The following is a 144,179-nucleotide window of genomic DNA, read 5'->3' as shown; positions in this document are numbered from 1 at the left end:
ACCAATCTCAGGCATAGATTATTTGATTAAATTAACATCTAAAATATTTTAATTATTAAATCCTTAGAATAGAAGCAGGTCTTTTGTGAGTCCCCATCAGAAATTTAATAGCTGATCAGCACAATCTTAAATAGATGATCTATATATATATAAGAAAATCAACCAGCCCCACCTAATCGTTACTTGTTATTATTGATGATGATCAGTCAATTACCAACACAAATCCCACTATTAAATCAACTCACTCCTCATAAACTATGTATCATGATTATGATTCCGAATACAAAAACTAAATTATTAATTTATCTTGCAATCATGACGTTTGGCGACCTCCCTATGTTGTGAATTCTTTGAAAATATATATTCTCTAATTAATTAACATCGTTGTTTCTTCTCTCTCTTTTATGATATGCATGCGTTAATTATTTGCCTCTCTGCATACTATTTTTTTCTACCAAAGAATTTGGCTTGAGCTCCTGCAGATATCTCTTGGATGTTACACTTGTTTATACTTTCACATCATTGAAATGTTTATGCTTAGACAGCTAGCGACCAACCAACGAAAAACCAAACATGATCATCTCACAATCTCCATTGGCCTGCAAGAAACCAAGAAGGAATAAAAAAAGAAAAGCTTGAGAGTAGAAGTCAAAGGCATTACAAATAAGATTTATCATGTATTGCATGCATGGATTTCTGTCAATTTCTTAATGTTGCCCTATACTATTTATAAACTCTTGAGTTGTTTCAACCAAAATGATCTCGTGATCTCAAAAAGTTCCTGTCACCAAGTCACGGAGCCGACTTACTGACCTTATCTTCCCATTTTTCTTCAATGTCCCCCATGTTCTCCATTCCAAATATATTAGAAAATAACTTCTATCATGCTTTAACGTAAATTCACGTACCTCCAATAAAAATTGGACACATTAGTTAAGAGTTTGGCACGTTAGTGGGTTTCGAGCTGACGTGTCAGACTCCTATTAGAGGCGGTGAATGATTAGGTTTAGGCCGAAGCCGGATAAAAATTATTCTTAATAAATTATATTTCGTAGTAAGAAGCTATAAGAAGACGCCTAGGGAAAGTTGAATTATCATGTTTGATTATATATGTACATCAAACTCTTATTGGAGGCTGTAAATAAATTAATGGGGTTATGCTAGAGCCAGCTGATAGAAGTTATTCTCAATAAATTATGCCTAGGGAAAGTTTAATTATCCTGTTTGAGTATATATAAAGACTCCCAAGCAAGCCTTTTATATATGGGGTAGGTTTTTAGTGGGAGTAGATTTGCTATGGATGAGTTCCATGCTTTCTCTAATCATGGGGAGGCTTCAATGAAACCACATACACATACAACATAATAAATATTGGACAGAGTTTTTCTCTAAATTGGGTTGGAAAAACTTCCTCCAACTCAGTTTATAAAAATGACATGTGTTATTTGAACATATGAGATGCACATTTTTTTTAATAGAAGCGACAAAATTAAAATAAATAATATTAAAAACTCATATGCATCTCACATGTTATTAAAAAAATGAACACGTGTCATTTTTATAGACTGAGTTGAAGAAAGTTTCTTCAACCCAGAAGAAAACTTTGTCTATAAATATTATATTTGTATGAAGAGTGATTTTGGGTAGGAAATAATGCCTCTTTTTAGCTTTGTTTAGGGTGGTCCAGCTAGCCAGAGAAGGCAATTTTTGTGTCTGTATATTGCTTGTGGTGTGGGTGTCTTGAGAGCAGAGAAAAGAACATATTACTACTGCTTTTAGCCAACAGAGTAAGGAAGAAGAGAAATGAGAGAGAGAGAGAGAGAGATTTAAAAAATGGAAAACTTTTGAGTAGAAAACTCAAGAAGAGAGTGAGAGGGAAACAAATGTGGTTTAAGTTGGGTCACTTTACACTTCATAGGAGGGAGGAGAGGGAGTTGTTGTTAGCCTTCACATGGGAGGGAGAAGATAAACTAAGCCTTCTGTCTGTGACACTCTGACATGTCCAAATCAAGGTTTCCCTAAACAATTCATGGCAGACCTAAGCATGTCCCCCCTTTCCTCCCAACATTAACACTCAAAACATTTCCATTTTCCCTACACAACCAAGGCAGACATCTTAGGTTTTTCTAACCTTCTTTCAATACAAGCGTAAACTTTCATGCTCACAACCAGTGGCAGATATAAAAGAGGGCGGGCTCTCCAAAAATTTTTGAAAATTTTTTTTGAAGGGTAATTTTTTTAGTTTTCTTAACCTTATATCCTACTTTTCCTTTTTCCGCTCTTATTCTTTTTCTTTTGTACCTTCTAATACGAGTTCTTAGATCTGCCACTACTCACAACATAACTCATTACGCTTCTACCACCCGTTCGACAGAACAACTTTTTTACCGATTTGTACTCCTTATGAGATCTCTCACGGTAACTATTTGACTCTCGTTTGTTTTTTCAATTTTTTTTATTCATAAAAAAATTGAAAAAACAAAAACAAAAATATAATATAAAAATAAATAAATAAATAAAAAAAGAGCAAAAACAAAAGCACCAACTTCTCGAGATTCACAGGGTTGTCTTTAAGGTTTAGTATTGTCTCTTCAAGTCAATTTGTTTCATGGAAAAGTATAGGTTGGAAAGGGTATACAAACATTATCGACTGTGTCTAGGACTGCCCATTTGCAGGGTCCGGATAAAGCCCGACGTCGTACTGTCGAGAGCTGCAAAGAGAGAAAAAAAAGATAAGAGGGAAAAAATTGAAAGCAACTTTGGAAGGAAAACAACATGTTATCTAAATATATAATGAAGGGTTGTTTATGTGTTTGAAGCATGTTATATTCAAAAACCTATGGAAACAAATAAAACGGATAGAAAGTTACCTGGTTAGATCATGTCCCACCCATTTATGGCTCTGTTCCCAATAATATGATTTGACACATAGTACCACGTAGACATGTACCCTTCTTTTTTTTTGACTCCATAATTGATTACCCTACTTAGCTTTTAAAAGTATTTGGATAATTTGTTAATTTTTTTTTTTTTGGTTTTTTGTCTGTTGTCTTATTTTTGAAAAATAAAAATATTAATAAACCATTCAAACACAACATTTTTAATTTTAATGTGATATTAGAATTCTTTTTTTTAAAAAAAAAAAAAAAAACCTCCTAAAATACAATAACAACCAAAGATTATTTTCATCTTTGAAATACATAAAACAATTAGCACAAACTAATTAGATAATTTGACAGCCAAAGAGAGGGTTTTTCCCAAGTGTTATGGCAGATTTAACGAAGCAATCTAAATACATCCCGGGGCAAAGGAATGATTATTGGTTGCGATCGTGTCAATGAGGATAAAGATTTACGGTAATTATTTGTCTGAATTGTTTGTAATTTAAATAAATAATGTGACAAATGTCATATTTAAATTATGATTTATTTATTTTTTGTAGGTGAACGAACAACCCAAAATTTATTTGGACAAGTAAGTTTTATATATATATATATATATATATATATATATACATTATTTACCAAAATTGCTAACAATTCAAGCTGATAATTATTATGAATTTTGATCAATTCAACTAGTAGGATGGAAAATGGTTATTTTCCTCCAAAAATATCTCATATTTGCCAAGATTATGTTGGCTTATATATATATATATATATATATATATATATATATTGACATGTCCACAAAGGAGAAAGAAAAGGGAGAAGAGAATTGGATCTATTAACCTCCGCTTCATGAGGAGGCGTGGTCTTAAGCCATTTAACTACCTCTTGAAAACATCTCCCCTGCGATCTTGATCACGTAGAAGAAAAAAAAAAAAATTATTTAAAGAGGTTAGGACTCCATTTAGCAACTCCTTCCCCTTCCCTCGACATTGTTCACGCTTCTTTTTCTCAAAAAAATTAACATAAAAAATTTGCACTGTTTTTTTTAATTTTTAATTTTTACTTTTTATTACTATTCAATAAAAAAAAAATCACTACGAAATAAATTTTTTTTTTTTTTTAACTTTTCAATATAAAAATTCAAAATCTTATATGATACCAAATCAATCCACCGTCGACTACAATAACAAAGACAAAAGAGTTTGCCAAACACCTCGAAAATTCCCAAAACCCATCATTCTCTGACTACAAGTGCCTGCTGAAGATGAATTGTTGTGGGGAAGAAATAAATGACATCACCTCAATAATAATAAGAGTGACAGAAAAATCTTATTGATCTAATTACAACGTGTTTTTCAAATTAAATTATTGCATTTTTAATACATATTGATTTAATAAACGAAATTTTTGGAACACAATTTAAAAAATAATAATAATATTATTATAAATGAAAAGGACTCCGACCAGCAAGCCCTTTTGGTTGTCTTGCTTTTCAATGTTATTTCATCAATCATGAAGTCGATATTATTGTTCTTTTTAAAAAAGCAACTTGTTTAGGAAAAAGATTATTTATTGCAATTAATTAGAGAAGACTTTGAATAGAAAAAATAAAAATAAATAAATAAATTAGAGAAGACTTTTGTTTTGTATTGTAATTCATCCGGATTTTGCTAGGATCGTGTCCTTTTTATGGGAGGGCACTACCTTTATATACGAGCTTAATGCACCTACGATTATCAAACAATCAATCCTACTAACTTGCTTGATTGCTATTTTATAGTTTGGTGGATTTACATTAAACAATATTTAGTGAGATTGATACAATGAATAATAACTCTAGATCCAAACGGTTGACAATCTGGCAGTCCGCAATTTCGAGCTTGTTTGGGATTGCGTTTAAGAAATAGAGCTTTTAAGTTAAAAAACGCTCTTTGACAAAAGCTTCATTTTTAAGCTTTTGCCAAAAGTGCGTTTTGCCAATTTTTAAGTTTTTTGGACATTTAAAAGGGTTTTTAATTTTTCTACCAAACAAGGTTTTTTTTTTTTTTTTTTTTTTTTTTTTTTTTTTTTTTTCAAACGGACTTTTTGAGTGTTAAAAGCACTTTTAAACCACTCAAATGCTATCCCAAACAGGTTCATATTAAAAAACAACTATTAAAAAAAATCTCCTGTAGTTTCCAAATCCATTTTATAAGAAAAATATATATATATATATATTAGATTGATAGTTAATTTCAAGAGATTTAAAATCCCCTCCCAAGAAACATAGAGAATTCTAGGCCCAAATCATTTCGGGAAGATACAACTTTTATTGAACATTGTAATTAACCATAAGTTGACAATAATCGTAATTAGTATAAATAGTTTATAATTTTTTTTCTTTCTTCTCAAATGTTGTTAAAGTATAGAATAAGTTTTTTTAACTGTCATTTTTTGTGTTCAAAATAAATTATATGTGTTTCCACAAAGGCTAAACTCTATTTATATGTAGTTTAAACAATGGGAAACTATATTATTCTCTAACTATCACTTTATTTGCAATTTTTGTTTTTTTTTTTTGGGGGGTGATATTCTCCCTAATTTATCATTGGATTGCAATATTTTCCTTCCACATCAAAAATGAAAAAAAAAAATGATGAAAAAAAGGGGACAAAAATTAGGAAATGGTAGATTGGAGGTTTTTTTTTTTTTTTTTTTTTTAATTTTATTTTATCATTTTGAATAGAGAAATTAAAACATTGTAATTTCAATAATGCATTAAAGAACATTGCAAATAGAGTGATAGTCAAAGAGAATTAAAAAAAAAAATCATTATGATTACCTTAAAAAAAAGGGGTCCATTATTATCAAAAGAAAATATGTTTTCCATGAACCTAAATCTTGATCCAAAATATTAATATTTGTTACTGTTTATTGATGATGACTTGGTATTCTAATAAAGCTCTTTTTTTTTTTTTTTTTTTTTTCAATGGTATAAGATTTGAAAAGACACATTGGTTATTTTTGGTTGAAGTTTCCCCTTTTTTATTTTTTAAATTCAATGTGGGGGAGGGGAAGTTGAAATGTTCCTAATTTTTAGAAACAAATTATATTATATAAATTTAAAAAGAAAAAAGAAAAGAAAAAACGATTTTGCTTTTTACAAAACAAAAATGCTAGATCTACAATTGATTTACAACTATTTTTTAGTTATTGAAGGGTGTTAAAATTATTTTTTTAAGTAATTGACATGGCTCTTAAATGGTGGCACGTGTTAAAAAATTGTATAAAGAGTTAAAAGCCAATTATAAGTCTAGCATTAGTCTAAGAAATATGCTTGAAGTAATAATTGGCGTGTCAACAGCAAGAGACTTATAATAAAAATTGTAATACCCTTAAGAGCACTCATTTGTTAAGTATAATTTCAAAAGAGTAAAACTCGTCTATTTTCAATCGAAAATAAGATTTTTTCTCAATTTCAAATGAAACGGAAAGTATCTATTTCATGATTTTGATTTAAAATTAGTTTTCTAGCCTTATATATGATATCAAAATTTGCATATCTTTTAAATAATTTAAATAATGTTACATTTTATATATACAGTTAGATATAAAAGCTTTAAAATTATTTTCATTTGAAAGCTTGATTAAATTTGGACCCACACGTCCCCATCTAATGACCTAAGCACATGAGCAGCACCTGATTATAACCATAAAGAAAGACTTAAAAGCGTCAACATCTGGACAAATTTACCCTGTTCTTTTTCCATGTATGACTAACTTATCCTCGTAAGTATTCAAAATGACAAATACACCCTTGCTTTATCAGCAAAAAGCCCAAATCAGAGGTTAGTAGCTGGATCTAAAATCACGTTTATTTTTAATTTGTCAAAGACATAAAACTCTCAATCTCAGCCACACGTTTTAATCTCAAACAAAATATCTCATCCGTCAAATCTGTCTCGATATTTTCAAAACCCCAAAAAGCCTCTCATTATCTCGTGTCGTCAGATTCAGTTTCGAAAACCTAGCCAGCAGAGGTTGTTGTAGGTCAATTACTGTTATACCCCTGAATTTACTTACCCTTGAGTAAGATTTACACTTGGAAAGACAGAAAGCACCTAGGGCAGTATGGGAATATGAGTTAATTATGAAAACCCACTGACCCAATTCACCTTTCCTCTGTCTCGTTGGTCCCTGTGAAAAGAAAATAAGAAAAAGAAATAACACTGAGAAGCAGTAATCCACGCGCCCATGAGAAAGTGTACAATTTCTACTCCAAGATATGCTGAGCATTTTATAAAATCATTTATTTAAAATCTAAGAATTTTTTTTTTCCCCCTTAAAAAATATGGGTCTGTTGATTTGATTCGTGAAAATGACCTAAAATTATTATTATTTTTTATTTTTGGATAACTGTTTGAGGTGTAATATTGTCACAAATGCTCTTATTTGTATGTGTTACACTTTCACGCGCTATGTGTGAGAGTAGGGGTGGAGAGAGTGATAGAGACCCTACTAGGGGAGATAACTACGTCTACAGACAAAAGCCACATAAATAAAAAAAAAAAATTTATAAATGAGAAAACATTAAAAAAATATATAGAGAGAGAAAGGGTGAGAGAGAGAAAGAGAGAGAGAGAGAGAGAGCACTTTACCACTTTTATATGTTGCACGCATCCATAGCAGAAGACACAAGGAAGACAGAGTGCTCCAAAGAGAGAAGAAAGAAAACCCCACCAAAGTGTTTATTTTTTTCCTAAACCAAAGCACAAGAAGGAGGAGGAGGAGATGATGCCAAAAATGGGTTTGAGCTATATTACAAAAATATAGAGCCCTTGGTGCAGAAGAGAGAAGAGAGAAGAAGAGAGGAAAGGGAGGGGAGAGAGGAGGAAGCAAGTGGCAGTTTGAGGTGTGTGGTGAAATGGGTTTCTTGAGCTCTGCATGCATCATGTAACACAGGTGTCTTTAATTTGTGTCAGAGTTTGAAACCTCCAAAATCTGATTTTGTTTTTTCAGGTCTTCAAGTCATAAATTTGAGACCAAACAAACCCATTTTTCCGTTTTGTGCTTTTTTTATTTTTAATATAAGTATTTGGTGGGGGGGTTCTTGTCTTCTAAAAGCTGGAGGTTTTTGGGTGTTTGAGTTTGTGGGTGTTGTTGTTGTTGTTGATTTTCTTAGATGAAGGCCATGCCCCTGCCCTTTGAGGAGTTTCAAGGGAAGGGGGTGTTAGATTTCTCTACTGCTTCTTCAGATTCACTGCCCCAGCACCACCAGCACCGTCAGCATCATCATCATCATCATCATCATCATCAACATCAGCATCAACAAAAGTGGCACATCAACAAAGAAAATTGCTATGTGGGCACTGAGCCCACCTCAGTTCTTGACACTAGAAGAAGCCCAAGCCCTCCCACTTCAACATCCACCCTGTCTTCCTCTCTCGGCCACGGCGGCGGCGGCGGCGGCTCCACTGACACCACCACCACCAACAACAACAACAACAACACAACCGGCGTGGCGGCGGCGGCGGCAGCGTCAGCAACAGCAGCCTCAGCCTCAGCCTCCGTCGAGAACCCGCCCCACCACGCCGGCGTCGACATAGGTGAAAAATGTGGGCTGAGAATGGAGGATTGGGAGGGCGTGTTGTCTGAGTCCCCACCTGGCCACGAGCAGTCCATTCTCCGGCTGATTATGGGGGATATTGAGGACCCATCTATGGGATTCAACAACATTGAATTCAACGCTGGTTTCGGCATCGTAGACCAAGCTACTAGCTTCGGTCTCGAACCCATTTCCGCAGCAAATTCCGTTCCCAACATTGATCCTTCTTTACCTCTGCCCTCTCCCGATTTTCCCTTCGGCAATGCAAGGTTTGGTTCGGTTTCCACTCCCAACCCGCACACCAACCATTTGTTCTCCGTTCCAGCAAGCAATCTTTTACCGGGCGTATTCCATCAACAACAGCTGCAAGCAATGGAAGCCGTGGATGAGAAGCCACAGATTTTCAATCCCCAGATGATAATCAATCAGAATCAAGCTCAGTATGCTCAAAACCCGGCTATGTTTATGCCTTTGACGTATGCCCAGTTGCAAGAGCACCAACTTCTTTCACCGCCGCCGGCGAAAAGGCTCAATCCCGGCGGTATTGGTTCAAACTATCCGGTCCCACCATCTGGGCCAGACATAATTTTTCGGCGACAACCGAGTCAGATGCTTCCTCAGCAACAGAGGCCAATGATGGCGGCGGCGAAGCAGAAGATGGCGAGCGATGAATTGGCGAGCCAGCAACAGCAGCAGCAGCAGCACCTTCTTCAGCAGGCCATAGTTGACCAGATACTAAAGGCAGCAGAGCTGATCGAAACAGGGAATTCGATACTCGCGCAAGGGATATTGGCGCGGCTCAATCACCAGCTCTCTCCAATCGGTAAGCCTTTCCAAAGGGCTGCTTTCTATTTCAAGGAGGCCTTGCAATTTCTCCTCCATATGAACACCACTGGTAATCCTTTGCCTTTGTCACCACAACCACCACCGCCTATTAGTCTCATATTGAAGATTGGTGCTTACAAGTCTTTTTCCGAGGTCTCCCCTGTTCTTCAGTTTGCCAATTTTACTTGTAACCAAGCCCTTCTTGAGGCCTTTGAAGGCTGTGATAGAGTTCACATTATAGACTTTGATATTGGTTTTGGTGGGCAATGGGCCTCTTTTATGCAGGAGCTCGCCTTGAGAAATGGCGGTGCTCCTGCTCTTAAAATCACTGCATTTGCATCCCCATCCACACACGATGAACTCGAGCTCGGTTTCACTCTAGAAAATCTGAAACATTTTGCTTCTGATATTAACATTGCATTTGAGTTCGAAATTGTGAACATTGAACACTTGAACTCCGGTCCTTGGCCACTACCACTTCGTTTCTCGGAGACTGAAGCGATTGCTGTGAATTTGTCAATTGTTTCCTTATGGAATTACCCTGTATCCCTTCCTTTGGTCCTCCGTTTTATAAAGCAGCTCTCCCCCAAAATTGTTCTCTCTTTGGATAGAGTCTGTGATCGAACCGATGCCCCATTTCCCCACCACATTATTCATGCCATTCAATCTTATTCGGGCCTGCTCGAATCGCTGGATGCTGTTAATGTGAACCCTGATGCCCTGCAAAAGATAGAGAAGTTTTTGCTGCAGCCGGGCATTGAGAAAATTGTTCTGGGCCGCTACCGTCTGCTCGATCGAACGCCTCCGTGGAAGAATGTATTTTTGTCATCTGGGTTCTCCCCCTTGACATTCAGTAACTTTACCGAGTCGCAAGCTGAGTGTCTGGTGCAGAGGACTCCGGTTCGAGGGTTCCACATCGAGAAGAAACAGTCTTCGCTTGTTCTCTGCTGGCAGCGGAAGGAGCTCGTCTCGGCTTCAGCTTGGAGGTGCTGAGAGGAAGGACGAGTAGCATTTTGGAAATGATTCCCACCAATTAATTTTCATTGCTAAGGTGCTTCATAACTTACTGTTTTAGTTGATCTTTTTTCAAATTACCAAGTCTGTGGTTCTCCTTTGCTAATTGTCTATGAGCTTTAGGCCTATTGTTCCCAATCAAGAAACCAAATATTTTAGTAACTGGATGGCTTTGTACAGTTGCTTATGTTTAGTCTCTTACTTTGAATATTGGTATTACTGTAATGTTGTTTTTTCATGTCTAAGGTGGTGGTGGTGGTTATTGTTTGTTGTACACTTGACAACAATGCAACCAAGTTATCAAGTAAAAAGAATTTAACCCTTCTGATATTAAGCCCTTTCTGCTTCATATATTTATTGAGCTTTTCAAAATTAGCATCATCGCATGCTTAATTTGATCCTTTTGCCTTCTTTTATGGGGATTAAGTAACAAATTCTTAGGAAGTTGTGAGTGATATCCCAAAATTGTCGCTGAATTTGGTTGTTCTGCTGGTTTCCGCATCATTTGCAGAGAGGAAAATAGTTCCTTGATTTTGAATATGCAATTCTCAAGCGTGGGAGAAGAGAAGGGATCCAACAAAAAGCATTTCTTCTTTGCATATTTCCTCTTGCTATTATTATTGTTTATTATTTTGTTGTATTTCTAGCTTACCTACGCAGGGAAAAGGTAATCATTTTTTGCCACCATTCCAGATTCGTAGTTGAATGATATAATCACCCCTTTGAGGATTAGTTGCGACATCATTATCATGGAGGCCTTCCTTAAATTTGAATGTGCAATCATACTATTTTCTTTTTCATGGTGTGTTTTGTCTGGGCAAATTGTGGCCGCCTCCAAATCCTTGCAGCCGTGCAGATTAGGTTAGGGGTCGTAATTTGTGTTTGCGTGTTGAGTTCATTTATGTCGAGACATAACTATATAATACTATATAAGTTAATTCTAATTCGACCCGTTTAATTAAACATGTAACACTTGTAAGCAATAGCTTGCTAATTTTGTGTTAGATTCGTTGGCTGTGTTAAAAATTGCCAGATCTTATGTCGCATTTTTGGTTGAGGTCGTGTCAAGGTATCAGTGACGGAGTTGGGTATAAATATTATATAAGTCAATTTTATTCCGATTTATTTAATCTGCTAATTTTGTATTGGGTACGTATTGAGTTTACGGTTGTGTAAAAAAAAAAAATTGCTAGGAAAGATATCAATTTTTAATAAAATATGAATTTGCATGCAAATAATTAAATTGTTTGTGGTCATTGAAAACCCCAACATATCCCACCCATTGGATGCAATTTGTTGGAAAAATGTCATAAAAATGGAACCATATGAATCATATGATGTTCCATGTTCATAGAATTTGGCATTGAAGGTCTCAAGGATTGGGATGTTGGCCTAAATTCCCTCTAATACACGCATCCTATAACTTCCAATTATGCTTGTAAATATTTTCTGCCGAATGTCAATTGTGGGGTGTACGGTATGTGATTAAATTAATCATGTGTTTTTTTTTTTTAATTATTATGTTGTGGACATTATGAATGCTATATTATGCATGGGTCATGTATAATATAGCATGATGTATATATAATATTATTATTGTACATTGAATTTGATGTTTGTTTGGTTGGCGTTTTTTTAATGGCTCCAGTAATGAAATCACATGGGTCATGTACTATTGGACGGCCAAACCATTAGTTTAAAACTCTCTTTTAACAACTTGGAAGCTCTTCATTTAAATATGGTTTTTTGTTAAACGCAGCCATGATAATATTATTATAAGTATTGAGGCCATGTTGCATGAGAGAGAGTGATAGAGATTTGGAGCTCTTTAATTGTTATCTGTCACTTAATAATAAAAAAAATGTAAAGATGTCGGTTCCGTGGACGGTGTAGGTCTGATTGTCAATTTTTGACACAATTTACGAATTTGATATAAATTTAATACGAAATTTATAAATTAAGGTTAAAGGGTCTAGCCCGTTTAATAATATGAGTTGGGTTGTAGTTAATCTATATAGTTTTATATCCATGCTTTAATAATATGAGTTGGGTCACAACATAAATCTAACTAATGACCAACTTCTCTCCTACGTGTCATTTAAAAAAGAAAAAATTGATAGAGAGAATTTTGAGATTCTGAAAATTTGGAAAAAAAGACAATTTATTTGGTTTAAAATTCAATTTTTTTTTACATGTAGAAGAGAAGTTGGACATGAGTTGGGTTTGTGTTGTGTCCGTATCAAACCTCTTTTAATAGTGATTTTAAAAGTCACATCAACTTTAAAAAGATAAAAAGAGAATGAAAAGATGATTCATACCATTACTCGAAAATGACACTTTCTACTTTCCATAAATAGCGTTCGTCAATTGTGTTTATTCAAAAAGGATATGATTGGTTTTTAATTTTTTTAATATAAAAGTAAAGGGTAATATTAAAATGTAAAGATAATAAGATAAATGAAAGCTTTTTTCGTTTAATTTGTTTCCTAAATTTATGTGTATATATATATATATAAATCAATTATTTAAGCTTAGATAGTTTTTATTTGTTGAAGAGCACCCACTAAGGCTGCAGAAAGCGACACGTCTATTTGGTAATAGAATTTATTAAAAGAGCATGCAAGTGGTCCATCCAGGGCAGCACAACCTGTTTTAAAATATTTATCATTAGCACGCTTTATTTTTTTTTTTCTTCTGAGTTTTTGTTATTTACTTTTCTTTATTTTTTTTTTTCTCTTTCTTAGGCACTACGTCATCTCAGAGTAGATCATATAAGATGAAATCCTATCCATTTTAAGTGAAATATCGTCGCATCACACTGAGAAAAAAATAATAATACTATAAATCACATTTTTGTTTTATAATTATCTTATAATATTGCCATAGCGATTTCAACCGATCCTTACATTTATTTTTTAACAATGATTGGACGGACGAAAAGTGTTAGATAGTTGTGAGATAAAGATATAGTTTATAGCATTACTAAGAGAAAAATGTTGCTGGATGGATGAATCATGACTATTTTATGGTGCAAATTAAACTTGACAACGTTTAATAGTGTATATGTTGCTGCATGGTGAATATATTGTCATGTCATTTAAAAATTTAAATGATGTGGTATTATGTACACAGTTAGATGCAATAAAATAAAATATTGATTTTTTAAGCAAAACAAAACATCATTCATATATTTTTGATGCGCATATTTTGCCTTCCTACTTCTATTCCTTATTGTAGGATGAATTGTTCATCAATGTAACCTTGTTTTGGTCTCTTCAAAAGCACTTGAACACACCATTTGATACTCAACGTAAAGCTTGTTTGCTAGTGTTGCAAGTTGGATTGTATTAGTGTGGTGAATCTCGTGAACCTTCTAGTTCATAGCCATCCAGATGGTTTCCATAGTTATTGTTGCAAAAAGTATAAAGAATCATTGTCCAATTGTAACGCCTTCAGACTTAATTGATAAGGATAATTAACTTTGAGAGTTACTGGCGGACTTTCCAAATAATTGAACTTGTAATTAATAGGGAAAAACTACTCTAGACACCTATTAGAGTGAAATTACTATTGGAATGCGGAAAAATATGATATGAACTATAATTAATACTTAAAAAAATCTCTTGAGCAAATTAGAATTAAAAATTCCTTAAAAATAACAACTAACACAAGGGTATGGTATATAAAGAAAAAAAATGAAAAATGAAAATGTCGTCTTATTCAAAACCCCAATTATAAAACCCCTTCTCTCCCACTTCACGCCTCGGAACGTACCGTTCTTATTCTTATAGAGAGAGAGGCGCTTTCACATCTTCTTAACCCGAAATGGCTGGGGAGAGGAAATGTTCTTTTTTTAGGATACTCCCGGGAACAGATCCAGTGAAGACGGGGTGGGGCCAATTCACTGAAATTCATAAATACTAAAATACAATAAAGCTGCATATAGTTCTCGCTCCACATCTTAAGCCTCACGAAAGATTCTAAGCTCTAACTCAATCTAGTATCTATTAAACCGCAAGACAAATAAATGTCACACAGGTGGAAAGGGTAGCAATTGTGTAACTCCACAACTTAGTAAGTAAACATCACATAGAAATAAACCATGAAATAAGCCCTTATAGAAGTCTCAAAATGACTTCTCATGATACATTGATACCATACCCTTTAGAAGGTTTTCATAAAATGTTTTATTTATTTATTTATTTTTTTGACATGTCCATATAAGAGGGGGAGTGGGGATTCGAATTAGTGACCTCCGTTTCATAAGGCGTGGTTTTCAGCCGATTGAACTATCCCTTGGGAACATCATAAAATGTTTTAGAAAGGCTTTATTATGAATGCCAAGTGGCAATTTTGTAAAATAAGATTCGACAAGCCAAAACCAAGAGAACACTTTTACTGCCAATCAAAAGGAAAAAGTTTGCAACCTAAATAGCCAAAACTCAAGGGAACAAGAAAAACACATTTCTTAAAAAGTGGGATTAAACAGAGATCTCAAACGTAATTCGAACAAGAAAACAGGGGCCAACCATTGTTCAATAGATTAACCGACTATACAAGACATATGAGACACAACTCAAGGTATGAAATCATCTCATAATCCAACTCAAGAAAAAGCCAACATACCAAAATCAAAAATCAAATCCAAGCTCAATCAATGACATAAGAGACACAACTCAAACCTAAACCGTATGAAATTCTCTTCTTTAACTCTTTAAGAATTGCAAGGCGAAAACCATCAAGCAATGATCCATGACAACAAGGTATAGACATGTAGTGATCCAAAATACTTAATTAGGCTTAGGATAGCTTAACTAGGAGGTTAACTGGACTTTGGGTCACTAGGTACACTTGGAAGGGCGTTTTTGATATTTTTAGATTTCGGAGCTACAGTAGACGAATGCTCATGTGGGGGAACACAAACGAGCGCTCGCCTGGCAGTTGTACACAAGCGCTTGTTGACTTTTTTTGGACTGTTGGTTTTTATCTATGCGAGCCACCTGCAACTCTGACCTCTCTGAGCTATAGTACATGAGCGCTTGACCCTATAGTACCACGAGCGCTCGTTTTTTTCTTCTTCAGATATTTACCATTTTGCCCTCAGCCTTTTCTCCTATAAATACCACCAAGCCCCATTTGATTTTTCAGCTGCAGAAACCTTGGGGAAACTCTGTTAGATTGTTTTGTGAGTGTTGTGAGGTTGTGTGAGCCTTTGGTGAGGAGGAAGGCGTTACTTGTGTGTGAAGGCAACCTCTACTCTTTCATTGAGTTATTAGTTGATTCTTGCTTGGTAGATTATTGTAGGCTTTGATTTGCTTAGTCGTTATTTCCATTATACGTAATCATGTTATTATAAGGCTTAATGTTGGTGAGGAATTGCTAGAAACCTTTTTTGACATTAGGACTAGTCAGAGGAAGGCTTGGGAAGCAAGTGGGTCAAAATGAGGTTCTACCTAAACCTCACTGGAAACGCTCGTCCCTTGGTTGAGCGCTTGCTCAGCGACATTCAGCGGATGGCCTTTTCGGCCAAGCACCCAACGATCCCTGTTTTCGAGTCTAAGGTTTGTTTTAGTGAACTTAGGACTAATGAGAGGATTTTTCATAGATTTTGAGAACCCGAACTTGTTGGAGAATTACTTAGAAGATTTAATCGACCCAATTGAGTTTTAACTCACATAATACTCGCCATTTATTTTTCTAATTTTCACATTTATTTTGTGTACCAAAACATGCATATTTGCAATTTTCACGAAAACATATTTTTTTTTGCTGCTCTTGAACTCTAGCATTTGTGATAAACGTTGTACTTAACATGATAACAAAAGTGAGACTTGTAAAAGCATGCATATAAAATATAGACAAGATTAATTGCATCGTATGACATGGTACACCGGTATGTGCAGGATAACGGCCATGGGCTTACTATACATGTTAACTTTATGATCAAATGTGTGTGTTGTTATATGGGCCTTGGATCCAATGAACATGGTACACCGGTACGTGCGGGATAACGGCCACGGGCTTACTATACATGTTAACTTTATGGTCAAATGTATGTGTTGATATGGGCCTTAGATTTAATGGTTGTTTCGTGACCGATGCAACCCTAACAGGCGGTCATTAGTGTGGGCCACCCGAGGTCAGACTCGATCATGCCATTAGTGTTATAGACGGTAGCGTACAATATCCAACGCACCGGTGTTGTATTACAAGTCCCTCGAGACAGCGCCAACCCCGCTGAGAATGAGTAATATCTCAGGTAGACCATACTGTTGAACTATCACTATTACTCATGATTATAAACATATACTATATTTATATCGCACCTATGGAGAACTGTCATGACTAAACTGTTGCATCCTTTATCAAATGGAGTTTACCATTAAAATGACATGGGTATTGTGTGCATTAATTTTCACTAAGTCTTTAGACTTACCCTCCTTATTTTTATGTTTTTCCCCTCCATTATGAATAATTGCACGATTTAGCTAGCCTAGAAGATGATGCCTATGGACTCAACGTGGGTGATTACTTAGGACTTGATCCGAGTCATTTTTGAAGACATGGACCTTGTTTAGCTAACATCCATGTGGAATGATGGAGGAACCACACGGAAGGCAATGATGATCGAGATTGTCATCTCTTTGGCATTGCTTAAACTTAGGATTTGATCTTTACCTTATTTTAAGACAATGATTTGGGTTTTATCCTATTTTGTGATGATCTGTCTTTGACCAGTACATTTAATGACCTATTTATATCATAATGCTTTATCGTTACTCTGGTAATTGCATGTGTGGAATGTGTTATTACTTTTTGTTCCTACAGTTTAAAAGTCTTCAACTGTATTCTCTCGCTTACGAGAGGTTAAGATCCCTAAGTCTTGTTCCGCAAGGAATAGGGTTGGGAGACGAACCGTGGAGTTAATTACCAGTTAATTGATTTTCCATCGGGGTCGTTACAAGACATAATGAGTATCACATTGATCAAGAATTTTAAACATGTATGATGACGAGAAATGCTTGTCAGAAAAGAGGATATCAAGAATAAGACATGTCATGAAGGTATGTGTGTGAACATCTTTAATAAAATGACTTACTAAACATGAGCATAAGGAAAGAAATTCTTTCATGAAGGACAAACAGTTCATGAGGCTCAAAAGTCAAACCTTATAGTTACCAGGGCCAGAATGCATTTACACACCCATTCCTAGTCAATTCAAGCAATTGATTATTATAAAACTCATGTTCCCTGGGCATTTCATCCTTTTCCACAATGAAAGAGCACCGACTATTTCTTTAAGAACAAAAGAGTTATTGCATCTCAAAAGAGATGTAGTGTGCAGAGATAGATGACATTACTTATGCTATCTATAATCACAATAATCCTCGAAGATAGTTTCCATTAAAATAACATGTCAAATTCAATCAGCATGAGATACAAACTATGACAACTGTGATATCATTTCTCATGCAAGAAGATATGCAAAACCACAACTCAGGGAAATAAAAACAACCTTAGCAAGAAAAACAAGAACAACAAGATTAAACAGACGACAAAGACAAAGTACAATTTATTTAGAAACCAAACATGGCAAGGAGTTAGGAAATATGAATGAAATGCAATCCTAGCTAGTCTACCCTACTTAATAGGAAGGTCCACTCAGTCCTTCAAGCTTATCAAGCTTAAAGACAATTTCCTTCATTATGCAAAAAACATTTTGCATGTCACTCCTAGGAACAATGATAGAACTCTTATGGTAAGAGTCCTCAGTCAAAAGCATTCTAGGAACGATGGACCGATAGAAAGGTCTAATGTGACAAATATTTCCATGCACATGACAAATATGAGATCGCATAGGAAAAGGAACATTCCTAGGAGAATTGAAATTTCTCACAACACGACCTTTCAAAATTAGGTCTAATTTGATGTAAATCCCAAGACTCTGTAAGACAGCAACCCATTCGAAATGCCTCTAAGTTCGACAATCTTCACTTAGCCGATTTCCTCACCGACTTTCTCGACAAGCTTTTCAATGACACAACGATGATATACCCACAATACGAAACAAGAAACCTCAAGGAAGGCAAGCTCGCAGCTTACTACATCTTCACTTGAAAATACCAAAACAAACAAGAAATCAACAAAACAAGAAAGCCAAGAAGCAAGATCACTTATAGAATCCAATCTAGGAAAATACCATGAAGTAAGAAAATATCTAGAGTCCAATCTAGGCAGAATACCACACTCATGCTTAACCATAGAAAGTATCCCCAAAACAATATATATACCTTCCCTTGAACAGTGTAATAAACTCTGCAGAATTGTTCATTTGCAGGGAATTTCGTCAGAATGAAATGATGACGAAAATGTAGATCTGGAATTTCATCATGACGATCTAAGATTTCGTTAGGATTTCATCTTAATTTTGTCAGGACGAAACCACTAAAAAGCAATGAAACCTTAGTAGTTTGCCATGACATCTCCGCTGCTGTCATGATGAACTACTAGGGTTTCATCACTTTCTAGCGGTTTCGTCCTGATGAAAAGATAAAGTCAATTCATTGACAATTTCGTCATGACGAAATGCTTATGTTTCCATGACGAAAAGATACATTAGCTTCAAGGTTCATTTCGTTATGGTGAAATGCTGACATTGTCATAACGAAAGCTCACAGTAGCCAAACATGTCAAGACAATTTCCTGACGAAAATACAAGGAAGGCTAAAACAAAGACCAATCACTATAAGACTTCAGTGAGCACATAGAGAAAACAACCTTTAAGTTTTGACACACCAAAACAAGCCAAAATCTAAAACCTTAGAGAAGGTTTGACTTGACTCAACTGAAACATTATATTGAATTTAGAATTCAAAATTGGTAAATCTTGGATAGGGGTAGGTTGCCCTTAATTTGTAGCAATTTATTGGATTAACGATCAAAGTTTATATGAAAAAAATATACAAATCTTCGCTCCAACAATGATTAGGATCTTCTCCATTTTATTTATTATATTTCACATATCTAATGAATATATTTTACTATGGAGGGGTGTACAAGCGGTTACAGTTAATGGTTATTACCTTTAACCGCACTATCTTAGGCAGTTAGTAGTTATTGAAACCTAAAACCGCATCATATAATTGCTTTTTAGGTATGGGTCTTTCGGATCTATTTTGGTGTTTTGGGCCAAACTTAGGCCTCTTTTTAAGGCATATTTTAAATGGTTTTGGGACTATTTGGGCATTTTTTTTGCCTTTCTTTTTCCTCCAGAAGCTTTCCCAAATCCTCCTCACGCCCTCCCTCAACTCTCATTTCACAACCTCTTGCAACTTCTCATTAAACTCAACCTTGTCATCATCTTGTTAAATTATCACTTATCCCAAAAGTTTAAACTAATAGAAAGAGATAAATTTAATCACTTAATCATTACTTTAACACTCCCCTCATGTGTGGGCTTAAACTCCCTTTTAATAGGTGAGGTCCAACACGTGAAATATTTAATTTAAATGGGGGGAGAGGGTCATTTGACTGAGTCATGGTTCGAACTCAAGACCTTTGGCTTTGATACCATGTTAAAGTACCTGGAGTACACCTATACTCGTTTGTTTCAAGGTGGGAGGAGACCAAGTAGGGTCTCTCTCTCTCTCTCTCTCTCTTTCAAGTTCCTATTTTAGTTTAGAAAACATGACAAGAACCAGAGAAAAGTGAAAGATCTAAGAAATCGAAGAAACCCTAACCTGCTATTGATATGGTCGCCGATGCAAAGAGAATCTGAGTGTGCGATTTTGAATAAACCTTGAGAGTTGAGAGTGTGCGACACAAGGCATGAGAACTAAGAGAGTTGGAGGAGATTGAGGAGAGAATCAAAGTTGCCATTTTGACTGGGAACCTATATCAAACGACATCGTTTTAGTATTAGACACCCAAACAATGTCGTTTGGTATATTATTATTATTATTATTATTATTATATTTATTATTATATATTTAATATATAATATATGTAAAGGTAGGCGGTTATCGGTTATCAACCACATCCTTGTATTCCTAAAATTGCTAACTGCACCGTCCTAAATGGTTAGTATTTTATTTTATTTTATTTTATTTTTATTTTTATTTTTATTTTATTTTTTTCAATTGTCTACAAAATTGGTTATACGGTTAGAGGTTATCAGTCATTAAGCAATTGATAATCGCCCGCTTGTACACTTCTATTGTTACGTAGTGAATATGGTGTCACATTTTTAACAAAAAAAAAAGGTCCTTAGAGCACTCATATGGATTCCATAATCCAAATGTGATTCCCTTAATTTGAATAAAAACCCTAATTCCTAAAAAACTCATTGCAGTAGCTTCCCTACATTTTTTCTAAAATACCATTAGCTTTAATATAGGGCCACACTTTAGCTCAATATAAATATTGTTTAATGCAAAAAATTATTTCTCTCTGCCTCTCTCTTTCTTTTTCACGCGACGTCTCCTCTTTCAACCCCACGTTTCCTTCTTCTCCATCCCTCATGGCGTCTCCACATAGATCTTTTGCTTGACGTTTTCCCCACCGATTTCGATTTGATTTGCTCACACCTAATGTTCGAACTCTGGAGTGATTAGTGAGTTCCAAAATAAGGTGTTCCAAGTCAATATTGGTGTAGGGTTTCTAATTCCGCCGTGTAGGGTAATGGAGGGTGAGTTCTAGTCCATCCAAGTCGTTGAGCCGGGCAAGTTCAAGTGCCACGAGGTTCGGGGGTTTAGTCGGTACATTTGTTGTTAATTGGGTCTTTGTTTTGGTTTCCATTTGTGGATTTGGAAATTAATTATTGGGGAATTTGGATGAGTTTGGGTGAAAGGAAATCTGGTCATGTTTAGTTTCTTCTGTTGATGGATTAAAGTTGATAGTTTGAGTATGGCTGATTCACTTAATTGGAATTAGTGTGAGTGTGAGTGTCCTTACAAGCCTCAACAAAAAGTATATTAATGTACGATGTGAAGGAAGATAAGAAAGATTGGAGAATTGATTTAATGATTTCTTGAGCTTATGATTTTTCTCCATTCAATGATGTGGTTGACTCTTTCATTGACATCGCGTTGACCACGTAACAGTGATTTGTTTTGATAATTATTTGGTGTCTATCAAATGGAAAGATTACATGTGTCCGAAGATTAATCATACTATCAAAAAACAAAAAAAAAAAAAAACCCACCAATCCAACGATTGTGACCTATTGTCTTACGTGTTGCATTTGTTGAGGACAGTAAGACGGAAAGTGACATATGATTTATCCACCTTGAGCAACTTGGGTGGGACCCAGACGAAGGTATGGTCATAATCTTACGTCATGACACGTGTACGGCTTGACAACGCAGGTACACATGATAAAATCCAAAAATCTACGGTCCGAAACGGAACTGTTATGGAGGGTCCCTCCTCTGCTATAACGTGCATGGGGCAGAACGTGTCCCTCTGATTCAGCTACACCCTACATGTCGTAATGTCTTAATCATCTTGATCAAGTGATCCTAACCGTCCGATCGATACCGTTTTTGAAAAAACCCCATCTGAACGCGCGGAAGTAGGCTATACCAAAAAAATATATGATTGTTGAATGATTGAATATTTTTCCATGTTTAGATTTTTGTTTTTGTTGAGATGATATTTCCATTTTCGACTGCCCTACCAGGATACTGAGAAAACAAAAATCTAAATTTTGATTTTAATTCCGTAATTCTTTTCTAATTAATAATTAGGCAAAATTAATGAAAAAAAAAAAATTATGAGAAATGCTATATACTATACCTTTATCTCAACTTCATCACACTGAGTTATTGTGGTAATGCAGATCAATTCTAATTAAACAAAAAAAAAAAAAAAAATTTAGTGTTGATGGACATTGTCACATCAGCCGAGTGAGATGAAAGTAGAATTATAGAGTAATATATAACATTACTTATTTAAAGAATTAAGAGATTCACTAAGAGTAATGTTTCATACTATATTATCATTTTATTCTTATTCTAGTGAGCTAATTTGACAATGCTTATTTACCTTGGAATAAGCTATTGTTAAAAAAGATTAAAAAAAAAAAAAAATTAGTGATTGATGAATATTATTACCACATCAGCCTAAGATGAAAGTGAAATGAGGTGTAGCATTCACTAACTATGATATGGTGACTTCAATAGAAAGATCCATTTTATTTATATAGGGTAAACCTTCTTATACCTTCAATTTAGGTTTAGGTCTCAATCTTTCTCTACACAATATAGGGCTATTGACAAATCTTTTAAATCCTTCCCTACACATTTGGGGGATATCAACAATGTAATCTTGCTAGGTAGTGTTTAGTCTGATCTATTTATTTTTATCCCTAGAGAAAAAAAGGCTTACTTTGTTGGAAAATAGGTTAACATTGAGAAAATAAATAGATTGGATGAATGAATTCTTTCTCTCTCTCTCTCTCTCTCTCTCTCTCTTAATGGTGTCTCTTTACAATTTTATTTATGAGAAATGCTACAAACGCTCACACTTTCGTACTCCCAAATGCATCCTCCATGCCAGAGTACTAAAAATCATCATTAGATTTTAATGAATTACGATCAACTTTTGAATATAATAGTGATTTTTTAGTGACACATTAGAGAATGTGCATTTGAGAGTATGTAGCATTTCTATTTATTTATTATTTATCACCCTAGAAGCTAGGAAGGTGAGAAGAACCGAGTATATATGCTAATTAAGAAGGATGAGATCCTCTATAATTTCTAGTAATACTTTGACTAATCCTTGTGGATATATAGAATGCTTAATTAATCTCATAGGACCAAAAGAAATAATATTGATGCAAGCTCTTTTGAAGTTAGGGGTGTTGGCAAGCATAGAATCGAGACAGCCTAGAATGTAAGGTTTTTCAAATCAATAATTGGTAAAGTTTTCAAATCGTAATGATACTGATTTTAAATTTGATCTATTTTCAAAATTGATTATAAGGTTTTTGGCTAGAAAAAAAAATCCTATATTAATTCATTTGTTGGTTTTAACAATTGTGAAGTACATATAAAAGCTGAGGGCGACCACGACAAAAATTATTCTACTGATCAAATATTGTCAGCTAAATAAAGGTATATATATATATATATATATGCTCGAAAGCAACTTCTAAAAAGCATGGGTTTCTACTGATGGTAATAACTTCTAGTTAAAAGTTGCTGGGAAAGAAGAAAAATAATTTGTCTTATATGTTACCTTGGGTGATTTAGACTGCGATGAATCTTCAGATGGGGGATAAAAACAAGCGTTGTACATAGTGCTGCTATACAACCCACAGGAGCAATTGTTATTTTGGCTAATAGGAATGTTAAAATAGGGACAAAAAGAGTTGCATTTGGCTTAGCAATTTGAAAAAAATATTTGGTGAGTTGTTACCATGCTCGCCAAATTCGGTGATCAACACTATATTTCACCAAATTTAAAAAGAAAACCATTTTTTTTAATCTCTAACATTCTCTCTTGTCTCATTACATAATAAAGAGAGACTTAAAAAACCCGTAAGAAAGAATATTTAAATAGAATAATGAAAGTTGATGGCTAAAATAGAGAGTGGGATATATCATTCATATCCGGTTCAACAAATATTTAGCTAAACTTTAATTAAAAGACAACATTTTTCTATTTTAGCTATCCATTTTTTCAAAACACTTACATCCGACTCAGCATTTTAGCTATCAACTTTCACTTTTTTATTTAAAATATTATTTATTTATCTATTTTTCCCATTTCCCAAAAAGAGAGAGAACAAGATTTAATTAATTAATTATTTATTATTAAGTATGGATTGTTGGGCTATAGTGCTCAACAAATCGATCTGTTGAGCACTGTATCAACTCAACAAACTCTTAGCCACTTTAGCTAGCCGGATGTGGGGTATTTTTGGCTACACGACTCAACAAAATAGCTTTTTGTTGAGTCATATGTGAGTGCTTTAAATACTTTGAAAAAATTGATAATTAAAATTAAAAAAATGTGATTTTTTTAGCTAAAATGAAGAGAAAAATTGCTAAGTAGGATGTGAAAACTCCAAGACAAATCATATTGTTTTTTTTTTTTTAATTAAAAAGGATAGGCCAGAGAGACCAATCGGGGAGACAAATCATAGTTGAAGAATACCAATTATATACATAATTAAGTTATCGATTGGCATTTATCAGCTAAACATCTTTTAAGTAGTCACAATATTCATGCAATTTGAGATCTAGTTTATGATAAAACCGATTTCAAATTTGCAATGCCACAATAATGAGTAATATATGACATATATTCAGCTAGTGGAATTGGCATGTTTCATATGTAAATGCCTCAAAATATTGTCAGAATGTTGTTGGTCTACGTTCAGAGTAATATATATATACTGGAGATCTTTTAGCTAAAATTGCAAGGCTTACACACATGCATGCTTCAAAAACAAAAGATTGCGAATCTGACCATTAGATTTTCTTTTTCTTTTTCTTTTTCTCTTCTTCTTCACGACAACTATAGTCACTTTGTTTCTTTCCTTGTATGAAACACTATCACATGCCCAATCTAAATGGGTGGGGTTCATTTTTATGTTTCTTTTAGCAATGCTCATAGATTATGTTCAACGAGGTTGTTTTTTTTTCTTGTGATCTCTCTATTGGAGATTCCAAATTCTAAACTTGAGAAAGTTATAAAGGAATGGGGTTTCCCGACACTCTGCGATATCTAAGCAATTGATTTTCCTTTGGAATTTCTCCAACAATGATATCATGCATGTTTGGTACAATTTGTGTGCTTCAACTAAAACAAAAAGAATCCCATGATTGAGCAGTAGCATATGCCCACCATCTTCAACGAGCTAGTCATATCATTGTTTTTATTTTGGTCTGAAAATTACAAATATGACATATAGGGTTTATATATTATGATCCCTGCATGCTTAGAAGACCATTCCTGCAAAAAGTTCATCTTATCTCTTAATTTGTTTGTTGAATAAAAATCATGTGTCCAAAGATGTTTCAGTCATGGTTAGATTGATTTCTTTCTTTGCTCATGCAAGAATCATTTTTCTTAAGAGTAATTCTAAATTCTTATCTTTCATTCTACTCCTATACTATTAGGTTGATGTGGCAGTGCCCACAAACTCTTGATTTTTTTTTTTAATAAAGACTAATCCAATGCTTGATGGGTATTGCCACATGCATCAGTCCAGTGATATGAGAGTGAGTTAATTAGGAGATGAGTATGTAGCATTACTCTTTCCTTAAAATAGACTATCAACTTAACCCATAACATTGAAAAATAGTTAAAGCATGATTAGATACGTATTTAAACAATAAATGCATGCACTAAAAGAAAGGATTTGAGATCTGGGTTAAGCTTATTACTCAAGGTAGAAACACTCTAAGCTTTGAGGATCAATATCCTGTAGGAAGAACTCTCTCTCTCCTATTTCCTCTTTTTTTCTCACTCTAGGGTTTGGGTGTCTAAAATGGGCGAAAATAGGATACAAGTTTTATCCTAAGTCTTTTTATAGACCCTCTCTTATTAAATAGCAGTAAGTAAGTAATATGAGACTTAGTATGCATGGGCATTTCTTATAAATTACTCACTGTATAGTGGTCGTTCCTCCTTGTCTTTCCAATATGGGACATAGATGTTACAAAGAGGCTGGCAACACCGATCCCACATGATTGGGTGAGCATAAGGAAACAATTGTTGTACAAGACATAATCCGATACAAACTTTCCATAACTAAAGGAGAGAAATCTGTGGTGATTTTTCATAAATATATAGCAGTTAATATATTAAATAACCAATTATCTAAAAAATGTAAGTTGATAGGAATGAATAAATTTAATCATTTAATTAATATTTTAAAACTCCCCCTCAAGTGTGGGCTCAAACTCCTCAACAAGTGAGACTCAATATACATAAAATATTTAACTAAAATAGGAGGTGAATTATAGAGTCAGAGTTCGAAATCATGACTTTAGGCTCTAATAACATGTTAAATTATCACTTATCTAAACAATTTAAGCTGATAACAAAATGTAAATTTAATCATTTAACTAATATTTTAATATTATAAATACTAAGTTTGAGCCAACTAATTAGCCCATAAACACAGGATAAATCCTAGGACCTTGAGGACAAGGTCCATTCGAAAGGGGGAAGAGTACTGTTACCATCCCTTCATTCTTAATATACTATTCTTGCAAGAAGTTTATCTTATCTGTTTGTTTCTTTGCGGGCTTCTCGAGTAGTTTAGTTTTAGTAGAAGTTGCTAGTTTTTGTTGAATAAAAACTATATGTATAAAATCCAATGTTTCAGATGGTTAGGAGGATTAGATTGTAAGTTGTTTTATTATAAGTCTTATTGTTGGATGTATGTGTATTTAAGGGTGGTGGTTCAATGGTGGTGGCTCAATGGCTCAAGGAAGTTTCCAAGTGGTCAGGGCATGTATTAGGGCGTGGGTTCGAATCTCCGCAATGAAGAATCCCCACATATGCTTGATTAGTATTAGTCACCTTGAATTCCCATTGATGCCCTGGTGGGGTTGGGTCAGGCTATAGTTCAATCGGACTTGAGAGAGCGCCCGCGGCTCTCAGCGGGTAAGTGCTACTATGGTTACGCTCAAGTAGGATAGCCACAATTTATCTCTCCGACCTACCCTTTTTGCTAAAAAAAAAAAAGTGTATTTAAATGGTAAATTTGAAGAAAGATAAGATTGTGAATTATTACTAAGCAAAGTGTACTTTGGAGGTGAGGTCCTCTAAAACCTCTTTATCATACTTTTCATCTATTAATTATACTACCATCATAGGAAAGCCACACCCTTTTATCCTCCTTGTTGTGCAAGGATTACACTTTTGGGCCATAAGAACTATATATAATCAACGGTCATAAGTGATTGTCCATGAAGATTTACATCTACCTATAGATTTATTGAGTGAATTTTACTTGTCTATGAAGGGAGAAGATAGGAGGAAAACCAAAATGAGATTTCATGCATTTGACTTGAGGATTCTAATATAGGGATTTTAGCTATATTCTTGTCACTGATTATTGAACTGTAAGTTTTAAAGATAAATGAAAAATGATGGAAAGCGAAATTTATGTCTGATTAGTATTAGCTGCCTTTGATTTTTATTGATGCTTTAGTGGGACTGGATCAGGCTATGGCTCAGTTGGACTTGAGAGAGCGCATGCGGTTCCTACCGTCTATGCCTCTCTTGTGCAGCTCCCAGTGGGTAAGTGTTACTATGGTCACGCTTAGGTAGGATAGCCATAATTGGTCTCTCCGGCCTACCCTTTTAATTAAAAAAAAAAATCTTTGGAAAAAAGATTATAATAATACTTTTTACTAAATTAATATGATTGCACATAATAAAGTAGATATTCTACCTCACCTAGTAAAACTTGTTAAATCCAAATCCTTTCCTCCAAATTCTTATAACCAATAATAATAATAATAATAAAAATAATAACTTCAAATTTTTGTAGTAAAAATATAGAACTATTTGCATAAACTTTGAAATTTTTGGCACTTTCGTGTAAAAACGTTGGTAAAATTAACATTTATCATTGGCTTTTTTGTAGCCGCTGCTCACTAAAACTCAATTTGTTTGTTTGTTTTTTTGAGTGGTATGCTTTTAATTTTTCCTCTTAATTTGAGAGGCAATTAATGGCAAATGGTAGGAAATGCTCCAAAGACTATGATAGTATGATTGAAGACGCATGGAATATGGTGTAGGAACAAAGGGAACTTTTCTCCATCGACAAATAGGCTTTGAAAAGGCAATGTAGAGTCATTTTCAGTTAAGGCATGTTTGGAGTACTTTGAAGAGGTGGAACCTTGCCTTCCACAAACTTGGTGCACCCCCACATCAAAGTTTAGCCTTTGTAGCTTTCAATCAGCACACAACACTTCCTTCCAAATGGAACATAAGATGGAGTTAACGAAACAAGCAATGCTATTTAGTAGACTGCTATATACACGACTGTTATACAACCGTAATCATCTGACAGTAAAAATTAACTGTTGATTTTGTTTATTTTTAAGGACTGGATTAATTTACTATCACATCATCAAGTTATATGACAATTGCAAATACGAAAGCCTGCTCAAAATTAGTATGGTATGTAGGTTTTTTGTTTTGGTCTATGTGGTCCATTTGGGTGAAGAAAGGGAAAGAACATAAGCAAATGAAAAGAAAAGAGACTTTTCTTTATCATTCTCTCGAAGCCAAATTCAATCCCTCCAGTATGGACCTGCAATTGTTGCCTTTAGTCACCTCAGTACTTGAAAGCAGATTCCTTGAGAGAGAGAGAGAGAGAGAGCACTATCCAAGCATCTTATAGATATGGAAGCCCATAAAAGTAGAACACTTTTTTTCAAGCTCCATAAAAATCAACCTTCCTTGGAAAGTATAATGATAAACAACTTTCCATTAAGGCATTGAGGTAAGCACTTTTGTCTTGCAGAAGCCTCTCCTAGGAGTGAGGGATTCAGTTATAATGAAGAACAAACATATGCTAAAGAGTACTCTCAGCCATTTGGCAGCTTTTTGCCCCTCTTCAAAGCTCACATATGTTTGGTGGGTCACTAAATAAAAGCCTAGTTGATAAACAACCACTTTCAGTCCTCCATTAAAAAGCCTCAATTGCCTATCACCATCTTCTAATATTTCCTAAAGCCTACACAAAGCATAGAAGACTAATGGGACCCCATTGCATGCTTAAATCAATAATATTAATGCAAGTATTTAGGAATTTACAAATCTTTTTCCTTTTGATAATCGTATATATCATTACAATCTTCTACTTTTCTCATTGGGATTTCATCCGTAACAATTACAAACACGATACTATAGCGAATCTCCAAGTTAATTTGATCTATCTTTCCTTTGTCTTGGAGTTTATTATATGCTTTTTCAAAGATCCTAAAGGCTTTTTTTCTTCTTCTTTTTTTTTTTCCCTTCAATTTCACATGGCAAGCATAGACTATCATTTTTGTGAATTAACTCTTGAAGAAGATAGACATAAAATAGGTTACAAAATAAGAAATAAAAGATTTTTTTTTTTTTTTTTTTTTGGGATGAATATAAGAAATAAAAGATAATATATGTAAAAGAGATTTTTAAAAAAAAAAAAAGAAAAGAAAAAAGAAAAAAGAAAAGAAAAACCAGACTGGACTAAAGCCAAAAACCCAGTGAGCATCCAAGGCAAATGGGAAAAGAAAGCAATAAAAAGAAAAGCCAAAAAAGGTAGTGTGAGGTGGAAAATGGTGTGGGGGGGGCTGAGGTAGATGGGTGTGCGTGTGCAAGAAAAGCTAGGGTTTTATGATCAGACAATCTTTTACTTCTCTCTCTCCTTCTTTCTTAACTTTTGTAGATGCTTGCCCACCATATCTCCCCAACTCTTCCTTTAAGTTTCCTTCAATTTTTTTTTTCTTTTCTTTTCTTTTCTTTTAATTTTAATTTCTCTCTTTATGTCTTTCTCTTTCTCATTTTAGTCAGCTTGGAAACAACGCATTCCTTGCATCCCACACATTTTCTTTTGTCCCAAACACCAAAAAGTAAGCACTCATATGATTGATAAAAACATCTTATATGGTAGGCCCCTCTAATTACATACAAAACCACACCCATTGGTTTTCCTCTCCCTCTTCATGCTCACGACTCTCTCTCTCTCTCTCTCTCTCTCTCTCTCTCATATTTGATGGACTTTCGGCTCCACATGCAAGACTTAGCATGAATGAGTTGGCTATCCTCCAATCAAGGGTCCTATTTCCTTTTTATCACATCTTCTATTATCTCTATCTTTTTCATTATACGTACATCGATAATCTCAAGGTCAACCCAACATTCACTTCTCATGTCTCATTCACACTTTCTTCTTCTCCTTTTTCCAAAATTTCTTTCTTTCTTTCTTTGTTTTACTTTCAATTCATAGATACATAGCTCAATTGGGTTAATTTGGTCTTGTTCTAAATGTTTCTTCTCCCCTCATGATCAATCGACCTTACAATAAATTTAACTCAATTTGTGTGTTTGCTTCCATAATTGATGGAATCATTTAGTATCTATTATGCACATATATAATATATTTCATTCATTTCTCAAGTAATTTGAAATGGGTATCATCCGAAACTTCTAGCAAACATTAATGGCATCTTCTCCAAATAAATAACAAAAGAAAAAGTCACAAGCAAGCCAAAAAGGTAAAAACAATTCATGATTGTTGTTTATACAATATATATATGTGTGTGTGTGTCATAATTGGATTATAGAAACAAATAGACACATAAGTAAGGTCAAGAATAGAAGTTTAAACAAACAAACCCAGAAATCTAAAAAGGTTGTGCAGCTTTGGTCCATGTCTTTTTGAGTGGTTGTTGCCTAGAGAAATAATTGGGGACAGCTTTCTTCAATTATTTTAGCTCTTTCGGTTATAAGATAAGAGATTGACTTTCTTCTTTTATTTTAGTTCACACGGCACAAGAAAAAGTTGACTAGTAATCTTGATTTGTGTTTAGCCATGAAAACTTATTATTAGTTAAACGTGATGCATGCGGTTGGTGGGATTTTGAGGGCCTTGTCTCAGTGGACCTGTCTTTGTCTCTCTGGACTATATAAGGTTGACATTTTTGAAGCAAAATAAATATCACTTTGAATATATATATATATATATATATATATATATATATATATATATATATGCTGGTGCAACCAAATTAAGGTGACGTTTCTGAATTTATATTTTTCAAAGGTAGACCCAACCATGGCCCATCAGGTGCAATCCCGTCATGTTGAGGCCCAACCCAAGCCTTAGAAAATTCCCACACTACGGGCTCTCATCCAGAATAAAAATCCAGAAATTAAATTCAGATTTTATTTTTCTGGTTGAGACAAAAACCAATTCAAGTAATGACCAAGGCACTCTTAATAATTAATGTGATCCAAAGCTCCTTCTTAAAAAGGATTTAAGAAGTTTGACATGTTTAATTAAATGAGTTGGGTTAATGTTAACTTTAACAGTCTTATACCTGTAACTCAACACAATCTGAATCTGAGTCGAACACGAATTCTTACCTATAGGACAAGTTATTAAGAGGACCCAATCCAATGTCTTTTTTAATGAAAAGACTTGGGTTCTAGGCCAGGAAGGGAAAATACTTGACTGGCAAATCTCTCTTTCAAGTCAGAAACTAGTAATGCCTCTTGGGTATGGAAAGAAATTCTTAAGACTAGAGACCTTTGGAAGTAGAAAATTGTTATATTATATGTGATGGCAAAACTCAACTTCTAGAAGCCCCAACCTTGAATCTAAAACTCACCCATATATTAACTTATTTAATCATTGCATGGGCAATTGAGGTTTGCTAAGATCAGACACTTTTTTGACCTACAAATAGCATATTGGATTTTTGATACATATTTATCATCATCAATACAATAATTTTATTTCTCCTTTTCTATAGCATGATTTGAGAATGTACTGCTTAACATTGTTAATTTCTTTAGGGCTTTTACTTGTTGGAGGTTATAAGCAACGGGTTTAGGTTTCTCCTTTTCTATAGCATGATTTGAGAATGTACTGCTTAACATTGTTAATTTCTTTAGGGCTTTTACTTGTTGGAGGTTATAAGCAACGGGTTTAGGTTTCTCCTTTTCTATAGCATGATTTGAGAATGTACTGCTTAACATTGTTAATTTCTTTAGGGCTTTTACTTGTTGGAGGTTATAAGCAACGGGTTTAGGTTTCTCCTTTTCTATAGCATGATTTGAGAATGTACTGCTTAACATTGTTAATTTCTTTAGGGCTTTTACTTGTTGGAGGTTATAAGCAACGGGTTTAGGTTTCTTAGTCCAAAACTTCAGATTTCTCAATCAATCAAGATGAGAGCCAAACCCTAACTTCTATAAAGTTGTGTAAATTGGGGGTTTTGAGTATCTAGCCCTAGAGTTTCTCTATGGGTTAAGTAGTTAATGGGGTGTTAAACCCATTGATACGTGTAAAGTTTTAAGTATTGTTGAGTTATCTAGAGTTAAAGCAAGCTACGAATTGTATTTAACTATGGCATCCAATGTGATATTGTAGTGTTAGTTTGAGTTGGAAAACTGTACTAGACGTCAAGCAGGTAACTATAAGTATTCTACTGATTGAGCAACAGAGCATATTTCAAATTTTTTTCAAAGCATGATATGGATATTTTAATCGAGGTGATGATATGTATTTTATGCAGTATTTTTGATGATTTTCTACGAGTTTATGATTTGCTTGCAAATACTCACCATTTTAGGAGGTGAGTAAATGGATCCCTACATCCTCACCGTGTGAATCCTATGGGTCATTATCGAGATCATAATTATGATATATGTGACTTTTGACTATGTTACAAGGTAAAAGATTGATAGTTTGCTACTTTAGCATGTTGTCTGTAACACCCTCAACTCGTGAGGGCTAGGTTTGTTAACTAAACTACTTGAGCCTTAAAAGCACAAAGTTCATAAAATTGAACACACAAAGCACATCTAACTATGAGGCAATATGCATGAGAAATCAATAAAAAAAAAAAAAAAAACCCTTAATAATATCGAGCAAAAACAAGAGCATTAGAATCTCTCATCCATCAAATGGTTGTGAGCATGTACTTGAAAACCAAAAACAAAAAAAAAACCACCATTTAAGTTCTTTCTAACATTTTGAACACGAGACATAACTACTGTTAAAATATTAATGAACTAATTAAATTTATTTCTTTCTATTAGCTTAAACTTTTGAGACAAATGATGATTTAACATGGCATCAGAGCCAAGCGTGGGCCGTGTGGCTCTGAGTTCAAACTCTATCTTGGCCAATTCACCCACAATTTAAATTAAATATTCCAGTTGTTGAATCTCTTCCTAAGTATGGGCTTTTGAAAGGTTCCTGCACAATTGACAAGGCAAAGGCAGCCCTCATCTCCTTGGGCTTTAGACAAAATCATTGTTTGTTTTACTTTATTGAATAATCTGCTTAGGAAAGAAAAATATCACATTTTTTTTTTAAAAAAAAAATAGTAGAATTTAGTATTTAATGATTTTTGTTTTCTTTAGTTCCTAATTGGGGTTTTACCTAGTCCTCAATGCTAATCTCACCATTAAAAAATAATCCCGTACAAAGGAAGCACCAAGAGATTTAACCAAAATCCAATCTCAACTTCAGCTCATTTTGGTTCACCATTCTATTTATTTCGTGCTGTTGGAAAGAACTAGAGAGCAATTCTTTGGAATAAAGTATGCAGGCAATAAAAACTGTTTACACAAGTTCTAAAATGGCTTTTGCAACATTCCATGAATTTTGGTAACAAATCATAATTGAAATCAATCAATATTGTAAACGTATTGAATAAAAATGGGAACTTGAAATAACTACAGCAAACAGAGGCCCAAGAACATATTTCTAATTTCCATTCAAGGTTTCTAATCATATTTTAATACAGCTCGGGCCAACATGGTGAAATATGCATATGCTCTCATGCATAGAGCTTCAAAGATTTTAATGGAAAAATCCTTTCAAGTAATTTCAAACGAGTACCAGCGCTGAGAGTTGTTAGATTGATAGGCATAATGAAAAATTTTACACCAAAGCAATAATAATCTTAAAATTCTAATCATCCTGCTCTCCATAGAATTACAGCAAGAGCAACATTATTGGATGCCCAAGAAAAATATATGATTAAACTAGGCATTCTAATTTCAAGACACGAAAAAAAGAAAGAACTTGATCAGTTCTAACCATTCATTTTTATTGCAAAAAAGACATGTTATAAATCAAAACTCACAAGCAGGAATGGACCTTACAAGAAAAGCTAGCATATTCACAGCCAACGGTGGCACTATCGTAGAGATTGGCATGAATATGTTGATAATCTGGTCCACAGCCTCTGGTTAGCCTGAAGTGACCTCTAGTACTTCGAACAGAAGTGTATAAAGTGTGCTTTGAACTTGCATTTAAGTGAGGATCATGAAAACCTGGTGCATTTGCAAATCCAATCGCAACCCTCTTCTCTAATCACTTGAAGATGCTTGTGTTTGTCCTAGCTCATAAGAAGAAAAGAGCAGAAACTTGTTCCTCATAGTTTCACTTAGCATTGACCCAGATTTGTATCAGACTCCATAGAGTGGAAGAAAGATTTTGACAAATGAGTACGCAAGCGCACCCGTGAATATGTAACTGTCCACTCTGTCTAGTATTCCACCTGCATGACCATCTCAAACAATGAACAAATCAGAGAGCAGTCTAATAGATTCTGGAGTTCAGAAATAATACAGAAAGAAATATCTTTGCAAAGCTCCTAAGGATTACACATGGCAGAAGGCTTCAAAATACAGGTGTTCACTCTCAAGTCCAAGGGAAAACGTTTCATTAAGACAGCTCACAAACTACCTAACTGATATCCAAATCAGAACTAGATGGTCCAAAAAATCGGTCACAGAACTGGAGAGTATCTTTCAATGGAGATGCACAATGTAGTCAATCCATACCGAACAAAGCAATTAACTTGACAGATATCGAAGCTGTACAATCTGGTGGTGCTGTGCTTGGGGAAGAGAAAGCATTTAGTAGGAAAGAGAAAGCGGTTTTTTTAAATAAAATAACGATAAGGGAAGCTACAGCACTACCCAAGATCTCGGGTAGCACTGTAGCTCAATGTTAATTTAGGGAGCAAAAGGGGGGTTTTGGGGGAGTTTTCCCTACATTTAGGGAAAGAAACGGAGTTTAGGGAAGCTGTTGGAAGTGCTCTAATAGTTCAACACCGCTATTCTCTTATTCCAGGCTTGAAACCTTCAGACATAAAATCCATTCTCTTTTAGACCCTCTCATCAGTAATATGTTTCATATCCAATATGTGCAAATATGACCACATTAAATCCAGATACCATTTTTTTTATAGGAAAATTACTGTATTAGTCCTTGTGGTTTAAGCCTTTTTCAAATCTTTCCTCGAGCTTTTAATTTTATCTTTTTAGTTGTATTTTTCCCTCTTATCAAATAGATCCTTTTATCCCTTGCGATAATTTGAACATTAAAAATTAAAGAGTATGACACCCTAGAATCAAGCATTATGAGAATTGCAGGAAAATACACACAATATTAAAGCAGGGAAAAAAGGTTTAATTCAAGCAGTATGAGAACATAATCATTATAACAATAATACACAGTGGAATCAGTTGCATACAGCATATGAGTTCTTTTGTTGGAACTCACCCACCCAACTTTTGTTGGAATATCACACAAAAATTATTTCAAGAGAAATAACTGATTTAATTAGCTCATCATCAAAGTGTCAAAAGATATATTCAAAGTCTTCTCACAAGTTAAGGTCATAAGCTCAAGATAATTACCATGTCCAGGTATTAGAGACCCGGAGTCCTTGACACCCGCATCACGTTTGATCATCGATTCAGTAAGATCACCAAAAATAGAACCGAAGAAATTCAGAAACCCAAAAGCGATTGGACTGACCACCACCAGGAAGATAGGTCAATTGTACATCAAAAATTTTAAAAAGACGTATACAGTGATATAAATTGATAGAGGTAAAGCATGCACGTTCATCTTAGTGAAAATAAAATAGAAGGTAAAACAGGGGTGGGGGGAGGCGAGAAACATTGTCCACGATAGAAGACTAGTCATGCTTTACAAAACAAGTGAATCAAAATAAGTGGGCCCAAAAGGAGAAATACTCACCATCTGTTTGTGCTCTGTATGTTGAAGGTATATAAAGTGCAAACAACCACAAGAGAACCCTCCCAAAACAATGAAACCAAAAAGAAAGATAATCTAACAAATGAAGCTTCTAGCCTAGGACATCTCTTGAGTAGTACCATCGCTAGATTCAGCTGCCAGCAGAAGTACAAAATACCGATAGAACAGATCGATCCTATTCTTTTTGTCCTAATCCAGACAGAAGATATGGCCAGCTTCACAAATATTTCCTAATTTCAATCTTGAAGATACCATTAATTAAATTGACTTTTGACTTTTCCAGGCAGTGCATATTGCACCAGGTGTTGCCGTCACTGCAAACACATAGCCATATAGGGGTGACAATTTGTTACCAGACCCACCTGGTGATTTTACATGTATACAATTGTCACATAAGATGTTTGCAAAATCAAATTATGAATATGATTACAGCTTAAAGTCATGTTTGCATCTTAATGAATGTCAATTTTTAAGAACAAGCTAATTTATATACTATTTCCACCTGTCGTAGTGCTCGTGGTCTTTAGCGTCAAGACAATATTATCCCTTGATGTGTGTGTGTGTGTCTGAGAGAGACAGAGAGGCCATTGCTTCATAAATTAAGGAAATATTTTTTCCAATGACTTATAGATTTCAAGAGAGAAAGATTGACTACCTTAGCAAAGATGTTGGCCAGCAAAAAATCTTTGATAATACAACAGAAGTAGCTACACAACCACCCAAGCCTGCGATAGTTCCCTCCCACGTCTTCTTTGGACTGATACTAGTAAGAGGTGTCCTACCAAATGCCTGCATTTAAGTACCAAACTATCTCAACTTCTCCCATAGTTACGGGCCCAACAAAAATTATGTAGTAAAGAAGTCCTCTGCACATTGTCCCAATGATAATAATAAATGAATGCTAAAGTAAAATAACCAAAACTAAACATTAACTTGAATTTGACCAGTTCTCACACAAAGTCAACAAAGTCCTTGTGTAAAGCAGCCAAGTGACCTAAACAACCGCGCCTCTTTTTCACAACACAGACAAAAGGCAGAAGATTCTCCCAAGGCATAGGAATGAACACTAATTATTTTGCATGCCCATTGATACATAAGATAATATGTCACCTATTAACTACTCCATTTTTTCAACATCAATAGACAAAAACTACTGCAATAGAAAAGTACCAATTTGAATGAACTATATTAGTAAATCAAGGAAATCTCAACGTTTTTTAAGAACTTCTGTTACAATAATTTTTCTTTTCAAAACTTTGAAGTGGATTACGAAGTTATTTGTTACCATTACCTTCCAAGAATATATAACACTATGCCTAATCATTTTTTTCTTTATGGAAAAAAAAATCTACTTTCATGAAGGTCTCTCCTGGGAATGAAAAGTAACCAGATTCTACAAGTTAAATGGCAGAATAAGTGATAATCCTTGGCGTATACATTGGAAGATTTCCAACCAGTTTAGCTTCTCCCACACCCTAGTTCATGAGTCATTTTTATTAATAATAATACACCCACTACTGAATTAGAACATCACCAGAGAAGAAATAAGAAAACAGTCCTTTAGTAAGGGTGTTATCCAACAGAAGCAGACCTATTTAAACTGAACAACAAAAAGGACTGATTTGCTTGGATAACACCCTCACTAAAGGACTGTTTTCTTATTTCTTCTCTGGTGATGTTCTAATTCAGTAGTGGGTGTATTATTATCTTCTCTGGTGATGAACGTGCATGCTTTACCTCTATCAATTTACCTTCTTCCTTGTTGCTTTGCTTCTTCTCCCTCTTTCCCACTTTTCTCTCTTCCCTTCAATCTTCTTCTTGGCTTCTCCTGGTTGTTCTGCATCACTCTCTAAAGCATTTCTCTCTCCTAAGTCAAGCATAACCTTTTCTCTCTTCATGAGCAACTTTTAAGGAACCCACTCCTCTACAACTACAAGGCATTGGAGCACCTATGGCCTCTACAATTCCTAATCAACAAAAGAGAGATCCCAAACTCATTTAAGAAACAAATCAATTATGCATGTGTGCTTGGTTCCACACTGTATGAATGTTGCAAATAATCATTTATAGCTTACTTTTAGATTTTTGGAAATTGTTTATAACTTTCTTCAGAACAACCCTCTCCTTGAGATTATCGCACCTCAAATTTACCTTTAAGCCTTGATGGCTTGACATCCATAAATCCTCCAATACCGAGATTCAAAAGATTAGTTCTCATAATTATATCACATTTTCCATTCTTACACTTCATCTTTGTTGTTTTAAAATCTATTTTGCCCCGCTATCGTTCATTTTTTCTTTCCCCGAGAATTTCTTCCGATATCGTCCATACAGTGATTTTCTTCCTAAACACACTAAGGAAAACATGAGGATGTGAAAAGTGATAAATGCATGGGTTTGCAATGGAGAAAGGGTGCCATTTGACTTTTGGGTCAAGTTCCATAGGAGGAGATATGGCCTTAAGGGTGTGTGTGTGTGTGTGTGTGAGAGAGAGAGAGAGGTTTAACCCTCTGTTTTAGATTTGATGTTTATTTTCCTTATTTATGGTATCAATGTGAGAGAAGACAGATGGCCACCCTATCTAGTTCTCCTTGCTCTCTGCCAAAGAAGATGAGTGTTATTGCAAGATAAAAATGCGGTGGAAATAGCACGTCTCATGCACATTTGCATGGAATCTTAACATTACTTTTGTTACAAAAAAACCCACCATTGACATTGTTATATACATGGCTGATTGTTGAGTGGTCATTTCACTAAGGAACTTATAATTGTAGAACTGGTTGATTTAGGAGCCACTCTTATGACATTTCTGTTGGTGGAATCACCAAATGTACTAATCATACTTAAAAAAGACATGTAATAATCATATTTTTCATCGAAATACCTTTCCACCAAGAAAAGCATAGGTATCGGCTGCAATTATGCTGCTGATAGAAATCAAGGTTGCCACAAGACCAACCGTCCAATGAGCTTGACCACCAAGAAGAATGGGCCACGCTGCTCCTATTCCTGCCAAAGACAAACTGATCAGGAAACACGGCTTGAAAAAAACACCAGCAAGGCCACACACATACAGGGAGAGTTAGGTGCACACAGGAGGTAAAGAAAAAGGTCAATAGTGGGTCTTCATTTTACAAGGGAAAAAAAGGACTTGCATATACACATCAAAATTTTAGCAGCATGAGAATATTGACTATCGCAATGAAAATGGATGGATTTTCTTTTCTAATTTTTCCCAGATACTACTGCAACTCTGCATGTGTTAGTGCTTAATGCCCTAAAATTTGTCTTACAGCAAGTCTCAAGCCTTGAGAAAGGAGGATCATTGTTATGTGTTGAACAGTATAAAACTGTCATTTTATATGGATGATCCTTTGCAAATATGAATTGAGGCATCCCCTCAAAGTGACTCATAGAGGGAAAGGAACAATAGGTGCTTTGAGGACTTGGAGAGGTAATTGGAGGACATTTTGTCCTCTTTCTTTCATATGTTGTATCTTTGGTCTGCAGTGTTTGTGTTCCCTTTATCGATTAGTTATGATGATTTTCTTGTTCGATTTTTTCTTTCTAGTAAGGTGATTCCTTTTGTATACTTCCGGTATACTTAGGGGCGCCTTACGCTTTTAATAACACTGATTATTACTTATAAAAAAAAAAAGTGACTCATGCATTGGACCCCGGCTGCAGTGAGAAGAGGGCAAGGATTAGCTAAGAGGGCAAGGATAAGCTAGGGCATTTCGGGGGACGATAAACATAGTTTGCTTTTAAGAGACTAAGTGGATTAATAAATCTAGAGAAATTGAAAAAATGTTTTCAAGTGATTGTGGTATACTGGGAGGATAAGAACAGAAATGGGGTAGAAATGATTGTATATAGAAGTCTTAATATGGTAAGTCATCGAAGTTCGGAGGGTAGGAGATAGAATTTAGTTAATAGAACTTTTAGGGGAATAGACTGTTAACATAGTGCGTATGCTCCACGAATAGGTTTACAAGAAACCATTAAGCAACATATTTAGGAGGATATGGATGAGTTGATCTAAGGGATACCAAACAGAGAAAAGAATTTTGCTAGGGGAGACCTGAATGATCATGTGGGGAAGATAGTGGGGGATTTGAGATGGTGCGTGGAGATCAAAGATATATAGTAAGAAATAAGTTGTGGGGTTCAATCCCAGATTTTGCAATAGCTTAGGATTTGCTATTAACGAACACTTCGTTTAAGAAGAAGGATTCACACTTAATTACCTTTAAAAGTAGGTAAAACCTTTATTACGTAGACTTCATCCCAACCTAGAAGCTTGATAGAAGATGTTGTAAAGATTGTAAAAGTGATACTAGGAGAGAGTATAACCACACAAAAAAGATTTGTGACACTAGATGCCTTTATTAGAAGATGGAAAAGAAGGGATAGAGGAAAAAACAAAAAAGAAAACATAAAAATAAGATAATGGAATTTGAAGGAAGAGACGCAAGTGGTGTTTAAAATGAGAATGGAGGCAAATGGGGCTTAGCTGAAGATGTTTATAGGATGTGGACGAAGTAGCTATTTGTACTACAAGAGTAGCCAAAGAGGTACTTGGAAATCTAAAGGAAGTAGACCGTCATCTAAGGAACTTGATGGTGAAATGAAGAAGTTCAAGCAGTGGTGATGCAATGTGACTTGGTGGGTTGCAGCGAAGAACATCAATAAGGAACGAGATAAATAATTCTAGATCTTGAGTCTATTAATGATCTGAGAATTCTTCTCAAAATATAGAGTCTATCTAAGATTTCAAGGAAAAATATGAAGAAAACTCACCTATGAGTAATTCTTATTCAACAAAATTCAATAAACAACACAAACTGTTTTTCTAAAGGTTATAAGCATGTATTTATAGCCCCAATACCCTAAACCTAATAAAATAACTAAACCTAATAAAATAACGAAATAAAGACTCCTAAAACCCTAACCCTACTAAAACAATGAAATAAAGTCGGTTTAAGTAATTAAAAAGCGAAAATAACATAATGACTCCCTGCGTGCGCTCGATCGCAGGCACGCGGGCGATTGATCACACTTCTAGGAACCTGTGCGATCGATAAGGACCCATATAAACGAACAAGTAGAATGAAACAACTCTACAACTTTTTGAATTTTCTTTAAACACTTAAACCCCAAATCCCTCAGTTGTCAAGAAGTCCCCCAACCCACCCAAGGTGGAAAAGGATTAATTACATCTAAATTTACTACCAAATAAGCATAAATTCCCAGTCTCTTACTAGTGTTTAAAGCTGGAGCTGCTAAGCCGCATCGAAGTTTCACCCAGAAACAAGGAAGATAGCCACAATAAAACAGCCCAAACATGGCACTACTCAGCTGTGCAAAACGAGGATTTTCTCTCTGTAAAAGCAATGCCATAGCAACAACAAAGGCAGCAAATGTCACTGAAACATCAATATGACCGAAGTACCTGGCCACGTATGAGAAACACTCATCAGAAATAAATATCCATCACCATTCCAAACCAGAAGAAAGCACCTATTTTTTATTAGTAAATCAACCTTATTAGAAAGCACGAGGAGCACATCCCAAATATACAGGGGTATACAAGAGAGACCCAACTAGAGAGAAGAAGAAAATTACAAATCCAGAAAGTCTAAAAAATTAGAAAAGCAAAAATTGTAGCAAGCAGCCACCCAAACATAAAAAGATTTGAACATAATAGCTTTTAGCTCTATCACAATACTCTCACAATCTTCAAAGTTTCCAGCATTGTGTTCTCTCCAAATACACCACCTTAAGCACAAGAGGAACCATCCTCCACACTTTTATATTGCAATGGCTACTAAATTGACCTCTCAACTAGCCAATAGCTCCGTCACCCATTGGGGCATGGCCTAAAAATCAGAAAATCGACACCCACAAATCTCTAGGCAATTCACAGTGCAACAAAAGATGATCAATGGATTCCCCACTCTTCTTGCACATGCAACACCAATCCATCACTATGACATGCCTCTTTCTCAGATTATTCAAAGTTCAAATGTTCTCTAACCTGCTGTCTTTTTTTTTTTTTTTCAAATAGATATGGCAGTATGAGATATTATAGATTCTTTAAAAAATGGATATTCATTTTGGATGTCCCAAAAAGGAAAGTAAGATGCTTATTGTGAGAAGGGGGAACATATTATCACCGTATGGCTTATATTTGAAAAGTTGGGATTCAACTATAATATTTTGAACTCGTTTAACGAATTTTCACACTCATTCCAAACACAACAACTCTTTTTATGTCTTCAAAGTTGAGCTACTCTTCTTCCATGAGAGTTCTAGTGGCAATAAGAAAACTATCCCACTGAGTAGGATGCACGACTGTGTGGTTCTTGTATTCAATCTTTTAGGTTATGTGGTTCTGCCTAGGGTACAGGAAATGGTGGGGAAGCAATGAAGTAGTTGAAGTGGTTGCAATTAGCATGATGTTCCAACCTCTGTGCTCAATATGATTCCAAGAGCTGACATCCATTACCTTTTCCCCTTACTCATGAGGTTCTAACATTTGATCCTTAATTGACTTAATTGACTAAGGATTTGCTTGAGTCTTTTCTTTCTCTTTCTCTTTCTCCCTCTTTCTCCTTATCTTTCTTTTTCTATTTTACTCATATATCCCAATTTTTATTCTTCGTTACGCTGTTTCCCTCCTCTCTTACAGTCAAATTCACATAATACCAACAATGAATTGCAATGCAATAAAGATTTGAGTAGCCATCTTGATTGAAAGACAGCTTGAATCTAAAAGACTTTTTGGACTCAAAAGGAAGGTTCAAACACTTAGATGGGAAGCACCTCACATGGCAACCCATTTCATCATAATTGTCATGGTCAGCAGGCACAATAGCTTTAGACTAAAATCCATCAAATTTTCAGTCAGCACATTTTCCATAACCAAGTCTTACTGTTCCTACTTTTAAAGCTTGCATGTGTAGCTTACAATTACAAACACTAAAACGTAACAGCATATGAAACAAAAGTATCTCAGATATGAACTCCAGCTTTGGCACTATATACCAAAGAGAAAAACCATTTCAAAAGATAGTCATAGCTACGCAGTTCAGGAAATAATCTTAAGCTACAAGTATTTCCATTAAAAACAAATTGGAGATGGAATTTGAACAGAAAAAAAAAAATAGCATTTGATTATTGATACTACTATTTCTACTTTCTGATGATGAAATTTGCATCATACAAATTCAGAAAAGGCAAAATACAAAATCAAAAAAATAAAAGAAAAAAAAAAGTGACAAAAAGATATCATCAGAGATTTTTGGATCCAATAAGTTCAACAAAAATGTAGACGCATTAGCACAACTTACAAGGTAAGTATGGGCATGACAGCACAAATAACAGAGCAAACTCGCGACAAATATCGAGGAGGAGGTGTCATTCCTGCAGTTATTCCACGACTCCTAACCAACTCAAAATACTCACGTGAACCGATAAAAACAGCAGCGGCCAAGGCCACCGTGAAAACCCATCCTCCAGCCAATACCACGACGCCAACAGTTATTCCAATGCCAAGTCCAAAGACAATTCTTTTCTTTAGCTGACTAGCTTTCTGTTGATGCTCCAAGGCCGAATCCTCCTTTGCCGGCAATGTTTTTCCTTTGTCGACTTCCTACAACATACCCGTTTCAGCAATTCCATTCAATCACCCATGTATGCTCACAAATCACATAATTATTTCAAAAGGTAAAATATAAATAAACCCAACTCAATTCAACCACAATTCCAACATTATTCACCAACCACCAATCTTCCAAACTTTTCCACACCCACCCATGGAAACAATACTCCAAATTTTCTTCAAAATTCCACATAGACCACAATCTTTTAATCCAAGTCAAAAAACCAGAACTTACACCATACATTCCAAAATTAACTATAAACCATGAAAATTTTTTGAAATCCCAGATTTTTCTTCCTTCTGAATACAACAAAAAACTACAAATCTTTCCAAATTTCTTAACATGAACATCACACACACTTTTGACTTCAATCCACCAAAATTCACACACCCACAAACAAAATAAGTTAAATTCAAAAACATTCCAATTTCAAAATTTTGAAATACCTGTTTGGCATTTTCCTCGCCGAGCCGGTCCGGCTCAGCTCGGGCCACGGCGGTTATGACGCGCCGGTGAGCCGAGACACCGGTTGGGCCGAGCCGAAGCACGGCTCTGTGTACCAAACTAAGGTTGCAGACTCTCAAGCCAGGCCAAGCCGGAATTGGGGCTTCTGACAGTGAGGGAGGGCACGGACAAGCGCGTAGAGAAGAAGACAGAGATAAGGGAAGGAGCTTGTACCGTCCAGTTCCCCAATACGACGTCGTCGCCATGGAAACGAGTAGTGTCGGTATTGAACCTATGGCTTTCACATTGGCGGAGAGAGCGAGAAAAAATATTTTTCTTTTTATGTCTTTGGTTTTCTCGGGAGGGAGTGTGTGTGAGAGTGAGTGGGAGACGTAGGTGAGGTAACTAACGTTGATGAGACCAAGGATATCAACGGATTAAATAAAGTAGGTGCTGCTGATCGGTCGTGGCAGAAATGAGGCGGGGGGGTTTTTGCCACCAATAAGAAGCTGCCACCTAACCCAATCCTATTAAATTTAAGTTTACAAAATAAACACAACTACACATTATTATTGATTTAAAATATTAATAAAAAAGAAAAAATAAAATAAAATTGGAAAGCCTGAATGAAGAGGAGCAACCACCCCAAGTGGGGAGGGGGAACTACCCCTAGGCCAAGGGAGCCTCCCCAATGGTGGCTGGGGTGGCGCGCGGCCACCCCATAGGCCATGGGGTGGCCCACGAGCCGCCCCCCGTGGTGGCGGAGGTGGCCGCGAGCCACCCCAAATCCATTCTTATTAGCCCCTCCTCTCCACCAAATGTTTCCGCCTGTTACAGTGCTGATGATGAATTCATTGTAAATGAGCTTTTAATAAGAGAAAAGAATGTAAAAGAATAGAACAGAGAGAAAAGGAAGAATCTTTATTGAACAAGCAATTTTGAGGATTGCTTAACTTCTATGAATATTTCAAAGATGCTCTACCTCGAAGTTCATAATGAACTTTACAACAATCCAAAGCTACTTACTTACAAATGAACTTTAGGCTTTATACTACAAGTTCTTGCCCAATTGCTAACTACTAACCAACTAACAGAAACTAACTACCATAATAGAAGATAACTGTGAAGTAGTTACAACTCCTCAACTTCCCACTTGCAGCTTCTCAATTCTTCACTTGCTAGCTGTCTTTCATTGCCTAGCCATGTGACACTACTCCCTCATTTTAAAACACCTTGCCCACAAGGTGAGGGTAAGATAACTTCAAGGATCCATATTCCTCCCATGTATCATCTGTCTCATCTTGCCCAGCCTATCAAATAAATAGCTCAGTAATTGATCTGTTGGCAATATGCCTCATTCTCTAGAAAGAACAACTACTGGCTTAGGTTGAATAACACCATCCCCATCCACTGGAGGTAACCCAGGAACCACTCTAGTACCTCTCCCCAGCTTTGGTTTCAATTGAGACACATAGAAAACATGATGAATCTTTGCTGCAGTTGGTAAGTCCAACTCATAAGCTTCCTCACCAATCCTCTTAATCACAGTGAATGATCCATAGAATCTAGGAGATAACTTCAATGCCCTGCGGATCACCAAAGAAGCATGTATGTAAGGTTGTAACCTCAAATACAACTGCTGCCCCACTACCAAGGTTCTCTCAGTTCTCCTCAAATCTGCATACTTCTTCATCCTCTGCTGTGCATGCTGTAAATTATGTTGCAATAGGGATAAAATAGCTTCCATACTCCTCAAAATCTCATCCACAGCCTCTACTTTAGTAGTACCTGGCACATAAGAGAGCAATCTTGGAGGCAACCTGCAATAGACTGCCTTAAATTGAGTCATCTTAATGGACCCTTGCCAGGTTGTATTATACCAGTATTCAGCCTATGGTATCCAACTACTCCACTGCTTAGGTCTATCTTGAACAAAGCATCTCAAATAGTTTTCCAGACACTTGTTCACAATTTATGTTTGACCATCTGTTTGAGGATGGTAACTTGTGCTCATCTTCAAAGAAGTTCCCTGCAATCTAAACAGCTCTCTCCAGAACCTAATTGTGAATGTAGTGTCTCTATCAAAAACAATAGAGGTAGGCATGCCGTGTAACTTGAAAATATTGGCCACAAAGAGTTGAGCTATCTTCGAGGCTGTATAAAGGTGAGCTAGGGACATGAAATGACTGTATTTTGATAGCCTGTCTACCACCACAAAAATCACAGAATGTCCCTGAGATAAAGGCAGTACTTCCACAAAATCCATGGAAATGTCAAACCAAACTTGCAAAGGAATTAGAAGAGGCTGGAGCAACCCAACAGGAGAAGTATTCTCAACCTTATTCTGTTGACAGATTACACACTCTCTAATAAATCTTTTAAGATCTTTTTTCATACCCTTCCAAAAAAAATCTCTCTTACCTCTTTGCATTGTTCTCTCAAATCCACAATGCCCTGCCGTTGGATCATTATGTACAAAAGCCAAAACTTGCTCCTTAATGGCTTGACAACTCCCCAAATACAGTCTATTCTTGTAGAACAAAAGTCCATCTCTGAAAGCATACTTAGATGAATTCAAGGTTTTGCTCTGCCACCTTGCAATCAAAGATTTCAACTCCTCATCCTCCTGATATTGCTATTTAAGCTTATCAATCCAATTAGCTGTTGGAATAGATAACAGAGAAAGAGCCACCTCTTCTGCCCAACCTTCCCTCCTAGATAATGCATCTGCTACTCGGTTCTCCACCCTTTCTTGAAGTCCATAGTAAAATCATAATCTAACCGCTTAGTGATCCACTTCTGCTGAAAGGGTGTGCCAACCTTCTGCTCTAGTAAACATTTTAAGCTTTGTTGGTCAGTTTTAACCACAAAACTCTGGCCTAGCAGATATGGTCTCCATTTTTGAATAGCAGTCACCAAGGCAAACAACTCTTTCTCATAAGTAGACATGAGAAGTGCCTTCCCTTTCAAAGCCCTACTCAAGTAAGCAATAGGTATGCCATTCTGCATCAAGACTACTCCTATACCCAATCCACTTGTATCATACTCAATAACAAAGGGTTGTGCAAAATTTGGCAAGGCTAGAACAAGAGCTTCAGTCACTGCAGTCTTGAGATTTTGAAAGGTTTCCTTTGCAGCAACATCCCAATGGAATGCAATCTTCTTCAACATAGCAGTTAAGGGAGCATCCATAGAACCATATCCTTTTATGAACTTTCTGTAGTACCCTGTCATCAAAATAACCTCTCAAAGCTTTGATGTTGGTAGGAAAAGGCCACTCAACCATTGCTTGAATTTTTCCTGAATCAGCCCTCACCTCACTTTCAGAAATAATATGGCCCAAATAATCCACCTCTTTACAGCCAAATATACATTTTGACTTAGCAAATAACTTGTGACTCCTCAAAACTTCTAAGGTCAATTGCAAATGATGTCTGTGGTTGTTTTCATCCTTACTAAAGATAAGAATGTCATCAAAGAATACCAAGATGAACTTCCTAAGCTAAGGTTGAAAAATATGGTTCATTAGGCTCTGGAAGGTAGATGGTGCATTTGTTAAACCAAATGACAACCAAGAATTCATAATGACCTTCATGAGTTATAAAGGCAGTCTTATGAATATCTTTTTCAATCACCCTTATTTGATGATAACCAGAAATTAAATCTAATTTAGAAAAAACTGTAGCTCCCCACAATTCATCCAACAGTTCATCTACAACAGGAATTGGAAAACAATCTTTAATTGTTACGTTGTTGAGAACCCTGTAGTCCATGCACATCCTCCAAGTTGCATAAGCTTTTCTAACTAGGATCACTGGAGAAGAAAAATGGCTATTGTTGTGTCGAATCACCCCAGCCTTCAACAAGTCCTTGACAATCTTCTCTATTTATGTTTTCTGATAAAATGGGTACCTGTAAGGCCTGACAGAAATAGGTTGCACCCCTTCTTTCAAGATAATTGCATGGTTATGAGCTCTTTTTGGTGGCAATTTAGTAGGTACTTGAAAAATATCCTGAAACTCCTCCAAAATATCATCCCACAGACCAGAATTCTGAACCATCTCCAGAGCAGCTACACTGTATCCTTCTTTTGAGTGATCCTCTGTCTCCATCAACTATAACAGCACTCCCTTATTTCCTTTTTTTTTTTTTTTTTTTTTTTTCAACCACCTAAATGAGCTACCCCACTGAAAAACCATGGTAAGGTCATCAAAGTTCCGTAGAATTGGACCCAACAACCTCAACCATTGAATCTCTAGAACTACATCACAACCAGCTAATGGCAAAATGTACAAATCCACTTGAAACACATTCCCCTGCACCTTAACAGAAAGAGCTTCACACTTCCCCGGACTACTGATTTGTTGACCATTAGCTATTCTCACTTTAATCACATCCTTATTTGTGCTTGTTATCCCACTCATTTTGGCCACCTGCTCATCCACAAAATTATGAGTGCTAGCCGAATCAATGAGAATTATAACCTGCTAACCCTTTATAATTCCTATCATTCTCATAGTCTTTGGATTAGAGGTTCTTGTGATGGCATTTAGTGAGATTTCTGGTTCTTAGTCCATAAAAATTTTTTCAGGATCTTCCTCTTCTTTTTCCACTATTTCTTCAACTGTGATGGAATCCGCCTCAACCTCCTCAATAAGAAACAATTTAGGGACATCACAAACATTACCCCTACTCCACTTGGCATCACATGAATAACATAACCCTTTCTTCCTCCTCTCATCCATCTGAGTAGGAGAAATTTTCTGAACAGTCACAAATGCCTTAGGATTCTCATTAGTGGAACCTTTTTGCTGGTTATTCCCTCCAACCCCTCCTTGATATTGTCTAGGTTGAGAAAATTGCATTCTATTACCATAAGGATTCCATTTTTCATAAAAGCATGATTGTTTTCACCCCCAACACCCTGATTTCTATTAGAACCCCACATTGACTTTCCAGATTTGATGTTATTTGCAAGATACTCCTTCTGAATCTTTGCTAAAGAATAAACATCATTCAATGTCTTAGGGTTTTTAACAGGCAATCTAATATCATCCCTTAATCCTCCCAAAAAACAGCTTAATTTATGGAGATCAATCAACCTATGGACTCAATTTGCTAAGATTTCAAACTGAGTCTTATAGTCATCCAAAGAATCAGTTTGTTTTAATTTTGATAGAGTCTCCATAGGATCATCATAAGACCCTCTACCAAACCTCTCTTGAATAGCTATCAAGAACTCACTCCAACTTGAAAGATTATTAGCACTACGTAAAGCTTGAAACCAAGACAAAGCCTTACCTTCCATGTGAAATTCAGTAATGCTTAACCTCTGCTTTTCAGGAATGTCATAAAACTTAAAAAATTGTTCTGCTCTATAACACCAAGCATCTGGATCTCCCCTATTAAAACAAGGAAATTCCAACCGCAAGCCTTTATTGTAAATTCCCTCACTAAAGCTTGATGACTCCCCCCTTGATTACCTTCCCCACTAAGCTGGATGAACACGAGCCTCATCAACATCCTCCTCAGTCTAATGCATTGCACCCTTCTATTTACACATGCTGGCTATCTCCACCCTCATGTCAGCCCTCATGTCATTCATTTCCTGCCTGATACTGGCAGCCAAGGTGGTAAGAGCAATCTGAATTTCTCTCATTTGATCATTCTATGGATCTTCTGCCATTGTAGACCTCGTTCTCATGAAGAAAAAAAAAAACTCAATGGATCAAAAGTCTCTGATACCATTTGTTATCGTGCTAATGATGAATGCACTGTAAATGAGCTTTTAACAAAAGAAAAGAACGTAAAAGAACGGAAAAGAGAGAGAATGGAAGAATCTTTATTGAACAAGCAATTTCGAGGATTGCTTAACCTCCATGAACATTTCAAGGATGCTCTACCTCCAAGTTCAGAATAAACTTTACAACAATCCAAAGCTACTTACTTACAAATGAACTTTAGGCTTTATACTACAAGTTCTCGCCCAATTGCTAACGACTAACCAACTAACAGAAACTAACTACCATAATAGAAGATAATTGTGAAGTAGTTACAACTCCTCAGCTTCCCACTTGCAGCTTCTCAATTCTTCACATGCCTCCTCCATCACTTGCCAACTGTCCTTCATTGCCTAGCCATGTGACACGCCCCTGTTCCTCCGCCGAATGTCACCATCATCTCTTCATCGTATGCCATCTCATTGAGGAGATGAGGCATGTATATACATCCTATTTAGTATTTTCAGAAAGTGGCATCCAACTTCTGACGGAACCCATTTGAGAATAGGACACAAGTCAAACAAATTTAGGCTATCTTGACATCTCATAGAAGTCGAGCAACCATTGAATCATATATTCTAACTTCAAAATCAGTTTTTGATTACAGAATTGGTGAATTGAACCCCCAAAATGACTCAAAAGGGCCCAAATTTTGTATTGGGTTCGTGGGAATAAGGTTGATCGGCAGAGGAACGGAGCCTGTGTCGTTTTGCTGAGAAGAAGGATTTGGAGGAGGTGGCTCTTCTTCCATATGGGTGGATGGTTACATTTTTTTTTTTTTTTTTTTTTTTAACTTGTTCCAGAGGTGTCACATTTTCATTGGTGGGCAAACAATGGGGGTTTTTTGCCACAACCGAACTGAATTTATTCCTTTAAATAAATGGGGAAAAGACAAATAAAGGATTAAAAAAATAAAAAAATAAAAAATATATATTATTTGCCACGTAGGATTCAGAATATGCAATAACTTCTTTTTCCTCTTCTTTGTGATTATTTTCCCTTTGTTTAGATTCTTAGATTGGGGATTAAAAAAAAAAAAAAAAAAAACCAAAATTCTTAGGTTGGGTTGGGTAGAATTTGAGGAAGGAATATATATATATATATATATATATATATATATATATATATATATATATATATATATATATATATATATAAGTAGTAGTTCAATCAGTTGTGAACCACGCTTTATGAAGCGGAGGTCACTAGTTCAAATCCTCCTCCATCTTCCCTTGTGTGGACATGTAAAAAAAAAAAAAAAGGGCTAAATGTTTTTAATTGTTAATATCACATGCAAGTATGATATTGTTCATGTCAAAAAGTATGATATTGTTGACGTGGGCTCTATCAACTTGTAATCATTTACTTCATTAAAGGGAAAAAAAAAAATTAAACATTGAATAAACGCATGACATTCCTCCATCCAAACTTACTCAAAAGATTGGCGAAGAGCTGCTTTCGCTAAGCCATAAGCCTCTGCATTGAATTCCTAGATTTCTTCCAAACTACCATCTTCCATGCTGCCACGGCCTCAGGTCAATTATAAAAGATTTTGTAGTACACATAAATTCCATTACATTACCCTCATAGCCTTTGACAATAATTCTCATGCCCATATTCTTTTCAATTTTATCTACTGTTACATCCTAATTTATTTTTGCCACCCTAACAGGTGGTTTCTGCCAACTCAACTACTCCTTTTTATTATTATTATTATTATTTCCCTCCAGATTATGCCCTAAGCGCTTTGTAGCATGTTGGAACTCCCCCACTAAATCTTTAGCTCATCTAATTAATTGGAAAATGCAAAGGGTGCACAAGATCACCTACAAAGAGTATTGTACTTCTATGAAGCCAAATCCTTATAGCTATTTGAAAAATATGATTTAAACCCCAAATAATTCACAATCTAGTCAAACAATATCAAATCAAGATCTACAATGATAGCAATATTCAAACCAACAAGAATAACCAAACACAATCAACACAATCAACACAATCAACACATCAACACCAGCTTTTGTTGATGAAGGGGAAACCTGACATTGAAAAGTAAAACCTTTCTTGGTAAACCAACCCAAAAAATCATTATAAGAAGAATGATATACAAGCAAAGACATGTACAACCCTTTGCAATGCTTAGATACTCTGTGCACAAACAAGTACATCACTCACCTTCTTGCCTCCTCACTCCTCAGCATACTCTGTGTGCAATGTTACTAAAATTTACAATTCTTATGATTAGGGCTGAGCAAATTACCGATTAACCGACTTTCGACCGATTTCGACCGACACCAACCGTTACCGACTAAATGGCGGACAATAGGCGGCATGATTTTTTTTATTCCGAATTTTTCGGTTCGGTAGGCGGAAGAGGTTTTTTAACCGAACCGACTTTACCGACCGACTTTCGACCGAATTTACTGACAAATTTGCCACTTTTCCACATACTGACTTAACCGACACCGACTTTACCGACTTCCGACCGACACCGACTTTACCGACCGCATTTGGTTCGAAATGCGAAATAAAATAAAATTTGACGGAATACGTCAGTGAAATAATTGACTTTACCGACATTGTCGGTTCGAAAGGCGAAAATAAAAATTTTCTACCGAAACCGACATTACCGACCGACGCTCAGCCCTACTTATGATTTGTCAATGCAATAAACATTAGTGTGGCTCCCAATACATTAGTGTGGGTCTAGTATTTAATTAATAGTTTAACACATCAATAATGATTCTATAAGATTTAGGGAGTTTTTTGTTGATGCTTACATATGCATCCATAAGCGTCTAAGTCTTTTCTAGGAATCTTTAATTCCATCCATGATCTTGATGTTACATACTTGAATTTTTTTTGTGGTGACCTTGATGGTACATGTTGTATTGTAAAAGTTTGTCCGTATCATTTGATTTATTTATGGTCAATATGGTTAAAACGTAATCATTATGGTTTTTTTTTTTTTTTTTTTTTTTTATAATTTCTGTTTGATACTTTTTTGTTGTTTTGATATAAATACTCTTTTACATGTTTATAGATATGCTGGTCAATATAAGCATCCACCATGGTGGGACAATGCAACAAACACCATTTAAGTAAATTGAAGATGACGTCCATGAAGTTAAAGAGTATGATATTGACTACTTGAGTTTGTGGGAAACAAAAGAGCTAGTTCACGACTTAGGATACGTGAACGACGTTGGATGCTGGTATAACGTAGGTGACAATCATGAACACGTGATACCTTTGAAAAGAGATGCAGATGTTGTAGACTTTGTAAATATAGTAGAGAGTTACAACTCAGAAGAAGTTCATTTATATGTTCAGCATATGGTGGACGACAATGTACTCGTAGATGAGCATTTCTTTCTTCCAGCTCCTGAACAACATGCTGGAGGGGGGGGGGGGGGGGTGGATCATATTGTAGATCATGTGCATGAGGGAGATGTTGGACTGGTAAGAGATGGTGGGGAGGTGCTGCATAGAGGAGATGGCATGCTTGAAGGTGAACACATGAGATACACAAGTAAGGTGCATGGGGCAAATTAGCCGCTAAGGTCTGATTGAAAGGAACAGAAAAGAAGAAACAACCAAAACTACACAACATAGATCAAAACATTTTGAGCCTCCATTTACCATAACACAAAGTGACATGGGGTTGCTATGAAAAATGGAAATTGAACCACATAAGCTATAATTTCAGATTCCAGTTCACACCTTTTCACATTTGAAAAGGTGCACACTTGAATTGCGATTGGGCAAATTTAAGAAGATGGAATAGAGAACAAACAAGCCCACATAAGTACCTTTGTCTTATCAATACAAACCCTAAAAAAAAAGGTACCAAAAATTACCTTCTTCTTCCTCAAGGCGTTCACGGAATCGCGATTTGGCAGAAATTGAACCCTAGCCATCAAATACAGAGCACTGCAATGACTGGCAATGTCACATTTAGAGGTTGGGTTTTGGACGTCGGGAGTTTGACTGGAAACATATCCGTTGATGGGAGAGTGGGCATTGTCGATTTCAAACCCTAGCCGTCGATTTCGAGAGATGCGGCTCATGGGTGGGTCTTTGAGAACGACAGCTTGGGGATTTCGAAATTAAACCCCCAAGTTTAGATGCTCACCGTTTTGCCATCAGATTAAAACAGTGAGTTTTGATCCTACGTGTCCACCGTGGACAAGTAGGATAAAAAATTGGGACTAAGATGGCAACTTTGAAATTGTGCGTTTAGTTTGGGATTGAAGGGCATTAAACCTTTGGGGGAAAATGCAACTGTAGGGGTTAATTTGCCTTTTCGATTGAACCAAAGAATAAAAATTTGAAAAAAAAAAAAGTTCGGAAGTTTTCTGTTTTGATGCGTTGACTCAGGGATTTATAAGATATTTACCCTTTGATTTATAATCTTTTTATCGAAATATTGAGTTCACTGCATAATATATGTCTTCTATGTGTACTTTACTCATTAAGTCAATGACTCTCTCTTTGATTTGTTTCCACATGTAAAACATTCTTGTTTTACAGTTGGCCAACCGTTACACGATGGAACTTTGGAGATCAAAGGCTTTGGAGGATCTGGCTAAGATGGTCTTAGAGGAGTTAGACCCCAATTTGAATTATTTCTTGTTGCTTGATCATGATCATCCTCTTCATGATTCAATATTAGGCTTTTTATGGGATTATTATCAAGTATTTTGTGATCCTGTTTTGGCTCGAGCTCAAGGATATAGTCCTATTTGATAACTTTATGGTTTTCAAGACATTTTCATTTAATGTTTTTTTGAGACTAGGCATTGACCGAGGTACTTGGTGATTAACTTATATTATTAAGTTATGCTTGTCGTTTAGTACTTTGCTTTGGTTATTGTTATATTGTGATCCATTAGCATGGCTATCATGTGTTTGTAAGAGATGATTATAATTACTTCCACTAATTAGCCCTTTGTTAAGAGGTATGAGTCATTGTTTATGGTTTATTTACTTGGGAAATAGGTTTGGGGAGACGTATTGACTTAAAGAATAACTTCTATAAGGACTTAACACAAATAAAGTCATTTCTACCTTCCATTGAGAGGATGATACATCAATATAAAACAACAAAAGTGAATTTTGTGGAAACACCAAATCCATCCCTTATCCACAAAATTTAAAATTCAAAAAAACCTCGTACTTAATTGATTTGTACCCAGTCAGGTATTCTCATCGAGTTAATCTTGTTAATTAATTTCAACCGCGTTACAAATTATGCCAAAAAGACATTAAATTTTCCATGAAGACATCAATATGACACAAACACACCTAGCAAGCCTTTGAACTGGTTTTTTTTTTTTGACATGTCGTACAAGAAGAGGGAAGGGGATCGAACTAGTGACCTTCGCTTTATAAAACGTGGTCCCAGCCAATTAAGCTACTTCTTAGGGACAACTTCGAATTGGTTTGTTTATTTGTTGCAGTTGTAACTCTTCCTCTTTAATCCTAACTTAACAGCGCAACTTTGAGCATCATCGATGCTTAACGAATAAAAAAAAGGGAAATGATCCCTTCATGTTTTCAAATGGGCAGTTTCAATTAATATATTTTGACTTTTGCATCAAGACTATTCACATGTTCGTCCGAAGAATGAGTTTAACTTTTGAAAAAAAAAAAAAAAACTTGTACGTTACATAATAGCATTTTGAAAGGTCATAATTCTAAACCTATGGGTTTTGCTTTAGAAGGAAAAAGCTTAAACATAAACCAACATTATATATATATATATTACAATAATTTGGATTTTATATATTATTATGTAACGTGGTTATCACTCTTTTCAAACTAATCTTTTCTTCAAAAGTTTAAATGGGGGTGTTGATATAGTATATTGTGACTATTGGATCATCCCTCCGCTCATCACTTATTGATTGAAAACTCAATGCATTATTACGAGTATTCTTTACTTTTACAAAAAATCAAAGGTTAACATTAAAGTTTTTTTGCAACCTTGTGACAATTTAAAAAATTATAGTTCGAGAAGCCACAACTATTAAATAATACTTGTTTAAATAAAATAATTTTAATAATAAATTAATTCATATACTACATTGTTGTTATTACTAGTGCGTCTAGTCATTCAATTGTATATATAAAGGATTAAAGATTCTAGCAGAATATTAAAAAAACTTCTAAAGAGGTGGGAAACCAATGGCTAGAAAATGTATTAGAACACTTATACTGGTGATAGTGGAATTGCTTCTCCCTATTCTTGTTCAAGGTCGTACTATTGACCTTGCTCCAACCTCTTACGGTCCGTCTTCACTTCCCGTCCCACTTTTTGATTTTTCTGAACTTGATGAAGTTGAGAAAAATGGACCAATGGGTGTGTGCCTAAAAACTCAAATCGAACATTGCAAAAGAGAAAGAAGGCAAAGTGGTGACCAGGGGCACTATAAGAGGAGTATTCAATATAGCTTTCTACACTGCCTACATCGTGTCAAAGGGCTTGAGGACCCAGCTATGACTCATCTCATTAGAAGCTGCGCAGGTGACTGCGCGAGGCAACATGAAATAAGATTAATTTATATTCAGACTTGTTTATTAGAATGCTATGAAGAGCTTATCGAAAAACCCACAAAGCATAACGAAAAATATTCCCCGAAGACTAAAAGCAAACTCGGAGAGCGTATGCATCACTTTCTAAAGGATTTCAGACATAAATTAGATGTCGTTTATACGCAGAATCCGTCAGTTCCAGCTTTAGATTTGGTAAATATAGCTCCTTACTTCTCCCTCTCTCAAAGATTTTCACATTATTTCTAAGGTAGTGATAAAAGGTTCATTTATGAATTATTTATTTTCATTCACAAAAAAAAAAAAAAAAAATTTTGCTAGCTAGTTACTTTGACTTCATTTAGGAGATTAAATATTACAAGTGTAATTTCTCATAAATGCCATCTTGTTCAAGCTATTCGGAGAAGCGAGCTTCCAATGAATGATTAAGAGTCTATTTAGCTGTGAGTTTGAGAGGTTTAAATGTGCGTTTAACACTCAAAAAGTCCGTTTGAAAAAAAAAAAATAGTTTAGTAAAACAAATTAAAAGTGCTTTTAAGGGTTCAAAATGCCTAAAATGACTAAAAAACATTTTTGGCAAAAGCTTAAAAATAAAGTTTTTGCCAAAAAACTGTTTTTGGCTTAAAAGTTCTATTTCTCAAATGCAATCACAAACAAGCTCTAAGTGGGTTCTTGATTCTTGAAGGACGATGAAGCATATATTTGACACATGCAAGATTCTTTTATCGTAGATAATTCATTTTGATTCTTGTATTTTACAAGAATAAACGAAAATATTTTTACCTTTCTTGTGGCTAGAAAAATAGTAGAAATGGGCAACCAAATGTGGCATCCTACTTGATCATACCTTCAAAATGATTTGATGGCAACATAGATTATGGAATTTAGATATTGATTTTTCTTCCTTTTTTTTTTTTTTTTTTTTTTTTTTTTTGTAATCTCCACAAATGTATATCTTATGATTTATAACTTCTTCAATGCTTACATTTAGACAATCACTTTATTAATAAAAGTTGATTTCTCTTCTATTGCAATGTGAATTTAAGGTTCTTGTGGATTTTAGACATGGTGTATTTATGGTTATCATTATTATTATTATTATTACTATTTTTATTATTATTATTGTATGATAGCTAGACCAATACTAAACCCAACATCCTCTCTGAAGCCTTGATGCAGAAATTGACAAAGTCCAGTTTAAATCACCAGTAGATTTCAATGCAACTACCAACAGTTGTCAACAAGAAGCCGTCAAACTCACGTCTCTCAGCATGATTAATTGTTTCTCATGGTTGAAGTTGGAGTTCTTCTGCTATAAGGACTCTGCTGATAATAAGAGTGTTTTTGTTGATTACATGTTCTTTTATTTCTAAGCTTTATTTATTTGCTCTGTTTGTGATTGATCACCAATCCTCTGTTGTTCATCAAGTTTGCTTGTGTTTATGTTTATCTATAATAAAGCTGGTAGGTCAATATAAGGTGATGTAACGATGCTATTGAAGATCAATATATATATATATATATATATATATATATATATATAAATAAATAGTTATATTTTTCAATTATTTATTTGAGTAAGATGCTTTGTTCGAGATGAGATTTTTTTTAATATGTGACTTTACCAAATTCTATTGAAGGCCAACAAAACTATGTTCAACATTGAATTTATTTTTTTATTTTTATTTTTTGGAAAATAAATTTTACCCAAAGTATCCACACATTTGTGTTTTGGCGCCTAATGTTTAAAAATCGACGAAAGACCCCCGCAATGTATCTGACATTGGCAAAAAATATCATCCGTCTATTTGGACGGAAACCAAGTTACGTGCGTGGCACGTGACCGCTTTAAACCAAGACTTTCCGAAAAACTTATCCATATTGCACATATTGCACTTATCCATAATACTGCGTTCAGCCATTACAATGTCTTTCTCATTGTGAATTTGTTCATCCATTGAAACTTCCTTGGCCCCTCTTCTAACATGGTTCACACTCCAGAACTGCAAACTATTCAATATAACTCTGGTGATCCTACAAGTCTATATGTTATGATTTAGAACTTCTTCAATGCTTACATTTAGACAATTGCTTTATTAATAGAATTTTGGATTTAAGGTCATTGTGTATTTGTCGTTTAGATGCATTCTAGGACTTTATTGAGTTGTTAAAGTTGCCTAAAAACATTTCATCTGCTTTTATGGTGCTGCTGTTTTCATTATTATACTTAGAATCGATGCAGAAATTGCCGAAGAAAGTTATCACTCATCATCACCGTGGCAAAAGTATCAACTACCAACAAGTTTTATCCTTTTAGCAACTCTGTCAGCAAGAAGCAAGAAGCAAGTTGTCTACCCATCTTTGTTTTCTTTATCTTGTCATCTAATAAGTTGTTATATATATATATGTGTGTGTGTGTGTGTAATGTGGTGTAACAAATGAATTTAATTAATAAATGTATTCAAGATTTATGCTAGCTAGCCTATAATTCGCACTATGAACGGCTTTTTCATTTAGATTTAAAAATATTTTGGGATCAATTTTTAAATGTGGTGTCCCACGTCGTATGGGTACAAATATAGAAATGTGCTTATATGTATACTTAACGCTCTTTATGACAACAATGTGTTTCAAAACTGTGATGGTCATAATAGGGGCGGAGCCAAGGGACATATAACCCTCAAAATTTTCAATTACCCCAGCAAAATATTTTCCAAATAGCTTGGTTGCCCGCCCTCAATAACTTGTCATGGGCATCTACATTACTCGGGCAAGGCATTTCCAAGATTAGGAAGACTGAGATTTGGTCTTTAATGCTTTCACCATATTAGATTTTTAAGTTTCAGAAGGTTTTAGGTTAACATGTTGACTCTTCTAAGAAGGAAGACGAATGAAACGCTGCGTTAAAATCTCTTGCTAAAACGTTCTGTTTCATTAAAGTCTTTAATAAAACGTGTTGGCGTGGTGTGATTTCCTTGGCATCTAGAAACTGCTGCATTTTAACTTTTAAACATGATGTTGCAATGGCGTGATTTTTTTTTTTTTTTTTTTTTTGACATGTCCACATAAGGAAAGGAAAATGAGGGATTCAAACTAGTGACCTCCGCTTCATTAGACGTGGTCTACCGCTGATTGAGCTACCCTTTTGGGACTGCGTTAGCGTGATTTAAAACCACTGTTTAGTTTTTTTTTTTTTTTTTTTTTTTTTACAAAAAAATAAAAGAAAAAAAAATACTTCAATTCCTTCAAAAATATTTCCAAACAACCAAACATATATCTTCAAACTTGCTTAAAAATTTACTAGAAAAAACAAACCACAGAAGTAGCTAGTTTTTATTTTGTAGGAGGTGTACTCTACGGTGAAAAGAAAGAGGTCAAAGTTTACCCTCTAATTTATTTATTTATTTATTTTTACGATTTCTCTCCTTTGGAAAGTTTCAAATATGTTGTATTTTTATACTGATTTATTTTTAAGTTTATTATTAAATTAAAAAAAAATTATATGTAAGTTTTATATTTTGATTGTTATTTTAAATTAGTTGTTTTTTCCTTGAGCAAATAGTTGTTTATATATATATATATGAAATATATAATTGTAATTACTTGAGATTATGGAGAATAATAGTTTCATTAAGTTCTAATTAATTTAAAAGGAGCTCGTGTCAATGTAAATTTAACAATTATGAAATATGAAAAATTGTCAAGGATATACATAACAAAATCAATTGCAAGTTACATTTATATATATTTTAAATCATAAATAATTTTTATTGAATTTTCTATTTATTAATATTTTTAATCAATTTTTTTTTTAAAAAAAAAATTAGTCCTTGCCCCCTTTGAACCAAGATCTGGCTTTGCCACTATATGTATCATTTACTAATTGAACGAGTTTCTACAACGAGTGGATTTGTACAATATCAAACTTGAGTTCGAGTTTAGTTAAACCGAGCGGATTGCATAACAGACTGATTTATTTACAACCATACTTAAAATACATAAGAAAATAAATAAGCCCTACATTGCAAATTACATAAAGGAAATATAAAATAGGAAAAATTACACTTTATCCCCCCAAAGTTTGGGAGATTTTCAATTCTTGCAATGCACCCCCCCAAACTTGCAAATTTTTTAGGGGGTGGCTGTATATTTTTTTAATTTTTTTTTTTTTAAAAAAAAAAAAAAAAATTATGGGCAATATGAGAATTTTGTGATGAAATTAGTCGAATTGAAAAAAACATTGCAAGTTTGGGGGGAGGTGCATTGTAAAAATTGAAACATTGGTGGTCGAATTGAAAATCGCCCCAAACTTGAGTGGGTAAAGTGTACTTTTCTCTATAAAATATTATAACAAATGAAATAATATATTCTAACAAAATTAATATATATTTATTTATTTATATTATAATCCAAACTCATACATATTCAAGTTACACACAAAAATATTCACAGCAATGTGTGATTTGGTATCCCTACTATTTCTTTTTTTTTTTTTTTTTTTTAAACATGTTCACACAAAAAGAGTGAAAGGATGACGAATGCTCGAATTAGTGATCTCCGCTTCATAAAATATTGACCCCAGCCGATTCCAATTCTATTTAATAGACTTTCTTTTATTTAAAAACGAATTTAATAGACTTTTGTACTATGGTTAAACAATTTGAACGAAGTTCTAAAAAAAAATAAATAAATTGAACGAGGTGGCCGTAAAAATCATGGTTTATTATTATTATTATTTTGTAAAGCGCTAATTAATGACTAATTTTTAGTTATGACTCCTCCCGATTAAAATAGAAAATTTTGCCGAAGTATAGAATAATTTCAGATCTCGCATAACACCCGTTAACCCGAAATGCCCAACCAGAACCCGAAGACAGTGAAGAAGCCCCCAGCAATGGCGTCGCAGAGTACCGAGTACGAGAGACAGAGGCTGTCGAGAATTTCGGAGAACAGGTCGAGAATGGTGGCTCTGGGCCTGCCCAAGATTGCTTCTAAGTTGTGGGGTTCCGCTCAAAAGGTGAGCGAGAAGATGAATAAAAAGAAGGGGAAAGCAAAGGTTGATGATGATGATGATGATGATGAGGATGAGGATTATAGGCTTGATAAGGTGGAGGAGGGACCGAGTTCTTCGAGCGGAGATGAAGAGACTGATGATGATGATGAAGACTATTTAGATGAAACATCTTCTGGGTCACGTAGAAAGAAGGTCTGCTCTTTAATCTCTGTGCGTTGTCTCTGTGTGTGTGTGATTTACTTTTAAAAAAATTTCTTTTTTCGGTTTCAATTTGCTACTTTATTTATTTCCCAACTGGTTTGTTCTATATTTTTGTGAAAACCAGTCCCAAGGAGCTCTTGCAGTGACTAAGAGAGAGCTTTGGATACTTCCAATCAAAGCTTTAACCACGAATGCTCTTTAATATAATTTTTTTTGTTTATTACAAAAGAAATGAAAGAAACCCACATAGTCAGATGTCACAGAACAACACTGATAAGCAATAGATGATAACATTTGTGAAAGGGACTTGAAATATGGTTTCCTTCTGCAATTTCATGTGCATTTCATTTTTAAGAAGACTTCAATCAAGCTTCATAGTAAGACATATGCTTCAATATCACCTTAGAGTAAGAGAAGGAACCCTGATGAAGCTACCCTTTACGGGGGAAAAATAATTAGTATAAAGTGTTGCAAGGTAGCTTTCATTAAATTGGTGTGGGAGTAAGTTTCACTGCTGTAATGGGCGGCGCGTGCTTTCAGTAATTATCTAAGATGCTTAGCTATAGGCTCTGCTATGACCTATTTTCTGAATACTCTCCTTTTGCTTTGCTTTTGCTCCAGGTGAAGAATATAGTTTCAAAACCTAAGAAGAAAGTTCCTGCTCAAAAGTGTTCGAGTGAGTCAGATTACATTGGTGATGCACTGAAGCAGGTACGTTTCAAGCTTCTTTGATAAATATTCTTTTACTTTGGCAGGTTTAGAGCACTAGCAGCAGCTTCCTTTTGATTTTCCCCAAGTTTAGAGAACAAAACTACTTTTTGCTTCCCTATAAAAATATATTTCACAATAGCTTTATTTACATTTTCCTATACCATTAAAATATTATATATTTACAAAATATAAGTTCCCTACCTACCCTCACTTTTTTTCACAAAATCCCAACACAATTCTCAATTAAAGACAAAAAGATGAAAGAAAATAGAGGAAAGATAAATATTTATATTAAAATAATGTGTAGGGAACCACTTTGGGTTCCCTACACATTGGGAAACACTGTAGCAACCATTGAATGTTGGTTAAATGTAGGGAATCTGATGTGAGTAAGTTTTTGTGGTTTTTTTGAAATTTTCCCTAAACATAGGGAAGGGAATGGCATATAGGGCATTTGCTGCTAGTACTTAGGTTGAATTTCTGTTTCAATATAAACCATTAACCAACTGCTGCAATGATGGTCCTACATGATTGTACAGGATGCTAATTCTGTAGCATCCATATGCAGGCAATTGCTCTGTCTCTACAAGGTTCTGCTGGAGTTTCAGGTGTGGTACATTGTGAGCCTTCAAAATGTGCTGAAACTGATGTAGTGAATGCTACTCCTAATGAAAATAAGGGAAATACTCGCGTTCAGGAAGATACAGGAAGGAGGAAGAGAAAAAAATCGGTTTGTTTTGGGCTTTAGATTAGTATGCCACTCGCAGATCTTTTGCCTCTTCTTCCTCTTACTGTCTTATGATGGTTTGCTTTTGATTTCTGGTCAGCAGTTTGCTAGTCGGCTGCAAATGACTGAAGATGAACTGGTCGTGAACTTCTTTCAGTTTGATGGTAATTTCTGCCACCACTGTCTTTTGTGTGTATATGCTTGTGGAAAGTGATAGATATGGGGGGAGAGAGGTTTTCATAAGCGTTCAAAGGTCCAATAAATGGGGAGCTATACTAAGATCAAAAAAATAATAATAATAAAAAAATTCAAAGGTTTGAAAAATGCAGGTGTGAGTGTAAGGTTTGTATTAGAATATATGTTGTATAATACAATGAAAAATATGAGAGTTCTTCAACTTATGCTGTGACTTCATTTCTGTAAGTTTAATTGAAACTTATTTCATTTTAATTGGACTGAATGGGCTTTAATTTCAAATCTTAACCAGCCAAAAAGAGGCAATATCCCTGTTTATGGTATTGGTCTGTTTTTCTTGAAGAAATTTTGGTCATTGATGGAGGAATATTGGCATGCAGGTGAATGGAAGGGGAGCATAACTATGAGGGATATAGAAAGAGTAGCAATGGCTCATGATTTTCTGTGGACTGAGAAGGAGTTGGCTGATATGATCCGATGCTTTGATAGTGATGGAGATGGGAAGGTCAGTTCCTTCTGCTTTTAGGCTTTATTTCTTCAATTAATATTTTAAAAAATAGCACTAGTAATTTTCTTCTTATAAATTGTTCGTAAATCAGCAAAAACATAAAGTTAAGAAAGGGTAGAGAAGTAATTGAAGTTTGTAGATCGAGATGGAAATTGGGACTCTTTATTTGGCACTTTTGTGAGAGCTTCTCGTTTGATCCTCGGCCTAGTTATTAATATGGTGCGTGGAAAAGGAAAAGAAAGAAATAAAGTCACTTTGTTCAGCTAGACAAACTTCAAATTTCTGTAGACTGTAGAGCTCTGGACACAAATAACAAAATATTTTATTTCTTCTCGCTTGCGCACTTCGACACAAATGTGTTGGGATATTTATGTAAATGGTAAACATGTATACTAGTCTCGATGTGTTTAAGATTCTACCTAGTTTACTTTAGTAATTCATGTTTCAGCATTTTCTCCAAAAAATAAAAATAAAAAGAAGATAAAGAGATAAAATTCTCTTAGATTGCTCTGTCGACTGAGGCTTGTAAGAGTTTCCCTTTGTATAAAAAGTATTCAGAATTTCTGTTGAATACAATTTCTATTTTTGCTAACTAGTTTTATTGCAGCTAAGTCTTGATGATTTTCGAAAGATTGCCAGTCGATGCAACATGATAAAAGGGCCTGAAAATTCTTGATGGGTTCAAAGTATTAACAATCTAGTTGTACAGATCGATTTTCCAGGTATGATGAAGGTGTGGATGGAGTGGTGATGTGTTGTTATATGAAGTTTTTACTCGCCGATGCACATGATCTATTCATTGGTTTCTTTTCTTTCTTTGCTTTATTTTTTACCAAAAATCAGGATAACCTGATAATTTCCACCCCTTTCTTTCCCTACAGGCAAGTAGGTTTTTCAAGCCCAGCAACACATCATGCTCTGCAACCAATCTGCAATGATTTAACCGTGTTTCCAGGATTTTTTTTTTTTTTTTGGTTCAAGTTGAAGCTAGTGATGTTTTCATTCTTACTTGTAAAGTGTGTTGATTGTCTATCTTTGATTGTTGAGTTGGGATGATGGTCATAATTCATACATATATGAATGCCAGTGGTTGTAGGATAATGCAGATTGAATTTGACTGTGAATCCTGGTCGATGTATGTACCAAAGGGCATGAAGCACAAGAAAATTAAAACTTAACAAAATCCAATAGATACACCTTCTTCCCCACAATTTAACAACAATCAAAAGTCGGTGCTTTTTCCATCAAAACAGATATTCGAACAATCAAAAAGTACATATCTAAAAAGAGAAGTACTTCTTACAAAAAAAAAAAAAAAAGAGAAGTACTTGAAACGTAGAAGTCGAGAAAGAAGAAATCTTAAGATGCAGAAGTCAAAGAGAGACGAGATCCCTGATAGAGGAGATGTGCTAACAAAGAGAGAGAGAAGAGCTCTAGAGTTGGGTTGAGCGAGAATGAGAGGTTTGGAGCCGAATTGAGTGTGAGAGTGAGTGGGGAGATGTTTTACAATTTTTAAAATTGGAAATCAATTTATAGTGGGATCAGGATCCCTAGCAATAGCTGGGGAATTGTCCATCAGGTTTTTTGTTAATGTGAACCGTCTAATTTCATCTAACCGTTTAAAACTCGCCACGTGTTCCACTCAATATAAAATAATAAAATATTATTTAATTTAAAATAAAATAAATGTAAAATAAAATAATTAAAAAAAAAATTAAAAATATGGAGTAGGTGGCCGGCCACCCCAGCTCAGCCATGGGGTGGCCGAAGCCACCCCCAAGGTTTGGTTGGGGGTGACCGAAGCCACTCCATGCCCCTAGGGGGTGGTTCGGCCACCCCTATGGCCAAACCCATAAATTTTGATTTATGGATAAAAATATAAAGGAGACATGCTTTAAAAGTAGTTCTTTAAAAGGAGACATGCTTTAAAAGTAGACAGGTGTTTTTCCAATTTTGTTTTATTTTCATTTCAAGCAACAAGCATGTAGTAATTAGTTCTTTGGAACCCAAAGGTAGCATAGGAAAACAATTCCAGACTAGTTCTGCTGGCAGCAAGCTCACATGATCAAATGGTCTGAATTGAGTAATTAAGCAAAATCAGAAACAGGGCCATTGAATGGTGTAACATCAATTAAATCAAATGGCTCAGGGGAGGCTTACAAGATTCCCAGTAAGATGGCAGACTTCCTCCTAAATGGTCATATACATAAATAAACATATACAAGGTATATGTATGTGTACATATGTCCATCCATTTGCATAAATATGTGTGTGCATGCATGCATGTAAATTACATTTCACGGACTTGCCCCAAGGTACCTACAGTCATCATATCACACTATCCGAAAGCTAGAAATGAAAGCTTTCTCTCTCATAAAGCTCAGTGGCTACAAACACTGTTAAGACCCACAAAAGAAAAGGTAGCATATTCAGAATATTGTGATGCAAAAAACAGGAGTCTACAACAATTCTAACCATTTCCCTTGCGAGTTAAGACATAATTTAGATGTGTAGTACATTGACTGAGCAAAGTTGGCAGCATATGAAATTTCCATATTATAGATATAGCACACATCATATGATGAATAGAGTCTTTTTAAAAAAATAAAATTAACTAAAATTAAAATCAGCCTTCTTTTGGTTGACAAGAAAACTTGGGAAAAAAAAAAAGACGTATTTCAATAAACCTAAAGTATTAGTAAAGAAGGCTTTGACAACACTTTTCAAGAGAAGAGATATTTCGACCAAAGTTGACAAAGTGGATATCCCATAACAAAAATAAGGAACAAGTTCACCAATGTGCTCCAAAAAAATCGAACAAACAAAAAAAATTTACAATCTTTTCCTATCCTAACCGACACCAACTGTGAAACAGAGTTTTGGTTGGCTCTCTGTTTTTTGATCATTCACAAAGTGCTAGGCAAGTAAGGTAGCAAACTCAGGATCCCAAGAAAGAATCCACCCATGCATCAAGCGGCAGATGTCCACCCACAGGGGAAGGCGGTGGCGGCAGATAACCGTATGAAGCATAAAACTCAGACGCAGAGTCATCATTACAGCTCATCAAGGTTTCCAAATATTCATATGAAACACTAAACTCAGAATCAGAGTTATCACTAGCTGGTGGTAGACAGCCTTGTGGTAGACAGCCCAGAGGGGTTTCCAATTCAGACTGAGGCGTTCCAAATTCAGATGGACATTCTGATGGAGTCCAAGTGGCTTGAGGCCCTTCACATTCGACATCGCAGCGCATCTTCTTTCTCTGCTGGGATCCGTCCTCTTCGTCATAGCATGGACATGGAGTTTCCACAGAGATGATGGTGGGAGAAGACTGATCTTGAAAGCATCTTTTAACGCCAGCTCTTGATCTTGATTCTTTCTTTTGGATGGTGCACAGGACCCAGTCAGTCGTCCGTTCTCCCCCCCCAACTAATGAGAACTCGTGCATTAACCAGTTGGATTTCTGTTTCTTCACCTTGAAACAGAAGAGTTTCCTGGCTCCAATAACATCACCCTGAGCATCATAGATTTTGTCGGAAGAATTCTCATGCCAAACACCGCACCCCGCTGTTCGTGCCACACGATTTTTGCTTAGTTTTTTTAGGCGGGTAAAAACGTAAAGCTTCTCCTCCTGATCACCACAGAATTGCCAGGGAGCCTTTTCACCATAAATATCAAAATCTCGAATGCCATCCCAACCCACATCTTCTCCCCTTGCCTTGTTCAACAAATAGAAGCCTACGAGCTCTTCATCGGTGGGCTCAAAACGAAATCCCACCGGCATCATCATCATTCACTCCCTCTTGAAGAAAAACAAGAACGAGAGACGACTTCACTGTGACTTTCACTTCCTCTTGACTCTCTGTTTCACTCCCACTCTCTGTTTCACTCCCTCTTGAAGCCATGGCCCTTATATAGAAGCCAATGCCACCGACTTAGGTCCACCGCCTTAGCTAAAGGCGGTGGACCAACGACTTGCCGCTGTTCAATTTAAATTTTGAACTGGACGACTTGCCGTGTTTGGCTGTATTAAAGGAGCTGCAGCATTTTTCTTTTTTTTTTTTAGGGAAAAATGTAAATTCAGCCCTTATAGTTTACCTGATTTACAATTAACTCTTTGTAGTATCAAAATGAACTCAAAGGTCCCTGAGGTATGCCAAAAATATAATTTAGTCTCTACAATCAAATTTCATCCACTTATTTAACAAATTCACTTAGTATGACACTAACTTAAATATGACAAGTATCACAATTATATTGGCTCTAATATTTTAAGCTATTATAATCTGTTAAGTCAGTGAACAAAATTTAACTGTAGGGACTAAATTATTTTTTTGGCATATCTCAGAAACCTTTAAGTTCATTTTAATACTACAAGAAGTTAATTGCAAATCAGGTAAACCACAAAGACTGAATTTATATTTAACCATTTTTTTTAAGAGCATAAAATAGGTGGTTTGATTTGGAAAACAAGACACGTACCTTTTTCGTTTGCTTAACATGCGCCATGATTTCTAGCCCTATCTTTAACTTCATTGCTCCCAGCCTGCAACTCCTCCGCATCCAGAAGCACAGTTTTGAGCGTTGAAATCATCTCTTCCGCATCCGTGATTTCTCGCCGTAGAGATTCAGTGGAGAAATCATCCAGCAAGTCGTCTGCATCATTTACGTTCTTTAGCTTCTGGAGAACATATAGCCGAATCACCCCAAGAACTGGTTGGGAGTGCCCGAAGCCACCCCCATAGCCCTTGGGGGTGCCAAGGGCCATGGGGATAGCTTCAACTACCCCCACTGGCTACTTAGGGGTGGTTTGGCCACCCTCAAAGGGCTATGGGGTGGCCGAACCATCCCCAAGGGCTAAACTCACCAAAAAAAAAAAAATTAATGGGCTTGGTGAGTTTTGGCCACCCCAAGCGGCCGGTCGAAGCCACCCCTATGGCCCTAGGGGGTGAATCGGCCACCCCCAAGGGCCAAACCCACGAAACCCTTTAATTTTTTTCTTTTTTTTCTTTTTGGCCCTTGGGGGTGGATGGGGGGTGGCCCATCCACCCCCAAGGGCCATGGGGATGGCTTCCCCTAACCGGCCCTTGGGGGTGGACCACCCCCAACACTCAACTGGGGTTGCCAACCACCCCTTCCTCTTTTTAAATATTTTTTTTTATTAATTTTTTATCATTTTAATCTTGATTTTAAAATTAAAAGATTATAAACAATAAAAAATTAAAATGAGGCTACGTGCCCTTTGCCACCTAGGATTTATATGGCCAAAACACATGGACTTTTTAATGCAACCAAGCATTTTTCATATTAAAATGGGACTCTTCTAGACCACCATCTTGCCCCTCCCTTTTTATTTTATTGTATTATATTATATTATTTTATTTTATTTTATTTAAAACATATGATAAGCTACATTATATATGGAGTTAAATATACTAAAATAAAATTTTAATTATAAAATAACTCCTTGCTAACCTCGCGCACAACTCCTTTATATATATATATATATATATATATATATACCTTTTCCACACATATTAAGATAGAACAGTTCTTACCAAAAAAAGAAGAAGATAGAATAGTTATAATAAGAGAAATGCTAGTATATGGATTTTGGTTCAACTACAAAATGATTCCATAGAATTGCAATATAAAATGAGTAAGTATGTCACGATGATTAATTCATTTAAATTAAAAATATAAATTAGAATGCAACCACAATTATTTAGTTAACTTAATTGTGATTAATAGTGTCATCTTACATGTCATGGAAGATAGGGTCACAAACCTATTGGAGCTAATTGTATTATTGACGTTAAGTCCTTATTTGAGTTGATGTAAGCTGACTATTGGCTTTGAGTTTCAATTATGTATTTATTTATTTAGGTTATTTTATTTTAATAAAACATAAGCCAAGAAATTTATTATCTAAGTTAAGTGGCTAAAATTATTTGAAGATGAACTGGGCTTAGGAATTAAAAGAGTATTGGGATCAAACATTTAATTTCTATATGCTTAGGCAAGAACTTTGAGTGCAAGTAGACAAGTATAAAAGGGGATAAATACACTTGGCCCCTCAAATTTACACCCTTTTGATACTTAGGCCTCATTGGTTTAGATGTAAAATGTTTTCCGTCGGAAAATGTTTTTATGGAACCATTAACTCTTAAATTTTGTCAAAATCTCCCAAAAATGGCAAATACACAAGTGAAATAACTAATAAAATTTTTAGAAGTGATTAATGGGAACGTGAAAGTTCCCAAATATGCAAAGAACCTCCACGGATTGGCTCTAAACCCTCCAAGCAAGCAGCGGTTTCAAATAAATACTGATAGCATCACCAACACTCTCAATAATCTCCATGGATATACCAAAGGGCATGAAGCATAACAAAATTAAAAACTTAACAAAATCCAATAGATACGCATTCTTCCCCAAAATTTAACAATAATCACAAGTCAATACTTTTTCCATCAAAACAAATATTCGAACCATCGAAAAGTACAAATCTAAAAAGAAATAAGAGCACTTGAAATGCAGAAGCCGATAAAGAAGATATCTTGAGATGCAGAGAAGAGAGATGTGATCGCTGAGTGATCCCTGAGAGAGAGGAGATGTGCTAGCAAAGAGAGAGAGAGGAGCTCTAGAGTTGGGTTGAGGGCGAGGGTTGAGCGAGAATAAGAGGTTTGGAGTTGGGTTGAGTGTCAGAGTGAGTTATGAAGATGCTTTATGGTTTTTAAAATTGAAAACAAATTTATAGTGATTAATGAAGGGTTTTCTAGTCAACTAAAAATGATTTCAGTTTTCTCAAAAAAAAAAAAAAAATGATTTCAGTCTAAGTACTATTTTGCATCGTACCAAACACCATAAAATACAAAAGATATTTTTTTTAAATCATTTTATGCCGAAACAAATGGAATCCAACTTTTTCAAACTTCAAAACTGACACATCTTTCTCCTACTACCATTTTGTTATAATAAACACATTCCATTAGCATTTTTCATCAAATTGACTGGAAAATGTGTAGCTTGTGCCACACGTAAATTTGTTTACTTTAAATATTTTTTTTTAAAAAAAAAAAAAAAAAACCCAAAGGAGTGGCCAAACAAACCCTTAGTTATGAGGGGATGGTTTGGGGTGGTTAAATCACAATATGTAGGGGTAATTCCGCCACCCATTTAGCGTCTTTTATAAGATTGTTTTTATGTTTTAGTAGTTTTTAGGGATAATTTTAGCAAACCAATTTCAATAAAGGGAGGCATTTTGGGAAGTTCGTCCAAAAACTCACTTGCAAGTCGAATGACACATTTGTGGTCTAAAAGAGTAAGTGATTGAAAAAGTTTTCAAAACCAAAAAACAAAACGACCAAAAACAGGACAATGAAAGAGGTTTTGGAAAAAAAAATGACAATTAATGATTGGACAATTTGGACAATTGGTTAAACATGAATGAATCAGAAATCGACCAATAAAATCAAAAACAAATGCGTGTACATGGCATGTCATAAACATGCATTTCAAAAAAGTTTCAATCACTGCCATTTCATGCATTTTACCTCAAAAGTACAAATAACAGTGGAAAGAGCTGTGTTCAAAAGACCAGAAGGAAATTCAACCAGTCGATAACCATTCGGGATTCAACCGAAAAAATACAAAAAAGGGAAGAGGGTAAACAGTAAAAGATATGTTCACGAAAAAGTGGGTCACACAATGAATAATGAAGAGTTCTGCTGGGGAAATTACATAACCAGTAAAACCCATTAACCATGTTTTCTACTGTCAATACCTGCTAATACATCTCCAATATTTCCTAGTGTAACAAGCTTGGTAATACAACAAACAAGACTCTGTCAGTCACACAACCTGCTTTCTTCTGGCTTTTCTACATTTCGTTTGCCACAGAGGAGAGGTAACCCGGAGGAATAAAGGATTAACTCAATTGGTCATGTCTTCTTCATAAGATACCCCAAAATAATGCCAACCAAGCCGATGAGAAACACGTACAGCAGCGGGATACCACCACGGCTTCTGCTGGCTTCTCGCCTCAAGAGCTCCTGCACAAGTCTCAAAGTCAGTCCATCAGTGCTGCTACATTAACTATGGAAAGAACTAGAAAGTAAATAACCACTATTCAAAGGATCTGCAATCATAAAGGGTTATTGTCACTCTGCCCATCAATTAATCTAATTTTAACAATATTTATGTAATTGCTTATCAGGATGACCCCTTGGTTTTGTGGGTAGCAAAATGAAATATAAAAGAGCCACCACTATTACTGGACAATAAGCTGTTCCTTTAATTTGATGAAATACAACAAACATGGAAGACCATTTCTATCTGTGCTAATTACGTAAGAGAAATATTGCACAAACTCCCACTTTTAACTCCCAAGTGCTTATTCCCTAATGTGGCAGTTGTCAAGTAAGCTTTCCACTACATGGTTTTTAAATCTTATTTGCTTACTCTCTTTCTGCAACTGCCATGTTAAGAAGTAAGCACTTAGGAGTGTAAAAGTGGAAATTTGTGCTTGTAGCATTTTTCATTACAGAGTAGTTTTCAAGGTTGCATAATTCCCTCAATTGTGGATGTACGTTTGGTGGTGGAGGAAACTGATTAAAGACGATTTATATACGCTAATATCTCTTATACTAAGATCTCTAAAAATGATAAGCATTTCAAGATTGTGACTAAGCATTTCAAGAAGTAAAAATTATTGAAATGATAAGCATTTCAAGATTGTCATCAGTAAAAATGATAAGAAATTAACTATAACTCTGTTAGTTATAACAACTAATGAAATTCACAAATCAGTTATTTTCAGAAGCATTCAAAGACCAAATAATCCCTCCCATTACATCATAACAGAATATTATAAGTCAATTAGTACATCATGCTAACATATGTTGATCTTTTGTAAACACTGGATCAAGAAAGGTACAAAACGAATGCTTATAAGTATTATTTATGGGGCTGTTATGCTCAAACATAAATCCAGATGATTATTTTTTGGCTTTTCTCATATCCATGTCTCTTGCACTAAGCATATATTTAGAAAATAAGGATTTGCTTAGAAGCACTTCAGCAACAAAAGTTAAAATTATTTGAGATGAAAAATCCCTCACCAGTTCTTGCTGAATCTTGTTATTTTGCTGAATAGCAGAATTTTTCTCCTCAGTCAGCTTTGAAATAAGAGCCCTTGCCTGGAATCACAAATATACTCAAAGTAAGTACAAATTAGTACTATCAATATCCCAGAAATTGATTCATCAAGTTCTTCCCATGATTAAGAAACAACCTCCAATGCACAATACCAGTAAATTTCTTTTCAAGGGTACTAATGATTGGGCAAAAGAATGGGAATGAATGTAAATGCTAATGAACATAAAAATAAATTTGGTTAGTAATTGCAAAATGGCACCAAAAAGAACTGCACATACAAGCTGATATAACATTCAAGTTCATTGGACATCAGTGTAAAAACATCGTTCGATTAATGGCCAAAATTTTAAGGACAGAAACATCAAAGGAGACATGCTTTAATGGAATTACAAACTTTTTACTAGGTATTTTTCCAATTTTGTTTTATTTTCATTTCAAGCAACAAGCATGTAGTAATTAGTTATTTGGAACCCAAAGGTAGCATAGGAAAACAATTCCAGACTAGTTCTGTTGGCAGCAAGCTCACATGATCAAATGGTCGGAATTGAGTAATTAAGCAAAATCAGAAACAGGGCCATTGAATGCTGTCACATCAATTAAATCAAATGGCTCAGGGGAGGCTTAAAAGATTCCCAGTAAGATTGCAGGCTTCCTCCTAAATGGTCATATAGATAAATAAACATATTAAAGGTATATGTATACATACGTCCATCCATATGCATAAATATGTGCATGCATGCATGCATGTAAATTACATTTCACTGACTTGCCCCAAGGTACCTACAGTCATCATATCATACTATCCGAAAGCTAGAAAAGAAAGCTTTCTCTGTCATAAAGTTCAGTGGCTACAAAGACTGTTAAGACCCACGAAAGAAAAGGTAGCATATTCAGAATATTGTGATGCAAAAAACAGGAGTCTACAACAATTCTAAGTTCTAACCATTTCCCTTAGCCCAGGTTAAAAAAAAAAAAAAAAAAAATCAGCCTTCTTTTGGTTGACAAGAATACTTGGGAAAAAAGGAGATAAAATTTGAATATTACGTATTTTATTGTTTTACTAAGATGAAAAAGACGTATTTCAACAAACCTAAAGTTTTAGTAAAACTCAATTTAACGACAGTTCGTTGTTTTCCTAGGTCCCACGTGATTATCTATCTAAAGATTAAAATATTGGCTTCTTTTTATTCTTCCTTTTTACCATATTCTTTAGCAACATTTCCAGTTGTTTAGTATTTTACAGGCATTGCTTCTTGCTGGTCAGATCTAGCAGTCAGGGTTTCTACCCTTATTGTATTTTTATTTTTAATGGATATTATTTTCTCAGAAAAAATACATCTTAAGTTTATTGGACCTGATCATTGAATGTTTAAACGAAACACAATTCAATCAAGGATCAGAAAGTCCCCAACTCAAGAATTTTCCCATGTATTGACTGTTTAGAGAAGGCTTTGACAACACTTTTCCCTTCTCACTTGCGCTTTCTCTTTTCAAAACAAAAACATTAACAACAACCCAAAACACAAAATACTCGAAAGTATTTTTACCTTTTATGTCACATAAGAACCACTTTTCAAACAAAAAACAAAATGCACCCTCTAAAAAGCATTAACAGGCAAAGCTGAATTCTTCAAAGCCAAACTTTCTGACAATATTTTTTAAAACTCTTTAATAAGGTGGTAACTGTAGAAAATTTTGACTTTGTAAGCCTTCAGAAGTTGAAAATCCCTTTAGTTAAGCCATACCAAATAAACAAAAGAAAGCATGAACCCATTGCAACCTTCACAACTAATTCTAATTACTTCTCTTCCAATCTATGACCAACAACAGTACAGTGCTCTAATAATCAACAACTGGAAATCAACTGTATATTTCAATATTAAAAAGGAAAATGAAAATTACCTCAGAGGAGTTATCTTGAGGCTCGTGTCGATCCCCAAATGCTTTTGAGGCCTACAATCACAGTCATGTGTACAACAAAATTTATAAAACTAAAATGGAGTATAATTCAGCAAAAACTCAGAGGTATGTGAGGTCCAATTCTTGACTGGAGGGGATACCAAAAGCCTCTACATTGCCCTCCCTCTCTATCCAAATATTTTTAAGAATTTTTTTTTTTCTTATATAATGTAGAACTGCATTTTCTTTTGGAAATCCACAGATAAAGAGAGAAGGGAGTATTTCCAATCAAAACTAAATCTTCAATTTTATGAATTCATACACTGATCTATCAAATACTCACCAGTGTAAATTCAGAAGTATTCAGATTCCCGTTATCAGACACCGAAGCCCTTGGTGAAGAACCTTCCTCTGACCCTTCTCGAACCGGTGATGGTGGTCGAGGTGGAGAAACATAAACAACCCTCAATTTGCACTCCTCGACATTATGCCCTGACTCCTTATTAAACTAAAGAGCAACAAAATATTAACCCATTTGGTTAATCTATACATTTTCATAATTAAGCTTGAAAAAAACCACACATAAGGGATTGTATTTTTGCTAATATTAGTACCATTTCTGGGGTTATATCCTTAGCGTTAGCTCCAGAACTTGCTACCACGCTTTGGAGCAGGAACTTATCCTTGCATTGGTTATCGAGCGGGGCCTCCTTTTGTGCTTGCATTGTAACTGAACCATACATGATTTCCGAAAAAAGATATATACAATCACATATACTATCACTCATTCGTATAGAGAATACATTAACAAAGCTAATGCTTTCACTAATTAAGCACAAAGTCAATAATCATAACAACTGGGAAAAGCAGAAAAAAGTTAACGAAATAAAATAATCATCAAGCACAAATTAATGAATTAAGCACAAAATCATTTCTTGCAGAGAGAGAGAGAGAGAGACCTATAACATCACAGGTAGACCTCGGCAACACAATTCCAGTATTAGGTCTCACACAGTACTTCTTTGGATTCGTCGTCTTCACCTAAAGAAAACCCATTCCGTTTCCACACAAATCAAAATTATAACGAACACCCAGAACGGAAAAATCCCCATAACCCACAAGAATTTGAAAAAAATAATAATAATAAAAAATAAAAAAAAAGAAACAGTGAAATTTGATAGTGAATTAATCAAATACCAACCTTGAAAGCCACATAGTTATCGGTCTTATTCGACAACTGCAGAGAGCACGAGATCTGCTTCCTCAACTCAACTTTTTTTAATTTTGTTTTGATTTCATAAACAAAAACAATTAGAATTCACCAAAAAGAAAAGCTGAAAACAAAAACACGGATCTGAAAGCCGAAAAACAAACATTTTTGTTTCACTTTGTAAAGCAAAAGAAAAATCAAATTTTGACCTCTGGGAAAGCTTACAAGGGAATTGGAGCTCTTGAGGCTCGATATTGAGGAGCTCGCCGGTACTCATCCCGAGCCGATCGGAGAGAGACCGCCAGAGAGAAAATAAAGCGGTTTCCGGTGAAGAAAAGCGGTTTTGCGGTGAGAGAAACAGAGAAAGAGAGAGAGTTTCGAATTCGAGAAGAGAGAGAGCTCTGTAAACCCACAACGTGGGACAGCGCTGGTTTTGTCTGTCTTTGCTTTCGGGTCGTTGTTGCCTCCGGTACCTTCTTGTTCGGTTCATCCAATTCCAATGATGGGTATTTTTGTCTTTTTCAACTATATTTTTGTTTTCTTTTTACTAAATAAAACATGATTAATCAATTGCATTGTAATATTGTGAAACACTTTAATTCCAGTTGATGCTCGGAAATTTTTTTTTTTTAAAAAAATTGTATCATATGTCATATTTAGAATGATAAATATATTACTTAACAAAAAAGCGTAAATAAATTGATTAATAAATTTTTGAAACATAGTATGACAAATTAAAAGAGTTCTAATATGAAAATTGGGGTAGGCTGGATGAATTAACCAACTTTTTTAAAAAAAAAGTTCTTAATAAGTTTGAGTTCATTTGAAAAATTCAAGAATTAGAAACAATATAAAAGGAACCAATCTTAAACATCTCTATAGTTGTTAATGTGTTTTAAAGGGTATTTTCTGTCTTTTATTATTTTATTTTTCTTAAAAGTGTTTTGATGTGATATAAAAATTTCACATATTTTATTTTTAAAAATTTTAAGTTATTTATTAATATATTTATGGGTAAAGTCCACTTAACCCCTTCAAACTACCACTCCAATGACAATTTACCCCTCAAACTACCAAAACAATGACAATGTATCCCAATGCTAACAAAATGACGAAATTACTCCTATAGAATTTTCGAAAAGACAAAAATACTCTTAAAATTAAAAAAATAATAATAATAATTTTAAGTATTTTTATTTTTATTTTAGTAAGGGTAATTTCATCATTTTTTTTTTTAAAAAAAAAATTGGGGTACATTGTCATTGTTTTTGTAGTTTGGGGGGTAAATTGTCGTAATTTATAGTTTTGGGGTAGATTGTTATTAAGGTGATAGTTTGAGGGAGTTAAGTAGACTTTATCCTATATTTATTCTTCGAAATATAAAATAAAAGACAAAAAAATAAAAAAAATAAAAAAATAACAAATATGACCACCATGTTTCATATAGTTTAGTTTGTTTAGAACCTTGCAAAAACATTACTAAAATTGTTAGTTTTGGGAAACATAAAGCATTCAACCCAATACTCTGGTCTATGAATTACCAGACATGCGGTTATAAAAATCGTTAAAAATGTTTATTAATGTTTGGCTATTCAATAGTTTGCTTCGATGTTGGTTAAATTTACTTACTTTCTGTTTGGTTTAATCGTTTCAAAATCTACAATTTTAATGAAGATTTTAAAAGGGTGTTAATAGAATTACGATTTTTAAAAATTTAGTTATGCAGTTAGAAAAAGTAATACTTTAAACATCCTTTAAACTATAGGGCTCGTTTGGTTTGCAGAATAAACTCTTGGAATGGAGTAGATATTCATTTATAATAACTATTATCTTCTTTACGAAAAGGAATACTTATTCTTTTAAGACAAATACAAATACAAATACAAATAAAAAATTAAAAAAAAAAAAAAAGAATAACCGTTTCTTTAAGAAAAAGAATACTTATTCCCCTAAAAAATGAAAGAATAATTATTCCTTTAAGAATAAGCTTTGTTTTCCAAAAAATTACTCACATTATTATTATTTTTTTCAAACCCAAATACTTTATTTTAAAAATAAAATGTGTTCTAATGTTTGTAAAAACATACTTCTTTCTCCAAGGAGTAGTTTAATCGGCTGTGAATCATGGCTCATGAAGCGGAGGTTACTAGTTCGAATCTTTCCTCCTCCTTCCGTGGACATGTAAAAAAAAAAAAAAAAAAAAAAAAAACTTCTTTGTGGGATGCGCAAAAACGTGAATATTTTCACATTTTCAATTAGCTTTTTTTTTAAAAAAAAAAAAAGTTTTCAAACTCACTTCCATGTAGAACACTTGCTGTAAATTTGTAATTTTATTTAAAAATGCTCATATACAAATCATAAATCTGTTAAAATTAGCACGAGTCAAACGCCGAAAAAATATTTTAATAAATTGAAATTACGACGTCGTAATCGTGTAAATCCCACTTGAGCGGTTGTGCCCCCATCTATGTGTGTAAATGTGCCCATTTAACCCTCAAGAAAGACGTGTGAAAGAGACTGATGTTTGGACAGACACGGCAATTGCAAGATTGTGTTCAAACTTGATCTAGAATGCCAAGATTTGGCCGATTTAATCGGACGGTAAATACAGAACCTTAAAGTTGTCGAAGTACAAGTGAGTTGCTGGAATAAAATCCACAAGCCAAACTGGAAAGACACAAGTGACTTGTAGAATCTAAATTGTAGGCAAAGAGTGCAGGAATATTATCAAATGAATCTCACTATGCTTGTATGGCTTTTTATGCAAAAGTTTATTTTCATTTTCCTTTTGCTCTATTTTTTTTTTATTTTTAATTAAAAGCAACATGTGTCGTCTTTTGATTGATTGAGTGTGATGTGGCAACATGGTTAAAATCTCAACAAGAGGTAGACAAAAAATGAGCTATTTGATAATAATTAAAACCCTAAGAAGTTAAAATTGAAGTCTTTGGTAATGATTTGATAAAAAGTCATACATCAAACACCTCCAAAAAAAAAAAAAAAAAAAATCCCAAAATGAATAACATAAAAAACATAAAAATATCCTTTAAAAATAGTGTCAACTACTTGTTATTTTCAAATTTGCACATTTTCATGTGCAGTGAGATGTCCTCCAAAGTTAAACCGGTCGAGTTTCTAAAAAATTCAGGCCGCTTAAGAAAAAAGATATTTAAACAGGTAAGCTAAATATTTTAGGCTGTGTGAAACAGATAAAACATTTTCAGTAATGCTATGCATTTTACCTAATAAGAAAAAATAATATTCTAGTTGTTATTTTTTCATTATAAACTCCGATAGATTTTATATTACAATCTCTATTTTTTAAAATATTATTTCTCGATATTTATTTTCCTAATTTATTAAAAAGCAAAACAAGTGTTTTAAATAAGGAGAAAATAAGCTGCTAGACATGATACATTGATATTTGCCTCATAACAGCTACAGAAACGCAATATAAAAAGAATTTTTAGAGCATTTTCAGGAAATTAGTGAAACTTAATTGTAGTGGATCTGATCGTGAAACGTATCGCCACACCAGCCAGATTCTTCTGCGCACCAAACCCAATGCTCACCGACAAAAGGCAATGATGATGACAGCAGAAAGCAACCTTCTAATTATCCCACGTATTCTTTAAACAATTATAAAGCAATATAAAAAAGAAGAAGTGGCAGTTAATGCAGAAAGACGAGCCACCATAATCCAGCCAACTTTGTCAGACAATAATCTCAAGCAAATTATTTGTTTTTGTATGACTTGGACCGTTGACCAGCATAGTTAAACTCCACAAAGCACCATCTAGAGAGAAACTGTTGCAAAGAAAAAGAAACTGAAATCTTTCTCCAAAATGCTCTCTCTCTATCCATCTGTTCTAAGATGAAATTGAAAAAGGCATCTTCCTGGGATCAATGAACACACTAAGCCTCATTATAAGACTAATTAAACTGATAATATTAATATGAATAAAGTGACGAACACAGTGATTGAACTGCACATTTTTGGATTTACAATATATACAATAGATAGACAAAAAATCTGTATGGGAAGCCAGTTTCATGGAGTTTTCACTGATGGTGGATACTACTAACCATCAGCAGCAGGAGAAGGCTGGTGCTGACGAGCTCGTGCAGTGAAACCAGCAAACCAAGCAACCCTCATGAGCTGTATACCTAGAATCAGCACCCACCAGGACACCAACCCTCGAAGTGTGTGCATTATCCATGCCGGTGCAGTGAGCTCGGCCCCGAGCTTCAACCCCCTCATCAGCTGCAAGACACGGTAAGCCTCGTACACGACGGGGGTCACCAGCCAAACGGGTGATTGCCAATGCCATGTGAGCATCTCAGTCAGAAGCTGTACTGACAGAAGCAGAAGGTAGGGACCCAATAAAACAGCAAATGAGATGAAAGATAGCTGTGGCTGGAGAAAACCCTTTTGGGATCCATACAGCATCACCATAGGGATAACAAATCCAGTTACATTTGCAACAATGTTCCAAAATTGGTAAGTGAAAGGAGCTTTGCTTTTGGAAGCCTGTGTTGGGTGCTTTGGACGGGCACAAGAGTCAGCCATGAGGAGAAAAAGGGTAGCACCAAGATTGAAAATGCAATCAAGTCCAACCAAGGAGAGCAGGCTGGCTATGTTGGGTCCAAGGAAGATGGAAGATATTGGTAGCCACAAGGTCGGAACCATGCCGGTTCCAAGTAGAAGTGAAGGGCCCAGAAGCCACATTGGCCATTTGAGGAACTGAAGCCGCACCACTGGCGAATTGCTTGTGTCAGTAACCTTTTCAGTGCTGGTTTCTGGTACTTCAGCTGTGTTCTCAGAATTAAGGGTTTCAAATATGTTGGTGGTTTTCTTCAATAAGTTATCACCAGCAGTCTCAGTGGGAGCATATGTGACCGGTGAAGGTTCCCATGGAGTCAATTTTGTGCAGCAAATGGTAGGGCGTTTAATGCGAATCTGAGGGACGCTAAGTACACGTTGCACATTCGAGGATTTCAACAATTTCAGGCTTCTAGGGTGGATGTGGGATATACTAATGCTTGACATTGTGTATTGAGTTCTTGCTAATGATGCAAGTCCTTGATTTATGGTTCAACCTGTGCACCTTTGAGCGCAACTATGCCTTTTCAATCCCTGAAACATATGGAGTTGAAAAACAATAGGGAACAAAGAAAACAGCAGAAGCCATTAGCAGAAATAAGAGAAGTAAAAAGAACACTGATGTTACCCAGGTAAGAAAATCAAAACACGGACAAGAAATCAATTGTTGGGCTAAAAACAAAGTGCATATTATAACCAAAGATATTAGATTTGAGCAGACAAAAGACACAAACATTTTTAATTTTCTGCTGTACAAGGAACAAGTTCAATTATAAAATCTCCTTCACAGATCCAGATAAGACTTTTTTTTTTTTTCAAAGTGACATGCACACTTAATGGGTCTTGAACTTGCAACCTCACCCTCCACCACATTCTTATGGGTGGAGGAAATACAATTTGAGCTAGAACTCATTGGTAATCCTTATTGATTTTTGCAAGCAAATGCTCAAATATTTATTACCATGTTCATAAAATATTAAGTTTCTTTTAACTGCCAAAAGCCAGCTGTATCACAATTGAATAAACTTCATCACGCACAAGCACTGCACTTGAACATGGTTGAGTCAATGACAACACCACAGATAAAAAGTTGTTAAATTTTCAAATGATTCAAGCTGAGGTACTTCTTGTTGTTTAGTAAAATACAAGTTCTTTATAAGTGAAATCCTCCTATGCAATAAACAAAAGCTTTCACCAGGTTAGAGAGTGAAATGAAGACTAACAGTGGATCTGTTCTACAGATATCACTCAGCAGTGACAAAGTTTGTTGAGGTGTAAAGAGATTATGTATGTGTAGAATGACAGTGGAAAGGTACTCAAAACATCCAGATTTAATCCAATTGCACCAACACGATAATACAGCGAATAAATCCTCATTAAGAGAAAGTGTCCACCGAATCAATAGCTGAAGGACTTCATATTGTGACCTTATATTTGGGACATTGTAATCTAAATGGAAATCACAGCTAAGCGTACATGCATACACAAATAAGTAGGTTTGTAAGATGCATACAAGAATTGAAACATACATCTAGTGATTCAAAAAATTTCTTCAATATTTAGTATGAAAAAACCATCTTTGGAACCATCAAGGGTAGTAGTTCAATGGCCGAAGAAAGTTTCCAAGTGGTAAGGGCATGTATTAGAGCATGGGTTCAAATCTTCGCAATGAAGAATTCCCATATATGCCTGATTGCTATTAGCAACCTTGAATTCTCATTGATGCCCTGGTGGGGTTAGGTCAGGCTATGGTTCAGTTGGACTTGAGGGATAGCCTGTAGTTCCCACCATATAGACCTCTCATGTGTGACTCCCAGCAGGTAGGTGCTACTATAATCATGCCCAGGTAGAATAGCCACAATTGGTCTCCCCGGCCTACCCTTTTTGCTCAGGAAAAAAAAAAAAAACATATTTGGAATTCTTAGATAGGATTTGGCCTCACGCTCAATTCAACAAAGAATCAACCTTTGGCCTGATCCATCAAAATGGACAATTGACAAGCTGTCATTCCACATCAAAGCTTTAGAGATGGTTTGTTGGCACTCTAGTGAAAAGTGATTTTATGCCTCAAAAAGCAACTTCAAAAAAGGTTTCGAATGGGCACTTTTACAAAAACCGGAGTTTGTCAAAGAATGGGCTCAAAATCACATTTAGTAGTAGGTTATCAAACACTCATTTTCAACTTAAGTGGGTAGGTCCCCTCCCCAAAATCACTTTTAGAAGTGCAAAAAGGGCATTAAAGAGGGGAAAACCAGATCGCACAGTGGCTATAAGATAATCTACTTCCTTTTCTCGCATATAATTCTCTAAAAGCTATTTTGCTAAGCCATCAAGCTTCACATTTTTCGCAACAATGATTCCAAAAATAAAAATGACTGAAAAAAATTAAAAATTTTCAAGGAATTAGATTCCTTTCCAATTCTCCCTGTAAAATTTGGCAGCCCAAATGCATTCTCCAGTATGCAGTTCGAGTACCCCACACAAAAATTCGTAAGACTTGTAAAAGACCAAAATCATCAAGTAAAAGTAAAGACAACTGATGTCAAATCCTGCGAGTCCTAAAACACTGATGCTCTGCATGCCTGTGCATGGTCATGCACCCACGCACGTGGAGGCATGAGCAGTATCATGTAGTTTAGGATATAGACGAATCCCAAATGAAATGAATATAAACTATTATTAAACATATTTTATTAACAAAACAACACATAACACAATAGACTGGTGTCAATGGTTTAGACATCCAAATACCCTTTCATGTACAGCAAGAGGGGATACAGGTTTGTCATACCACCATTTGAGAATCATGCTTGCTAATTCTAAGATACTTATAAAACTCAAGCAGGCTTTAGTTCCTAACACCTCAACACTAAAGACTAACTTGTGAATTATAAGATTCAGTAAATATCAGCAAAATCTGAAAATTTTGGGAATTTTACAGCCCCAACATTAGAAGCCATGCTCCACCACAGATCATACCACCAGTTAAAAGTAGGCCCCCCAGGAACCCAATCATAATGATAGAGAAAAATCTAATTTCTATTAGAGATTAGAATTTATAATCACTCACCATTTTTGTCTTTCAACGATTGCACCATACTCTTTTTGTGAAGTGATGCTAGAAAGAGGACTAGATTCCACCTTGTGTCTTCCCAAATGTGACTTGGCTTTTAAAATCATCGTTAAATTTGAGATGATTATTATTGAATTTTGATCTATTGGTAATTTTAAAACCTATGTCACATTTGGGAGGATACAAGGAAGCCTATAGTCCTCCTTCTAGCATTACTCATTTTTGTGCCCATACTGCTTTTCTCACAGATATCACTAACTGAACCGTACAAGTTGAGGGACTCTTTTTAATAAGAGAGAACTTAAAGTATAGGCCTACAAAAACTTACAAATATCACTAACTGGACCGCATAAGTTGAGGTAATCTATTTAATAACAAAAAAAGCCTAAAGAGTAGGCCTATAAAAACTAACTATTAAAGGATTCTAGTGAAAAATCATATGATATTTGTCAGAATGATTCTAAAGCTGTTTGAAAATAGTACATTGGAAAGCAGCTTAACTCCATATGCACCTTTAGCATATCAAAAGATCACACCTCTATGAAGCAAGAGACATTTAGAAACCAAACCACAGAAATCTGGGAGCTCCAAAAATAACAATCATGCAGAGGGAAAGATCATATGAAAACATAGAATACACATTCTCACGAACAACTCGAGCTTTTGGACTACTTCTCAAAAGCAAAGTAAACCAAATTGTAAAATTTGTTCCTCTTGGCATTTCATCAGTAAGTTTACACGACCCAGGGAAAAAAAAAAAAAGAAGAAGGGAACTTACTGTAAATATTCGAAATTTAATAGCTTCAATTCCTATTTATCATTTTATCAATATTAATACTTAACTCAATCTGCTAATGTTTCCACACGTGTTTTTTATGCATTTATCGGTATGTACGTATAAGTACGGTCTCCTATATGTACATCTCATCTCAAATTTATCAAAGATCTTCAAAGAGACCACAAACATAGAACTTCTCATATCCTAATGTAATTAACTAAAAGCAAACACAATCTACCACAAATAAAACAATACTAGGGAGTAATTATCATGCTTTTCTTATGACATTAGTAGCTCAATAATTAACAGGTCATCAAAGTGCTGGAGTTTTTTCTCTCTTTCTTTTTCACCAAAAAAAAAAAATCATCTAAAAACAAAACCATGAAGTGGCAACAATTTTATGTTTCGATCCTAAGTGTATCACATGGGATAAATGCAATCTTAAACATGTGTATACAAGGTGGAGCCACCCCTAGCCTTGAGGGGTCCCAAGCCACCCCAAAATTTTAAAAGTTTATTCTAAATTTTAGGTATTTTTATGAAATTGACCCCCGAAATTAACTTTTACGCCCCAAAAATTTTATTTTGCTTAGTTTTGTCCTTGTCTCCTAAAATTCTGGTTCCGACCCTGTTATGCAATCTTATATAAGCAGATTTTCAAAAAAAAAGTATGTTCTACCTAATTTAACTGAATACCAGAGTACCCTTTAAGACCCAATAACCAACTACAAACATGAAACGTGTTTCATCTAAGAGACACTCATCTGAACAAAAGTAGACTCTTTTACCTAGTTTTCATTTTCACTTCACTGATTTCTTAGCAACCAAACGGGGAATAAAAGAAACAGAGATGAATTCTGAAGGAAGCCTTGGGCTAATTAATACAAACAAAACTAGAAAAGGGAAAATGAAATCAGGGAATAGACTTAAGAATTACCTCTTCGAGAAAACCTTCTTAGCCGATTAATCAGGCAAATTAACGTTTTTTGGTGGAGGGTCTCGTTCCTACACAACGTTAAGAATCTGAACGATGGGGAAGAGCCTGGCCCCAGTTTAGTTTGCCTGTTCGGCTTTGTTTTTGTTTTTGAGTTTTTGTTTTTATCAGATTTACGTCATTATTAAGATATTTATGCTAATAATATCTGAAAAGTATATATATCCGTCTATCATTTATTTCCGCTTTCTATTAAAGTATATTCTATAATTAGTAGTGTGTTGTAGTTTCTGTTAATTACAAGTTAATTAGTTGGAAAGCATTATGAGTAACACTTGAAGTTAAATAAATTTAATTATTTTAATTTTGGATGCGTTATAAAATAAAGGAACCATGGCTATGTATGTAATCGAATTTTGCTTACCAAAATAGACTTATTAGGGGAGAAACTTCACAAAAGCCTCCTTAACTCCCTTAAAGTTTATAAGCTCTTAATTTCACTGTTCGAATTTTTAATTTGATGTAATTCACCTCATTCGTTAAAGTTTGGCATTAAGCAGATGTTAAAATAGATGAAATGACCTTTATACCCCTGAAGTTTTTATAAATTCTAAATTTACCTTTAATTTTACATTAAAAATTAAGAAAACGAAAAGTTGGCGGTATTTTGGTATTTTTAATAGCATCCGTTACGATTTAACACCAAATGTTAAGGGAATAGGATAGATTGCATCAAATTAAAAATTTAATGGATAAAATTAACAGTTTTGAAATTTTGAAGAGGTATTCTCAAAACGAATGAAAATTCATAGGACATTTATGGAGTTAACCCTTATATAAATAGCTAGTTATGCTCCAAATGACATTGCTTTTCAGTATTCCTTTTTAGAGAAGGTTGGTCCATTGTTTTATGCGGTAGTGCGATATAGCTGAAAATTATAAGGCCATTTTTTTAAGGTTGGTATTGTAACATTTAGAAATTAATTAGCCGGTGCTATTTGCCTAAAAGAATAAAACTAAGGGATCTCTATTCAAAAAGAGAATACTTAGCAGAAACATAATATTTCTATCAATATTAATAATTACAATCAGAGCATTTATCAAAAGTCATCACATTAACTTAAATTATACTATATACATCAATGTTATAAAAGGTCCAAACTAAACCTTAATCCATAACATGCCTCAAAACTCTTTAGTTTACAACATCTCCCAAAAGTACTAATTAACATGAACAATCTTCAAAATCCTACAATGAGTCCTCAAACGTTAACATGATCACTATCATTATGCCAAATGGCCGTAACTGCCTCGAAATCCTCCTCACTCAAGTCCAGGATCTACAAGTAGGCCAACTATAAAACAATACACGTTTCATAGGTGGAGAAGATACGAGCGCCAATTCAGGACTTAATGAGTAATAATACACATTGTGTACAGGTTATCAACAAATGTTACATGTCTATAAAATCATCTTAAAAGAAAACTTTCATTTCGAATACAAAAGTTTCCTAATTTGCTATAAACATGTAAAAAAATTCCATATTTAAAATCAAACTTTCCTGATCAATTTCACAATCACATGCACATTGGATCATCATGAAATTTCTTGTCCCTTTTGTGAGGTCTTGAGTCACCAAGACGTTGAAAAATATATAAACTTTCAAGACGCACAAGAACATCCTCCATAGAAGGACGATTCACTGGAACAAACTCGATGCAATGCATCCCCAGCTCTGTAATTGCAGTGCCGTCTTCAGCAAGATATCCCCAGTCTTCTTGAAGGGATTTGTGGGCAAGAGAACAGTGGGGTTTGTATTCCATCTTGGCCCAAGAGTGTAGCATATGGTCCAGAATTAGGTCAGGATTTTCCTGTTCCTCAAGGTCGGAAATTCCTTTGGATATTAGTCCCAGGAGAATAATACCAAATGAAAAGACTTCACAGCTTGTTTCCCAATCACCCCCTGTAATGCACATTGATTCCAGATGAAAGATAAATAATTGAGTTTTTTTAGGTTATTAGTATTTAATTTCATATTTTATTTAAATTTTAAGAGTTAGTGTTATTTTGTAATTCAATAATGAGCTTGACTCAAAAGTCAGTCAAATTATTTTGTTTTTCTTGATGTGTTTGTGGGAAAATCCTTCCCGTGCTGCACCACACATTGCCTTCGACGCCGTCGCCAAGCCTTTAGATGGCCATGCATGATACAGGTTGGAAAAAATAAAACTAGGCTGCAAAATTTGGAGGTTATCAAATCTTTGTTACTAACTATATTCATTTACATACAAACAATTTGCATCTTTCTTCCTTTCGATCAGTTAAACATTGTTATAATATTAATTAAATGACTTAATCAATTATTGTTTATTTGTTTAAACTTTTGAAATAACTAATATTTTAACATAGTATTAATACAAAGGTCTTGAGTTCGAATCTTATTTAATCAATAATTTTTTATCAATTTAAATTTTTGAGATAACTGACAATTTAACAGCGCTAAAATTAATTCTATCAGCTATCAGATACCATAATCTTTTACCATGCATGTATGTACAAGGGATGTTTCCTGTTTCGTCAGTTTTTTCAAATCAGAATTATTACATTCTATGAAAAGAATAACATAAATTGTCTTTGAATAAGAAGAAAGAGAAAAAGAAGTACCTCGTAGATTAAAATAGGGATCCACACAGCGAATGTACTTCTTTTGTGTACTCCTTTCACCCATGATCCCTTTGCTAACTACTGGAAAATCAATTAATTTTGGCTTCAAATCCTGAAAATCAAAATGAGTCTCCTACCATCAGCCCAAACTGCAAAGGCATGAGAAAAAAAAAGAAAAGAAGAAGAAGAAGGAATTGAGTCCAAACCCAATCGAGCAGTATATGAGATGCAATGACATTGAAGACCGGATATGGCTTGTCTTGAGAATGAAGAAACTTAAGAAGGCGTGCAAGTTCAAGAATAATATTGATCCTCTGAACCCACTTGAGATCATCTGTGTATATATATATATAGTCAAATACATATAAATAGATAAATAGAAGAAGAAGAAGATAGTTATCAACAATACGTATAATTTGCTCCCTATATTATGTGTCAATTTGGGTAAGTGTGTTGTATTTTTTTTTTTTGTTTGGAAGAATATTTTGGTATGACATAAACTTTTTGGAAGTATACACTAATGGAGTCTACATTTGAGAATGTGTTTTCTAAAAAGTACACTTGTTTGTTTTGAGAAAATTAAGATAAATGTAAGCCTTACATATAAACAATTATAAAAAGAAAAAAGAAAAAATAGAGAGCGGTATTGTGGCTACCCTCAATAAAGGAAATGATCTACCACACGACCATTCTAAGGTTATGTTTGGTAAGGGGAATAACTATTCTATTAGAAAAAAAAAAAAAAAAAAAAATAACTTTTATTGAGGATAAAAGAATGTGGGATATAATAGCTTTTGTGTTAGAGTATATGATAAGAATTAATACTTGGAATATGAGAGGAATAGAGAATAGCTATTTCAATGCTATTTCATTCCGCATTCTTCTATTTTCAATAACAACTATTTATTTATTTTTTTGATGAATAAGAGACTTTATTAGCAAACAAACCAATCAACAATAGTAACATCAAATACAAGCCTTATTCAAAAGGCTGAAAACTCGACCTCACAGAGGCCTACCCCAACCAACTAAAAAACCAAAATAGCAGTCTGCATATGAAAATACAGATAACAAACAAAACCAAACTACAAAAAGCCACCAAGCCTCACTAACAAAGAAGCCCTCACAAGGGCCTAACTACAAACCACACTAGCATTGCAACTATTACAAGAATAAATCTGCAGGTAAATTCCACTGAGCAACTAAAACCAAATTCTCTCTAGTTTTAGGAAACTTCTCCTTCCCAGCAATTCTTGTTCTCACTTCCCAAAGAACTTTCCTCAAAATCTGTTCTTCAGAAATAGGTTGACCAGAGTGTTTTATTTCATTTCTAGTGCACCACAAATTGTAGATAACAGATCCTAGCACAAGGAGGCAGATGAGACCTTTAAGAGTTTTAGTTTCCCATTTGCTAATTCCTAACTTCAGAACCTCATCCTAGATAATAGGAGAATTGTTTCATGGCAACGATGCATACAAAACTTCCAAATTCTGTAACTGAAGCTACACTCAAAAAACAAATGATCCCTGCTTTCAATTTGGTTATGACAGAAGAAACACTTAACCTCACCTTTATATCCCCATTTTATCAACCGATCCCCAGTAAGGAGCCTGTCCTGAATAGCAAGCCATAAAATGAAAGCATGCTTAGGAATAGCATTTGGAAACCACACCATCTTCCACCAATTAACCTCTTCCTTCTTTTCTTTGAGGAAATCCCAAGTTTCTGAGCTAACATATGAACCTCTTCTAGAAACAGTCCACACAGGTTTGTCATAAGGTCCAAACCTTACCTCATGAAGCCTAGCTTGAATCTCAACTAGAGCCTCAGACCTGGCTGGTCTCCAAAACCAGTCATCATTAAGGATGACAGAAGATAGCTTGGCCTCAAAACTACTATGAGCATCATAAACAGCTCTATGCCCAAAGACCTCAATCAAAATTCCAGAGGGATTCTAAGAATCCTGCTAGAGAAAAATGTTCTCCCCATTTCTAACCTCAAACTTCAAAATTCTCTTAGCAATCTCCCTCAACCTTAAGATCTTCCTCTAGCTTCAAGAACAATTTTGAGGAATGCTCACACTTCAGAAACTCTTTCTTTTCAACAAATTATCTTTCACCCAGGCTACCCATAAAGAGTCAGATCGAGCAAAGAGACTCCAAACATGTCTGAGCATAGAAGTTTGGTTCCAAACTTCCATTCTTTTTAGCCCCAAACCTCCTTCCTTCTTAGGAAAGCACAAAGCATCCCAAGAAACTTTAGCCTTAGTAGGAACTTCACTCTTTCCAGTCCACAAAAATCTATTGAATTTCTGTTCAATATCCTTGAGGATCTTCTTAGGGAGAATAAAAATGCTAGTCCAATAAACCTGCAGACTATATAGAACTGAGGACAACAATTGGAGCCTACCTGCATAAGAAATATTCCTAGAAAGCTAGGAATCAATTCTACCAATAATTTTGTCCAACAAGGCCCCACAATCTGCTGCAGAAAGCCTAGTTGAAATCATGGGAACCCCAACATATCTAACTGGTAGATGCCCTTCATTCATTCTCAGTTCACCCAGCAACAAGTGTTTAACTCTATCTGAAATACCAAAACAGAAGAAAAAAGTCTTTGAGGGATTAGCTTTCAGACCAGATAACCCCTCAAATTCAGTCAAAGCATCTTTGATGATGTTGATAGAGTTAAAACTGGCTTCAGAAAAGATAAGGAGGTCATCTGCAAAACAAAGATGAGTAAGTTTCTGTTTCAAACATTTAGGATGAAACTTGAAACCTGAACCCCCACTAGTTTGATCTGCCATTATTCTAGAAAAAACCTCCATGGCTAAAACAAACAGATAAGGGGATAAGGGATCCCCTTGCCTTAGCCCCTCCTTTCCTTCAAAATAGCCAACCAAAGTTCCATTTAAGCAAGTAGAAAACCTAGGATAAGTAATACACTCCTTAATCCAGCTAAGAAACTTCCCTGGGAAACCAAAACAATGAAGGCAGTGAATCAAGAACTTCCAATTTACAGAATCATAAGCCTTCATAAGATCAACTTTCAAAGTGCAACGAGGATCTCCTTTATCTTTGTGATAGTTTCTAATAAGTTCCTGGGCCAACAGAACATTCTCAGAAATGCTTCTAGATGGGATAAAAGCAGACTGATTCAAGCTTACCAGATCATTCAAAAGGGGAAGCATCCTATTAGAAATGATCTTAGTGATACACTTGTAAATCACATGGGAGCAAGCTATAGGTCTGAAATCCCCCAAGCAAATGGATTAACTTTTTTGGGTACCAAAGTTAGAATAGTAGCATTGACTTCTTTGAAAAGCATAACAGAAGCAAAAAAACCCCTTGACAGCTACCACCATCCCCTCTCCAACAATAGGCCAAGAAGCCTTAAAAAACTCTGCAGAAAACCCATAAGGACTAGGGGCTTTATTGGCTGGCATGTCAAACAATGTATCCCTAATCTCCTCTGTAGTAACCTCCTTTTCCAAATTAGCTACCTTATCAGAAGGAATCACAGTAGGAATAAGATACCTAATCCTTTCTACTTTCACTTCAATAAACTGCAATTGATTATGCCCTAACAGCTTCTCATAAAACTACACAGCCACCTCTTTAATCAGCTCAACATACTCCACTCTATTACCATGTTCATCCCATAAATGAGTGATAGTGCTCATTGAATTCTGAATTTTAAGAGAACGATGAAAGAAACTATTGTTTTGATCACCCAATTGCAACCATTGATTCCTAGCTTTCTTCTTTAAGAAAGACTCCTCAGCTTTTGTTATGGACACATAAGCATGAAGACACTCCCTTTCGTTTACCAAGCAGTTAGCCCTTCCAAAAGAAGTAATAACTTCTTTTTGAGCTAGGTCAAGGCTATCCCGAGCCTCCAAAACTCTCTACTTTAAATTTTCAAAACAAGACAGATTATGCCTTTTAAGTACAACTTTCACAGATTTCAGCTTAGCATAAAGTTGGAACATAGGAACCCCATCTACTTGAACATCCCAGCCTTCCTTAACCCATTCCAAAAACCCTTTGTGCTCCAACCAGTAGTTGAAGAACTTAAAAGGTTTTGGCCCAAAATTTTGCAATCTTCCAACTGAAATAACAGTAGGAGAGTGGTTTGAAATGCCTCTTGAATGAAATTCCACAATGGTTTTATGATAAGCGCTAAAATATTCATATTTTCAGCCCTTAACTTGCATGTTTTAATCCTTTGGTTTTGGTTAATTAGGCCATTTTACTTCCTTTTTGTGTTTTTGATGTTTTTACAGGCTTTTGGAAGAAAATGAAGTAAATCTGGAAGATTTGGGCTCAAAGAGAGAATTTTGGAAAAATTGGAGTTTCTGGTAGTGTGATCGATCGCAATGCAATCAATCGCACTGTGTTCAATCGCACCTGTGCGCTGGAGAATTCTAGAAGCTGCGGACAGACTCCCTTTCCTTCCATATTAGGGTTTTCCAACTCCCAATTGTAATAGGATTAAAACCCTACGAAATTCCTAGGGTTTACTACTTTTCCAAGGACTTCTAAAGCCTATAAATAGACCTCTTAGCCGTTAGGAATAGGTGTGGAGAAAAGAGGCACAAGCTCTGGAAAGGAACTGAAGGCTAAACAAGAGGAGTTTGAGTTTTTTCTCTTCCACCCTTTTTATCTTTATTATGTAGTTTATACTTTATTTAGGGCTAGATTGAAGCCCTAGTTATGTTTAATTAATATTTCAATATTGGCGCCTTGTGATGATCATGTTGTGCTATTTAACTTGATTAATACCTGCTTGCATGAATTCCTCATATGTGTATGCCTGATCAACATGTGCATGTGGTATGAACTTGTTAGTTAGATCAATTTGGATAGCTGAGTCCTGGGTTTAACATAAGTAACAAGAGATATCCATGCCGGATTCTTGGGTTAATCAACATGAGGAACCGGGAGTAAACATGCCTTAGACCCTGTGTGTTTGTTGATTTCCATAGAACATATGCTTTTCTAAAGAACAACTTAGTATATACCATGCTAAATCCTTTAGGAAATAAAAGAGTTAGAGTATGTACTCATGCCTAACTCGTTGCTTAGGAAAATCAATAGCTTAAGGCGTTAAAGTTTAACCCTTAGGTTGGAAAACATTAAATATGCATAACTTGATCAAAGCATTGGCATATTGTTATATTAGCTAAATATAATTAGTGGTGGATATCAAAACCCTAATCTTTTTTTAGTTTTTGTTTATCTTTTATTCTATTGAATTCAATCGTGACAATTGAATTTTATCTTTTAATTAAATAGGAATTTACTTATAAACATAATTTACCAATCCTCGTGGGAATGATTTCGTATTTGCCTACTATACTATTGTTTTGATCTTGTGCACTTGCGAGTTAAAATGTACAATTATTTACCTATTAATTTAGGTATATTTTTGCACAACATTTTACTAAAGTAACTCAGCCAAAACTCATTTGCAAGAACTCTATTAAGCTTCCTGGCTACAAACCAAGGCTCCTCACTCTTATTAGTCCATGTATAAAAGCATCCACTAAACTTAAGATCCAAAACCTCTAGATTATTCAAACACTAACCAAACTCAATTTCATAAGAGTTCAACTTATCAGACCCCCATTTTTGAAACCAGCAGAGGTTATCCTTTATAGATTTAATGACAAAATTAACACTCTGATAACTCTAATCCAGCACAATCACATATAAAATAGACTTCTTCCAACAAATCCAAATCCTCCCCAAAAAATGCTGTTCATAGTTATAAATATAGTCCCAACCAGGAACAATGCAGGTTCTAATCTTATCAGCTTTATTAATCTTCACCCTAGTTTCAATCAAAAAGATCAAGCCAATCTTATGTAAATTTATCATTCTCTTCACCTCCTTTTGTTTAGAGGGATGATTCAAATCCCTCACATTCCAAATCAAAAAGTTCATGTAGGAAAGAAACCCTTCATCAAAACCTCCTCATCTTCTCCCATCTTACCTTTTCCTTTGTCAATTAAAAAATTTTCACTCTCCTCAGACAAAGCATGCTCAATTACTTTTTGGAGAGAATTAGAGACAGCACTTGTAATGACCCAGGGAAAAGCGCTAGCCATATCTGTGCTATCACCCAAAAAGGACTAGTCAATTTGGAGCTTCCCTAGAATTCATTATAAAGCCCAATTTCACCTAATAACTAGGCAATATGGGACTCAGCACTCATGACTATCTCTATAAACCATCCACTCTATGTGGGCTTCTTCTCATCTTCCCAATATGGGGCCGGGGTGTTACAAACTCTCCCTCTTAAACTCCTGACGTCCTCGTCAGGTCCACGTCATGCAGTGCTTGTAGCACCCCAGATTTTTAAAGTCTTATTTTAGAGATATTAAATTTATGCTATGATTATATTAATATTCATATTAGGCAATGATATTAATTCTTGGAAAATTTATGAGAGTGGTAATTAGAGAATGGTAATTGGTGAAATAATAAGATAGTAAATGGTAGGTATAAGGATGGTAAATTGAAGGTAGAATAGTATAGGGTTGGTGAAATAGTATAGGGTTGGTGAAATAGTAAAATGAGGGTATAATTGTAAATTGAAGGTAGAATAGTATAGGGTTGGTGAAATAGTATAGGGTTGGTGAAATAGTAAAGGGTTGGTGAAATAGTATAGGGTTGGTGAAATAGTAAAATGAGGGTATAATTGTAAATTGAATGTAGAATAGTGTTTGATTTTCTCCTATAAATAGAGCTCTTCTCCTTCACAATTTTCACCACTCATCTCCTCTCCCATCTCTTGCATATATTCTTCCTTCTTCCGCTTTTTACTCGGTCTTTCTTCTTTCTAAGAGTGTTTACTCAGAACAGAGAGAGAAAGGGCGAGACCAAGCGCTACAAGAAAGAAAGAACACAAGAGAAACCGAGAGTGAGATGGGAAATTTAAGACAGAGAGCTGAAGAGGAAGAAAGAGAGTTTAGGCGAGAGAGAGAGAGAGAGAGAGAGAGAGAGAAAGTCAGTGAAGGGATTGTTATGGGTATGGACCAACTGCAGCAGAACGGGTTTCAAGTAATTACCTTTGATGATCCATTCATGTAATCCACTGTAAGTATTCTTACTTACTGAGTATGATATTGATATCCAATAATACGGATTTTTGTGGTTTTATAACTTGTCTAGCATTTTGCTATATATGATTCAACAATGATTTATATTGTCGGAAATCAATTGACTCACTACTTCACAGTTTTTTGTAGTGCTTGCAGGAATGGAAAATCAAGGTAATTATGCAGTTGTGATTAGAGATTCATATTGAGATGTACAGAGATTCCAAGTTGGTTAAGTTTTGTCTAAGAGTTTAGACTGTCGGATAGATTTGAATAAATGCCTTGTACGACATAGCTTTGGGTATTTTTGTATAAAGAAAAGTATTTTTAACAGTATTTTTTTTGTATTGATAATTACAGTTTTTCCGCTATATGAGATTGTTACAAAATGGTATCAGAGCCACCTAGTAACGCCAGGTCATGTGGTATTGAAGCACTGCATGATGAGAAGAAGCCCACATTGAGTGGGTAGTTTATAGAGATAGTCATGGGTGCTAAGTCCCACATTGCCTAGTTACTAGGTGAAACTGGGCTTTATAATGAATTCTAGGGAAGCTCCAAATTGACTAGTCCTTTTGGGGTAATAGCGCAGATGTGGCTAGCGCTTTTCCCTGGGATGTTACAAATGGTATCAAAGCATTACCCAGCCTGAGATGATGGGAGTGTGCACAAGCCTACGAGGGTCGCTAGTGGACACACGTTGGTGATGCCAAAAGTGGGTTATATTATAATGGTGTCAGTTAAGACACAATGAAATGTATAAGGGCCAAAAGTTAAGGGCCGAGAATGAAGAAATTCCCTGAGGATTGCCAACGGTGACACTGGTGCCCAAGAAGAGTGCTTGTAGAGTCTCACATCGCCTGGGTATGGAATATGTTATGATATTTATTTATGAACAGATTGAATTTAAAAATTTTTATAGTAACTTGAGTAAGTTATGGTTCAAGTATGATTTGTTTTTAATTTGGGTTGCTCAATTTGAAGATAGGTGGTAATTTATGGGCTTTAATTTCGAGGACGAAATTCTAATAAGGAGGGAAGATTGTAGCACCCCAGATTTTTAAAGTCTTATTTTAGAGATATTAAATTTATGCTATGATTATATTAATATTCATATTAGGCAATGATATTAATTCTTGGAAAATTTATGAGAGTGGTAATTAGAGAATGGTAATTGGTGAAATAATAAGATAGTAAATGGTAGGTATAAGGATGGTAAATTGAAGGTAGAATAGTATAGGGTTGGTGAAATAGTATAGGGTTGGTGAAATAGTAAAATGATGGTATAATTGTAAATTGAAGGTAGAATAGTATAGGGTTGGTGAAATAGTATAGGGTTGGTGAAATAGTAAAGGGTTGGTGAAATAGTATAGGGTTGGTGAAATAGTAAAATGAGGGTATAATTGTAAATTGAAGGTAGAATAGTGTTTGATTTTCTCCTATAAATAGAGCTCTTCTCCTTCACAATTTTCACCACTCATCTCCTCTCCCATCTCTTGCATATATTCTTCCTTCTTCCGCTTTTTACTCGGTCTTTCTTCTTTCTAAGAGTGTTTACTCAGAACAGAGAGAGAAAGGGCGAGACCAAGCGCTACAAGAAAGAAAGAACACAAGAGAAACCGAGAGTGAGATGGGAAATTTAAGACAGAGAGCTGAAGAGGAAGAAAGAGAGTTTAGGCGAGAGAGAGAGAGAGAGAGAGAGAGAAGTCAGTGAAGGGATTGTTATGGGTATGGACCAACTGCAGCAGAACGGGTTTCAAGTAATTACCTTTGATGATCCATTCATGTAATCCACTGTAAGTATTCTTACTTACTGAGTATGATATTGATATCCAATAATACGGATTTTTGTGGTTTTATAACTTGTCTAGCATTTTGCTATATATGATTCAACAATGATTTATATTGTCGGAAATCAATTGACTCACTACTTCACAGTTTTTTGTAGTGCTTGCAGGAATGGAAAATCAAGGTAATTATGCAGTTGTGATTAGAAATTCATATTGAGATGTACAGAGATTCCAAGTTGGTTAAGTTTTGTCTAAGAGTTTAGACTGTCGGATAGATTTGAATAAATGCCTTGTACGACATAGCTTTGGGTATTTTTGTATAAAGAAAAGTATTTTTAACAGTATTTTTTTTGTATTGATAATTACAGTTTTTCCGCTATATGAGATTGTTACAGTGCTCTAGTACCACATGACCTGGCGTTACTAGGTAGCTCTGATACCACTTGTAAACGACCCAGGGAAAAGCGCTAGCCATATCTGCGCTATCACCTCAAAATGACTAGTCAATTTGGAGCTTCCCTAGAATTCATTATAAAGCCCAATTTCACCTAATAATTAGGCAATGTTACAGCACCTAAACCTCTCACCTTTCCAGATTCAAGATTACCATCAGCTCAGCTCTAGCCAATAAGTGAAAAGAATTAGTCCAATGCTGACTTTCCCTAACAATGGGCTTAGAACCAGGGGTTCTCCTAGTAGATCTTACTTCAGTCCATTGATTAGTTGCTGCCCTAGGAGCAGTGACAATCTTTATCTTAGTGGCTTTTTCAGTAACATCATGCTTAGGTAAATCCTTCTTAACAGGATCAGATTTTTGAGGCATCCAAACCTATTTCTCAATTCTAGTGCAAGTATGGGCTAAATGTCCAAAGGTCTTACACTTCTTACATTTTACAGGCAACCAAGGGTACTCAATACCTACTGTCACCCTTTCCCCCTCAACTCCCACAATTTCAATCTCCTTTGGAAAATCAGAATCAACATTCACTTCCACTAGCACCCTAGCAAAACCAATTCTTAACTGTTCCTCGGTAACAAAATCAGCACAGAAGGGCTTGCCAATACCACTAGCTACATAACTCAAACAAGTAGAATTCCAATACTCAATTGGAAGATTATGTAGCTTAACCCAAATAGGAACAATGGGTAAAGAAAATTTGAGCAAATGCATTCCTAGAGCCCATTTTCTCAAGATTAGAGGCTTATTTGCTATGTGCCAAAGCTTTGCTTCGATGACCTCATCTCTTATACTTTCATTAGCAAACCGAAACAGGTAGAGTCCATTCTCCAGCAAGAACACCTTCACTTTCCCATAGTTAGCCCATAGAGTATCCACAGTACGCTTCACAATGTAGTAAGGAAGATGTTTATCAAGAAATTGGCCTACCAGAGATGGAGACTACTTCGAAATACCTTCCTCAATTGCTACCTTGGGAGGTTTCACAACAACTTTCCCTTCCTCTCTTGAAGGTGCAAAATACTGCAGAGCACCTAGAGATGTCTCTGATCGAAACAATTGCCTCCAGTCCTGAGCTAAATTCTAATGAACCAGCTTATCATCAACTGGCATCTCCTTCTCAGACTCAGAACAACCACGATTACTCAGAACCTCCAATTCAGGATCAACCTCCACACCATTACCAACCAAAGCAACAGAGGTACCTCCAACAGGCAACCTTTGAGTACTTTCCTTCAAAATTGTATCACCATACTCCAAAGATTCACAATTCATCTCCTCCTCACTCAATTCAACATCACAATTCAAAGAGCTTGCACCATCATCCACAGCCGATGCCTCTTTGACAAGCAATTTCAAATTCTTCTTCCCACCATGACCCCTAGTTGCTCGCTTAGCCATAGATTGACAATGGAGCCCTCCACCAGATGAGGTTAGTTGGAACCAATAAACTCTGGTAAGCTGCCACCGGAATCACAGTCGTCGAAAAAGTAGCGAGCCTTCATGCGCGGAATCAGAGAAGCGCGTAGCCCAAAATTGCAAAAAAAACTACCAACCTCCAAAAGCTCTCGAAAACTTTTGCCACGTCAGCAGAAGTCCAAAAAATGGGATACCATAATTTCAATAACAACTATTTATTTTTAAAATGGAATAGTTATTTCAACTTTTCAAGCCACCTACTAAAGATAACCTACGTATTTTTTTCATTAAACAAAACTGTTACACACAAGAAGGCACAAGCCCCAACAATAATACATAACAAGGATTAAACATTGCACAAGTTGCTTTACATAATACTATAAATTTCATAGACCCATGTTGGTGTTGCTTAAGGAAAACGTTTGTTGTATATTGTAATGTTTATTACAATTCTGAGTTTGTCAGTATTTTAATGGTAAACAAATGATTTAGCTTAGGTGTTGTAAAAAAATTACAACATAAATGGTACAAATTTAATTTCAAATTTTTCAAGAGAGAATAAAACTAAATATAGATTGTTGAAAGAATTTTTACAATACCTAAGCCGAATTCATAAAAAAAAAAAAAAAAAAAAAAAAAAAAGAAGCCAATTTTGATAGTTATATTTAATTGTCTAATAGGTGACGTGGTAAGTATCACGTGACCTTGTAGGTCAACACTATTGCTGAAATATCTCAAAAAAGTTTCCAGATTGCTCTCTTTTTTCCCATGTAACAGAAGAATCCATCTAACTTTCTTTCAAAACACAACACTTGAAGGAGCAAAACATTTGAGGACATAAAAGAACAAGACATGGATCTAGAGTACCTTTCACCATTAGGTTTCGCAGAGAATCTCTTGGACTAAGCTCATAAACAACACCCTTTACTTCTTCACAGCAATAGCCTATCAGTTTTGCCAAGTTGGGATGGCCTTTCATTGTTGGATTTTCTAAAAACTCAACTTCTTCCTACAACACAAAACCAAACCAATAACTAAAACCGACCTGCAAAAGTGAAGAAGGCGTGCGGTGGGTAAATCCCGGATACACGACCCCACCCACAAGAATCGTGTATCAGTTGATTGAAGACTCGAGCGGCCGATTTCGTAGTATTAACGAAATAAGTCGACCATTTGAGCCAACTCTCGTGGGCAAAAATAAAGAAAGGAAGAATCAAGAACTTGCTTTGACCATCATATACTCATCATATGTGAAGGCGATGTAATCAGACAACTTATTCCATATCTTCACTGTCACATCTCGAGCTTCTGCACCAATATTCCTGCCTCCTTCAATCTTTCCTCTATATACTTTGCCAAATTGGACATCTCCCACCATGTTCTTCTTGTTGAAGTTGTCGGTGAAAGCTTTTATGTCCTCCAATGTAAACACTTCTAGCTTTGCAGCCATCTTTTTGCATACAAATTCCTCCACAGCAATGGCTATACTCATATATATATATATATATATATAGTAAGAAATTTGCAGAACTTTGAGCTTAGGGAACATGCAGTAATTTATTTATGACTGAACATCACCCATGTGATAGACCATGTGATGAAGAGCTAAGAAATCGTAAAAGAGAAAAGTCGATTAGATAATTAGTTATAATATTAGATATTATATTATCCACGTTCCATCCTCAAAAAATATTAAATTTCAGGATAATATATTAAATATTACCTTTTTCAGCTCCCTTAAGGTAAGGTGTCACTTGCAATATTCTATGATTCTGAACATTGTTGCTTCCCTTGACTGTGTTACTCCTCCATCAAAAGTCTTGGAGTTGACCAAATCCCACAAATGGAAGTCGTAGAGATCAATGTGATCCTCAGCTTTAGAGTTATCCCAAGGGCTATTGCTTAATATTCTTTGAGTTTTGACTTTGTGACACGTCATCAAATTTTTAATTTTGACAATTAAAAGATCTGAGTTTAGGTCATTTGAAAATAGTTTTTGGTGTTTGATTCATATCAAAAAATCAGTGAAGGTCAGTGGCGGCAAAGAATAAATTGCAAGAAAGAGTGCATGTAAAAGGGAAAGCTCAAACTCAAAAAATAATTTACGGTTTTAAAAAAAGAAAACAATTTTACAAAAATTAAATAAGATTTTCCTGATCAATAAAAAATGTTTTGAGTTTGATCAAATTTTCGGTCGTACTAAACACTGAAATTTGAAAATAATGGAGTCTAAAAGCAAAAACTATTGAGTGAGGCAAAAATATTATTCTGGGAAGTGGGGGGGTCAATTTATAAAAAATGTATATTTTAGAGATAATTTCAAAATTTAACGTCCCCTGCGACTTCCCCTGCATTGCAGTGTCTCCCCTCTGTCACAAACACCCACCCTTCCTAGTTCCCCCCTCCAACAAAAAGAAAAGAAAAGAAAAATTCCGATCTTGTCCAAAAACGTTTTTATTGAGAAACCAATTTTACATTAAGAACATATTTGAAATTGCATTTGAGAAATAAAGTTTTTAAGCCAAAAAAAAGCTTTTGGGTAAAAGTTTCAAAAAATGAAGCTTTTGCGAAAATGCGTCTTGGTCATTTTTAGGCTTTTTAGACTCTTAAAAGCGCTTTTAATTTTTTTACCAAACGAGTATTTTTTTTTTTCAAACAGACTTTTTGAGTATTAAAAACACTTTTAAGTCTCTCAAACACAATTCCAAACAAGTCTTAAAAACAAACAAACAAACACAACTTTAGTTATAGATTACAATAAATTTTCATACTATTCATCAACTTCAAATGGGGGAAAATCTAATACAGAATCACATTCCATTACTCTTTGTGTACTTTGGGCCGCCTTACGCTTTTAATAAAACTGGTTATTATTTATAAAAAAGAAAAAATAGAATCACATTCCATATACATATTGTGAACTATAAATTAACCCAATTTAAACAATTTCTAAACTTGATTTCCCAAACACTTGGTAATCAAAAAGTCACTAATCTCAACCACATACAAAAGGAAATATACTAAAATTTACTGCAACCTGTATCCCCAAAAACATAGGAATTTAAGTTATTGACCAACTATGTGTTATATAACCGTTGTGGAGCGGGATCACAACAATTACTTGTCTGAATTGCCAGCAATTGAGACACATAATTATAATTGCTAAGACACGTAATTGTAATTGCTGTGAATTCCAATCCGAACGACTGTTGTAGTATTATATGGATTAGACAATGGGTATAGGGGAGTTGAGTTGGAATGATTGAATGAGCTCAGAATCTGGCAGGTTCAGAGGAGGCAGAGAAAAGTGGCCATAAGTGGAGCTTCCTCTTCTAATCTCTTGCATGCTCTGCAAGGCTGCAATAGTGTTCCTGAAAATGCCTTCTTCTGCAACTGTTATGGCTTCCCTTACTTCTCTGGTTCTCTCTTCTTGCTCAGCTGGGTATACTGCATCAATGGTGCTTTCACATTCCTTCACAAGCTTTGAGATAAGATCGGTTGTGTAAAATGGCTGCTGCAACACCTTCTGAATGAATGGCAAGCGCAGAAGCCCACCTGTTTGCTTATCATACTTCTTCAAGATCTTAGCCACCCCTGCAAAACTCAACTTTTTTTTAGTATTCTAATATCGAATTTATATTGTGATTCGCACGAAAAGTACGATTTGAACCAAATCTTAGAAAAATGTATGTTTGGCAGTGCTTTTTAAAAAAATTGTGATTTAAAAATATAGATAAATTTTCGATTTCAAATAGCGGATAAGAAGAAAAAAAAGCGGCAGTTTTAAAAGCTAAACCACAATTTTAAAGGTCAAACTGCGATTTTTTTTTTTTTTGACATGTTCGCACAAGAGGGGGGAGGAGGATTCGAATTAGTGACTTCCACTTCATTAAGTGTGGTCCCAGCCGACTGAGCTAAACCACCATTTTAAAGGCCAAACTGCGATTTTACTAAACCCTTAACTGCATTTTTAAATTGCAAACCTAAACAGAATCTTAGTTCTCATTAACAACATTTTTTTTTTGCCTTTGAATTTGTGTACTTGCCCAAACTTCATAAATGTTGATATTTTGAAGAAATAATGAATAATCTATAAAAGGGATACACATTTAATCACTTAATCATTACTTTAACATTCCCACTCATATGTAAACTAAAACTATTTTTTAATAAGTGGAGCTCAACACGTGAAATATTTAATTTAAACGAGAGTTCATTTGACGGAGTCAAGGTTCGAACTCAAAACTTTTGGCTCCAATGTCATGTTAGGGCTTGTTTGGGATTGCGTTTGAGAGACCTAAAAGTGCTTTTAACACTCAAAAAGTTTGTTTGAAATTTTTTTTTAAAAAAAGGTACGTTTGGTAAAAAAAATTAAAAGAACTTTTATGGGTCCAAAAATCTTAAAAATGAAGCTTTTGTCCAAAAACGTTTTTTTATTTAAGGGCTCTATTTCTCAAACACAATTCCAAACATGCTCTAAATTACTAATTACCCAAAAAGCTCAAACTTATAGAAAAGATAAATTTAATCACTTCATCATTACTTTAACTAATAGAGCTTCACTTTTCCGTTTGAAAATAATAATAATAAAAATAAAAAGAAAAAAGAAAAAAGAGTTAAGGTTATAGCTTAGCCTGATTGAGTACCTGTGTAATTGACATTGCTGTAATTTACTAAAAGCACCATTTCACCATGAAAATCAACAATGTCTTTTCTGATTTTTGCCATCTCCTCCTTATAATCTGCCTCGGAAGGCTGACTCCCGTTGGGCCCCCACGTGTCAATTACCCTCTTGATCCTATGTTGTAACTCCTGAATTTTGCAAATATATTTATCAACTTCATTTAATTACTTTTCCACTTTAATTTCTTGTAGTATTAAATTAGAAGAAATTAACCAACACAAAACAAGTTTTAGCTTCCTACTAGTACTAACATGCCATTCCCATGGTGCCAAACATGGTCAATTTGGGTATAATAAGAGCCAAAAATTGGTAATTTTATTTGTTAATTTGCTTTGTGACATACCTATCCATGCAAGTAATTTCGGTTTGAATCACATACAGTTTAATAGAAATTTTAGATTTTTCATTTTATTTTAATTTATATCAAGATCATATATCTAGTCCTCACAACTTAAACATGGAATTCATGACAAAAAGTTCAACAGCGTTTTGTTGCCCAAAACCCACCTGCCCGCAGTTTAGAATAAACATTACAAATTACACTTTTATTTCATTATTATTTTAGGAAAAATTACACTTTACGTCCCAAAGTTTGAAGTGATTTTCAATTCGACCTCTAATGTTCCAATTTTTGCAATTCATCCTCCTCAAACTCTCAAATTTTTGTAATTCGACCAATTTTATCCAAAATTCCCATATTTCCCATTAAAAAAAAAAAAATTGGGTGGCCATTTGACCATTTTTGCACCTCCATTTTTTTTTATATAAAAAAAAAAATTAGGGGCAATTTTGAGATAGAATTGGTCGAATTGCAAAAATTTAAAATTTTGGGAGAGTGTATTGCAAAAATTAAAATGTTAGAGGTCGAATTGAAAATCACCTAAAACTTAAGGGGTAAAGTATACTTTTCCCGCTATTTGACTATATTAACATGATATTGTCAAACAGTTATTGAATCAATTCTTGTTAAAAAAATAAATAATTAAAATTTATTAACAAATTAACATGGTCACATCAATATAATAAAGCAATATTAAAATAAAATTATAATTTTTAGCTTTACCGGCTATAGGGTCGAACTCCTTCAAAAGTCCTCTACGGTTGTACCATACCATAAGTTTCGATTAGGAAGTGATACCTTTGGATTGGACGGGTGTGAAAAGGCTCTCATCCATTTGCAATGAACATGGCTGTTTTTTAATTTAATTTAATTTAATTTATTTATTTATTGCAAAAGTACACTCTTTTTGAATATATATATATATATATATATATATATATATATATTATAGAGCATTTTGAGAGTATATACTTGGTCACAACATATTTTTTTCCAAAGTTTCTTTTCATTTTTTTGGTTGTCACAATCAAATAAATCATTGATTTTTAACTTTTCGTCTCAAAAAAGTTATGGAACTATATATTGTAATCATTCCACATATTTTTATAAATTCCTTATTTTCCTTGCATCGCATAATTCCCGAATCATCACACCTTGTTCACGAATACTTTAACGTGTATAGATGTTTCTTGTCACTCTAAACTTCGTCATTTTTTTACTTTTTCTTTTTCAAATATTCTAAAGAGATCGAGATTAAGGTTGATCAAGCCCAACCAAAACTAACAACATTGATAAATTTTGTTTTATTGTTTAACTATGTGGTGTTGGAATTTTGGAAATCGACAGTACATAACCTTCGATTTTGTAGTCAATTATAAAAATAAATTTTCGATAAAAACCATCCTAAATAACTTCAATTAGAAACCTAAGTTTCACCCATTTTTCCAGTTTTCGAAACCCTTAGCTTACTTTAACTTCTGTCTCTCTTTCTCCTATCAAACCTCATATTTGAAACCTAGGCATGTCCCCTTAATCGTCACACCTATAGTCTGCAACCACCATAGTTAAAACTAAACCCATACCAGATAACAACTGTAACCGATAGTCACCACTGTTTTTGGTGGGAGTTTTACAGTGATCACCGTGGCTAAAATTAAACCCATACTAAATAACGACCGTACCCAGCAATTACCACTGCGTCTCAAACTAGAGACAGAACGAGGGGAGCCCTGATTGTTCCCAAGGCTCCCGAGTTCTGTCTCAAATTATGCACAAATTTCAAAATCACGAAAAGTACTATAACCCAACCCTAATTGCATCCCTGTCTCAAACCCTCAGGCCTTCAAATTATCTCCAACCATACACCATGAAAATATCATCTACTGCCCACGAAACCTAAGACCATCGTTAGATGATTCTAACTCCACCAAAAAACAAAACATTCAGCCACTTATCCGGACAGAACCTCCTCGAATAGGGGAAGGACTTAATGTTGGATTAATGGTGATCATACTTGGATCTACTGCTCAACCAAAGTATGTCTCTTGTCTCTCTTCCTATTTATTTTCAGTTTCTTCTTTCTCTTTATTTCCTATCTTTAAGGTTTTAGTTTTTGGTATCCCAAATTTATATCTCTAAGTTATTATACATCGTTATATCTTATCATAGTTACTGGAGTGATACTAGCATATTCTCGATGCTCATTTTATATCGTGTTTTAAGTAGCTAACACTTTTAAATTACTATATAACATGCATCCATAATTATTCTTGAATTCAAAAAAAAAAATTTATTCTTGAATTCCCTGTTCCCGAATTTGTTCCTCAATGCATAAATTCTAGCACACAAAAAGGTTTTCCAATTAAATGGGTCTCTTTTCCTACGAACCAATTCACAGGATAAAAAAGTGGGTCTCCGAAGGCCGGACCCACATTGAACCGAGTCACTTCCGTGTTAACATGTGAGTCAACTCAGTTAACTCCAACCATCCAACTCAATATCCCAATAAAATAACTGAGAAAACCCAAACAAAAACAACAAGAGTCACAAGACAGAGAGTTAAAAAGTTAACCCGACCTAATGCTGCCCCCCTCCACCTCAGTTCTTATAGACGTCTTTCTATGGAACCCAATTAGAATCGGTTAATTCCTCTGGTTTGCGTCAGAAGAAGAAGAAGAAGAAGAAAAAGACATGAATGAATTACCTTATGCTGGATAACGAAATCCTCCTCTTGCTCCATAAAGAAGGCATTGAACTTCTCGATCTCACTGTTCAGCAAGTAGACAAACTCCTCCTCCGCCTTCCCATACTCGAGCGACCCATTCAACGACATTGGAGCGGCTGAGGTCAACCGCACAAGCTTCTTCAGCTCCTTGTACGACAAAAAATTGTCCCGCCAACCCGGCTGGGACTCCTGGATTTGTTGCTTCAAACGCTTCCCGAACTTCATGGGTGTCTCAAAAAAAAAAAAAAAAAAAAAAAAAGGGATTTTTTGAACAAAAAAAGAATGGAAATGAGTCCAAAAAAGAAAACCCAGAAGTCCAAAATCGATAGAGTGGGTAATGGTGTGTGAAGAAACGAGAGGGTTTTATGGGGAAAAGATTGGTAGAATATTATGGGGCATATGCTTGGCGTGATGAAGTAGCGGTTAGAAAAGGTATAAACGAGTCGTTGAAGTAAGAGAATTCTGAAGCATATTCGGTTACCATATGGTCATACTAAAGACCAAACTCTGAAGACAGACTTTTATTCTATGCTTCTATCCCATGTCTCATTTAATAGGGAAAATGGGGAAATGGGGTTCTCTAATTTTACATGTCGGTGTGCTTGAGAGTTTATTGGTGTGGGGCCGCCTTGGGCTCTCCCAATGCTTTGATGTAGGTAGTAGGTCCGGCTCGAATTCAGTCGGACTACTTGAGGGGGGTGTTTGGCAAATGGGATGGCCTAAACACTGTAGTTGATGTAGATTGATGTGAAAAAAAGTAAAAATGTTTGGTATAAAAAAAAATGAAAAAGTGGTATGAAAAAATGAAAAAGTTTTGTTTTGTAGTGATTTTTTTATCTGAATAATAATAAAAAGTGAATGATTTGATATTAAAAGTGAAAAAATTAGAATGTTTTTATGTTGATTTTTTTGGGAAATGGTGATAAACAGTGTTTGGCCCATCCCCATCCCCATTACCAAACAAACCCTGAATAAATGCATGCAGTTTTTCATTGTCTAACTCTCTTTTTGTGCAGCTCCAAACAAGTAGAATAGTCATAGTTGGCATTTTCTTCTTGCTTTTTGGCTTGGAAACAAAAATGAGTCAGTTCAGAGTTTGCCTATATATATAATTTTATATTTATGTCTTGATACTATTTGAACTCAACACACACACCACACGACCAATAAATTCAATATGAAATTAAATGATTAAAATTAAAGGGTTTGATGAATTAAATTAAGGAAAATGTTAGGTGCTCTTCTGGTCGTAAATGGATATTATTTTTTAAAAAATCAAAAAAAAAAAGTTTGTTTTATTTTTCTTACTAAATTTTTAAAAAATAACATCTACCTAAGACCAAGTGAATATTAAAAAAAATATTTAGTAATTTTTTTAAATTAAATAAGTCGAATTAAGTTGATTACAGATCAAACCTGACACGCCAATAAGAGTTGCACCCAAAAGCAGTTGGGCCTGTGTTAAAAAAAAAAAAAAAAAAAAAAAAGCAGTTGGGCCTGGTGCCGTGAATTGATTTTTATTCATGGGGTGAGAGAATGGGCGTGACGGTGGAATTGTGGGATGGGGAAAAGTGACGTGGTAAGAGAATGATTCTAAGGAATCTACCACAGAAAAGGAAACAATGTGAGACTTCGACAAAGTTAGGGGAGAAACCAAATTGGGGGATATGTCGTGCGGGTCCCGGTGGTCTTCAATGCTCACCGTTGGATTGAGCTCACTTTTTCTTTCTAGTAATCAAAGGTTAAGATTGCTTGTCGTTTTGGTACGGCTAACAAGAAATTAACAAATGGTATTTGGTTTACACAAGGGATTTGGGTTTTCAATTAGTATATTATCCACGTGATTTGGAATAAACTTAGCGAATAAACTAGATTAGGGAATATGTGATCTAGAAGAAACTTTGGGTATTATTTTTTATTTTGTTTTATTATTTTTAACTTTGGGTATGGTTAATAAACTTGGTTAGGGAATATGTGATTCTGAACTCCTAGGAAATGCCCTGGATTCTAGTAGGGGCCGTACTACACTTAGTGTAGACCGCTGGATTAAGGTCTCTTTTCCTTGTTAACGATCAAATGGGTTTTTGAAGAGAGAGAGAGAGAAAAGAAGAAGAAAAAACAAAACAAAAAACAAAAAGAATGAGAGAGAGAGAAATGGATATATAGAAATTTATGGGGAAATATGATAAATATGAAGAGAAAAGTGGAAGCAAAGAGAGAAAAAAGACGATAAATTTTGAGGTGGTTCAATGTTAGATACTTATGTCTACCACTATGAATTGCCTCAGGTTATATTATGTTCTTATTAACTTGATTTAGTTTACAATACAAATATTTCTATTTATAGGTAAATAAGAGAATACTAGTATGGTATAGTTAATCCTAAATTGTGAATATTCTCACAACAAAACATAATCAACCAATTACAGAAAATATATACTCTAACTTTACATGGAAGTAGCTATGATACCACGTAGAAATTTGTGATATAATGTGAATTATTTGAAAAGAGGTGGAAGCAAGAGAGAAAAATGAAACAAGAATTTTGAGATGGTTTTGTATTAGACATCTATGTCTACTACTAGGAGTTGCCTTAATGGCTACATTTTGCTATTGTAATCTTGCTCAATTTGATCTGTTTATAATACAAATAACCATTTTTTTATAGGAAAAATGTGATAAGTGTAGTGGATACAAATAAGCTAATGTGGTGTGGTAGACAGAGTGAATAGAAATAAGGTAATGTGGTAGGTAGGCTACTAGGCTTGAAACAACTACGGTAACCAAATCCTAAGATGTGAGTATTTTAGTAAAGGAAAAATATGAACCTAAAATAGAGAATCACATATTCTATAGTAATCGATCACAAAAATTATGAACAAAATAGAGAAGTTCCTCTTTTGTTACTCTTATATTTCTCAAAAAATAAGGTGGCTTTTAAAATTACAATTTGATCAAAATTCAATAGTAATCAATCACAAATCCAATAGTAATTTTAAAACGCACATTATTCTTGAAGGGGAAATGCTACGTGCTCTTCTGGTGTTCTTCTGGTGTCCTTCCAATAGTGATGTGGCTTTTAAAATCACCGTTGAATTTGAGATTATCATTATTGACTTTTAATAGATTATCTATTTGTGATTTTAAAAGCCACATCACAGTTGGGAAGACACAAAAAAAACACTAAAAGAATACCTAACATTTCCCTTTTTGAAGGGATACAAAGAGAACTTCTACCATTACTAAAAAGAAAAAAAAAAAACAAACCTTCTTGATGAAACGGTTGAGATCACTTGCTCTTTTGTATCACATATAAAAATGAATGAAGTTTTTAAAGAGCTCCGAAAGATAAATTTCCTTAAATTTTTATAGCCATTTTCAATTTAAATACTGCAGGTTTTACCATGTGAATAGTCATCATTAACAAAATAATATTTTTTTCACCACGTACATTTGAAGAAATTGCCTGTTCGGTTTTGGTTAATAATCCATGAGATTCTCTTATCAAGTTGTAAAATATTATTCCTCAAAAAAAAAAAAAAAAGCTGTAAAATATTGGCTTAACTTCCATCTGGTAACCGGGTACAACAATTTGGCAATTTGATATTTGGAATTTATTAAAGACGGTATTAAACTATTAATCTCTATAAGTAGTCATTAATTGTAAAGGTTTTTAGAAATCTAAACGGATTTGTCCAATGGTAGGGGGAGAGAAGGCCATGGCCATCCAAAAATCTCGAAAACCCCTTTTGCTACTAAAAGAAGAATAGAAAATACCCTTTTATAGCTCTCCTGCAAATATGCAAAAAAAAAAAAAAAAAAAAATGTCTTCCCCAGGTTCTTCCTAAGGGTTAAAAAGTGGCTATGGTTAGTGATTATTAGCTAAAACCGCTAATTGTAACCGCTTATGTAGTTAACCAACAGCTCTTAATAACTCCAATAATCGCTTATGTAGTTAACCCAAAACGATGTCATTTCTATGGTAATACAATAATATCATACTACATATAATATCATTTCTAGATTTTTCTATATATTTAAACACAAAAACGACATTGTTTTATATATATATATATATATATATATATATAGGCGATTAGTGGATAACGGTTAGTGATTTTGAAAAAACCTTAAACTACTACAGTAAATGGCTATGCGATTTGCGGTTTTTCCTAACCACTTTCAAAATCGGTTCGCGGTTAATGTGGTTTTCACCCCTAGTTCTTCCACTACCATCACCCAAAAAAAAAAAAAAAAAAAAAAAAATGGAAAATGTAGTTTACCCCCTTGAAGTTTCAGGAGTTTTTCAATTTTAACTCTAAAGTTCAAAAATTGGCAATCTATCCCCCTGAAGTTTCAAAAATTGGCAATTTAAACCTTCCGTTACTAATTTCCGTTAAATTGTACGGAATTTTTTTTTTTTTTTTTAAAAGCCTGAGGGTAATGATGTAATTTCATAAATTTCTGTCCATTTATACAGAAAAATTAAACGGAGAGTTTAAATTGCCAATTTTTGAAACTTCAGGGAGATAGATTGCCAATTTTTGAACTTTGGAGTTAAAATTGAAAAACTCCTGAAACTTCAGGGAGGTAAACTGCATTTTTCCCCCCCACCCCAAAAAATAGTAAAATAAAAAACCATGATCTCTAAAAAAAATTGAAAAATCCATCGCCCCAAAAAATCTGAAAAAGAATACAAAATACAAAATTTTGACTCTCAAGAATTCAAGATCTTTCTAAAAATATTTGAGCTTTTGAGGGGGGTTTCTCTTTGTTTGTTTGTCTTGAAAAAAAAAAAAAAAAAAAAAAACCGGGATGTTTAATGTGGCTAACTACAACAAAATTGTTATATTGACTTCGGCCATGTAATTTGAAATGGTGTATTATTGTATTTGGGCCTATTGGATTAGGGCCCATTGTATCCAGGCACTTCAGAACAAGGAGCGAGGCCCTCAATCCGATGGGCCGAAAAGTGAAGCTTGAGTCACATGCTCCACAAATAATCAAGAGAGCTCATCATACCACATCAGTAAGAAAAATGCTATATTTACCTTAATTTTTTTATACAATTTTTTCACACTTATAGATGGCTTTTAAAACCACCATTATATATGAGATAAATATTTATTGAATTTAATTCAAATATATTTTTATAAGTCACATATGGGTGTGAGAAAATGAGTGTAAATAAGTAGTAGTAAGTGTAGCATTACTCCATCAATAATCATCTCCTTTATTCCCAGCGTGGGATAAGGCACCTAAAGGCGGACAATGGACATGGAAGACATGGAAGATGCGGCATATTCTCTTAAGACATAGCACCAATAAAGTTACGACACATGAACGAGTAGTTAGAGGGGCATTTCTTATAAAAGCCAGCACAACTATAAGGTAAAAGGAACTCTTGCTCTTATTTTAAATTGAGTAAGGTTAGAAATTATATTTTTATTTCACAACTATCTGACAATACTTATGTGACAGTTGAGACCACCCTTGAATTCGTTAAAAAAAAAAAAAAAAAAAAAAGCTATAAATATGAATTAGATATAATTGTAGGTATATTTATTTAATGGCTCAGGAAAAAAACAGAAAAAGAAAAAAAAGGGTCTTTTTCTTTATTCCAGCTGCCCAATTGGTTCTTGGAAAGCCCAATCTTGTGGCCCAAAAGAAGGAGAAAAGCCCAAAAAAGGGGTGGTAGCCCGTACTCTAATAATTCTTACGGTTTTTGATTTAAAGTCCCCACGAGATAGCTTAATCGGCTGGGACCACACTTAATAAAGCGGAGGTCATTAGTTCGAATCTCCATCCCCCTCTTGCGCGGACATGTAAAAAAAGAAAAAAAAAAAGAAAAAGAAAAAGAAGAAGTAATTTACACTAAGGACGAGGGGGTTAAGAAAAATGAGAGAATTACTTGAATCTGATGCACTGCACAATTTTATTTTAATTTTGTTTTTTAAAAAAGAAATCATATTTTATACTTTTTGTGTTCTAAATCATTTAATTTTAAGATTTGATTTTTTTTTTTTTAAAAAAAAAATTATTTTTAAGGTCTAAATTTCGATCAATTTCCAATCAAAGAACACTAAGGCTAATCAATTTTTAATACTATAAAATATTTTAATTTTACTTCTTTTTATTCCTCACTGATCGGTTTCAATCAAATTAAATAATGTCCTTATGGAATAAATTCCATTTTTTTTTTTTAAATGTTACATTTACTCTCACTTCGTTACACAATTTTTCTATATTCATAAAGTGGCTTTTAACATCACCATTGAATATGAGCTTAAACTCTTTTAACACAATCTCTAACGGGCTTTAAATGATTATTGAATGTGCATTTTCTCATGAAGTTGGAATATCAAACAAGCTTCACCGATTATTAAATGAGCATTTCTCGTGTCTTATTTAACTATATTAATTTGTATCTAATTATTTCATATACATTCTTTAAGAAACAAAAAATTATATACACAGTAACACAGGTACCCTTCTTCTTGTGGTCAATATTAAAAATCTTCTGGTCAATATTAAAACCATAGTTGGAGGGTATAAAGTATAAACCCAAAAGCTAGACAACCTTTTATTCTCTCTTATTCAACTTTTTTAACAATGAAGAAATCCCAAAAGACAATACCCATTGACCAAGTCTCAACTACAGGTGAATTTTCTGTGCGAGGCGCGCTTATTACCTGGAGGCTGGAGCAGAAAAGAAAAGCAACGCAGCACAGGGGAGGGTCAAACAATAGGATTGAGGTCCCCTCTAATTACTTAAAATCGGAGATTCTCGTGTTATAAAATTATGGTCCTTCGTTTGAAATTGAATGGTCTATAAAAATGCCAGCTGCTTTTATATAACTGAGGCGTTAAATTTTGCTTTTATTTTATCAAGGTTTAAATGATTTTATAGATCATTGAATTTAAAATGAAAGGCCACGATTTCGTAACATAAGATTCTTCAATTTTGAGTAATTGAAAGGTATCTCAACCCCCATTAGATTCTCATGCTAGAATAATAGCGGGCCACCCTGTGCCTGGGGGTGGCCCGAAATGCCATCCCCCACCCTAGGGGTGGCCCACGTGTGGCTGTTGGTTCCAAACTGGCAGCCACATGTGCTTTTTACTTTTTTTTTTAAAGATTTTTGTGTGTGGGTGAAGTGAATTTTTTTTTGAGAAAATTACAGTTTACCTCCATAAAGTTGACAATATTTTTCAATTCGAATATCAAAGTTTCAATTTTTGCAATCTACCCTCCCAAAGTTTCAAATTTTTGCAATTTGACCAATTGTATCCAAGACTTCCCATATTGCCCCTAATTTTTAATTTTTAATCTTTATTAAAATTTTTTTTTAAAAAAATTGGGGTGGCTCCTTTGGCCATCTAGCCATTTTTGCACCCCCAAATTTGTTTTTCTTTTTCATAATTTTTTTTTTTTTTTTTTTAAAAAAAGGGGCAATATGGAAATTTTGGGATAATATTGGTCGAATTGAAAAAAATTGGAACTTTGTGGGGGTGTATTGCAAAAATTGAAACTTTGATATTTGAATTGAAAAACGCTATCAACTTTGGGGGGGTAAACTGTAATTTTCCCTTATTTTTTTTTGAAGTTTTGAGTGTGGATAGTTGTTTTAAACGCAAATTTTTTGGCGCCAATATTTTCAAATTTTGATACGTTTTACTGTTCACACGTCACTAATCATCCAATATTTTCAAATTTTGATACGTTTTACTATTCAGACGTCACTATTTAATGAATAGTGACGTTTGAATAGTTAGTGACATTTTCTAAAAATGTCACTATTCAAATGTCATTAAATCTGAAAATTTTTGTAGTGGGGAAGGGAGTTACGACTCTCTCCTCCCCGCCCCCTTTCTCGTTGCTCATTCCACCTCCCTTTTTTTCGCCTCCACCGTAAATCGATCAGGGCGTGTCTGTCAATGGTCCTTGGAGTGCTTTTTAACGGCGCGTGGTTGGCAGATGGTGGCGCATGGAACGCGTGAGAATGTGTTGGGTTTTTGTTATTGTATTTTCGTTATTTTTATATAAGAATGTATGATCTCTAGATTTACTTTTAGCAGCGATATATGGGGTGAAGTTGTAACGCTCCCAAAATCAGTCTTGGCTAACCTGGTAGGCTTATTGGCAATTACTCCAGTATGACCAACATGTGGCCGAATGGGGAATCGCCCCTCTAGCATTATTAGAGTTAATGCATAGGAAGGTGAAACAAATCTGAGAAAACTAATAAATCATTAAAGAGACAAGTATAATCTTTAAACTCAAAGACATGGAGCATCTAACAACAATAATAAACAAACCTGATAGCAACATATAATTCTTAATATAAAAGTTGTGGTGGCAATCGCACCACTACTGGATCCTAGTGACAAGCTTCCTAAAAGGGTAATAACAACGTAAGTCTAATGAATTAGTAAGTAAACCTCACAATTAGGTATGCCATGAGCTCATTTAAGCAGAAATAAACGTGCAATTTCAGTAAACATTTAAAAATATGTGTTGTCTCCGTTAATACACCATATAAGTATTGTTTGGTTAATAAAAGAGTGGTGTACTCCTGGCGGCAATCGCCTAAGTATTTTAATGCCTAAAAAACTAATGCTTTATAGGTCATAACTCTCATGTATGGTCTACCCGAGATATTACTCATTCTCAACAGGGTTGGCACTGTCTCGTGAGACTTGTGATACAACACTGATGCCCCGGATATTGTACGCTACCGTCCATAACACTAGCGGCACGACCGAGTCTGACCTCGGGTGGCCTCCAACATTAATGATGTACGTCCTGTAGTGACCGCCTGTTAAGGCTATGCTGGTCACAAAACAACTATTAGATCCAAGGTCCATATAACACACACACACACACACACACACACACACACACACACACATTTGACCATAACATTCAGTCTATATAGTAAGCCCATGGCCATTATAGCACACGTACCGGTGTACCATGTCATACAATGCATCTTATCAACCAACAATTAAAGCAGTTACCAAGTGATTATAAAAATGTAGACATGCTCATATCATACTCGTGATCAGTCAACTAACATTTTTCATGTTTTAAGGAAAGTGTTCGGAAGTGTTTACTTACCTCACACGTTCGCTTAAATCCTCTAACATTGCTAAACCCTACTATAACGAAATACGACACATCGTTATGCGCAGTACTAGAGGACCTTTACTAGTAGGATACTAGGTCGTATCTAACAAAAAGGGTTGCTGGAACCTAAGTTGCCCAAGTGGAGCTAAAGGGCAGATACCTGACCTCCTAGCCGTACGTCCGGTCAGTGAGTTAGGTATTCCGGCCGAAAGCTTCAAACTGAGTTTTAAGGCTTTTATGAATTCTAGAGGCTACTATAACTCCTTCTAGGCTACTAAATAAGCGCATGCTTTGTAAGGAAAACATATTAGGAAAAGATGTGACTTAAACTCTTTTGAAAACATTTCTTTATTTTTGTAAAAGGGAATGCAAAAGCTTAACACAATGTATTTGAAACTTATAACATAGTAATATTAAAAACATAGAAATGGGCAGGGGTTTCACAGAGGGTTTGAGGTGAAAAATGTGTTCAAGGGGCGAGGGGAAGTAAGCTATTTATAGGTGAAAAAAACTGAGGGTGCTGTAAACTACTCTGAAAAGTAGTGTACGTACGGTTCTATAGGGGCATACGTCCGGTACTTCCTCTCACAAAAATTTGTTTTCGTGAATCAAATTGACGGCAAATATGGCGAGTACCAAGTTTGAAGTTGAGAAGTTTAATGGAAGAACAATTGCTCTCTTTGGTAGAGAAGGATGAAGGATTTGTTGATTCAGCAAGGAGTTCACAAGGCGTTTTTGGGAAAGGCGAAGAAACCCAAAAAGATGGAGAATGGTGTTTAGGAAGAGATGGGTCCGAAGGCTGCCAGTGCGATCTGTCTTAATTTGTCAGATGAAGTCATTCACAATGTGATTGATGAAGAAAAGACAGAATCAATTTGTCAGAAATTGGAGAGTCTGTATATGGTGAAGAATTTGAAGAATAAGCTGTACGTGAAGAAGGAGCTATATGGTTTATAGATTGAGGAAAATACAGATCCACTAGAGCACCTTAACAAGCTCAACATGTTGAATACACAGTTTTTGAATTTTGCAGTGAAGATTGGAGAAGAAGATGAAGCGATACTTCTGTTGGCATCGCTTCCCCCTTCTTATGATCACCTGGTTACGACATTGTTATATAAGAAAGAGACTTTGGCGCTTGAAGAGGTGATTGTTGTGCCAAATACTACCTAAATTAATAGATAATATTTAATACGTTTTAACTCGCAAGTGCACAAGATCAAAACAATAGTATAGTGCAGCAAGTACGAGGTCGATCCCATAAGGATTGTGATTTCATTTAGAGTTAATCAAAAATATCAACTTGTCGCTGAATTGATATTGAAAAAGAAATAAAAAGATCTAAAGATAAATGAAAAGCTAAAAGTAGGGCTTTGATATCCACCACTAATCATATTTAGCTAATATAACAATATGTCAATGTTTTGATCAAGTTATACATATCTAATGTTTGTCAACCTTAGGACATGGCGTATACTCCTAAGGCTATAGATTTCCCTAAGCAATGAGTTAGGCATGGCGTATACTCTAACTCTTTTCATTCCTAACGGATTTAGCATGATTTATACTAAGTTGTTCCTTAGGAAGGCATATGTTCTATGGAAATCGACAAACACATGAGGCATAGGGCATGTCATATACTCCCGGTTCCTCATATTGATTAACCTAAGAATCCAGTGTAGATTACTTTTGTCACTTATGTTAAACCCAAGACTTGGCCATCCAAATTGATTTAACTAACTAGTCCGTACCACATGCATATATTGATCAGGCACACACATATGAGGAATTCATGCAAGTAGGCATTAATCAAGTTAAATAGCACAACAAGATCATCACAAAGGCGCTAATATTGAAATATTAACAAAACATAATTAGGGCTTCAATCAAGCCTTACTAATTAAATTACCTACATATAAAATTGATGTTAAACATCTTCATAAAATAAAAGAAAATAAAGGAAAATAATAAACCCGAGACTTGAACTTGAAGAGCTCATATTCTTCTCCTTATAAAAGTATATCAATTCTAGAGGCTTAAGGGTCTATTTATAGGTTTTAGAAGTCCTAGACAAAGTAGTAAACCTAGGGATTTCGTAGGGTTTTGAAACCTATTACAATTTGGAGTTGGAAAACCCTAATATGGAAAGAGTGACATTTCAGCCGCTACTTGATGTGTCTCCTGCGCATGGGTGCGCTCGATCGTTGCCTGTGTGCGCTCGTTCGCAAGTTTGCGATTGATCCTTCTTCTAGCATGCGTTCGATCGCTCCTGGCCTGCTTGATGTTGTGTCCTCTCTGGTATTGCGCTCGATCGCAGGTACCCTGCGATTGATCGCAGTACCAGGGAGCTCTAATTGTCTTCTTCTTCTCTTTTGAACCCAAATCACTTAGTTTTACTTCATTTTCTTCCAAAAGCCTGTAAAAGTATGAAAAATACAAAAAAGAATTAAAATGGCCTAATTAACTAAAACCAAATGATTAAACACATACAAGTTAAGGGTTGAAAATATAAATATTTTAGCACTTATCAGTGACATGATCTCTCTTGTCACATGAGATGCGGAGAAAACCTGTCAATGATCAGGTTGATGGGCTTGTGGCACGGTTTGAGCCAAAGCGGGGAAGAAATAAGTTTAAAGGGAAGAATGGCAGAGGTAAGCAGTATCAGTCTTTGTCACGATCGGCACAAGGTGGAGAATCTCGGCCAGATACAAAAGATGTGGAGTGCTATTATTGTCACAAGAAAGGGCACTACAGAAAATTTTGCAGGCTAATGAAACAAGGCCTTGAAGATAAGAAGAATCAGAAAGGTTCTGTAGATTTAGTTAGTGTGGTAGATGGTGAATTTGATGACAGTGAGGTTAGCACAGATGTTCTTTCAGTTTTCTCAAGTAAAAATTCTCTTATAGACTTTTGGGTTTTGGATTCTGCTTCTTCATATCATATGTGTCCGAATAGGCAGTGATTCGACACATTTAAATCCTGTAATACGGGTACAGTGCTAATGGGCAATGATGCTAAGTATAAGACCATTGGACTAGGTACCATAAAAGTCAAGATGTTTAATGGGATTGTCAGGATACACTAATGTCAGATATGTTCCATACTTTAAGAAAAATTTGATCTCATTAGGCACATTAGATTCTTTGGGCTATGGTTATTCAGCCAAAGATGGAGTTATGAAAATAACTAAAGGTTCTATAGTGATAATGAAGGGTAATAAAATTAACAATTTGTATAAGTTACTCGGGGACACAGTTACAGGTAGAGCTGTAGTGTCCACCTCGGCGTAACCAAATAATTATAACACAATTTTGTAGCATATGCGGCTTAGTCATTTAGGTGAGCGTAGTATGTTTGAGCTTCACAAGAGGAATTTGTTGAAAGCTGCAAAGTCATGTAAATTGGGTTTCTACAAGTTCTGTTTGTATGGGAAGCAATGAAAAGTCAGCTTTAAGGTGGCGTCTCATACAAGCAAAGGTGTTTTCAACTATGTTCACTTAGATGTTTGGGGACGATTGGTGGTGCCATCAAACGAAGGTGCATATTATTTTGTTAGTTTTGTTGATGATTTTTCAAGAAAGGTCTGGGTGTATTTTATGAAGCACAAGTCAGATGTTTTCACCATCTTCAAGTAGTGGAAGGCGCAGGTGGAAAATCAGACTGGAAGAAGAGTGAAGTATTTGAGATTAGACAATGGGTTAGAGTACAAAGACATTGCATTCTAGAAATTTTGCAAAACAGAAGGCGTTACTCGTCACTTCACAGTGAGAGAAACTCCACAGTAGAACGGAGTTATCGAAAGGATGAACAGAACACTGTTGGAAAAGGTGAGATGTATGAGGTTGAGTACAGGATTGCTAAAGTGTTTCTGGGCTGAGGCAATTAATTAGGCATGCTTTGTCACCAACCGATCTCCAGATGCTGGGATTGGCTTCAAGGTTCCAAAGGAAGTATAGTTAGGTAAACTAATTGATTATTCTATGTTGAGAATATTTGGTTGTCCGACATATGTTCATGTAAAGAGTGGAGAACGATCAAAATTAGATTCAAAGTTAAGAAAATGTAATTTTCTTGGTTTGGAATCTGGTGTTAAAGGCTATAGGCTCTGGGATCCAATCTCAAAGAAGAAGATTGTTAGTAGAGACGTGGTATTTGATGAGGCCTATATGTTAAGAAGGGATGAGAATGAAGCATCGACTGAGAGCCAGAAAGGGAAACAAGTCGTGGAGGTGGAGCTTGATGAACAACGTTCACTCACGAACATATCTGATGATGAAAAATCATCAAGAGATTTAGAGCATCGAGAAAAGCCTTTTCTTTAGCAAGAGGCAGAGAAAAACGTGATCGAAAAGCATCAGAGAGGTATGGATTTGAGGACATGGTTTCCTTTGCTCTGAAAGTTGGTAGTGGAGTCTCATCGTCTATTCAGAATGAAATGTCGACAGAGGTGGAGTTACTATAGAAAGGTAAAGCTTGGGGATCGACAGAATTGCTCAAGGCAAAGAAGGCTAAAGGGTGCAGATGGGCCTACAGAAAGAAAAAGCCAACAGAGAAAGCTGTGTGGCCTAGAGGACTGGCAGAGAAGCATGGTAGTCTGTCTAAACCAGGTCCTATGCTCAAGTTCAAGAGGTGCTTGGACTTGAGTGTCACTTGTGGATTGTGAGAGCCCTTAGGGGCTTGGGCGGAGGCATCAGAAGAAGATTTGTTTTGTTGTGACTTGATGGGTTTCAAGTCAAGGTGGAGATTGTTAACATGAGTGTGCCTTGAAACCAAGTAAGTTGGTAGGACCCATTAAAGTTTACTTCTTGGTTTAGGTTTGGAGACCTTTTTTTCCCTTTTCCTTGTCTGATTGGTATTGGTCTTCTCCTTGACCAACTTGGACTTGTATTGGTTTTTCACTCTTACGTATAGCCACCATCAACCGACTTTAGGAGCTATATAAGGAGAGCCTTGCTTCTCCTCCTAGAAGCAGACACACAAACACAAGGGTGTAGCTGTAGATTTCTTCTTGGTTTTCGAGGAATAGAAACAAGAGAGAATAACGGGTTGCAGTGTGTGTAAGGGCACCGACTGTTTTCTTCTTGGTTTTGGAGGAGCCAAAATAAGAGAGAAAAAGAAAAGGTGCTATTGTGGGAGAGAAAAAGAAATAGAGACCTGCCGTCATTGTATCCCAGCAAAAGAAGAAGAGTTTGTATTCCTGTCTTTTGTATTCTCTTTGAAGAATAATCTCTATTGTGTGATAGTGAGATTTGGGTGTATTAGGGTTTTGAGGTCTGAGTTTTTTCTCTCTACTATATTTTGTATTTTATTTCATAGTGAATTTCTTCGTGATCTCCTCCGCCAGTGGATGTACCTCACATTGAGGGAACCACTTAAATCTTGGTGTTATTTTGTGTGTGATTGTTTTCGCCTTATTTAACCGTAATTGTGATCTCGTCTTTTTGCACAACAAAAAGTTTTGGGGTTGCAGAACTAGGTTGTTGTATCCATGGTATTCCTTCACCAAATCCTGTTATGCAGAGGTGGAATAAACCTCCTTATGGTGTTATCAAGCTCAACTGAGATGTTGTAGTTGATAAAAAGGGGCAAAAGATGGGAATAGGCATCATTGCCTGTGACCATAATGGCCATATATTTGCTTCTTTTGTGGATTCACGGTAATATATCATTGATCCCACCACTGCTGAAACTCTAGCAGCATGGAAAATGGCTGAGCTCTGTGTAGCTATGGGGCTTAATGATGTTCTGCTAGAAGGTGATTCTCTCTGGAAGTGGTTCAAGCTCTGTGCAAGGAGGAGTGTACGTGGGGAAGGTATGGGGCTTTGATAACTGATGCAAAACTTCTCCTACAATGTGTTCAACGATGGAGTGTTTGTCATGTGAAACGTGAGGCAAATGAGGCCGCCCATAGACTTGCGAAAATGGCTCTTTCTATTTGTGAGGAGAGATTATGGAGAGAGGACTACCCTTTGTATGTCCATATATTGTAATTACCGAAGCTATTTCTGAGTAATGATATTTGATATCTTTTCAACAAAAAAATAAAAAAATAAAAAACTAGAATTCTTTAACTGGAATCCTTTTAATACGGGAGAAGGTGGGGGTTCCTTACTATTTATAATTTATTCAACTTGTAAAAAGTATAAGACATAGTATGATATTATTAAATAGCCCTTGTTTCAAAAGTTTAAGTTAATAGAAAAATATTAATTTAATCGTTTAATTTATATTATAATATTTTCTTTACGTGTGAGGCTAAATTCTTCTAAATAACTGATATATGTACAACACGTATATATAATATTTAATTGAAGTAATAGATAAATTATAGACTCAAAATTTAAACTTAAGACTGCTACTCTCATATCATATTAAATTAACAATTGTTTCAAAAAGTTAAGCATATAAAAAATTATTTAATAAGCTTATATGAAGTTATTTAATTAATATTTTAAGATATATTATATACAGAGTTTTGACTGTAGGTAGTTGTTCTATGGTACCGGCGGAGCACTTTCAATTCCCTCAGCCGATGAAATAAAAATGAAAATTGTACTGTTGGATTTTTTTCCCAATTTTGTTGACATTGATGCACGATTTTCAAGCTCTTTGGATGGTTCTATATATGCTTGTTATATAGTATTTGAGACATGTCTTTTTCCTCCTATCTTTTCTCAAAACACAGATTCTTCTATCATTCTCGAGCCTTTTCATTCTAGTCTGCCAAGTAAGGGACGACTTGTTCATTTTCAAAATTATTATTGCTATTATATGTACTTTTTATTTTACATGAATCTTGCTCCTTGGTCAGGCTAGCCTCTGGTTAAGAAGTTTAAGTTTATGTAGCTACAGATTTTTCAAAGCAAATCAATTATATCTTAAATATGAGTTTTGTTAAGAAGTTTAAGTTCTCTTGGCATTGCTTTCTGTCAAAGAAGATTATCTTAATTGCTTCATAGTTTATGCAATCGTAGGATAATTCTGTTATTGCCCACGTAACACAAAACCCAAAAAAAGAAAAAAAGAAAAGAAAAAAAGGGTATAATACAAGAGTATGATAACATTAAGAGTTGCTCACGTAAGTCAATGATGGATTACACAAATCTAATAGTTAATTTATTGAATTTATAAGAAAATACGAGACGAATATAAAGAATTTATTAACCCATAGCATTTCTCTAATATTAATACCGTTACACAAGGCACCGCATTTTGGTATTTCAAAATACTTTTTCAACTTGAGCATTAATTTTGCCCGCTATGCTTTTTGAGTTAAAACTGACAATTTTTGGCATGATTCGCGAATTTGATATGAACTCAATACGAAATTAAAGAGTTAGAATTAAAAAGTCTAACTGGTTTAATTAAATGTGTTGTGTTAAGATTAATCTATATAGTCTTACAGTCTTATACAAATGCTTCTAAATAACTTGAACCTAATACATGACATAATGATTAATAACATAATTCGTGAACTCGATATCGATTCAATATAAAACTAAAAAATTAAAGTTAAAGTGTTTGACCTATTTAATTATTTAAATTAAATTATAATTAATATATGTAACCTTATATTTATACTTCAACAAATTCAAATTCCACATGAGAACTTGAATTACAACTCTTATATATCATGAGCATACAATTGCTTCCGCGACGTCCCATCCACCAGTTTAGCTGTCTCCCATTTCTTTTAGTTATCACCAGTCTAGCTTTTCTTTTTCTTCCATATTTACTTTCTCTCCCATTTCCTTCAGTTCTCTCCTTCCACGTACGTTCCTTCTCATCCATCCATATTGGTTAAATTTAAAGTAAGGAAACAATTAGCATTAGTCAAAAGACTCAAAACCAAATCTTAATGTGGGGCCCATTATTCATCATCGCGATATATAGCTAGTAGCCTAGTAATGTGGGTGTGGCCCAAAAGCGTGTGTAAATCTACACCTCTCATTTTTACCGATCTTGGTGAAAAGAGGTTGAAGAGGCTTGAACGGAGAACATGATGGCAACAGCCAGACAGTTTACGGAAAGAGTAACACCTATTTTTAGGTATTCACACTTGTGATTTTTTAAATTATGATTGAGAATTCAATTGTATCTATAAATGTAAACAAATAAGTGTAAATAAGTGACAATGTCTTCTTCCCGTAACTATCTGTTGGCATCATGTGATCAGTTCAAGCCTCTTCAACCTCTTTTCACCAAGCTCGCAAAAATATGAGAAGTTTTGATTTTTTTAGGCAAATACCCCTGATTAATCGATTGATGGATCCCTTTCATTCTAGTGGGGTCTCTTTGCAATCATCTAATTTAGGTGCTCTGAAAGAATAAATTCAACAAGAATTGAGATTTAGGTTCTGTTTGTTTTGGTGTAAAATAATTTTTGAAAAATATTTTTCATATTTTTTAGTATTTAGTGCGATCGAAAATAATAATCTACGAAAATTGTTTTCAGTTTGACCGTTGGAACACCGCTGGGACCTAGTTGAGACATTATTGAGATCCGGCCGAGAACTTGCCAAGACTCGATCAGGACTCTACCGGGACTTGCCGGGACATTGCCGAGACCTGGTTAGAACACTGTTGGAACTTGGTTGAGACACCGCCCTGATCCGGCTGAGAACTTGCTGAGACTCGATCAAGACTCTACTGGGACTAGCTGGGACTTGGTGGGGACATTGCCGGGACTTGGTTGGGACAGTGTCGGGACTTGACTAGGACAACGTCGGGATACTGCTATGATCCGATTGGGACTTGGTCGAGACCCTGCTAAGACCTGGTCGAGACCCCGCTGAGACCTGGTCAGGATCCGGCTGAGACATGGTCAGGACTCGCTGGGCCACTGACCGGACTTCGCCAAGCAAACGACCGAACTTCTTTGGGCCATCGCTAGGACCCAATTGCGGCTCACCGCTAGACTTCGCCAGGACCCGACTGGGACTACGCTTGGATCCAGTCGGGACTCGTGGGACTTGACCAAGTGATTGCCGGGACCCAATCTGGACATTAATAGCGTAACATATATATATATATATATATTTCAATAAAATCATTTTTCAAGAAAATTTTTTCCATTGGAAACATATTCCAATGAAGAATAGTTTACGCCGAAACAAATGGAGCCTTAAAACAATTAGTTATCCAAAAGGGGAAACTAGTTATTGTGACCAAGTCTTTGTAAGACAAAGTTGTTCAAATTTTGGACTGCTTACCATATATTTGGACAATTAGGTCTCGCTAATAACTTAATAAGATAAGGATTCTAAAATTATATAAATTCAGGATGTATATGACTTCAATAGCATTCTAATATTTTTATTTTTTATTTTTTAAGTTGTTCAAATTTTGGATTGCTCACCATATATTTGGACAATTAGGTCTCGCTAATAACTTAATAAGATAAGGATTCTAAAATTATGTAAATTCAGGACGTATATGACTTCAATAGCATTCTAATATTTTTATTTTTTATTTTTTATTTTTTTTTCTAGTAGTTTGGTTTGCTTTTTTAATTTTTTTTTTGCTTGTATTTGCCAAAAAAACAAAATAAAATAAGGAAAAAGTTCACTTACTCTCCCTTGATGTTTCCACACTTTTGTAATCATACCCTTAAAGTTTAAAAAGTTACAATACCAGGTTGCCATGTTTTAAAACTTTGCAATGTCACTCATACGTTAGGATTTTACGAAAAATCTTAACGGAAGATGCCAAAAATCCTAAAATACCACTGTTAAAAAATAGGGAAAAAAAAAGAAATTAGAATACAACGAAACAGGCACTTGACCCATGGCCGTAGAGTTTTTTTTTTTTTTTTTAATTAAAGGAAATTTTGTAATTTTATTAATATTACGTACAGGAGTGTAAAGAATGCTTTGCATGTTTACAGTCTAATTTTACGGTAGTGATATTGCAATATATGTCCCCACCTTCCAACTTTAAAATTTTTTAGAAGATTTGATTGCACTGAAACACCATATATAGGAGTAGGTGACGTTATCCAAAAAAGTAATAATGACAACTCAAAAATGGATGAGGAGGATGCATCGAACAGCCTATGAATTCAACGATTGATTTTAATAATCACATTTATTCACTACAGAGAACCTAAAAAGGAAGATGAAATAAAGTCGAGATTGAGGGGTTTGCAAAGTAAAATGGTTCTAGACAAGTGTGGTCATCCATGACCAACGTACCAATCAAATAGCACTGATTACTGGTAAATGTTGAGTTTACATTTGAAAAAATATAAAAGAAATGAGTAATTAATATAGTTATATATGTAAGTTCTTGTTGGCATAATTTGGTAAGCAAAATGGTGACTAAAAGTGCCAAGATTCATCATCCATTCAATTACCGTTCGGACGAGAAGAAGTGCGGTTCGGACGCTCGAAGAATTATATTTTTCCCAAGAGCCTCGTCTGCAATCTCGTTTGCAATCCAGTCCGGACGAGCTTGATAATCAAGAATTCCCGAGAGCCTCGTTTGCAGTCTCGTCTGAATCCCGTTCGGACAACTTTTACTAAAAAGGTCATATCTTGAGTTTCAGGCCTCTGATTGGAGCAATATTTGTGGCGTTGGAAAGCTAACTCGAGGATTTACAAAGTCATATTTCACAAGGTTTAGCTAATTCCAATGTTTACTGGGTCAAAACGGGCCATAAAGAGAAGACTACGAAGCTGGGCGGAATGGCTCGTGTGCAATCTCGTTCGGACGAGATTGCAGACGGCCATGTGTTAAAAACACGTTTGGCTGTATTTTGTTATCCTGTCCGGACGGTACATGTTCCCGTCCAGACGCCGCGTACCTGTAACAGTTTTAAATGAATATAAACTCTTTCCTAGGTCTAGGAATGATGGGACTATTATAAATACATCTCAATAGGAAGAGAGAGGCATGATTTTCTGATCTATAATTCGCCATTATGTGCTAAGAGAGTCTGTGACATAGAGAGTCTGTTCTCTCTCTTAGAGTGATCGTTTGTGTTTATTTGTTGATTGTTGAAGTGAAGTCAACCAGAGTTCCGGTGAAGGGAGATCACGTAGAAGGATTGTGCCAGCTGTCTCTGGAAAGGGCTACTGCGGTAGACGGTAAGTGGGTCACTTGTCTTATACAAGATCATGTCAATTACAAAGGTTTTATAAGTGTGAACGTCTTGTAATCCTTTATTCTTTTACTGAGTTAGTTGATTTCTTGGGTTTGGCTGCCACGGAGAGGTTTTACTTTTAGAGAGTTTTTTAATTGGTTTCCTCTTCGTAACCAAAATATCTGTGTTCTTTATTATTCATTGCATATCTATTTTTGGTTAATTATTATTTGTTAGGTCAGATCTATTTCCGTATAATATTGTGTGAACACCTATACATTCAGAATAGGCGTCGTTTGGAGTCGTATATATAGAATTTTTAATTGGTATCAGAGCGGGTTCACTCTGTTTGGATTAATTTCCTGAGTGTGATTCTAGACTCCTCATAATATGTCTCACACAATTGCACCTAACTCACTTCCCATCTTTGACGGATCCAATTATATGTTTTGGAAAATTCGTATGAAAGCATATCTCAAATTCGTGGACGTTTGGCATATTGTTGAATTTGGATGGACTAATCCTGATAAGGCAATTGCCGAATTTTCAAAGGATGAAAAGAGTGCTTCTTCTGCGAATGACAAAGCGTTAAATGCCATCTTCACATCTATCTCCATCGAAGAATTCTCAAGAATTTCTTAATGTGTAATAGCTAAAGAAGCATGGGAAACATTGGAAATTATTTACAAAGGAACTAAAATTGTGAGAGCTTCAAAAATTCAGATGTTAATTTCTCAATTTGAAGAGATTAGGATGGAAGAGGAAGAGACATTTGATGATTTCTATTCTAAGCTTAGCACTATTAGAAATTCTACTATTAATCTTGGAAAGAAAATGAGTGATGCTAAGATAATCAAGAAAATCTTAAGATCTCTACCTGCGAGGTTTATACCTCAGATTACTGCTATACAACAGAGCAAAGATCTAGAGTCAATGAGAGTAGAGGAACTTGTTGGTTCTCTTTAGACATTTGAACTCATGTTACCTAAGCCCAAAAGCTCAAAAAATCTTGCTCTTAAGATCAAGGCTGCTAAAGGTAAATCTATAGTTCATTTTGATGAGGATTCTGGAGACGATGAAGAAATAGCTATTATTGCTAGGAAGTTTAGAAAATTTTTCAAAAACAATGAAAATTTTAGAAGTAGGGAATCAAAAAATTTTGTGAATCCTAGTAATGAGGTTAGAGATAATTATGAAGGCAAAAATGATGAAAATCAGAAAGATAAATTATCTCGTGGTTGTAAGTGTCATGAATGTGGTGGTATTGGTCATATTTGTGCTAATTGTGGAAATTTGAAAAATCCAAAAGGCAAGGCCTTTAATGTGACTCAAAGTGATGAGTCAAACAATGAGGAAAAAGCTGAAAATTATGCTAATTATGTAGCCTTTGGGATTTCTTATGATAGTGAACATGAGGCTAGTGAGTCTAACTCTCTAGATAGTGAACATGGCATATGTGATAATGAATCAAAAGAGGAGGGTGATCTACAAAATGCTTATAATGATTTGTATGTAGAATGCATTAAATTGAAGAAGTTAAATAAGCAACACTTGCAGAAACTCAAAGATGTTAATCTTGAAAATGATCGACTTTCTGTTGCTTTAACTGATTTACATGCTATTCATAATACTTTGATGTCTGAAAATCACATGTTAATTGCCAAAGTGAAATCCTTAGAGAATGAGCTTAATGAATCAAGAAATCATCTGAAAACATTCTCTAGTGAAAAGCTAAATCACATGTTGCATAATCAGAAACATTTGTTTGATAGAACTGGATTGAGCTTTGACAAATCTGCTGTTTCTTCTCCTTCAAAGTTAATTTTTATGAAACCAGTTTGTAAAGAAGAAAGCTTGACTAAGAAGAAGGAAATGTATCCTCTAGTTTCAAAAGGTGAGAAAGGTAAGGGAATTTTAACTGATTCCTATGTATCTCATTCTACACCGAGACGTGCTCATATGCCAAGGAACCAACCTTCTCAAAGGTTCATTCCTACATGTCATCACTGTGGTAAGATTGGGCATATTCGCCCTAATTGTTTTCAATTGAATAATCATGAGTCAAAAAGAGACTATTTGCATTCTAGGGATAGTCATGTCGAATTATTCAACATGCTAAGGGGTGTTATCACTCAGTTAAATGACTTGGACAAGAGTCGCACTTCTGTTCCCAAAATGAAGAAAGTTTGGGTTAAGAAGGTTGATACCGTTCATCCGTTGAGGGGGAGTGGTATTGGACTTACCTAGTTTAGGTGGGCACATTGCATGCCTAGGACAGACTTTGCTTTTATATATATATATATATGTGTGTGTGTGTGTGTGTGTGTGTGTGTGTGTCCTAGTGTCATAGTTTGTTGGGTGTTTGTTTTTTTTTTGGTTTAAATTTTTTGTTGTTTATGTTTTGTTTCTTTTAACATGTTTTGTTTTGTGTGCATTTAAAAAAAAAAAAATCAAAAATCAAAAAGACAAAAATATTTTAATTTGGTTGTTTTTTCTTTTCTTTCTTTTGTCTTATGTACCCAGATAGTCCATTAATTTCTCATATTGCTTACATGGATTTAATTTCTTGCATCTTGGAATATCCTAAATATGCATGAGATAAAAATAAAAAAATAAAAAAAATTGTTTCAATGGACTTGTTTTTGTGGTTACCTAAAGCTTTAGCGTATGTGATACGCTTTACCTATGCTTAATTCTTATGCACACTTAAGCTTAATTTGAGGAAATTTTTTTTTAAAAAAAGTGAGGTATGTTAGTTAACTACATGAGGTATTTTTGACTAGTCATATTTTTTTTTTTCAAATTGACCATATGCTAGTTAAGTCTAGGTTTTAAAAATTCCTGCATTCTTTCTTTTTGTATAAAACACCAATTGTTTTAGGACACTCTCTCAAAGAGAAAAAGAATCAAAATAGTGAAACAAAATCAAAAGAACATGTTCCTTATGGAATGTATTTTCACTGTGTCAAACTTGTGCTATTTTTTCAAAAGAGGATTGTATTGGATGAGAGTGGCTAGGCCCTAGTATGATAAAGTTTGACTTTTGATTGAATTTACTTGTCAAAACCTCGTGTTAGTGAAACTTTTTCCTCTTTGTGTAAATTGATATTCTTTTTCTCAACACACAGCACACAAGCATGGGTTGAATAGAATATTTTTCTTGGCTTGGGTTAAACAATATGAATTTCTTGCCATTTCTAGTCTCATGTATATTTTGCATATTTGGAGTATGTTTGAGATATTCATTGGTAAAATACATGAGTTGTTGATATGTGTACCATGTGTGTTCATTTGCCTTTTGAGGGGGAGAATTTTTTTGTTTTTTTTTAAGTTTCTTGTTGATTATTAAGTCTTATATTGAGGGGGAGTTTCTATTATTCATGATCTTGCATTATCTTCATGCATTTTCCTATATGTGATTATTGTTTTTTCTGTTCCACATATGCCTTGATGTTTTTGTGTTGAGTGTTTCAGGAAACATGCTACCTTTTGTCAATTTGTGACAAAAAGGGGGAATATAAAATTGGGGAGATGATGGTGACTCATCCGATTGATTTTGTCACCGAATTGCCAAAGGGGGAGTTTGTAAGTTCTTGTTGGCATAATTCGGTAAGCAAAATGGTGACTAAAAGTGCAAAGATTCATCATCCATTCAATTACCGTTTGGACGAGAAGAAGTGCCATTCGGACTCTCGAAGAATTATATTTTCCCCGAGAGCCTCGTCTGCAATCTCGTTTGTAATCCCGTCCGGACGAGCTCGATAACAAGAATTCCTGAGAGCCTCGTCTGCAGTCTCATATGAATCCCGTTCGGACGACTTTTACTAAAAATGTCATATCTTGAGTTTCAGGCCTCTGATTGGAGCAATCTTTGTGGCGTTGGAAAGCTAACTCAAGGATCTACAAAGTCATGTTTCACAAGGTTTAGCTAATTCTAATGTTTACTGGGTCAAAACGGGCCATAAAGAGAAAACTACGAAGCTGGGCGGAATGGCTCGTGTGCAATCTCGTCCGGACGAGATTGCAGACGGCCATGTGTTAAAAACATGTTTTGGCTGTATTTTGTTGTCTCGTCCGGACACCGCGTACCTGTAATAGTTTTAAATGAATATAAACTCTTTCCTAGGTCTAGGAATGATGGGACTATTATAAATACATCTCAATAGGAAGAGAGAGGCACGGTTTTCTGATCTATAATTCGCTGTCGTGTGCTAAGAGAGTCTGTGACATAGAGAGTCTGTTCTCTCTCTTAGAGTAATCGTTTGTATTTATTTGTTGATTGTTGAAGTGAAGTCAACCGGAGTTCCGGTGAAGAGAGATCACGGAGAATGATTGTGCTAGCTGTCTCTGGAAAGGGCTACTGCGGTAGAAGGCAAGTGGGTCACTTGTCTTATACAAGATCGTGTCAATTGCAAAGGTTTTGTAAGTGTGAACGTCTTGTAATCCTTTATTCTTTTACTGAGTTAGTTGATTTCCTGGGTTTGGCTACTCCGGAGAGGTTTTACTTTTAGAGAGTTTTTTAATTGGTTTCCTCTTCGTAATCAAAATATCTGTGTTCTTTATTGTTCATTGCAAATCTATTTTTGGTTAATTATTATTTGTTAGGTTAGATCTATTTTCGCATAATATTGTGTGAACACCTATACATTCAGAATAGGCGTCGTTTGGAGTCGTATATATAGAATTTTTAATATATAATAATATTTAGGGAAATTGTATATAAAATCCTTAGGTAAACGCGCCTTTTTTAAAAACTCCCTGGGTTTTTTTTTTCGAAAATTTACTCCTTGGGTCACTCGAAATTACTAAAAACTCCATACCGTTAAATTTTGGTAACTGCCGTTATTTGAATGAAACGAACCGTTTCACTTAAGTCCACCTACGTGGAATTTTTGTATCCTACGTGTTCACATTGGACACGTAGGATATAAAACTCACCGTTTTGGACCATCCAAAACGGTGCGTTTTATATAACTTGAGGGGTTTATTTTCGAAACCCATTCGGACCATACGGACCATACGAAACCCACCCGATAGAAGCAGCGGCGAGCCACCGACGCAGCAGACGCCACCGACCCAGACTCCGCCGGCGACAGAACCACCGGAGACGGAACCCACCGGCGACAGAGGCCACCGGCGACAGTACCCACCGTTTGGACCATCAATTTCGGCGTCACTTTTCCGGCTAGGTTTCCGTCGATTCACAATATTTTGAATCGGAAAATCCGGTTTCGACGAAGGTATTTTCCGAAATTTCTCTATGGGTTTTGTTGATTGACTGAAATGGAAGCCTTTAATAGTTGTGTTTTGAATTTTCTTGTTGTGTTGGAAGATTTTGGTCGAAACCCCATCCCCAACCAATTTTTGTCCAACATCTGTCGAATATTCCACTTTTGAGCCAATATTATTGTTGATTGGCAGTGGGTGTGGTCCACCTTGGTTGTGGTCCTGGAAAGAGACTGGTTTTTTTCGTGTGCACTGTATGGTCCTGGAAAGAGACTGATTTTGTCGTGTTAGGCAGAAGGGATTCTACCAATTTTTTTATGTGGGGCTTAATTTCCTTCCATTTAATGTACAACTCAACTTGCCCAATATACTGTTAAAAAACAGAAAAAAAGCTTTAGCTCACTCAATTTTTCTCTCAACATTTGGTGAAGTTCAGTAATTTTGAATGGTTACTCTAATTGCAATGGAAAAAGTGAAAGAACTTTATGGATTAGATTATGATTAACGTTGTATCATTTACAATTAACCGCTAATCGGCATATCGGTTATGGTTGCGGTTATTTAAAAATGAATAACCGCTTAAATTGGTTGCAATTTCGATTATGAGGGAAATACCTACAACCGTACATTCCTATTGTACATTATTTACGTCTTTTCTTTTCTACTAACTTATATATCGAAATTGTTTTTCATGAGCTTACACCGACAAACTTTTTTGCTTACATCTCCATACCTTGCATGTTATCGCATCTCTATCAGTTTGGAGCCAAAGAAAAAAATACCTTGCATGTTATACTATTTACTTTCTTTAAATATTATTTTGTGTGAGAAAAAGTAAAAAAAAGATGAGGAGAGAGTGAGAGTAAAATAAAGAAAGTGAGAGAGAACAAATAATAACCAAAGTTTATAGTGTGAATAGTGAATAAACTAATCAGCCTATTTAAAGCATCTCCAAAAGAGTAGCCAAATGACTTAAAATAGTCAGATTTGACTATTTTGAGTCATTTTTGGTTTCCAACCGAATAGCTAAGTTGCAGATTTTTCACCTAGTGTGAACAGTGAAATGTTTTCACGCACTAGATAATAAACAATGGACGAAAAATCAATGGGTTCCTTTGTTTATTGATATTCCTGTTTCTCTTGTATTCCTTTTTTTTTTTAGATATTTCCATTTAGTTTCATTTTTTTTGCTTTGGTCGGTTGTTTTATGTTGCTTTGTTTTTCTGATACTTATTGTTGATCACACTCATGGCTTTGTATTTGCTAGTTTACATGGTCCTCTATTGATTACACGTTTTTATTTTTTATTTTTAAATGCTTGAGAATAACTTCATGATTTCAATGGCAATTGAATACTTGAAATTGATTCCATATTTTTCAATATAATATTTGGGAAGAATAATTTAATGACTTCAATGTCAACGTATACTTAAAAAAAAAAGAATATAACATTTAAATGCAAAGATATAAGAATGAGAAATAATATTTAAATGCAAGTAGTGAAAGAAATAGATAATTTGTTGGAGAGATCATAGAGAAAAAGTAGTAGCTAAAGTAGATAGTGTAATTTTTCGGTAGGTATTTGGACTATTATTGATGGAGATGCTCTTAGACACTAAATGAGAAAAAGTTAAGTTAGAATAGGTTGAATGAAATTTCCTCCCAATTAGTTTGGAAGAAATTTGTCTCATTTTAAAAGTGGCTCTTTAAATTTGATAAAATAAATTTTTCTTCTCTAATTTAACTTTTATTTAAATAGTCTATTGTAAACGCTCTTTTACATCATGTAAATATCGCATTCTCTTAATATTTAGCAATCATGATGGACATGTATCAGCTTAAGTTGGGCATCTTGAGTCCAAAACATGCACGTAATCTATTTCATGCAATAGATAGATATTATTGTTTTTGTGTTTTCTTGTATGGACAAACATTTTTTCTTACACTCTTTTATATTTTTCTTACACTTTTTTATATGTTTACAGATATGGCTGTCAATATAATCATGCACCACGGTGGGACAATGACCCATACCCCATTTAAATACATTGGTGGCGACGTCCATGAAGTGAAAGGCTATGATGTTGACTATTTTAGTATGTGGGAAGTGAAAGAGTTGGTTCGTGACTTAGGATACATGAGCGACTTTAGATGTTGGTATAATGTCGGTGATAGTCCACATACTCAAGTGATATCTTTAAATAGTGATGCAGACGTTGTAGATTTTGTAAATATTATGGCTGAGTACAGATCACAAGATGTTCATTTATATGTTGAGCATATGGTGGACAGTGCTATAATGGTAGAGGAGCATTTATTTCTTGAAGCTGTTGAAAGACAACATGGAGAAGGTGGTGGCGGGGTGGGTGAGATACCTAGCACTGCTCGGCATGATGGAGATGGAGAAGGTGGTGGTGGGGTGGGTGAGATACCTACGGCTCCCCGTCATGATGTAGATGCAGAAGGTGGTGGCGGGGTGGGTGAGATACCTAGTCCTCCCCTTCATGACGGAGATGGAGAAGGTGACAGGGTGGATGAAATACCTAGGGCTGAAGGTAGTATACTTATTTCTTATTTGTTAACTTAATTGTTTTTCAAATAATATATCATGACAGCACTTAGCCTTCCCTTCCCGAATGACTAACAACAAATTTGATTGTTTCTTTTAGGGATGGAGGACATACCTAATGCTGCACGCCAAGATGGAGATGTACAAGGTCAAGGTGGAGAAGGTGGAAATTCTCAATCAAGACATTTCAAAAGCCCACGAGTTAAAACTAAGGCTGCCCGTTCTATTACGCCATCCAAGAAACCAAGCGGGGAACCGACCACCAGCCGAGGAGGTACATACAAACTGAAATTGAGTTGGATTCTTATTTTATTTATTTTTTTAGAAATAATATTCACCAGCAACTAACTTTATGTTGTCATGATTATTTATGGTTTTTAATTAGTTGATTCTTTTGTTTTTGGTTTTTTATTTTAATTTTTGTATATATTTTTTCAGTACGCAGAAGAAGAAGGAGACGGGTTGCTCAACCGGTTTTGCAGGACGAGGAAGACAATCCGAATGTTGGTGCAGACACCGTGCCCGAAACTGGTACAAAAAAAAAAGGACGTGGTGGTAGGCCACGAAAGAAGAAAGTGGAAGAGGATATTGATGAAGTTATCAAGGAGCTGTTGACTGACTTCGAAGCAACTGATGGCGAGGATGAGGACCTTTTCTATGATGCTGATGGTGTCAGAAAAGAGAAGGATGGGACGTCCAAATGGTGGGAAAAAGCTGACATTAACATAGGTGAGAAAGGAGCCGATTTGGGGGATGAGGAATCTGATGATGAAAGTGATGGTCTTGCAAGTTTGCAAGAAAGTGACGCTGGCGAGGTTGGAAAAAAAAGGAAGCGGTATAGACAGTTCAATCTGAAGCATGACTTGAAGATTCCAGTGACGTTTGAGCTTGGGGATCAATTTGCAGATTCAGGTTCATTCAAGAAGGCACTGAAGACGCATGCTGTGCAGAAAGGGTTTGATTACAACTACAAGCACAATGACACGAGTAGGGTGAGTGCAGTCTGTAAATTAGGGCATTGCTCATGGAGGATTCATGCCTCTACTGATGCTACCAGGACTTGTTTTCAAATTAAGACGTACTACCCGGTTCATATTTGTGGTAATCAATACGAAAACTCCAGATGCGATGTGGAGTATCTTGTTCGCACTTATAAGAGGGACTTCAAGGATGACCCCACGTGGACACCATATGCATTGAAACAGAGGGTGAAGAGAGACCTTAACGTCGATGTTCCTATTGATCGTTGCTATAGAGCGAAGAAGGAGGCATTACATCAAGTTTTTGGTAGGCACTCTAAGCAATATCGCCTCACACGGCGATATGCAATGGCAATACTCAGCACCAACCCTGGTAGTAGTGCGTTTGTACACAGAGATGGAGCATTCTTTCAGAGGATGTATATTTGTCTTGATGCATGCAAGAAGGGGTTCATACATGGGTGTCGGCCCATAATTTGTTTAGATGCTTGTCATCTGAAGGGGGACTATGGGGGGCAATTGTTGTGTGCCATAGGCAAGGATGGCAACGACGATATGTTCCCCATTGCAATTGCTGTGGCCGAGGCAGAGACAAGAGATTCATGGCAGTGGTTTATTGCCATTTTATTTGAGGACTTATGCGGGCCAGATGGCGGACTTGGTTGGACTATAATGTCTGACAGACAGAAGGTATTTGGTGTAAAATACTATTTATGTTCTTATTGTATTATTTTATTCCTTTATGTTATTACATATAATTTAACATAAATTTATGTGTGTAGGGGCTTGGAATTGCGGTTGAGGCTGTGTTGCCACACGCTGAGCATCGCTTTTGTGTTCGGCACCTACATGCGAACCTCAAAGCGAAAGGCTACACAGGGAAAGCTATGAAGGATGAGTTGTGGGGGGCTGCACGTGCCTCCAATGTTTATGCGTTTGACCATCACATGCGGAATATAATGTCAATGGAGAAAGGTGCACACGATTACCTTAGTGGTGTACCTAAAGCATCATGGTCCAGACATGCTTTCAACTGCCAAACCAAAAGTGATATGTTATTAAACAACTTGGCTGAGAGCTTTAACGCGTGGATTAAGGAAGCTAGGATTAAGCCTATACTGACTATGCTTGAAGAAATTCGTCTGCAAATAATGGCACGCTTCCAGCAGAAAAGGAATGGAATCCGGTCGACGCACTACACAATATGCCCAAAGATCCAGAAAAAATTGGAGAGGTCAAAAAGCGATGCAAGGAATTGTATTAGTCGGTGGCAGAATGAGTTGGAGTTTGAGATCGAGCACATATACGAGCCACGGCGTTTAGTCCGGTTAGATCATCTCACATGCACATGTGGAAGATGGCAGGTGAGTGGGATCCCTTGCTCACATGCTTGTGCTGCAATTTACATGCATAAACAAAAACCAGAGGATTATTTGGATGATTATTACAAGATGGACAAGTATATGCAAGGATATGCAGCTCGAGTGTATGGCATGGAAGGTCCACAGACATGGCCAGCTGATGATCCATGCGATGAAATCCAGCCACCTATCATTAGAAGGGCTCCTGGTCGACCAAAGATTAGTAGGCGAAAAGATGTAGATGAGCCGACTAACCCCTACAAGCTAACCCGTAGTGGATATATCGTTAAATGTGGAAATTGTGGGGGTTTAGGGCATAATTATAAAGGTTGTCATTTACCTTTGAACCCGGATCGGAAGAGGTGGAAACCAAAGAAATATAAGCCGAAAAAAGATGCTGCTCAAGCACAGGTAAAACAATTCCAACATTTGTTAACTTAATTATTATTGTACAAGTAATATAATAATTATTAAATTTTGTAGGTAGATCTTGTTGGATTGTCTCTCTGATTCTGATTGGGTGTTGGAAATTTTGTGTAGATTTTTGTAAGTTTTTGGTTTGGCAATGGAACTGATTTAGTTGTTGTTTTGGCCAAATTTAGTGGAATGTTCTCATGCTGAAATTTATGGACATTGTTTTGATGTTCTGATTTGTGTTTAACAGATTATGGTTTAGTTTTGGGTTGGTTTCCGATTTTTGTTTTATGGCTAAAATGAAGTTTTAGTTCTTGGTCCATACCGATTGGGGAGAGTTGAACACAAATTTGTGGGTTGATTTCTTGGATATTTGTAGACATTGGCTGAAACTGAAAAAGCTAAAGTAACGGATTTCTGGGGTTATTTCTGGTGGAGTTTTCGATGGAAAATGGGTGTTTTGATTGAATTGTTTGGTGGTTTGAGGATGTTTCCCTTGATTAAGGCATGATATCTCTTATTGTTTTGTGAGTGATGAAGTGTTGTTACTTGATTGGATAAATTATTACAAGTTGGATTGTGAAGATGAAAAATAATTCTTGTTATTGGTTGTTGAAGGATGTATCTTAAGAATGCTTGGTTATATTGGTTTGTTGTGGTACATAGATGAAGCTATGGAAGCTACATGTGGAATAGAAATTACTTGAAATAAAGGGTTGTTTTGGCTATTAGAATTAGAAAATATTTTTGAGTTTTTTAAACATGCTCATTGGGTTACTAAGGTTGCTGTATTTTGAGTTACTTACATGGGTATATTCTAGACAGCTTTACTGTTGAGTTAAACTTGATGCTTATGTTGTAGGAAATAGATGTTGACTTATTTACTTGATGTCCATCTATAAGCGAGAATCATGATATCTGAATGTTCTATCAAGTTTACATATGGTGAATAAGCATTTGTCTCATTTTTTTTTTTTTTGTTTTAACACATTTTTTGGATCCGAACATGAACCACAGGCAGAGGCAGAAGTCCCCGGGTCATCACAGCAAAGTGTACGTACACGGCGGGCTACTCAGGCACAGGTAAAATTCAAGTTTTTTTTGTGGTTAAGAAAACTCTTATTTCACGATGATTCCCCCGCGCCCTCCCCCTTTTTTTTTAACGCATTTTTTGGATCCCAACATGAATCACAGGCAGCGGCAGAAGCCCACGAGTCATCACAGCCAACTGTGCGTACACGTAGGGCTACTCAGTCACAGGTAAAATTCAAGTTTTTAAACTCTTATTTTTTTTTTTTTTATTAACAAAACTGTTATTTCCCGATGACTCCATAGCTGCCCACTAATATCTGAATGTTTGCAATTGGTGATTTAATTTAGTAAATTAGTCTGCAGTTTTTTTTTGTACTTAAAAAACTCATATACTTGTGCTTAATTTGTAATATTCACACTGATTTCCGGTTTTTCTTCTTTTTTCTTCTTTTTTTTTTTTTTTTTTTGGTATCTGCAAATAATTATTATTTTTGTTAACGCATCCTTTGGATCCCAACATGAACCACAGGCAGAAGCAACAGCGGAATCATCACATCGTGGTAGTACACGTGTACTAAGAAGCCGTGGAAGTAGTGCCACGCAATGATCACAAGCTGAAACTTATCACATCTCTTCATAGTGCCTTTTTCCCGCATACCCATTTTATAATCAAGTGATATGTCGGGTTTTTTTGGTTTTATGTTTGTAATATAAAAACATTTGGGGTATTCATTTTGGGACTTTATGTGCTTGTTAGCTTCAATGTTGTTCATTAAGCATTAAACATGTACTGTTAGTTATTGAATTACATTTTTAAATTTCGTCATCACAATTACCAATTCCAGATTGTATTAGTGGACGGATAAAATTAATTATGCCTGCAAATTATATTGTAGGGTTCAATATTTCAGACTTAAGAGCAACGTACAAATAATCATAAATTGCCGCATACAAATAAAACTAATGCATGGAAATAGTTGTTCCATAAAAGTAATCAGCCGACCTGATAATTACGAACAACCTGATAATTACGAACAAGCAGGATTTTTACGTAATTGTTACATAGAAGACATAACCATATATCCACGTGGACAACATAGGTAAGTAAACAATATCCTTGACAACAACAAAACAGATAGTCCATTTCACTGATAATAATCTAATTGCCTCATTCCCATGCCTCAATGCCCCATCAACCTTAGACAAATCAACAGTACACAAATCACCAACAAAAAAACCAACAAATATGTTTGGATCTTTAGTTTGCCCCTAAGTAATGACACTTCACATTTCAGGGAATGAACTTGTTTATACAGCGCAGGTAGGACCTCCCTTCCGCGAGCACAGGTTTCTTTGTCATACCATTGGAAAAAAGGACATTGGCCAGCTTTCTGTAATTACACAAAAAAAAATCTGATAATTACGAACAAGCACAAAGTAATAACTATTTCGTAAAACCAAATTATCCAAATTCAAATACCTTTTTACGGTCATACATAGCACACCCATAGAATCGCCTCCCAGGATTTTTTATAGTAGTGGATGTTATAATTGGGCTTGTATGTCCGCACCTACACTGCACAGGTTCCATATCCTCTTTCACCGATGATGTCATAGATGCCGACGACATTGACTGCTCATTCTACGGTGAAACCCACAATTATTAGAAGTAATCACAATTCCCTAATGGGTTTCACTAATTAAAATTCACAAACCTTTTTCATCTTTCCATCGTAGAATTCGCTTTCATTGTCTCCTATCCCGAAATCTTTCTTCCTCCTGTTCATCTTATAATATGAACCTAACAATATATAACTGACATGTGAGAGAATAATCAAGCTCATAAAAGAAAAATAAAATCAAGCTTGCCAAAAGATTATTCTCACTTCAATTTGTAATCTAAACAATACTGGGAAAAATAATGTACCCTAAACCCTAACCGATAGATAATCACATTGTTTAAAATGTGATTCCCCTACAGAAATAGTACTGCTCAATTTGTAATCTAAACAATACTAAGTTGTTAGTGTAGTAGCTAGAGATGGTATATGAGCATAGAGGGCTCCCTATAAACATGCAAATATGCAGTGTAATCAAGCATGCAATAAGAAGAAATTAGCCATAGCATCCAACCACATATATCATACTGCTCAATTGTAGAATGATGAAACTTCCCTAAAAAAATTTACAAAGTCATTAAAACCCAACCAACCACAATCTATCATATCCCAACAATAATACCACTTTTTTCTCCATTGAAAAATACTTTTCTTCCAAATGTTAATACTAATATGATTAACATTTCTTTCAGTAATTGACCTTTCTTCTCATCAACTAAAAAAGGTGGCAACAATATTGGAGGACCTAAAAACAAAGACATGCATAGAAAAGTATGGCAAGTATGGCATGAACTATTAGGTAAAAAAAAAAAAATTCAAAAAATACTGCTCAATTGTAGAATGATGAAACTGGCGTAAACTATGCACAAAGAATTCCTATTTTCATGTCCTCGGCAATCCACCATTTGAGTAGAGAAGCAACAAAATAAAATAAATAATTATACAAATCAAACAATCCCCCTTGACCAACTTGCCAGTGCACACGAAAAAAACCAGTCTCTTTCCAGGACCACAACCAAGGTGGACCACACCCACTGCCAATCAACAATAATATTGGCTCAAAAGTGGAATATTCGACAGATGTTGGACAAAAAATGGTTGGGGATGGGGTTTCGACCAAAAGCTTCCAACACAACAAGAAAATTCAAAACACAACTATTAAAGGCTTCCATTTCAGTCAATCAACAAAACCCACAGAGAAATTTCGGAAAATACCTTCGTCGAAACCGGATTTTTCCGATTCAAAATATTGTGAATCGACGGAAACCTAGCCGGAAAAGTGACGCCGGAATTGATGGTCCAAACGGTGGGTACTGTCGCCGGTGGCCTCTGTCGCCGGTGGGTTCCGTCTCCGGTGGTTCTGTCGCCGGCGGAGTCTGGGTCGGTGGCGTCTGCTGCGTCGGTGGCTCGCCGCTGGTTCTATCGGGTGGGTTTCGTATGGTCCGTATGGAAGGGTTTCAAAAAAGAAGCCATCTAGTTATATAAAACTCACCGTTTTGGATGGTCCAAAACGGTGAGTTTTATATCCTACGTGTCCAATGTGAACACGTAGGATACAAAAATTCCACTTAGGTGGACTTAAGTGAAACGGTTCGTTTCATTCAAATAACGGCAGTTACCAAAATTTAACGGTATGGAGTTTCTAGTAATTTCGAGTGACCCAAGGAGTAAATTTTCGAAAAAAAAAACCCAGGGAGTTTTTAAAAAAGGCGCGTTTACCTAAGGATTTTATATACAATTTCCCTAATATTTAAATATGTATATTAATATACTATTATAGTAAAAATTAACGGCTTAATTAGGCAATTAGCTAGACCATTAACGGCTTATGCAAGCTAGACCATTAGGCAATTACCAAAGTCCATCGTCTCTCGACAAACTCGTCTGAATTCTCATAATTCATCAGACAAAGACAAAAACGCAAAGTTCAAAGGCAATGATATCGAGTGAGAAATTAGAGGCGGCCAAGAAGAAATGAGGGGCCCCTGTGCTGTGACTGGTGAGGGTCCACTGTCCACAGTACTCCACATGCTTGATTCAACGTACGGACCCAACATTCGCCTTCCCATGTATAAATATATTGCTTCCTCAAGCGAGAGCATATATAGCGCTCTCCCTTTTCCTTTACTTCTCTTCCAGTTACTTAATTTCCTTCTTGATCACCCATATGATCATGGAAATGGATGGCAGATTGGTGAATCGTCCTTCAGAACGGTTAGTGCAAATCTGTTTGCTTTAACTATGGTTTTACATTTTTCTCTGTGAGCCATGAGCTCTTCAAGTCTTGTAATATATATAGTACTACATATTTATGACGAACACCATGTCAAAGGTGCATGCCCTAACTAATCATCTAAATGCCTTAACACTTTTACATACTGATTTAGTGCTTAAACCCTCGAAGATCCCACCGCAAATATGTTTTACTCCTCTTATATATATACCTAAAGATCCTGGTTTGCTTAAACCCTTAAAGATCCCACAAAAAATATGTTTATATACCTAAAGATCCTGATTTACTTAAGCCCTTAAAGAACCCACCACAAGTATGCTTTGCTCCTCTTATATATATATACATATACCTAAAGATCCTGATTTGCTTAAACCCTTAAAGATCCTGCCACAAAAATGTTTTGCTCCTCTTGCCTAAAGATCCTGGTTCGCTTAAACCCTTAAAGATGTTAAACCCTTGGCACACAACCAGACCTCTCTTCTTTGGCAGCCCATCAAGAAGCTCACCCAGCAAACCCTCGTCCGCCATTTTCAACACCTCATCAGCCCCACCCACATGGCGACATATATATGTAGCTCCGCTTCAGAAAAACTCTCGTGGAGGCACCATTAATTGCTTCTCTCTCTACTTAATTTCCCTCTCATCAGCTCCCCTCTGAACCCAACGCTTGTTGTCCTACCATGCCATCGATCTAGCCATGATTAATATTTCACTACAGTGAAAAGAGTGAAAAGATTCACCACAAGCGATAACTGAAATCGTGTCTTGAGAAACCATGGCTAGAAAACTTGAAAACACACACACACACACACACATATAGCATGTTCCTCTTACCATTAAAGTAGGAGTCTAAATAAATAAATAAATAAAAAATCACGTTTCTTCTTCACTAATAAAATAGAACAGTTTTCTCACAAATAAATATAAAATAGAAGAGTTTAGAAAGTTAGGATTAGGGTAGCCTTACCATTTAAACCCAACAATACTAATAACAGTTTATATAAATATTTTAGGTCAATAAAGTCTTACATGAAGGTCGGATTGGTATTTCAAATGGTTCATTTATTTTTCATATATATTTTTTTTAGATACATCTGAGGCTATTCTCATAATTTCTTATGTTCTCAACCCACAAAATAAAACATTGAATCCCAAACCAATTTGAATTATACACATATATATGGACGGAAATCTACTGTAGGCTTGGAAGTAGCCCACTCTTAAAAATCCCAGTCCTCCGTTGTATGTGGTGAATATTGATTTAACTTTAATCTGTTGGGTAAAAAGATCTTATATATTTACCGTGAGATAATGTAAAAATTCATTTTCTTTACACTCTTCTTCTATGTTTAATATCAAAGAGAGGCCTTTCCCCATTTACTGTAAATCAATTAATCCGAGAAAAAATACCAAAAGTTAATAATTGAATATTTTGCATTATTTCATGTTTTGTTTTGAATTGCTTAACTAAATTATATCCTATCAACTTCTTACGTTCATACACTTGACTCTTGAGGCACCAATAATTTCAACATGAGATAAAAAAAAAAAAAAAGTTTCCATGTGACATACATTAATTAATGCATATAATGACAGAAAATTGGTAGCCGGCCTATCAGTATATGATTATATTTCTTGTACTCTTTAAATAAACTAAACTTGTATCTTATAGATGAAAATGGTGAAATTCAAGGGAGAAACTACTAAAAGTTTTTCCATTTTTAGTTATGCAAGGGAGCAAGAACAGACTGGCCATGGTTTCTCTACCAATATCCAAGCTGTTTTCCAGTTTCTCATTCAAGT

General features: G+C 35.2%; 10 protein-coding genes and 1 long non-coding RNA gene across 15 annotated transcripts in view; 4 read left to right on the top strand and 7 right to left on the bottom strand.

Annotated features, from left to right (window-relative positions):
* Positions 1–7,534: 7,534 nt before the first annotated feature.
* LOC132189063 (scarecrow-like protein 6) lies at positions 7,535–10,648 on the top strand. Its single transcript, XM_059603552.2, has 2 exons — positions 7,535–7,782; positions 8,053–10,648. Exon 2 carries the CDS (start codon positions 8,053–8,055, stop codon positions 10,291–10,293), a length of 2,241 nt encoding a protein of 746 aa, XP_059459535.2. The 5' UTR covers positions 7,535–7,782; the 3' UTR covers positions 10,294–10,648.
* A 23,292-nt stretch (positions 10,649–33,940) lies between these two features.
* On the bottom strand, positions 33,941–44,589 carry LOC132190075 (phosphatidate cytidylyltransferase 4, chloroplastic). Of its 2 annotated transcripts, XM_059604958.2 has the most exons (7): positions 44,196–44,589; positions 43,438–43,739; positions 41,347–41,537; positions 38,970–39,094; positions 36,741–36,874; positions 35,722–35,837; positions 33,941–34,574 (listed from the first exon to the last, which is right to left on the bottom strand). In XM_059604958.2, the coding sequence occupies exons 1-7, from the start codon at positions 44,457–44,459 to the stop codon at positions 34,483–34,485; spliced, it is 1,224 nt and encodes a 407-aa protein (XP_059460941.2). In that variant the 5' UTR covers positions 44,460–44,589; the 3' UTR covers positions 33,941–34,482. The 2 variants fall into 2 exon arrangements, with proteins under 2 accessions (XP_059460941.2, XP_088370017.1); XM_088513891.1 differs by lacking the exons at positions 33,941–34,574; positions 35,722–35,837 and adding an exon at positions 35,844–36,447.
* A 16,487-nt stretch (positions 44,590–61,076) lies between these two features.
* LOC132189836 (uncharacterized) lies at positions 61,077–64,996 on the top strand. Of its 4 annotated transcripts, none has more exons than XR_009441066.2 (7): positions 61,077–61,734; positions 62,365–62,454; positions 63,023–63,184; positions 63,282–63,345; positions 63,757–63,881; positions 64,492–64,617; positions 64,766–64,996. XR_009441066.2 is itself a non-coding variant. In XM_059604657.2 (7 exons), the coding sequence occupies exons 1-6, from the start codon at positions 61,381–61,383 to the stop codon at positions 64,558–64,560; spliced, it is 861 nt and encodes a 286-aa protein (XP_059460640.1). In that variant the 5' UTR covers positions 61,077–61,380; the 3' UTR covers positions 64,561–64,606; positions 64,766–64,996. The 4 variants fall into 4 exon arrangements, 3 of the variants coding, with proteins under 3 accessions (XP_059460640.1, XP_059460631.1, XP_059460647.1); XM_059604657.2 differs by having other exon boundaries at positions 63,285–63,345; positions 64,492–64,606; XM_059604648.2 differs by having other exon boundaries at positions 64,492–64,606.
* Positions 64,997–66,822: 1,826 nt separating this feature from the next.
* On the bottom strand, positions 66,823–67,674 carry LOC132172073 (NAC domain-containing protein 19-like). The gene has a single exon (XM_059583510.2). The coding sequence runs from the start codon at positions 67,672–67,674 to the stop codon at positions 66,823–66,825; it is 852 nt and encodes a 283-aa protein (XP_059439493.2).
* Positions 67,675–71,470: 3,796 nt separating this feature from the next.
* Positions 71,471–76,591, bottom strand: LOC132164399 (vesicle-associated protein 1-2). Its single transcript, XM_059574912.2, has 8 exons — positions 76,378–76,591; positions 76,144–76,214; positions 75,902–75,983; positions 75,557–75,672; positions 75,286–75,450; positions 74,946–74,996; positions 73,007–73,084; positions 71,471–71,938 (listed from the first exon to the last, which is right to left on the bottom strand). Exons 1-8 carry the CDS (start codon positions 76,427–76,429, stop codon positions 71,828–71,830), a joined length of 726 nt encoding a protein of 241 aa, XP_059430895.1. The 5' UTR covers positions 76,430–76,591; the 3' UTR covers positions 71,471–71,827.
* A 3,486-nt stretch (positions 76,592–80,077) lies between these two features.
* Positions 80,078–85,687, bottom strand: LOC132167135 (cytochrome P450 family protein). Its single transcript, XM_059578037.2, has 2 exons — positions 85,544–85,687; positions 80,078–81,289 (listed from the first exon to the last, which is right to left on the bottom strand). The coding sequence occupies exon 2, from the start codon at positions 81,200–81,202 to the stop codon at positions 80,234–80,236; it is 969 nt and encodes a 322-aa protein (XP_059434020.2). The 5' UTR covers positions 81,203–81,289; positions 85,544–85,687; the 3' UTR covers positions 80,078–80,233.
* Positions 85,688–87,118: 1,431 nt separating this feature from the next.
* On the bottom strand, positions 87,119–100,427 carry LOC132172080 (putative serine/threonine-protein kinase PBL12). Its single transcript, XM_059583520.2, has 5 exons — positions 100,203–100,427; positions 99,845–99,986; positions 88,412–88,539; positions 88,206–88,317; positions 87,119–87,504 (listed from the first exon to the last, which is right to left on the bottom strand). The coding sequence occupies exons 1-5, from the start codon at positions 100,425–100,427 to the stop codon at positions 87,119–87,121; spliced, it is 993 nt and encodes a 330-aa protein (XP_059439503.2).
* A 1,566-nt stretch (positions 100,428–101,993) lies between these two features.
* Positions 101,994–106,951, bottom strand: SPX3 (SPX domain protein 3). The gene is made up of 3 exons (XM_059578624.2): positions 106,706–106,951; positions 103,624–103,789; positions 101,994–102,571 (listed from the first exon to the last, which is right to left on the bottom strand). The coding sequence occupies exons 1-3, from the start codon at positions 106,949–106,951 to the stop codon at positions 102,204–102,206; spliced, it is 780 nt and encodes a 259-aa protein (XP_059434607.2). The 3' UTR covers positions 101,994–102,203.
* Positions 106,952–136,257: 29,306 nt separating this feature from the next.
* LOC148587307 (uncharacterized) lies at positions 136,258–139,153 on the top strand. The gene is made up of 5 exons (XM_088512614.1): positions 136,258–136,407; positions 136,500–137,489; positions 138,510–138,575; positions 138,687–138,752; positions 139,054–139,153. Exons 1-5 carry the CDS (start codon positions 136,273–136,275, stop codon positions 139,129–139,131), a joined length of 1,335 nt encoding a protein of 444 aa, XP_088368740.1. The 5' UTR covers positions 136,258–136,272; the 3' UTR covers positions 139,132–139,153.
* Positions 139,154–139,509: 356 nt separating this feature from the next.
* LOC132176448 (uncharacterized) lies at positions 139,510–140,162 on the bottom strand. The gene is made up of 2 exons (XR_015911572.1): positions 140,005–140,162; positions 139,510–139,915 (listed from the first exon to the last, which is right to left on the bottom strand). It is a non-coding gene; the product is annotated as an uncharacterized LOC132176448 (long non-coding RNA).
* Positions 140,163–142,117: 1,955 nt separating this feature from the next.
* The window catches only part of LOC148587306 (uncharacterized), a 2,720-nt gene continuing 658 nt past the window's right edge, over positions 142,118–144,179 (top strand). The window contains exons 1-2 of the mRNA XM_088512543.1: positions 142,118–142,357; positions 144,049–144,179. The exon at positions 144,049–144,179 is cut by the window's right edge and continues 357 nt beyond it. Of these exons, the coding sequence (XP_088368669.1) occupies positions 142,118–142,357; positions 144,049–144,179 (371 nt within the window). The remainder of the gene's footprint in view (positions 142,358–144,048) is intronic.

The sequence above is a fragment of the Corylus avellana genome, chromosome 2 (genome assembly GCF_965113065.1).
Source record: "Corylus avellana chromosome 2, dhCorAvel1.hap1.2, whole genome shotgun sequence".
NCBI classification, from domain to species: Eukaryota; Viridiplantae; Streptophyta; class Magnoliopsida; order Fagales; family Betulaceae; genus Corylus; species Corylus avellana.
This window is presented reverse-complemented; position numbering and strand designations above follow the sequence as displayed.

What these genes read in the sequence shown, in the direction of transcription:
- LOC132189063 (XM_059603552.2), top strand. Translation starts at nt 8,053, where the DNA reads ATGAAGGCCATGCCCCTGCCCTTTGAGGAGTTTCAAGGGAAGGGGGTG.
- LOC132190075 (XM_059604958.2), bottom strand. Translation starts at nt 44,459, where the DNA reads ATGGCGACGACGTCGTATTGGGGAACTGGACGGTACAAGCTCCTTCCC. An exon ending in AGCTCCAGCTTTAAACACTA is followed by an intron (nt 39,095 to 41,346) that starts GTAAGAGACTGG and finishes TGTCTTTGGCAG; the next exon opens with GAATAGGAGCAGCGTGGCCC. An exon ending in GTCTCTAATACCTGGACATG is followed by an intron (nt 34,575 to 35,721) that starts GTAATTATCTTG and finishes ATGGTCATGCAG; the next exon opens with GTGGAATACTAGACAGAGTG.
- LOC132189836 (XM_059604648.2), top strand. Translation starts at nt 61,381, where the DNA reads ATGCCCAACCAGAACCCGAAGACAGTGAAGAAGCCCCCAGCAATGGCG. An exon ending in TTGGTGATGCACTGAAGCAG is followed by an intron (nt 62,455 to 63,022) that starts GTACGTTTCAAG and finishes ATCCATATGCAG; the next exon opens with GCAATTGCTCTGTCTCTACA. An exon ending in ATAGTGATGGAGATGGGAAG is followed by an intron (nt 63,882 to 64,491) that starts GTCAGTTCCTTC and finishes GTTTTATTGCAG; the next exon opens with CTAAGTCTTGATGATTTTCG.
- LOC132172073 (XM_059583510.2), bottom strand. Translation starts at nt 67,674, where the DNA reads ATGATGATGCCGGTGGGATTTCGTTTTGAGCCCACCGATGAAGAGCTC.
- LOC132164399 (XM_059574912.2), bottom strand. Translation starts at nt 76,429, where the DNA reads ATGAGTACCGGCGAGCTCCTCAATATCGAGCCTCAAGAGCTCCAATTC. An exon ending in GTCTACCTGTGATGTTATAG is followed by an intron (nt 75,673 to 75,901) that starts GTCTCTCTCTCT and finishes TGTATGGTTCAG; the next exon opens with TTACAATGCAAGCACAAAAG. An exon ending in AGGATATAACCCCAGAAATG is followed by an intron (nt 75,451 to 75,556) that starts GTACTAATATTA and finishes GTTGCTCTTTAG; the next exon opens with TTTAATAAGGAGTCAGGGCA.
- LOC132167135 (XM_059578037.2), bottom strand. Translation starts at nt 81,202, where the DNA reads ATGTCAAGCATTAGTATATCCCACATCCACCCTAGAAGCCTGAAATTG.
- LOC132172080 (XM_059583520.2), bottom strand. Translation starts at nt 100,427, where the DNA reads ATGGCTGCAAAGCTAGAAGTGTTTACATTGGAGGACATAAAAGCTTTC. An exon ending in ATGAGTATATGATGGTCAAA is followed by an intron (nt 99,987 to 100,202) that starts GCAAGTTCTTGA and finishes TTTGTGTTGTAG; the next exon opens with GAAGAAGTTGAGTTTTTAGA. An exon ending in CTCATATACTGCTCGATTGG is followed by an intron (nt 88,318 to 88,411) that starts GTTTGGACTCAA and finishes TTTGATTTTCAG; the next exon opens with GATTTGAAGCCAAAATTAAT.
- SPX3 (XM_059578624.2), bottom strand. Translation starts at nt 106,951, where the DNA reads ATGAAGTTCGGGAAGCGTTTGAAGCAACAAATCCAGGAGTCCCAGCCG. An exon ending in ATTTCGTTATCCAGCATAAG is followed by an intron (nt 103,790 to 106,705) that starts GTAATTCATTCA and finishes TGCAAAATTCAG; the next exon opens with GAGTTACAACATAGGATCAA. An exon ending in CAGCAATGTCAATTACACAG is followed by an intron (nt 102,572 to 103,623) that starts GTACTCAATCAG and finishes TGAGTTTTGCAG; the next exon opens with GGGTGGCTAAGATCTTGAAG.
- LOC148587307 (XM_088512614.1), top strand. Translation starts at nt 136,273, where the DNA reads ATGTTCCCCATTGCAATTGCTGTGGCCGAGGCAGAGACAAGAGATTCA. An exon ending in TAATGTCTGACAGACAGAAG is followed by an intron (nt 136,408 to 136,499) that starts GTATTTGGTGTA and finishes TTATGTGTGTAG; the next exon opens with GGGCTTGGAATTGCGGTTGA. An exon ending in GGCGGGCTACTCAGGCACAG is followed by an intron (nt 138,576 to 138,686) that starts GTAAAATTCAAG and finishes CATGAATCACAG; the next exon opens with GCAGCGGCAGAAGCCCACGA.